General features: G+C 40.9%; 6 protein-coding genes and 1 long non-coding RNA gene across 21 annotated transcripts; 4 read left to right on the top strand and 3 right to left on the bottom strand.

The window, feature by feature from the left end:
• Positions 1–9494: 9494 nt before the first annotated feature.
• Positions 9495–14069, top strand: dact2 (dishevelled-binding antagonist of beta-catenin 2). Its single transcript, XM_028603892.1, has 4 exons — positions 9495–9891; positions 11259–11391; positions 11505–11786; positions 11952–14069. The coding sequence occupies exons 1-4, from the start codon at positions 9616–9618 to the stop codon at positions 13772–13774; spliced, it is 2514 nt and encodes an 837-aa protein (XP_028459693.1). The 5' UTR covers positions 9495–9615; the 3' UTR covers positions 13775–14069.
• A 20559-nt stretch (positions 14070–34628) lies between these two features.
• lrrfip2 (leucine rich repeat (in FLII) interacting protein 2) lies at positions 34629–55670 on the top strand. Of its 12 annotated transcripts, none has more exons than XM_028602940.1 (27): positions 34629–34845; positions 36424–36579; positions 42035–42121; positions 42605–42667; positions 43826–43888; positions 44034–44072; positions 44297–44368; positions 45711–45758; positions 45874–45942; positions 46219–46308; positions 46758–46814; positions 47152–47205; positions 47329–47385; positions 47851–47922; positions 48196–48309; positions 48928–48969; positions 49360–49491; positions 49895–49966; positions 50835–51005; positions 51124–51216; positions 51580–51672; positions 52348–52449; positions 53844–53976; positions 54168–54338; positions 54437–54516; positions 54645–54749; positions 54848–55670. In XM_028602940.1, exons 2-27 carry the CDS (start codon positions 36490–36492, stop codon positions 54956–54958), a joined length of 2280 nt encoding a protein of 759 aa, XP_028458741.1. In that variant the 5' UTR covers positions 34629–34845; positions 36424–36489; the 3' UTR covers positions 54959–55670. The 12 variants fall into 12 exon arrangements, with proteins under 12 accessions (XP_028458741.1, XP_028458743.1, XP_028458744.1 ...); XM_028602941.1 differs by lacking the exon at positions 34629–34845 and adding an exon at positions 35343–35441; XM_028602942.1 differs by lacking the exon at positions 47329–47385.
• Positions 55671–56866: 1196 nt separating this feature from the next.
• Positions 56867–68563, bottom strand: mlh1 (mutL homolog 1, colon cancer, nonpolyposis type 2 (E. coli)). The gene is made up of 20 exons (XM_028603335.1): positions 68352–68563; positions 68036–68204; positions 67644–67734; positions 66521–66619; positions 66354–66427; positions 65159–65231; positions 64981–65072; positions 64836–64878; positions 64557–64645; positions 64331–64443; positions 64150–64243; positions 63905–64058; positions 63411–63721; positions 59806–59948; positions 58743–58851; positions 58587–58650; positions 58336–58500; positions 58146–58238; positions 57949–58059; positions 56867–57110 (listed from the first exon to the last, which is right to left on the bottom strand). The coding sequence occupies exons 2-20, from the start codon at positions 68140–68142 to the stop codon at positions 56955–56957; spliced, it is 2181 nt and encodes a 726-aa protein (XP_028459136.1). The 5' UTR covers positions 68143–68204; positions 68352–68563; the 3' UTR covers positions 56867–56954.
• A 1082-nt stretch (positions 68564–69645) lies between these two features.
• On the bottom strand, positions 69646–72206 carry LOC114572653 (uncharacterized). 2 transcript variants are annotated; one of them, XR_003694793.1, is made up of 3 exons: positions 72078–72206; positions 69939–70090; positions 69646–69831 (listed from the first exon to the last, which is right to left on the bottom strand). It is a non-coding gene; the product is annotated as an uncharacterized LOC114572653 (long non-coding RNA). The 2 variants fall into 2 exon arrangements; XR_003694792.1 differs by lacking the exon at positions 72078–72206 and adding an exon at positions 71959–72041.
• A 5893-nt stretch (positions 72207–78099) lies between these two features.
• fam83ha (family with sequence similarity 83 member Ha) lies at positions 78100–86949 on the top strand. The gene is made up of 6 exons (XM_028603757.1): positions 78100–78449; positions 79627–80078; positions 80179–80343; positions 81890–82014; positions 82198–86284; positions 86386–86949. The coding sequence occupies exons 2-6, from the start codon at positions 79635–79637 to the stop codon at positions 86395–86397; spliced, it is 4833 nt and encodes a 1610-aa protein (XP_028459558.1). The 5' UTR covers positions 78100–78449; positions 79627–79634; the 3' UTR covers positions 86398–86949.
• A 7573-nt stretch (positions 86950–94522) lies between these two features.
• herc4 (HECT and RLD domain containing E3 ubiquitin protein ligase 4) lies at positions 94523–110716 on the top strand. 3 transcript variants are annotated; one of them, XM_028603493.1, is made up of 24 exons: positions 94523–94723; positions 95701–95950; positions 96036–96195; positions 97293–97369; positions 97479–97700; positions 97800–97891; positions 98769–98899; positions 99052–99206; positions 100069–100145; positions 100545–100669; positions 102748–102807; positions 103053–103164; positions 104654–104843; positions 104970–105142; positions 105260–105379; positions 105471–105569; positions 105671–105838; positions 106627–106770; positions 107255–107421; positions 107638–107704; positions 107814–107896; positions 109526–109709; positions 109813–109915; positions 110052–110716. In XM_028603493.1, the coding sequence occupies exons 2-24, from the start codon at positions 95725–95727 to the stop codon at positions 110258–110260; spliced, it is 3144 nt and encodes a 1047-aa protein (XP_028459294.1). In that variant the 5' UTR covers positions 94523–94723; positions 95701–95724; the 3' UTR covers positions 110261–110716. The 3 variants fall into 3 exon arrangements, 2 of the variants coding, with proteins under 2 accessions (XP_028459294.1, XP_028459292.1); XM_028603491.1 differs by having other exon boundaries at positions 100006–100145; XR_003694726.1 differs by lacking the exons at positions 109526–109709; positions 109813–109915; positions 110052–110716 and having other exon boundaries at positions 100006–100145; positions 107255–107447; positions 107814–107838.
• Positions 110717–111871: 1155 nt separating this feature from the next.
• Positions 111872–113487, bottom strand: cox5b2 (cytochrome c oxidase subunit 5B2). The gene is made up of 4 exons (XM_028603558.1): positions 113294–113487; positions 112566–112636; positions 112391–112490; positions 111872–112299 (listed from the first exon to the last, which is right to left on the bottom strand). Exons 1-4 carry the CDS (start codon positions 113394–113396, stop codon positions 112187–112189), a joined length of 387 nt encoding a protein of 128 aa, XP_028459359.1. The 5' UTR covers positions 113397–113487; the 3' UTR covers positions 111872–112186.
• Positions 113488–143829: the final 30342 nt, after the last annotated feature.

Below are 143829 nucleotides of genomic sequence, written 5' to 3'. Positions count from 1 at the left end.
ACGTTATTCTATTTCTGAACAAGGGAAAGGGGAGTGGGGCAGCTGTGTGTGCACATTTGATGAATAACAATTCTGCGTGGACAAATGGATTGTAATGGAACCCTGAGGCCAATTCTGTCAAACTCCCCACAGGTGGAAAAACTTCAAGTGATTCTGCAAATAAAGAGGCCTCTTTAAATTGCACACCTGCGTGGAGACGGCAGCATTTCAGAACTCAACCTGTAATAGCCTGTGGTTATATTCCTATGAACCCAAATCTAAAGGCTAAATATCTCAGCACAAACTCATCTCATGAAGATTTGATGCCAGGATCAGATGCTGATCAGACATGAGGGAAGTTTAGACAAGAGAGAGTTTGGTTCTCCTGAGTCTGTGTTGCAATTGCATTGCAATAGCTTAGTGGATGTCTAAAGCCACGTCTGCTGGTGTTCCTGTATGCAAGAAGAAACTTGCTCTGTCAAAATACCTGCCCTTTTAAAGGAGGAGAGGAGATTTAGTTGTTGCAGCCGAACCAGGCTTTTATGTCTTTGCCACCATCTTGATAAAACATACATAAACAGTACACACAGACAGGACAAAGGACACAACAACTGACATTGTGTTGTATTTTTCTATGACAGCAGAGCTTCCCTTCCCTGGATGCTGGGTTGGACAACAGACTTCCTCTCTGTGTGCATCAGTTTGTGCGTGAGAGAGAGAGAGAGAGAGAGAGAGAGAGAGAGAGAGAGAGGTGGATAAGGGACTGTTTATTTTAAATTCTTCCCTTTACACTTTTGCCTTCAGATCTTGAGACTTTGTTGAGGCAGACGATTAAAATATAAATTTTATAGGTATAAATACATAGTAGGTGTGCAAATCACAAGTTTTATCACAATACGATAATATATTGTTTTGTTGCACAACTATACAATATTTGGTAATATTAGAAAGTCAGGGACCTGCAAACACAATCACTTAAAGGAACACGCCACCGTTTTTTTAAATAGAGTTATTCACCGTTTCCCCTAGATGTAGATAGGTGGGCAAACGTATTTTTGTCTCAGTGCATGCATTGTCTTAGTCCGGCAGCGCCGCCGCTAGCTTAGCTTAGCATAGTGAATGGAATCCATTGTTGCCGGTTAGCATGTCGGGATTAAAAGTTATCCAACAACAACAACAAAAACAACCTAATTACTTATTGTGGCCTGCGTATTCACAGCTAGTACAAATAGCAATGCATAAGACTAGACGATTTCCTAGGCAGATATTGACTTGGGACTATATTGGGCATTACATGGGTGCAGAGATATCATGCAGTAAATCTGTGTGAGTACCGGTCTATATGGGTTGATCTATCCTGTAAAATAACCATGCGTCATGTTTACAATAATGACTTACTCTGTGGACTGCTGTCCATTGGGTCCATTCGGCGTGGGTCGTTTTTTTCCAGTTGACTTCATCGCATCGGGAAAAAAAGTCGAGGACTGCAGGATGGATCAACGCCGAGAAATCCTTGGTAGCTGTGACACAACTGCCTGGTCATCGATGGCAGTACCTTGTCCCACTCACCATAGCACAGACACTCTATTTCAGTCTTGCATAGGTTGGCATATTCCCCCACACTCACACCACCAGTTGGTGTCGGCTCTCATCCTCACGTCCACGAGCTGTTGAGCGATTGCAACCTCCTCCTCCTGTCGTTCTACTTCCAAAGCACGCAACTCCTCTTCTGAAAACTCTGGTTTGTAGAGGTATGGTTCTGGATCTTGACTGTCTGAGAAGTCATCCTCTTCGTCTCTCAAAAAATCCACCATGTTCATCGCCATTCACTGTCTACTGTAGGAAAAATAGCCAGCTAATATTCATGCCGGTATGTTGACGGAAGTTGGGGGGTTTCAGGTGCTGCATAATATCTTACATTACATTACATGTCATTTAGCTGACGCTTTTATCCAAAGCGACTTACAATTGCTATATATGTCAGAGGTCGCACGCCTCTGGAGCAACTAGTGGTTAAGTGTCTTGCTCAGGGACACAGTGGTTGATGTATCGCAGTGGGGATCGAACCCAGATCTCCCACACCAAAGGCAATATCTGCCTAGGAAATCGTGTAGTCTTAATCTGCATTACTATTTGTACTCGTTGTGAATACGCAGGTCACAAGAAGTAATTAGTTTTTGTTTTTTGTTGTTGTTGGGTCACTTTTATTCACAACATGCTAACTGGCAACAATGGATTCCATTCACTACGCTAAGCTAAGCTAACGGCGGTGCCTCCGGACTAAGACAATGTATGCACTGAGACAAAAATATGTTTGCCCACCTATCTACATCTAGGGGAGATGGTGTATAACTCTATTTCAAAAAATGTGTTCCTGTAAATTTATATCATCTCACAAAAAGCAACTAAAATATGATTTGACCATTTTATTACTCAGCACTTCCAGACATTTTAATGAAAAACAAACTATTGTTTTTAATAAAAAGAATAAATATAAAGTGGTAATTTCAAAAGAAAGGCGCATTTTTAAAAAGGATGATATGTATCAATATTTTCACTTTGCATCAATGGTATTTGATCGTTGTTCATTGAATCAATACATCAATCCAGATCAATGTCTCGTTACATGCCTTATACATAATATAACAACAAAGATTGTCACTCAAAATCACAAATGTGAACCTCATGATGGTCAGAGGATCACCAAAGTCATTAGGATTCATCCTCTGGGTACCACTAATATCTGTACCAAATGTAATGGCAATCCACCCAATAGTTGTTGAGGAATTTTGGTCTCGAACAAAGTGGTGGTCTGACTGACCGACCAATATTGGCATCTGCAGAGTGGCTAAAAACAGAAACAATCCTGTCTTCAGAACTACAGTTCTTTATGTACAATTTCACAAAACATCTCTTTGTGCAGCTCGATTGAGCCACAGTTGTGTTACTCAAAAAAATTGCTGACTCAACCACCATTGCACAATGAACATCTTTGACCAAAAGAAGAAATGTTAGTACCCTTCAGTACGTTCTTTGTGTGCATGCTGAGACTGTTGCTCAACTCTGTTATCCAGAAGTAAATTGCCACCTTTAGGGCTGCACTAATAAACTGTTTAAGATCAATAACTGTCTGGTCTGTTCTGCTGTTTGGACAGAAACAGAGCAGAGACTAGCAAACAACAAGAGGCTGTGATAGTGTGTCATTATTTAAATCTGGTTCGCACTGTAGTAATAATGTTCCTTTTATTAACAGATGTTGAATTCAGGTTAGTCCCTAACTCAGCAGAGGCTGCAGGGAAGCGTGGGTGTCCAGGGCCCTGCAGACAGGGTCGGTTAAGTACCATGTCCAAGTCTTACACAGCTCAGACGTTTGTCTCCTATGAAAAGATATGGGCCATTTGAGACTCACCATGATAAGTGTCTCTTGTATAGACTTTGACACTTTTACATCCATGCCTGAAATGTAGCCTGCCTTCCCCGGGTGAATGATGTCTTTCAGACTTGTGTCTAGTTAATTCTGTTTTCCCCAAACAGACACATATACTGTACACGAATGTAAGTTATCTCAAACCTCTATAAAATATGTGTGGGAGAAGCAGGTGTAAACAAAACAAACATGATAAAAACATTCACGTCACATTCACGGCAATTGTGCGTAGCACACTGTGTCCCTTGACAAATCCCCTTTGGGGGAAGAAATTTTCCAAACAGCTCCCCCATCTTGTCACACAAGAGGTATAGACCATCTACTGGTTTAAATTCTCCATGGGATCTTGCAGCACACTGCATTCATAGGTAAGGCAACGCTAAATCAGTTAATTTAGACTGATGTCTTTATGATTTGCAAGAGTTCAGCATGAAAGCCAGACTCCCTCACTCGCTGAATAAACAAAAATTTGTTCAGCTCAAATAAAATTTGATGAGGAGATAATTTTGCAAGCACATGGCATAAAGGTCTCTCTTATGTGCAGGGGTGCTGCACTCTGAGGGGAAATCAACTGAAAGTCTAAAGATGTAGTTTAGCACACGGTGGACACGATGATAGAAAGAGATACGGCAGATCCGGTCCACCATTGGGGACAGGCCTACACGTGCCCACAAAACTGTCTGCTATCAAAAATCCTCTTTAAAAATTATTAAATTGGTCTTTGTTTTAAACTTACAGGACTGAAACATCGTCAGGATTACATTATAAGCTTCTCACAATGTGACTGGTATAACAGAAGGAACCAATTTTAGAACTGCTTTAATGAATACCCCTTTGTATTATTTAATTAAATGTCCCTATTGGATGAAGTAAAGCAACTGTAAAGAAAATTCCAACAACATTAGACAGTTCATTCAACATTTATTTGGCACAAACGACTCTCAATCATAGCAAAAAAAAAAAAAAAAATAAACACAGAAAAAAGCTTCTAATCTGGGATTTCATCAGGAGATAAATCCTGGAGCTGCTCCACTGACAATGAATTGGAAAACTGACATGGTGGATTGTGCAGTGACTGTCTGAGCTTTTGCTCTTCAGTAGGTTTGACAGTATCTGTAGGCGCTACCAGTTATAAAGCAGAACATATCTCAAATACCTTGTAAAAAACCCGGGACCTGTTGCACGCATTGTCGATGTTTGTCAGTGTCAAAAGCAGCGACGCGTTATGTTTCTTGGATGCAGCTTCGAATACATTGGAAGTGTCAAATAAATTCAGAACAACAAAGGAATTCTGCTTTCTGTTTCAGGATTTTAAGACACAAGCAGCCTATCCCTAACATGTCTCATGGGTGAGATAGAGGCGAATTCACTGGAAGCCTTTCTTTTAGAAGGATGTATCTATTTAAGAAGCTGTAGATGCAGAACAGATGCATTTCATTTACAGTAAAAGTCTCTTGGAAATAAAAATTGAATTCCATAATCTCGCTCGGTAACTCAGGAGCAGAGATCTACTGGTGAGGGGCCACGTGTTAACATCAAAACATAGGGTGTGAGGTTCAGTCACACACTCATTGTAGCGTGTGGTAATTGTGCTGATGGTGGTAGTACAGTACTGCAGTGATCAGAGGTAGCAGAGTGACGGAGTCTCTGTTATGAGACACGAGAGGCCACTTTGATCTCTGAAACTCCCTATCTTTGCCTGTGTTGATGAGAGAATACCCGGGAAAGGGATTTTCAATCAGAGAACCTGCATGGGAATCCCCTGACACGCAACAAGAACAACACACGCAGAAATATGTGACAATACCCAAACCCCCCGGAAATAGCTCAAAATCAACAACACCCATCGTAGGAATCCTGCTTCTTTTCAATCAACCATCGGAGTGTCTTCTGTATGGTATCAGATTTGCCTCCTTTGAAGTCGTAAGCTCATAATGCCTACATGTGAAAAGGTTTTTTTTTTTTTCCATGGACACAGAGCTGACAACAGATTCACTCCCTGGCTCTTCCTCTCACACATACACACAGACACTCGCTCAGTCCCACATATGACAACACCCAATGTTTACCCCTCTGACTTCCATCCCACACATCCTGTTTGTGGCAGCATCTCCCATTGTTCCCGTCTGTATCGAGCTCCTGAGCAGGTACAAACTCTTTCCACTGCGGCTGTTTTGAAGAAGAAACATGGCTACAGTAAAAGGGATCCCTGCCCGTGTGCTTTTGTTTCGTTATCAACATTTGGCTGCTTTATCATTTCTTAAGTGGATGGGGGAAAAAGTAGGGTGGATGGAAAAATCTGCTGATAAATGCAGAACACAAAGGAGAAGCCACACAAAGAGAAACCTCGAGTGAGACAAAGTTGTTTGGAGTTAGCCTTGCAAAGTGGTGGGTACAACATTTGTATTTGAGGAGCAACACTGGATTTAGAAGTTGGCCGGCCATGTTGACTCCAGAACAAAGCCAACACTTGATTGCTAAATAGAGGACACCTTTTGGAGCAGCACCCCAGCTGATGTCACCCTGAAGGAAGTGCTTTGAAGGGGATGGGGGCAGAGGGACATCCAGGCATCACAATGCAGCGTTGTATGCCAGCAGCATCACAAGGACATGACGCTATCCCTGTAAGGAGCGAGCTTCACAATGCGCTGTATATTTGCTATAATGGGAACATCTTGATGAGGGGCCTACCTTCAAAGTGATGGGGATGTGTTTTTTGCAATCAGGGATATGTAAACAAGTGATCTAGCTCCATATCTCCAAAAGAAATCTGCAAATTCCATGATTAACTGCATGGTGAACGGATGAAACAGCTTCAGCTTGCACCCAGGGTCATTCAATTTCATATTTCCGAATGAGAGAAATATGCAGCATCCATGAAATTGTCCACGAACAATATTTTGAAGTATAAAACAAATCTCACAAGATTGAGAAGTGATGTGACACCGCCCTCTAGTGTCTAAAGGTTACTGTAATGGTTTTACAGTGTACAATTATGTTGCCTGTGAATGATGTTACTGTATTGCATTAAAGGCCATTCACAGCATGTAATGCAAAGTTTAGCGATGAGAAATGTGGTTGATTTAGCTCCTGTTTAAAATATTTTAATCACCTTAACTTTGACAGACTGTATATATATGTGTGTGTGTGTGTGTGTGTGTGTGTGTGTGTGTGTGTGTGTGTGTGTGTGTGTGCGTGTGCATGTGCGTGTGCGTGTGTATGTGTGCGTGCGTGCGTGTGTGTGTTTGTGTCACAGGTGTACACGGGTTAGTTTGGTATTTCCTTTTAAGTCCAGCTTGAAGATAGCTGCAGATATCAGCATGGAAGAATCTCCCACCTGTGATACAGTGCGAACATCAGCAGAGTAGGTGGATAGTTTGTAGCCTACCTCACGTTTCCTTCACCTGTGATGAGGGCTCAATCATTCCCTTATTTATTTGTTATCAGATTATTGACAATGACAACAAGTGTTTCCTACGTCTCAGCTAGATGAACCGCAGCTCAGATGAAAAAGAAAAGAAGAGAAATACTGGGCCTGTGAGTCATATTGCTGTGAGCACAACAGAGATCAAATAATGAAGTGATAGGATTTCATAAGGTATGTCGTTAGTAACTAAATGACGAAGCATAGACCTACAACAAAAAATTGTTTCACTGATTCTATATTACTACATTTCGGCACTGCAACCAATAAATGAATTACATTCTTCTTTTTTTTTACTTACTTTACTTTAAAGTTTAGATAAAACTGTTGACATTGACATTCTTGAGTTGTCAAGTACTTGCAAAAAACTAAACCACAGTGAGTGTCCTTTTATTTAGGCACTCGTAGCCTCAAACACGATATCACTGAAGTTCATATTTGTAGAAAAGTCTTTATTTTCATTTGCAGGCGTGTCATGTGTTTCATTGTGTGGACTAGTTTCAGCTATTGAGTACATTGACTTAGATTTGGTGAGTGTGCTTTCATCCAGTTTCCTAACAACCATTGAAAGTATGCATAGGATATATATATCTTTGGTCTCTGGCATTTACATCTTCAGGTATTCCCACACTAATAAATACATTGAAATAAGTGGGATATCAAAATGATTTCGTTTTTAACGTCCTCTTTTAAAGGGGACATATTATGCTTATTTTCAGGTCCATACTTGCATTTTGGGTTTCTACTACAACATGTTTACATGCTTTAATCTTCAAAAAACAGGTTATTTTTCTCATACTGCCTGCATTCACTCTGTGTATGAAACGCTCCGACACCTTCCTTAAAAAAGCCCAGTCTGCTCTGATTTGTCAGCGTTTCCAGGTCTTCCGCATGTGCACTCTTTGAGTCTCAGCACCGTCATTGCAGCCGGGGAATTACTTGCTACAGTATAGATGTGACATACAGAATTCCTGACGGCTCATTTAAAGGCACAGTTTGTGTTCAATTCTCTGTGGATTGAGCATTTTAATACTTTCACAGTATTTACAGTACAGGCCAAAAGTTTGGACACACCTTCTCATTCAATGTGTTTCTTTATTTTCATGACTATTTACATTGTAGATTCTCACTGAAGGCATCAAAACTATGAATGAACACATATGGAATTATGTACTTAACAAAAAAGTGTGAAATAACTGAAAACATGTCTTATATTTTAGATTTCATCAAAGTAGCCACCCTTTGCTTTTTTTGATAACTCTGCAAACCCTTGGTGTTCTCTCAATGAGCTTCATGAGGTAGTCACCTGAAATGGTTTTCACTTCACAGGTGTGCCTTGTCAGGGTTAATTAGTGGAATTTTGTCCCTTATTAATAAAAAAGCAAAGGGTGGCTACTTTAAAGAACCTAAAATATAAGACATGTTTTCATACATCTACAATGTAAATAGTCATGAAAATAAAAAGGAAATGCATTGAATGAGAAAGTGTGTCCAAACTTTTGGCCTGTACTGTATATAGCACCTCGACCTGCTTTTTAATTTAATAAAAGGACACTTTACAATATGGGACTTTTAATCTCTGCCAGAATCCCCAGAATGTTATGGAAATCCGCAAAAAATGGGAATAATTTTCTGTCATTCCACTTTCCACTCATTCCACTCTCCAGCAGCACAGAGCTTTTAAGGAGCCTTTACTGAATGCTGACACTATTAACCTTATTTTCAATATCCAATCAAATCTTTCCATGAATTACTTATTGGTGTCTTTGGAGGTAGATATTTCCTCATCTTGTCCACAACAATTACATGCATATTCAGCCATTTCTTCACAAAGAAATACTCTCCTATTATCTTATTTCAAAAGTCTTGAAAGACATGTTTAAGTACTTGTGTAAAGCCTCTCTCTCTTTATGTAGACTTCATTTTAAGATAATTTATAGGTAGCTAACTTCTCAGCATAGGAGAGACACGTGCATGGGTTTGGCTTAAACCCTTGAGCAGCTCAACAAAGTGTAGTATTCTTTACAACCACAAGGGGGTGGCATTCATCTATCACTGGTCGATACTATACTACCACAACCATCTATATTTTGTTTTCTCTCTCAAGTCTCTATTTCTATGGAAAAATTGAAACACTACTACTAATTATTTGTGTTATATTGTATAAACTAAAAAATAATGTATGTGCTATAGATCTGCTCGTTGTAAAATAAAGCTTTGAGTTTGTACGTTCAGTCCGTGTAAACTGTGTAAAAATGTGGATTGAACTGCTTAAATGCATGCTTTTCAGGTGATTACATTGTGTTTTGATTTGGTGTGTGATTGTTTCGTGTTAATAAGAGGACATGCCTTCACTTGCAGACTCAAAGTTGATCACTTATCTCTGGGTAGCCTACTACTGGTGAGAATAACAGCAGCACAACAATAGTGTAAATAGCATAATACTGTGCTCATCATCATACCATGTGGTATTATGCAGATGAACTCAGTACATGCCTGGGCAGCTCTAGTGAGAACTTGAATGGGGAGGATTAGTACCAGATGTTCATTGGGACTCAGTGGCCAGCCAATAGGGAGGAGGGCCGTTTGGTCTGTGGGAGGAGTTCAGGCTCTCCTCTAAACTCAAGATTTATTCTAACAGGTAGTTTAAAAACCAAACAGGCCCCCAGCAGCAGCAGCAGCAGCAGCAGCACAGCAGCAGTAGCAGTAACTAACGAAGTCTGGGCAAAAGACGTTTCTTCAACAGCATCTTATTTCTGGATATGCCCGGACGCCTCTCTCAAGCATGCTGAGCAGGAAGGGGTCTTGTGCAGGGATGATGACCGCTGCTGCAGCGGGAATAGACCGCAGCAGGGTCGGGGAGAGGCTGCAGGCTGCTCTGGCCGGGCTGCAGGAGCTGCATCTGCTGAAGGACAGACAGAGCGACATGGTGAGCTGGGCGCTGCTGATGGACCGAGAGGAGCCGGCCACTGCTGTCCACGCAGGCCCGGAGAGTCCCAGGATGATGGGGGCTGAGGAACAGCGGCTGGAGGCGACCCTGACAACCCTGAAGCAACAGCTGGTAGGAAGCCGTTTCTATCAAAAGCCATAACACAGAATCTTGAAAATATCTTTCTAGAGACATCATGTGCAGGCACTATGTTTGGTGTCACCATAATATATGTACATTTATTATAGATTTTATTTATAACGATGGGACTAACACTCTCATTTACTTCTTTTTAATTGTCCTTGGAATAAAGTCGTCCGTTTGAATATTGTAGTCAGCTGATGCTCATGTGCATTCCGTCTTCAATTATTAGCAGACACACTTTCATGCTCTCAGCTGGGGGTAGGAAGTAGGATAGGTGTCATAAATCAAGGTTCACCGCAGGACCAAGAGGACTTTGAGTTGTGTATGTGCGCGCACACAGTGCATGTGCAGACTGCAGGGGGGCAAACCTCAATCATTAACCACTAATGCCAGGGAATATAAAAAACAATGATAAAGTCTTTTTTTTTAAAGGTGGTTAATTTGCTGTGAATGACAGTCAGTCATGAGAGGCCTCTGAGTGTTGGAGACAGCAGCTGGCTGTGTGGAGTTTTCCATGACAAGCTTTTTCCATCTAGGCTGCTATTATAACCGTTTACAGGAAGTGAAGGGATTAGGGTGCTATGCTTGACTTTAAGTAGAACTGGGCAAAAGCATGGAAAGTACTAGGGCAACATATGGTTTAAATTGTGTTGCAAAATGGAGCTACTGCAGACTCTCAACACCCCATTTTCTTTTTTTTAAAAACACCACAGCTAAATATATAGACCTAATGGCCAACAAACACTTTCCAAGAACTCTTTTCACAGTTTGAATAGAAGTCAACCAAACTAACTTAATTTTACAAGAAAATGAAACATTAATTAAATGGTGCATTTTGCAGGCAGTGACCCCCCCAGACCTCATTTGAAGAGCCACTGTAACAGTAAATGCCCAGCCTGAGCTGCAAAGCAAACAGTCCTTCATCCCAACCCCCAAGCTTTCCTCCTCTATTAGTTTACACAATGGCCAGGACCTCGCTGTGGGGGAGAAATGAGTTACCCACCACTGCTTCTTCCATGCTCCCCCATGTCCTGCTGGGGTTAATCATCAGCCACAGCTGAGTTGCCTTTGTTTTTCTGATGGCTGTACATTAGAGCATCTTTTATCTGAACAACGGGCATTGTCTTAATGAAATTAAAGCATTTGCTAACCATCGTCCTGACTTTTCTGCTTAATTTTCACATTAAATTTTTTGTGTAATTGTATACGTACGTGTGCGTGAGGAGATTTTTTGCATAATCTTGAACTCCCTCCTTTCCTTAGATAATGGAATAAGACTTGCCCTTTGGTTCAGGTTGTATTGCACATATTTCCCAGGGTGTTGGCTAAAATGTTATTTGTTGTCTGTTTTACAGTCTCGTCTTCGGAAACAGGATGTAGGCCTGAAGACTCACTTGCAGCAGCTGGATCAACAGATCAGTGAGCTGAAGCTGGATGTGAGCAAGGCCTCCACAGAGCAGTTGGAGAGTGACAGCAGGCCAAGTTCAGGTGTGTTGGCAAACGCCCTGCTGTTGTTTACTCATAGCAAGCATCCACCAAAGCTACCATCACATGATTACAAGAAAATACTCATGAGGCACAATTGTCCCTTCTCTCTCCAGGCTTCTACGAGCTCAGTGATGGCGGCTCTTGCTCGTTGTCCAACTCCTGCACCTCTGTGTACAGCGAGTGCCTGTCATCTTCCCAGACAAGCCTTCTCCTCCTTCCCACGAGCCCTGCTAATTCCCACATCAGCCCGCCATCACACCTAGACGTATGCCGCCGGCGTTCTACTGACGAGAGCACTACCCAGCCCAACCCTCCGCGGGCCACAGGCCTCCACCTGGGCAGCAGCAGGATCCGAGCAAGCAGCGAAAAGGCGCGACCAAGACCTGTGTCAACAGGTAACCAAATCTCTCAATCTCTAATTCTTGGCTTTAAGTCTGTTATGTTGTCATGGGGACCATGCAACTGTTGTTACAACATGTATCTTGCCACATAATACCATGTTATTTTTCAGTGGATGAGTGAGGTTAATCAGTATTTTGTGTTGTATTTGTGTCAATCAGGTGATCTTGATAGGATGATGGCTCAAGGGCCAAGCTACTGCAAATCTGTTGATGCAAAGAAACCCTCAATGTGCTCAAACCTGAAGACCACCACAGTGGACGCCAAGTTCCACAGCAACCTGGTGTCCCGCAGTGGGACGGAAGTGTACCACTACCCCAGCCCCCTGCACGCTGTGGCTCTCCAGAGCCCAATCTTTTTCCATGGTGGTGACCCAGCCACACCTGGACTAGGACCCCCTATGAACAGTTCTGACACCCTCCAAGGAGCACAAATGGGCTATGAGACCAGGACTCCGGGTTACATTGACAAGCTCCTCCTGCGCAGCTTGAACAAAATCCAGAGTGAAACGAGCACGGAGACTGTGTTTTCTGACATGTCTCAGAAAGAGGTGTCTGTGCTGCAGGCTCTTCCAGCCCAGACCACAAACATTATCCCACTTGATAGCGACCCAAAGAGACACTGCATGACATTCTCCAGCCAAGAGCAAGCTGATAACGCAAACCACAATCAGTCAGTGAGAGCTCCGGAGGTTTCATACCGCTACTCCTATCCTGCTGTCATGAGGGAGTACAGCTCTGATGAGGTCACCACTTTATCCATGAGAAAGAATGATAAAGGTGAATATGCTAGTGTAGCAAAAGGCAATTCAAAGAATATATGTGGGGATCATCCAGAGTCAGTGCCACAAGAGAGGAAGGGCAATAGGCAAAGACCGGTGATGCCCCACAGCTCCAGCACAGAGGAGAGTCAAAGCTTTGAGGTCCATGCTGGTCACAGAGCTTCCCCTGAGTTTGTTCATGCCAAATTTGTCCCTGCTGGATCTCAGAGGGTCAAAGTGAGACAGGCAGACCGTAAAACCAAAGCCGTGAAACTGAGAAGAAAAAGCAGCGAGAAACCTCGAGCAATGAGGCAGCAACATGGCTACTCCTCGGGGGAAAGGACCAGAGAGGCTAGTGGCGGAACCGAGGGGGAACAGAGAAGATCAGGAAAAGGAAAAGTGACCCAAAAATGTACCACCTGTCACACAGAGGAGCGCAGACAGGGCTCAGGCTCAGACTCCAGCCACTGTAGCCCTGGACTCATGTACACCCACAAGGCCCATCCCAAGCCACATCCCATCCCTGTTGTTACGAAGTCAAGCAAAAGCCGCAGACTGCAGTGCCTGGAGCATGAGCAGCCCGTAGAGCAGAGGAAAAGGAGGGAGGGGGCCGCCAAATGGCCGTCCGATGTGGAGATGTTCCATATCTCATGTGCTCAGCGTCAGAGGTCCAAAGAGCGCCATGTTCAGGCACCAGAGAGCATGCAGATGGTCCGCAGTATGAGTGCCAAGTCAGGCCAGTGGATAGGACCTCCTCGCTCCTTCCAATCCTCCACGTCCTCTAACTCTTTCTTCCAAAATCTGAATGCCAGATACCCTCCAGCAGCCTTCCACATGTCCAGCAACTACCCACCCAGATGTGAGTCTGAGTACTCGGCCGAATGCGCCTCCCTGTTTCACTCCACCATTGCTGAAAGCAGCGAGGGGGAGATGAGTGATAACACCACCAACCGCTTCGGAGACAGTGAGTCCAGCCAGAGCTTCCAGTCCTTCTCGGACTCTGACAGCAGCCTTTCCCTGGATGAGGAGGACCAGGTGGACGGCCAAGAGGAGAGAGGGTTGGTGTGGGCTCAGGCTGCTCTGGGGCCCACCGCAGCTGGACAGCCCCTCCAGCAGCTCCCACGCCCGGAGCCATCAGCCTGCCGCATCAAAGCCTCCCGAGCCCTGAAGAAGAAGATTCGTCGATTCCAGCCGGCCTCCCTTAAGGTCATGACCCTTGTGTAGCAAAGTTCCCCCTGGGCAAAGTGTGAACTTTTGGGAAAACACAGAGAGCTGTGGTCTTTGAGCTCAACACACTTAATCATCATTGAAAAGCAGCAATTAAACTGGACTGCATTTGTCACTGATTGTTTTGTTAAACTAAAAGAAAATGGCAAGAACTTACAATGGTTGAACCTGAAACTGTAAAAATGGTGCATCGTACAAAAGCATGTATAAGACAATTATTACACTGACACTTAATTTGTAAATATTTATGTTGCAATTGAAGTTTATCATAGCATGTGGCTGCATTTGACAATTTCACGGACATTTCTGTCATATAATTGTATGTACCTGAGAAATAAAAACAGTCTTTTTACATTTCCTATTGCAAATAACTGTTTATTTTCTCTTCATTTTGCTCATTGATTATAACTATCCATATCTGTCTTATTAGAATAAACATATTTGATATATCTTGGGATAGTTTGAGTGTTTATGTATTCTTCACTTTTAATTCATCTTTAGACAGCTAACAACATCATTGTCCGTAAGCTGATTGAAGTAAGTACTAGCTCTGGTATTAATATCACCCAACTTTTCTTCATCAGTAGTCATGTTTCCATGTAATTGTCAAGCGAATTTCTTTCCACTTTCTTTGTGTTGGAATTTTAAATTCGGTGGATTAATGAGGACTATTGTTGACTGCTCCTCAGATCTCTGCATGGTAAATTGAGACAGCTAGCTAGACTATCTGTCCAATCTGAGTTTTCTCTCGCACGATTATTTTGCAGCGGGTCTGTGTGGAGTTTAGCGCCAACCATTACGATTCTGATTGGTTAAAATAAATGCAATTAAACCAGAGCATGTTTTCCTCCCATCCCCGAATGCTTTGTGGAGTAGCCAGACCCTCCTTCAGGGCGCTTTGGAGGAGGGTCTGGCAAAGCAAGACTAATTGCAAACCGGCTTGCTAAATCAAAGAGTTTAGAAGCTAAGTTCTTTGGTTATATGGAGAGAGGTAGCATTGTATAAACTGGCCACCTGTGCAGAATACAGGGTTGTGGCAGAAACATTTGGTGTCAGTGAGACAACCGTTCAACATAGGGCCATATGAGTCAAGATGTTGAACCAATTTGTCAATTTACCCGACGTGGTTGAGGCACAAGCTGTAGCGCACCGCAACTCCACTATGCACCCCTGTACAAGTGTACAGCGCACTGGATTGGACCCATATCCCGATCCTTCCCCTAGCAGATGGATACCGGGACTATAATCTTGTGAGTTACATGTTCGCTACGTCACAACTTATTCGGCAAAGCTGTGTTATTAACTCTTTTTCGAAAAAGGCAAAAACCACCTCAGTGTAAAAACTTTTGAATTTTGCCGTTTCCATCAACATTTTCTAATGCGATACTTCAAAATGCGCATAAAAATACGTTGATGTAAACATGACTAGTGAGTATGCAATGTTTGCAAAAAAAATCTCATTTGTAGACTTTCATTTTCTGGTGACTATTTGTCAGACATGTTGAAAAGAAATCTCCACTTAATCCTCACAGACGTCCTGCTGAGGCTGACCAATTTAGCACAGATAGTGCTAACTGCTCCTTATCTGGTTTCCTGCCCAGCTGTTGGTTTAATAAGTCGCGTCTTCAACAATCAACCCAGACAGTTTTGTTTAATTAGAGGGTGTAACTTATCAGTCTCAGACATTTAAATGTAAGTAAACACAGTTGCACTGAAGTATTAAAACATACAGTCACACTCCTACAATTTCACAAACAGACAAGATGATGGGTAGCATAAGCTCAGGTTTCTGAGAAGAGACCTGTGGTTTTAAAACAGTTGGTGTATATGGCAAGGGGCACATGGGATTTAGAAGGAATGACAGATGATAAGAGGCTCCTCATTTCTGAGCTGTCATGAGGAGATTAAACAGTGGGCAGCTGCACAGAGTTTCCCAATAATCTCATTTCCAAAATCTGCCTTGGTATCTTTCTATTAAAATTCTTTCAAAGACAGGGTGAGCAGAAGGGCACTCGTGAAGGTAAGTAGTCCAGTGACTGGCCTTCCACACATCAGCACTCTCTCCCGTGGCCACACATAATAATGTTCTCTCCCATTAAAAAATACCACAGTGACCTTAAAGTTCCCAACTAAGAAGCTTATAGGGCTGACAAACATTTTCAGCATTTCATCAAATTTTACTTTGAAGTTTTGTTCCCAGTTCACTGTGGAGACCATTATTTTTAACACTCGTGGAGCCTTCATTTTTTCATTCTCTCTCCTTTAACTAGAAACGTTCAGTTCGACATCAAAGAAGAAAAGGCATCTTTCAGTAAAGGGAATGTGTTAATTCGGTTGCATTCTTTTTTCTCTATTCATCAAACACAATGCAGGTCTAAAGGGGAAAAACTCCACACGCAGCATTTTTAGTTTAGGAGAGTTGCTACAATTGAATCAACCTATTAAGATTTGTACATCCAGCTGACCTCTGTCCTCTCCAAAAGAGGGTCCGTGAGTGGTCGGTGGGATTAGTGCTGCTGTTTTCAACCCGGCTCAGAAGGAGCATGACAGGCGCTGGACTTGCCTTTGATGTTGAGTGTTGCGGGGCCGTGTCGGCTTGACCGTGTGTGTTTGCTGACCCTTCCAGCTGTAGAGCTGTGTCATCTCTGAGGGCACAATAGAGAGGTCAGGGGCCTTTTTGTACCCTCGCTGTCTTTTTTGTGTTCAACATGTCTGTCATTTACCTCCTTTTGACTCATTGTTTGAGTCTGTTGTAAGAAGGTGAGTTCACATGTCTACTGCAAGTCCCCTGCAAAAGTTGGTTCTTTCAATATAAATACATTGCTTTTTGCAGAATCAGTACCTTAACAACTACAAATTTGCATAAAGCTAATTTGGCAAGGGAATAAAACGTCTCTAGGGTTCAAATTGGAAGCGGAAAGCTGTGCAGCAGGTGTACAGGTGCACAACTGGAAACAGGATTTGGTCATGATATTTTATAGGGTATTAAATTGAGTGCACAGGGGAACCTACTCCCTGTGGATGGCTGTCAAGTCATACTGAAGGACTACAGATGTCATGTGGGATCTCATTACACAGAAGTGCTCTGACTTTGACATTATATACATGAGAACACATGGGCGAACGGTCGCGTTGAATCAACTTCAAACATTTTCAGCTGACACCACACCTGCCGATAAAAGGTCTTAACTTAGATCTTGTAACTGTGACAAAGACAGAGCTGTGATGACTAGAGATCCATGAATACAGTTGCATTTTACTTTAACTTTTACTTTAGTCTGGATAGAAAAAGTGAACTGCAATAAGAGTGTATCTAAGCAGTAAAGGTAGTGAAAGTGCATGCAAAATAAAAATATAAATATAAAAATAATTGATTATTGACTTCACACTAACACCCAGCTTTCCTCACACGTTCATTCTAAAGCAGTCTGCAGCAGAAGATGCTTGTCAACGTCCAGTGAGATATAAATAGGTGGAAGTGTCAGGCCAAACTACTCTGAGTACTGAGACAGGTAAACACTGAGATAATGCAGAGAACACATGCCTCTGAGCCGCTTTGGACATTGATCTTATTTCGCATCAGGTCACTGTACTCCTCTTTTCTTCTGCTAACACGCATCTTATTTGATTGACATTCCATTCACGTCTCCATAATCAAGAATAAAGTAAATATAAAAGAATTATCAAAGAATGTATCCTAATATGAAATCCAGCACTGTTAAGTAGATTTAACAATACCGTGGCATCCGTTAAACAAGAAAAACATTGCAAAGAAATGCAAGAGATAGAAAGGGAGTTAAAATAGCAAAGGGTGTGCTGCAGACAGGTGTTAATTAAACTTTGACTTGGTTCACATTAGGTCACAGTTGGAGAAGGGTTCTCTCCTTACGTGTGCATGAGTAATCCCAAAACCCAACACGTACCAGCCCTTCCCAGTCTGTCTCCACACTCAAAACACATAATACCCCATCAAGCCGTCTGTGTTTTCTCTCTTCCTCATTGTCGATCTGTTGCAACATGTAATATGTAACACTACTGATCTTGTAGTACAGTTTCTTGTGTGTGTACTCATCAATACTTCCCACTGGATATTCCTGAGGCCGTGTTGCTTCCCTGATGTGAAAACTGGAGAGAGGGTGCTGGGCCCTCGGATATAAGATGTGGATTTACTATGTTGACAAGTGGGAGCTCAGAAACTCATTACCACCCCGATGAGAGGAGCTTTCCACTCCTACCCACAATGCACCCCTGGAAACACAGAGGAGGTTATGCTTTTCCGGGTTCCTGTGAAGCAAGAAGGATTATCTTTAGTTTGACATGTTAAATATCCGGCACCAAATCAGATATACTCAAGGAAACATATGAAGTTGCAGACAGATTCAGCAGTTGGAAAATTTGGCTAAAAAAACAGCATCTAAATAGCAGCTACAGGCTATTTTTGTGGACTGTAGATTCTACAATGCAAAGTGTATTGAGCCTGACGTTTTTGATAGTGAAACAACTGAGATCTACCCAGCTTCTTTGCATGGGGGATGGGCTCTAGAGTGTGTGAGGTGGCTTTTGTCCCTTTGCTTACTGTACATATGAATGGGGCTGGACCGGAATGTCCAACCTCATGAATGTCAATTGTCTGAAGCCTGAGTTAAGGAGCAGGCTTCTCTGGTTGTGTAGAAGAGGACAATAGAGATAGAGAACGGCGAGATGAGCTACAAAGCGAGGGAAATGAGCAGGAAGAGATGACCACAATTCAAATAGCTGGGAGCTTTTAATACACTGCGCAGATCTTTTACCCCATTCTTGCCTCAGGAAGAGATGAGCTACTGGAGGACAAGTGTGAAAGATCGAGAGCAATAGAGACAGAGCATGAAAATGAGAAAAATGGAGAAGAAAGCTACAGGGATATGCATGATGTTCGGCTTAGCTGGCCCTTTCCTCAACCACCACCTGCCCCTCTTTAAGCACATCCTGTCATTTAATACCTAATCCCTTCATTCACTCCAGTGTGTTTACTAACCATTGTCTCAACTCTCTTCAAGCTGTGGTCAAGAGGTGGTTCAAAAGTTCGCAGTGTATGGGGAGCATGCACCCACAGTAACAGAGGGCATTGTGGAGTAGTTCGCTCCTGCCAAGCAATTGTCTGAGACAGAGAGAAATCCCTGTGCATGCATGTGAAGGAGTATTTGGGCTCTAGCTTTTGAGGCTAACATCACTTACTTTCTTTGACATGATCAAACCAATATTAGGGGACAGATAATTAGACTACAGTGCTTTTTAACATGCCATGTGTTAGCAATACATGCCATATAAAGATAGAGATATGTATTTTAATCCACTGGCACATTTCTTTCTACAACATACTGTATGTCATATTGTAAAATTAACATAAGCAAGGCTACAGTAATTTGCTCACAATGACAACACTAAACTAAAATGATGATGTTTAGGGCTGGGCGATATGGCCAAAATCTTCTGATATAGGTCATTTAATATCTAGATAACAATATACATTACGATATAGCATGTTTTCTGGTAATTCAATAAATACTTATTTTGTATGAAATATATCTGATATATGAACATAACGTTCAAGGATCCGAATTTAATGTGGCGTCCAAATGATTGATTGTTGACATTGCGATAGAAACCATTTAGAGAAATATATACGACAGATATTCTTATATCCTTTTGGCGATATATGTTGTCATATCGCCCAGCCTTAATTTAGTAGGTCTTTTGTTTATGTTATCTTATAGTTTAGTGTGTAGGCATGTTAACATTTCCTAAAAGGCAGTTAACACAAAGCACAGCTAAGGCTGATGAGATTAGCTTTGCAGGTATTTGGTCCTAAACCAAAGTATTGGACAAGTTTATGTTTTGATCTGATGAAAGTGCTAAATGAAAAGCCAGGGGATCATCCTGAGGCTAAAGCATAGCTTACATGGCTATAAAATCACTGTTATGTTGTTTCATACCGTTGGATAAGAAAGTAGGGAGAGCAGAAGACTTGAGGCACACGTGCTCTCTCAACTAAAAACAGTTGAGCCACAAGATTATACGAGTGGGATGGATCTGAAACAATAACAGTAGTAATCCGGTAATCCTCAAAATGTGTGACTTTACTCTCATTTGGCTGAAACATGTTGGTGCTACTTGAGTCTCAAACTTGATCAAAACAGCCGTCGCTTACAAGAAGCTTTCGTGCTTGAGTAGGCAAAAATAATGACTCTACAATCTCCCTGTAACTCACTGGGATTCTACTCAAAGTGTGCAATTTTCAAAGGAAGACATGACCTCACGAGGAACAGTGGCCAAGTTTATCTGTGAAGGAGTTTCAGATGAATACGTGGTGCTTCCCCTTTTATCAGTCCCAGCGTCTCTGTGAGGACGTCCTGGCTGTTTTATGAGCAGGATGTCCTGTTTCAGTTCAGAGGGCTGCCTCTCTTTTGTCAAGCCTCAGGCTCTAAACAACTCAATTGAACTGCCCCAGCCCCACATCTCCTCAGAGAGCTGTAACTATCTAGCTTTATCTTGATTTTTTTTTTTGTCAACTGGCTCACTAACAAAGCCTCCAATCCTCATTATTAACAAAAACAAGCCTTGACTCTTCTGAAGTGGTGTGTGTGTGTGTGTGTGTGTGTGTGTGTGTGTGTGTGTGTGTGTGTGTGTGTGTGTGTGTGTGTGTGTGTGTGTGTGTGTGTGTGTGTTTGTGTGTGTGCGCACGCGTGAGCTCTGAAGAGGGACATCAAAAGAGCGGGGAGAGTGACAGCTGGTCCTCCTCTTGGTCCTCCTTAGTCAGGCCCCCTGATAAGATCAGAGTGACAGGAGAACATGGGACCCAACAGGTACCTCCCTCCCCGTCCCAGCACCCTCCTTACTGCTCCCATATGGCCACTAACAAGTCCCTCACCTACCAACATTTCAATTCCCTTTTGACTCTTCAGACTTTTTTTTTTCGCCTCCTAGAAGTTGATTGTCTACATTTCTAATGAAATCATGTCTTTATTTTCTTCACCCATAAAGCTACATGACCATTTGAATTTTTTTTTGTTTCCAGTTCATCACCTCCACACTATTTGTCTGACCTTCATGTGTGACTGCTTTCCGTCTACAAGATGCCATAAACCCGTTGGGAGTGTTTTCACAATGACCACTTGAAAGCTGAGGCTTCCTACAGCTCCAGGCCTAATGGACTCTAGTCTAACACCTATAAAAAATGTTTTAGACGTTGGACAAAGACTTCCACTTGTCTATTGCATGTGCTCCAGTTAAAGACGGGCTCAGCTGGCATGTCTGAATGGGTCAATATTCTATTAATTTTATGAGTACAAAACTGTTAAGCTCCCAGTTTTATGGCCCCTCGTGCTCCTCTTTCCCTCTCATGGTTTCCGTTTCTAAATTGTGTTTTTAATTGCTTCTTTGTGATGTAGAGAAAAAAAGATGATGAGTTATGAAATGTTGATCTAAATTAAAAAAAGAAATTTCCAAAGCGTGGTAGGCCATCCAATTAAATTGTATTCAGCTGGGGTGAATTGCTTGTCACGGGGCAAACTGCAGCATTTCCTTGGGGTCAGTAGTTTGCTGTTTGGTTTGTTTGTCTTTGTCTCCCAGGTATAGTTAGTGGTTAGCTTGCGCTCCCCCAGCTGAGACAGGTCCCAGCCCGCAGGTGCAGTGGAAAAGATCCAACAGTGAGAAATTGTGTAAGATAATAAGGCTCTTTCTTCAACACACCCTGACTCAGAATTATAGTACAGTATATCTCCTTTCTATCCTCTTTTTTTGTTTGTTTTTTGCGTTAGTCTCTATTTCATAGTTTTTTGGGGATTTTGTCTGGCATGTCAAGGCAAAAAGCAAAGAAACACGAACCTGCAGAGCAGGCGAATGTAATTTCAGCCAGCTCCTCTAGCACATTGCGAGACACCCTGAGGTCCTATCTCAGGGGTCAGGGGTCATGCAGGGACCAGACCAAACCTACATGCGGTATGAAATCTCTGTACCCGTAGCAAACACGATGAAGACAGACGGGTTCAAACAGCTGTCACCGTCAGACTAACCAGAACCAGTTTAGTTTATCATAATTACTTTAAAAGCATGCAGGGCTTTTACAACATGCATGATTCAACACATGACAATAAATATTGGCATGCATGCAAATCAAGTCATTATCAGGGAAGGACCGTTTACACCAAAAATATTTAGTTATACAGTATGTCATGTGGAACTTGATAATTTCAAGCTGAAGGGAGCAAAAGTTTGAAATGATGCATGGTATTGTGATTTGTGTATGTTATACTGATGAATGGGTCTTTGAAACATGACACAAAAGCAACTGATGGGGGAGGGCTGGATTTAAGCCTTTGTACTAGGGTATTAGGGAAAGTTGAAGGCGATCTTGTTGTGACCAGGGGTAAAAGGTATTGCAGGGGTAAGAGGTATCACAAAGGTTTTACTAGTGGAAGGCAATGCAAAATACTATTTCTTCATTAATTATGTTGATTTTGAATGGGTAGACAGTGTGTTTTCACAGTGGTGCCTAAACGCAACATATGGCAAGCCTTCCTTTATCTGCTCCGGGCTTTTAGCACCGCAGCTTCCTGGCATAAATATGTTAAAAGGGTGGCAACTGAACTTCCCTTTACGGCTCTAAGATAAACATTAACACCTGACAGTGAATGTGCTCCTAGGTAAACCAAGATTAGTATTTTGAGCTATGTTTTTCTGGTGACAAAGATGAAGGGACTTCTGAAGAAACACAAGCTGGTCATGGCTAATGTTTCATCATGTTAACAACAGAGAAAGTGGATAAATCTTCAAAATCTGGACCACAGCTCTGTGAAAAGTCCCCCCCCCACGCCACCCACCCCCACCAGAGGCCTTGATGATGACATGTGGATGATATGTTTATATGTGGTGTGTACCGAGGTAATAAATCACCACAGGCCTGCAGTGTAAGCGAGGATGACAGTCTATCTGAGGCCCCATGTGTTTTTAGAGAGAAGGGGGCTAGTTTGGGGGTAAACTCTGTCACTTTGAGAGAGGTTGACCTGGCAGGTTTGACCCCGGAGTTCCTTTGAACAGGACAACCCGGGGTGACACTCTAGGCCAGTTTGTTGAGGGATTTGCACATGAAGGACAGAGGATTTCAAAGATCTCAGAAGAGGACTGCAACTGAGATACCCATCTGCCATGTGTCTTACATTAAAATAGAAACAGATGAGGTTCACATACTGTAAATCAACACATGATTCCCTTGGGAAATAGATATGAGTGTCTGGGTGTGTTTTTATGTATCCTGATGAGGTCAAGTTTTAACATCAAAGTATCGCTCTATAAACTCTATTTAACACCAGTTAGATAGATATGCTCAGTTGCAGAGGTGTCAAAAAGTATTCGCATTCATTACTCAGGTAGAAGTATAGATACTAGGGTTTAAAAAGACTTCTGTAGAAGTTGAAGTATCAATTCAAGCTTTTTACTCAAGTAAAAGTGTAAAAGTATTGGTTGGTTTTTGGAAACAATTAGCTCGTGGTATTTGGGTGCGCAGAGCTTGCAGCACATTCAAAAGGAGTTGTTTTTGCATCCAACCATTTCGAAAAATTCTTCCAGGTACGGCCAGGGATGTAGAAGGGTTGGCTGGTCTTCCTGGCTACCAACCTCCACGCCGGTGCTCGGTTGGGACATTTCGCTCAAGTTCTGTTGAGTCTCTGCCACGGACATCTTCGTACTAGGCTACATACGTCTGCTATTTCCTCCTGGAGTGTGACGTGATTTGTGTCATGTGCAGGTTCGATGGATTGCGTACAGGGTGTCGAAATGGTATATGTTTATACTCCTCCTCCAACCACAATCAAATTCACTCTATCCGGATGGCGAGATTTATCGGGATAGTTTTTTTTTTTGTGTGTGTTTTTTTGAACGATGACAAGCTAGAATGAAAACAAGCCAAATTGAAATAGCAGTAACGACACTATTTTTAAAATGTAAGTAGTAGAAAGTACAGATAATTGCGTGCAAATGTAAGGAGTAGTAGAAGTAAAAAGTCTACTGTAAAATAATAGATAAAGTATAGATTCCCAAAATTTCTACTTAAGTAAGGTAACAAAGTATTTTTACTTTGTTCCTTGACACCTCTGCTCAGTTGGCAGTGATAGGCCTTGACTATCTACACAGTCCACAGAAAAGAGGTTAATCGATAGATAAGATTTTTAAGATTATTAATCAGCAGCTACATGATGGGTTTATTCATAGAAAATGTACATTATGGTATTGATAAAACAACATGACATCATGACTTCGCCTAAACATACACGCCCCACTTTCTTAAGTCAAGTGGCGTAATCTGTACACATTTTGAGTTATCCGCGTGTACGCTGTATACAGCGGACGTAAACATACACACCACTTCACGTGTTATCACGTAAACATACTTATCTGTACGCATCTTGAGCGCCGTATACAGCGGACGGGTTGGATTTAGGAAAAGAAGAACAGGGTTGGGTTTAGCAAAAGAAGAAAGCGACGGTCAAGTTTAGGAAACACGCGGGACACGAAGGAAATGTGACACGCGGGATGTAGGGGAAGTTTCCTTTGCAGCAGGGGAGAGTTTTCAAAGTTTAGTAAAATGAAACAAATAAGACAGTCTGAGACTAAAACCAAGTTGGGTTTTTGTATTTTATTAAAGACATATTTGCAAATAGGAGCAACATGATTTCACAAAAGGCCGCAGCCCAGTGTGGAGTCAGTCCCTCAAATGAGTGAACAAGAACACTAGGCTTATATGCATCTTCAGAGTGACAGCACACACGCACTTGGCTTAGTATGACGCTACAAGTTTTACATGCAATCTGATACACATGAAGACAATCAAGAAATACAAGAGACATCTTGGAGCCATCTCACCTCCTCCTCCCTGTACGACTTTCACCCCCCGTTACATCTTAACTGGCATGGGAAAACTAGAGATAGTTTTAGGGTGACCTTGTACCTTTATCGGTTCAGGCGAACAGTGCTCACATAATGTTCCAGACTGGATGTCTCACAAAGTTAGAATCAAAATCTACATCTGGGAAATGAGATAGACTCTTTCAGCATTTGTGAGAGAATTTAAGTAGAAATAAAACATAAAAATATAAGGAATTATGCTTAAATGTAATTTTTTCCATTACAGGGACACGATCCCCGGTCTCCTGGGTGAAAGTCCTGTGTTTGACCCATCAACCACCCCCGACCAACCTCCCTTTCGCCCTTTCATACTACTCGCTAAGGCTTAAATTCACACGCAATTGCAAGGTAATGTAAGTCAATGGAGGCCAAACGGCATTGATAAACACGCTAAAAAGCGAGTATATGTCTTGATAACACGCCAAAAATTGCATAGGAACTGGCGTGTCATACATACGCCACTTCATGAGATCAGTCTGGATAAAAGCAGTGCAAAAGGGTGCAAAAGCCACGAAACACTTGCCAACACACATTGTTGGTACAAAGTACTTTAAGTGAGTGTGTAGCTCCTCCAAATTAAATAATAAAGAGTTCTAATACAGGCAGTTACAGAGTGGGCGTCAGAGCATTTCAAACATATTAAGCAGCTGAGACCAAAAGCCGCACTATTTTTTCAAGCGCTAATCTCCAACAATAAAGGTTTGATGTTATTCTAATGTAGTAAGGTGTTCAAACCAACAATTATGGTACTTTCCGTAGGAACTCTGCACAATATGTCTCAGTTGGGATTATGTAGTCACGCTAATTCATGGCGCCACTTAACAAACGCCATAATCATTACATGTAAATAAATAAGACAAAAGATGATAGACAGGGTGACAGAGCCCTAAGAGGCTCCTGTCAGGCTGCTCTCAACGCTCATTCAGTACACACTCAGTTTGACACCATCACACTCATGGCTCCACAGCGGATCCATTCTATTGATCAGTGCTGGGGGTGCTCTAGTTGGATCAATGCCCATCCTCTTTCACTGCTCTTTACAATCTGCAAAGATCTCCTTCCTCAGTGAGATCGATGACAGCGAAGACATCCTCTGCAGGATCCTCTGCAGGATGGACATATGGATTTCCTCCTCTCTGGTTATTGAAGCCATTAAAGCCAAAAGAAAAAGGGCTGAAAAGAAAAGAGAAGGATGATGTAGAGACAGTTTGGGAGAGAGAAAGGGTCCAGCTTTGATGCCGGCTCTGTGTGGATCTGGCGTCCAGATGACCTGTGCTCGCAGAGCAGATTAGCCTTGACAGTTGTTTCAGGAGAGAGAGGGGGGGGTAATCTAAAACGCTGTCTGGACATCCTCAGCCATGCAACTTTAAAGCCGGCGCAGGTACGCTGTGTCAAAAAAACCAAAGAGCAGTTCTCTGAACCTTATCTCAAGACTCCAGTGTAACGGTCCATGAAGCAGATTAGAGTATTTACATTTAGTTAAGATTTATATCCTGACATTCCTTCAGAATTAGGCATGCTGCAAGCCAAGAGTGGATTTTTGTCTCACACAAATTCTGTGTTCCTGCAGCGAGTAGGCTTCTTATTTTGGTGGTGTGACAGACATTCAGCGCATAAGCTAAAGCTGCACGCCCTCGCACAGAAGGGCACTGCTTGGGCATATCTCAGTGTGTATCCACCTAACAAACCCCCCGGCTCTCCAGGAGATCCACTTTGTGTTGTCATGGCAGTCCTCCAAACACAGTAGGGATGTATTTAGGGGCTTTGTATTTCCTGTGTTTACCAAGCGTCTTGGGCAATCCTGCAGTGAGGCACAGGATGCTGGTCTCCACAATGGCAGCAGTGAAGTCTTTGGATCCTCAATGGAGGAACAACACACAGGCAGAGAAGGGAAGCTAATCTTAGTTTACAATAGTGTGCAAGGACTGAGCTGTTATGTCACTACTCCATCGTACTGGCTAGAATGTCAATGACAGACATCCTCATTGCTTCTTACCCTTCCTCCTCATCACTTCTTACCTCACCCATTGCATCAGTAGAAAGGACTCATTTGGCACATACACGCAGAGGTTAGGACAGCGCTCTGTGCCATAAGTGGATTTGTAAACCAGGAGCGGGGCTGTATTTATAGCAGGATCGGTCAGAGGACAGTAATCTGATCTGTTTTAGCCTGACATTAGCTAACATAGTCAACCGCAAACTGGCTTGGAAGTTTAAGTGGCTTTTACAGGTGTGAGATCAATTTCCCAAACATTGTTCCTTCTCACCAAGCACGCATATGCACCAGTAATGGAATACTGTAAATCTTTAATGTACCATTGAGTTTGCTGGAGTGGTGGCAGGGGAATAATTGTCATCAATCACCTATTGTTAACATCAGCTCAATTAAGAGGTGATGTGTGCTGGGGTTTAGCATAATGAATGGCAAGCCTGCTCCCCTGTTGATGAAAAGATCTTAACTGGGAGGCTGTTTCTTAACACAAGTCAATTTGGTGGCTTGTTAGCTCTCACCGGACAAGAAATTCTTACCATGGAGTAAGTGATAGTTTCTCTTTTATTGTTGAAATAAAACAACACTAAATTTCAGACTGCAAATAATTGTTTTTACCAATGTTAATAAAATAATCGTCTCAAGTAAAAGCCTTTAGTTTGTATTTCATATTGAATGTTATTTGCATTTTAATTACTGGTTTTACACTGGTATGTTTTCCACTAGCATGTATTGTCTGTTGCAATTTGAATCAACAATTTAACTGCTGATAAAGACAAAGCGGGCTCAAGCTGGGAACACAAATGAATATTTTGAAGCAATTTTAGCCATGCTAGCGGTGTAGCTCAAGAGATGGCAATGTCTGTTGGTTGTTTAGTCTCAATAAACTATTAGGTGGATAGCAATGAAATGGAAATTGTACAGACATGAATGGTCCCCAGAGGATGAATCCTATTGGCTTTTGAGATCCCCTGACTTCTTCTCTGGCGCCCCCAGCAGGTCAACATTTACACTTAAAAAGTCAAATATTCAGCTCAGCTGTACTTTGTGTAAATTAGCAAATGTTAGCATCTACAATAAACATACCTGCTACTAGACATATTTATTGTATGTTAGCATGCTGATGTTAGCATTCCGCTCAAAGCATCACCGTGCCTAACTACAGCCTCACAGAGCTGCTAGTATGGCTTCATCGACCAGATGTCCTGTTCAGACCCGGCATTAACATAGTGTCAATGGTGATCTGATAACAAGTGGACAGCTCTAAGTACGTCAGTTCACACCTGGTGTTAGAATGTGTCTCCACATGTGTTGTCAGTACCCACTTGTGATCGAATCTCACTAGCACATACACCATTTCTGTTTGCATGTACAAAAATACATATTTTAATGAAAATTTGTTTTTGTGTGAGAATAAATTTCATTTGTTTCTTTCACATAAATCATACAATATTACAGAAAGGTGCAATGACTAATGAAAAAAATACTGCTTAAGGTCTTTGTCTATGTTGTGAAGGGCGTAGATGTGTGTAATATAATATGTTGTTTTTTCCTGACAAAACCAGTGTACAAGTACGTACTTCTGCCTATGCAGAGAAGTAGGTTGTCCTTTAGTGGACAGGACAGTACACACTTATGTACACACTGCTAAAAGAATGTCACAAGAGTGATTGGATCACAATGCGTCCTTAATGCGTCTTGGGTGCGTTCACACCTGTACCTGAGCTGTGCCACTTGTGATTGAATCACCCAAGACGCAGGTTAATACCAGATCTGACCGAGGTCTAAGTCTTGTTTAGAAATGTTTGAATTCCTTATCCTAAAATAACTGCCAATTGAGTTGGCTTGTTAGACACAATGTAATGCATTTTCATCACAATCCAGGCCACAATTGCAAGATAAGACAAGTGAAAACTTATCTGAGGCTTGTCTTGTGTTGTATTTGGACAGGAGCTAAAAGGTGCATCAGTTTCAATGAAATTTCCAACCTATAGAGTAATGTGTAGAAACCTCAACAATGCATAAATGTTGCTATGGTGTATTTAAGGGTATACTCAAATCTGGAAATACATGTTGAAAATCAAGTGCAGAGTGTGAACTGAAGAGAAAGAAACTCAGTTCAAAGAGTAGTCAGCTGACTTTTACTTCACTACACATTCCTAGTGCTCTGCCATTTCCTCATAGCATATCTGACATTGGAGCCCCCTGCAGAGTCCCATCCTTCATCCCTGGATGAGTCTGTTGTCTAATGAGGGGCTTAGATTCAGACCCATTACTTCACCACTCTCCAGGGCCTGTCGTTCCCATCATTTCTGCTCATGCCTTCTTTCTACTTTACTGTTCAAAGTGGTCAGAAAAGCAAGCACTTCAAATTGGAGTCACTTATTTTCAGAAGTGCCTAGTCATTATAAATTGTTGAGCAAAGTATTGCTGAGTCTTCATAGCGTGACGATAGAAAAGATAGAACTTTATTAGCCTCAGGCCACACCATAATACCACTGAACTGGTTGAATTCTTGATTTAAAATGATTTGCTGTCAGTATAAATATGCAGGAATTAAATAGGAGGACTTTGTTTCAAAAATATTATCCTCAAAATGAACTACAAATGTAACTGATATTTCCCATCATACTGTAGATTTATCCGGCAGGTTTGTCACATTATATGTAGAAAATCAGCAGATACCAAAATTGGATAACAGATTGTCAGGTTGTGTGCACCCCCTTTTGAGACACATTTCTGAGTCAGAGTATTGAAAACCTAATCTCAGAATATTAATGCCCTAAAAAAAGGTTTTATTTTATTTTAAACGTTTTATGGATTCCTTACACTTCATATGCATTTTCAATGCTAAAGCTACCTGACCTGTACTTAGAAACATTGCACAATTGCACCCATCTTGTTGTCCCACTAAAAGTAATTACAGGGTAAGTAGTGTATTTAGCCTATGCTGTTCTAATGATAATGCTAAGAGGTCCCAAATACAGGTTATCAGCATGTAATTACATGCTGTCAAACCAATAAAGAAGAAGCATAGGCAAATGTACCTGAGCTGAATGTATTTATACATAATAAAAGGATTTTTTTAAAGAAAAGGTTATGACCACAGAGAAACACACACTTCACACAAGTCAGAGAGAGTGTGTTGAGCTCTGAGCAGAGAGTGGTGAAACGAGTTCCTCTTTACACACAAACACAAGGTTCTCTTTACACACAAACAAAACATGTCTGAAATGAGTTTTGGCGTGAGGCTTCTACCTCATGGTGTGAGGTGTTTTTTTCAGCTAACCCTTTCACCAAATGTCAACTGGCAAATAATCCCAGCCCACCCCTGAAGGAGACCCTGATTAGGCTAACCATTCTCTTTACTCTTTATACAGGGCAGGAGGCAAGAAGATGCTAAATAGAGGCAAATAAAGAATTAAAGACCTTTAAATGGTTGGAGCGTTCAAATACTAATCATTTAAAATCCTGCAAACACACAGATGCGGACAAGCGCACAGAAACACCACTGTCTGCATGACAGTCTTATTTATGGTTTGCAGACTTTGAATGCTTTGAAATGTTATCATCCAGCGATCACAATATGAATGGAGACAAACAAGTAGAGGAAACACGCAAACATATCATCAGCAGCACAAAAGGTCCTCATCTCTGACAAGATAAAGACACAATAGTGACCAATGAGTCTCTCTACAAGCCTCTGGTAAGTGGACAGCATTCCTCCATTGGCATTTGAACTTTCTCTGCTGCAGGCTATTTGTGCTACTCCAAGAAATGACCTGTGTGTGTGTGTGCATGTGTGCGTGCGTGTGTGTGTGCGTGTGTGTGTGTGTGTGTGTTTGTGGGGGTGCGTGTGTGTGAGTGGCTTGTCTGCAGCTCCACGCTCCTCTGATTCTTGTTTTGCCATCTGAACGACACACCCCACATCACTAATGCTCTTCCAGGGAAGGCAGGAGACATCAGCAACAGACCTGTGTGAGAAAACCAAGACATCCACAACGATTGACAACAATTCAATGCACACTGTAGCCTATTCATCTTCCATGACCGGCAAAATACAGTGTTCTGTTTATGAGAGCTGAGGTAGAAGAGGACAATTTTCAGAGGGACAAAACTGCAAACAAACACATTTTTTTTGTTGTGTGAGAATGTGTTATATCCATATTTATATATTTTTTCCCCTCCACAGTGCAATTAATTCACATTTCCACCGCCTTTAGCAGTGCCTCTGGCTTTTATTCAGCTTCTTGGCAAGTACTGACCCAATTACCTCTACTCAACATGTTCACATAGGACAGCCTGTCACTGGGTTCAACCCCACAGGTGTCCAGAGTGCAAGCCCAGAAACATCAAAAGACATCTTTTATGATCTTTTTTACACGGTCTACTTGCTTAGCCCATTTTGTCTACCAGAGATGTCTTTCTCAATGCTAAACGAAGCATCTTATAACAATCTATTGCAAGTCCAGCTATGTAAATTAAAAAAAACTTGGTACACGCCTTTGGTTTTTACACAATTGGAGATAGTTTTTTTGTTATTATCATAAACTATACCTCTTTTGCTCTGCTCATTTAAAATGTGTAAGAAATATTGAGTCCCACTTTTTTAGGACACCCAACTGAGTACATTGTAGGAATATAATATAAGATATGTGGTAAAGAGAGCCAAGCAAAAGTATAGGTTTTGTGACTAATTACATGTTTCAGGGACAGGCAACCATTTCCCACGAAGAGCTATGAGAACTCATATTGTGTACTTTGGCCAGTTTTACATGTTTACAGTATAATTATGTGGTATTAATGTGGCATTCCAAAAATATAGTGTTTCGTATTAAATGTATATCCTGCCAACCATAATCATGTAAGACAAAATACACAAACATTGTATGTTTATGTAAATAAATTATATAATTTTACCCTATGTGGGGTTTGTTCATATTGGATAAAATGTTGTATTTTTACTCTGAAGCACTGAGCCAGGTGCATTTACTGATTAGTTCCTCCTCTCCCTGGTTGACATCGTTTTTAATCTGTGTACTAATGACTTGGAATGAAAACCTGCAGACTTGTGGCCTTCCTAGACAGTAATGAAAAGCCACTTTAACAGACCAACCGAGCTAACCACCAGAAAAACAATGCACATCCGATTGTTTATAGCATCCAATTTGTGTCCAAGACGCAGGCCGTGCTGTTCATCCCGCATCTGCACCTCCGGTCTATCCGCACACAGTCTGAGGGGACTACCCTCCTCCTGCTGCGTCCACTCCTTGTGCAGTGTTCCTGGAAGACCGCAAAGGAGTAATCAATGAGTCATGTGTCCTGATTACAACCAACTCCCTATGGGGCATCTTCAAAGGGCTCCCGAGGATAGGGAGAGAGGGAGCATTGCCCTCCATGGGGTAATTACTAGTTGGGGCTCCATGGTTTCTTCTCCTTTTTCTGTGGAGAGTCAGGCTTAAAGACAGACCAGTTAACAATTCAGCCAGTCCTGTTAGCGCAGTGGGAGGTGCTTGCAAGTACGATCACCGACTGGTGGTGCATGCCATCCAGAATTATACAAATCCACCCTGATGTACACACAAAACACATGCTGTAGCACACTGTTTAGGGTGAGAGTAACAGATGAGGAGAACATTGACAAAAGATACTAAAAAGAAAGACAGAAAGACATTTTCAGGTTTGGTGCAGCTGAGTACATGCCTGTCTGTCCCAGGAAAACAAGCCCAGTTTTTATGAGTTAAAAGGGCCATAAAACTAGACAAACACAATTAAGCACTGTCTGGATGCCTTTAGGCCTTCTGTTTTTCTCCACGACTTCCACCTATATGGCTTGTCCAACAATATTCACACAGTTTATTTTCTTTATGGAGTCTTTTACTTTAAACAGCTGAAATCTGGTTCACATGGTTGTTTATCTTGTCTTGTTACAGTCAAACACATGGTTACAGGTCTGAACAGAATCAGCAGTACCAGTTTTCCAAACAGCAGACTTCATGTTACAATAGAATATATTTTTTCCGTTTTTTTCCTGTTCTGTCAGCACTGCAACTGAAAAGGCCATAGAGTTGTAATTACTATTATTACAGTTTGAAAAGCAGCTGCATAACTGAATCCAGTGTTATGCATCTGCTGTCTATTTAGATCTGATTCTTTATCATTATGACTGCGAATGATGGTTAATTAGTACTTAAAATGATGACTACATGGAAAGTTTACCAGAAACGGTAGCATGGAGACAGTATGGCTGATGGTGTCTTTGGGTTAAGACTCCAGTAAACCCTGTCTGCACGGTAGCAAACAGAGAGGGGTGATCAGAGACAAAACAGCCATTAGCTTCCTGTAATGAGGGAGAATAATACAGAAACAGTGTGTGTGTGTGTGTGTGTGTGTGTGTGTGTGTGTGTGTGTGTGTGTGTGTGTGTGTGCTGCGTGTAACCTGTGTCAATCAGGGGATTCCCATGCAGGTCCTGTAGGTCTTTTGGATGAAAATCCCCCTTACTACCTAAAAGCAAAATCTAAAAGAGACCAGGCATACATAATACTTGTACTGCTTGTATTGTTTGTACTGTTGGCAATATAATAAGTAATTCTGCAGCGCTGCATTCATGCATTTATATTGCAGCTTTTATTTTATTTTATTTTTTTATCTTTTCATTATCTTTACTATGTCAGACTCTATAAAAAGTGTATACTTCATTACAATTACTAGGAGAGTCAAATCTTTGCAACCACATCATCAGGGAACCAGCCGTCCATACTGGATTATGTGCTTTATTTTGGCAGTTTCAACGCAATTCTCTTTTAGCATATCCATTTACATGTAGCATAACCACATGCTTGAAATAAAGTATGCATTTTTTCTTTCTACGGTCACTGATTTTCACACAGCAAAAAATAATGTATTATCCGCTACTGCCCTCTTGTGGACAACTCGTAATTAGCCGACACAACAGACTACAGTGGCTTTTGCCCTCCCCTTGAATCTGTAGGCCTACTTTTTATTTATAAGCTATATCAGGTTATAGCCTATATGTTGGTTAGCAATATAGAATATTTAAGCTTTATACAATATAACAGGTGATACAATATTATATTAACTAGGCCTATTTTGCGACCTGTGCTAACAAAATGTGGTGTTGTAGCATTAAATTAAAATGTAAGAATGATATGCACTCTATGGAGCGGAAGAAGTCTACCAAAATATAAGCCTATTAGTATGAATCTATGCTTATATAGCCTATCTATATCAAGTTCTCATAGGTAAAAATGTAAAAGTAAAGAATAGGCCTAATTTGAAATAGGCCTAATGGGCTACTCTGAAGAATGATCTTAGGCCAAGGCGAGATCATAATAAGGCTAAAGTAATGTAAATAGGAGAGATTTCCTGAGGAAAAAAACTCAAATAGTTAAACCAAATTTCTGGTCATTTTTACAAGTGTTTTGTAAGTTTATAATTGGTCAGCTTCTGTTGCATTTGGACTGTGTTAATACTGCTACATTCGTACAACGTTATTGATTGGATTTTGAAGCAAGGCTTAAAACCATTTAGGCTATTATAGAGATTATATTTCTTATTTAAAAATAATCAGTTGTACCAGCAATTTTAGCTATGAGAATCATGTAGCCTATAGCCCGATTAGGAGTCAGGAGGAAACCATTACCATTGACAGAAGCAAGAAATTTGCGTTACAGTAGGGTTTTTACAATAATACCAGCAGTTTGCCTCATTAGTTGTTTGAACCGTTTCCATGCTGTCAGCCCCTAAAAGCCTAACACTGGAAAGTCACTTCGTATGTTGTTACACCAGACCTATTAATCTCAATGAAAAAACCCTCTCTCAGAATCGGGTAACGTTACAGTTGACATTTTTGATGTGTCTGACGGCCCATGAAGGCAGCATCACACCCTAATTTTTCCCAACATCCGGGACTTTTGGAGCTAACCAGTGTGTGTGGAAGGTGGAAATTGGGTAAGGAGGGCAGTGGAGAGCGGTGGAAAGGCGGACTGATGACAGCTGTCAGTGTGGACAAAAACACTACCAATCTCTGAAGAGAAGCCGAATGGCTCTCTCCTAAACCTCCAGGAAAGAAGGGACACACCTTGGCAGTATCGCGGGTTATTTAAAGGTGTCGCGAAGGTAACGTTATATTTTTGGGGTGGGAAATATGACGGGAGGATCAGTGCCAGTCTGTCCTGTCTGCCTCTCAGGATAGTTGAGGTTAGCCCTGCTGGCTATCCAAGCTAAAACTATTCAGCTAGCCTAGCCTTGGCTGCAAGAGATTGTCGGCGGTGCTGGGGGTCATTGCTATGGAAGGGACATGTCTTGATTGTTCTCGTCTTTGTAAGCGCTAGCTTCAGCTGAAGCGGAGGAGAAACCTAAAAGGGTAACTTTTAATGAGAATTTCGGAAGGACGAAATGCTAGTTAGCACTCCTAGTTAGCTTACAATTGAGCTGGCTAACCTTGGTCAACGTTAGTATAATTAGCTAGCTATCGCTAACAGGGCAGTACATTGGAGTAATTTTAGATTTAACCGAGCTAACGTTAGTCACAATCTCTTTTCCATAATGGACATGATGTAGGGGCTGCAATGTTTGCTTTGTTAGTGGTTGGAAAACTGTCCGAGTAGATTGTCGGCGGTGCTGGGGGTCATTGCTATGGAAGGGACATGTCTTGATTGTTCTCGTCTTTGTAAGCGCTAGCTTCAGCTGAAGCGGAGGAGAAACCTAAAAGGGTAACTTTTAATGAGAATTTCGGAAGGACGAAATGCTAGTTAGCACTCCTAGTTAGCTTACAATTGAGCTGGCTAACCTTGGTCAACGTTAGTATAATTAGCTAGCTATCGCTAACAGGGCAGTACATTGGAGTAATTTTAGATTTAACCGAGCTAACGTTAGTCACAATCTCTTTTCCATAATGGACATGATGTAGGGGCTGCAATGTTTGCTTTGTTAGTGGTTGGAAAACTGTCCGAGTAGACGTTAATGTTTCAGTAAGTTAACGTTAGCTGAAGTTGGTTGATTAACGCAACGTTAAACTAATAGTAACGTATAATGCTGTGTTCAGTTGACCAAGGGTTATCCATTGATTTGTTAGCCAGCGTTTCTGAGGTGGTCAGACTGCTAATTTTGAATCAAAGTTATGGATCCACACGGTTCAGATCATCAAACGTCTTCAAGGAGTGCTCATGCCTCGCTTGGGTCCTCTGACTCAGCCGGCGGGTCCTAAACTAGGCGTTTTCCTCGGTCTTTACCAGCCAGCTCCAGTTCTCTTTTGTCTTTGATCTGTTAACTTTGATATTTTCTGGACCTCCATAATAAACATGTTGATGGTGATATGCTAAGGCAAGCCTTATCAATAAACAATCATGGTTTTGAGATCAGTTTCAAATGTGTACCTTAATATTATTATTCTCTCTGTTGACCTAATTAGCTGTTGTTTAATAGAATGTTATGTTCAAATGCTGATTTGTAAGGCTGCAGTGGTCCTGCATGTCACATTAAGGCTGGTTTATGACAGCCACAACTGTTTGTCCAAAGACATTGTAGGTGCCATACATGAGTGGATTGTATGGGCTGTTTGTGAAATTAGAGTGCATAAAACCATATACAGTTTAATGTAGTTAAACTGGAGAATGCACGTCATATTATCTAACACTTGGCTTTGTTAACAGCCAGTTAAAATAAGCTTCTTTTGTCTCTACTTTATACCTGTAGGTATTTTCATACAGCATATTTCCTGGCCTTACACATCGTCGGTGGAGCTACAGTTGCATAGGCAACATGGGGACACAAGGCACTGGCAGAAAGCGTACCCCTCTAAAAGACCGGTTCTCAGCAGAGGATGATGCCTTGAGTAGTATTGCCAGGGAGGTAAGTTCAAACTCCATCTCACATACACTTCTCCTGCGTCTTTCCATTTTGGAGCAAACTGGAATGGATCTGTGATATATTCATCCCTACATTGCTCCATTCATGCATTGCTTAATCAATGCTACTATGATTTCATCCAGCTGCAATTGTCTTGTTTATGCTTATCCAGATAATGAGTTCAGAAGATTGATTTTTTTTTTCTCTGTCTCCAATGTTAATCAGCAGCACCATCACATTTTAAAATAAAGGGAACATGACTAGACATTGTCAGCACTCATATGATCGGCTGATGTTGCACTGGGGCTGAAATAGAGACCGTTTAAGCTAAAACCTATATAAAATGTATTGCCAAAGTTTAGACATGTTAATGTATATGTAGGCTATTTTTAGTTGCATCTATAGTTTATGACGTATCCATTATCATGACCTAAAACAAAAAAATGCTGTGATCATCTTCCAAGTGTTACGCTTGTCAATTGTGCGATACCATACTAGAAAACATATGATTTATGAAATTGACTAAGAAAGACTCAAATGTACAGATTGGAAAAAAATCTGGATGTATTCAATTTGGCCTCCGCAATTTGTGCCAGACATGATTGCATTTCTGTTTTGCTATATATATATATATATATATATATATATATATATATATATATATATATATATTGTGGAAATTATTCAACTATTCTTGTACCTTCCAAACATCAGTGGATCTTGTGATAATTTGTTGGTATTCTTTTGAAAACCAGACTATTCATTACAAAAGTGATATATTGAGACTACTAACAAAATGAGCAGAAATATGTTAAATTGATTTTACAGGTAGAGTAAATTTAAGCAGTTCTGGTGATAATCAAGTACACTTTGAACTTAAGATTTGTTTTAAGGACATGTTGTTTTGACAACAGCTCTGGATAGATTTCTTGAATATCGGGCTCAGATTAAATTGCAGAGTGTAACCTGGGAGCTAATGTGTAATGTCTTAGGCTGGCTTACCAAATTCTCCATTCAACACCCAGGTGTTTAGTCAACCTGTATCTATTACGCAATAAATTATGTTGAGTTGAAACATAGTGGTCAAAGTTAGGGCCTCTGAAGCATATACTTAAATGTGGACATTCAGGTTCTGCTGGTTAATATGCATTTCGGCCCAAGTGAGTGGAGACAGCTGGTTTGGACAACAGAGATATTGACTTGACTTGTAGTGTTTTTGTATGGGGAAGGGGGGGGAAACACAGGCAGAAGAGAGAAGCTGCCTAGCCTGTAGCGACATGCCTTGGGATTATTCCATTTTGTTACACAGCAGGGCTGCCATTCCTTTGCTTTTTTTTTCAGAGTGAAGTGGTTAACATTGATCAAGATCAGTTTTCAAAGTTTTAATGTTATTTGTTTGATACGCATAGGTATAAAAAAAAAAAAAAATTGTCTGCAGATTTTCTGTAAAGAATTCAGCTCAGGTAGACATGTAACAGTGGATGAATCTGCTTTTCATAAATATTTGCCATGGCCCATTTTAAGAATGCTTCATCTGTGCAGTGCCTCATTCTTGGGCACTAAGCACAAGGCTCCATTTGCTCTCTTTATAGTCATGCAGGCAGATCATAGAAACATGAGTCATCTGACCCTCCCAGTCAGGTCCAGAATCTGAATCTCTGGAGCAAAGCAGAGATTAGATCAACTGTGCAGGGGTCAGTGTCTAACTTGCACAACCCCACCATCCCAAACAAATCTTCAAAACCCTGCAGCTTCTGCCTCGTGTCGTCTGTGCCTGGTTAAGAAAAGTTACAGCCTGCCTGCCTCTGCTTGGCACCGATCACTGATTGAGAATGACTGTGAATTTGAGCCTGCCTTGCACCAGCCCAGTTTTGAGGCCGCTTACATTACTAGGCAGCAAGTCCTTTTGAATACCAGCAGCTTCCTTAGAAATCGGACAGTGGCTAAGTGTTCAAATTAGATGGTCATCCCTCAGATTAGGATCTAAGGCAGCTAATCGTACTAAAACAAGGCAATCATTGACTTTCCTCAGTGTACAGAGGGTGTGTGCTTGTGTGGATGCTATAGTTCATAGTTCATAACAAGTGCAATGGAAAGTGTTACACTTTCTTTTTGCGGAGACCGTTCAGGGATTGCTGGGGCTGCAGGGAACAAAGCACATATTACAGCGTCTGTCAACAACTGATGGACAAGGACTGTCAGTTTGATCCGACTTCATCCTCCGATAATGCAAGCTTTTTTAATGGTACTTGTATTGTACATTTAAAATGTTGTGTTTTTGTCGTATTTGAAGCAAGCAATTAATGATTTTCAAGAACTAGACAATTTTAATGTTGAAAGAGAGAACCAAAGGTTAACAGTTTAGTGCACCTAGAGTGACTGTACTATACAGGCTTATTTTTAAATCTGTGTTTAAACAAATCTACCAATTTGTAGGAGTTGATTTATATTTAGTTTTTACTTATTTTATGCTGTCTTGGCTTTTTGATGACTATACTTATGGGGATTGTTGAGTTGTCTTGGCAACAAGCAGTGTATTTGTTGTTTAAACTGCTAGGGATAATTACTAGATGGAATTTTGCATTTATATATTTTAGTGGAAGTATTCTGTTTACATATTAGCACCTTCCATTTAATATACCTATTGTAAGCTTATGTCCTATAATTCTTTTTATTTTTAGTTTCATTATTGATTAATCTGTTGATTACTTTTTTGATTGTGGTAATTTGTCATCATTTCCCAGAGCCCAGATGTCTTGCTTTTTTTTTTTAACAGTCCAAAACCCAAATATAGTCAATTTAAAATAAAAGTAATAAATCCCTACATTTCACTGGAGCTACCCAAACTGTGGTATTAGATTAAATGTCATTTAACATACTCTCACACAGTTCGGTGTTATAGGTGCTCCAGGTGATCTCATGGCGGATTGCTGGATTTTTATTACCCAAAGTGCTGGAGGTGTGTTAAAAGGTGAACTTGTGCTGCTCAGGTTCCCCCCCCATCCCCCCTCCCCCATGAGATGGCCGTCAGAGGGCTGGGGCCCGGATGGGCCAGGCTATAGATAGGACAGAGACAGAGAGCTCAGCTGTGCTGCTGTGCAGAGCAAGTCATACTGTCAGACAGCTCAACAGGTGCAGAGCACAGGGCCAGCTGTCGCTCTTGCTTTCTCATTCGCTATCTCTTCATACACTAACAACTTTACTTCCTTTTTCACCTTGTACAAAGTTATATTGTATGACCATCAGTTAGACTCCAAAAATCACTGAGCGCCCATAGGACATTTTGTTACAGAAATGACCCACATTGCACGTACGTTTGCTGTTTAAGTGTTCTTGGGTTTTGGTTTGGTTTTCATGCAGTTTTAGAAAACAAATTTTACGTAGTAAACTTAAATACACACATCAAGAATCACAAATGATGTGATGATATTCCTTTTGTTCACATTTGTTAGTGATGATGACATTAAGAATGGTCTCACTCATCTTCCGTACTTTGCTCAGACTATCATTCTGGGCCTATCTTGGGAAGTTAAGTTAAGGTATCTTATCACTATAAAACAATTTAGTTATTATACTTAACTCAAACTATGGTCAGTCCAACTGGATACAAGTCACTTTCTCCTACTGTTGATATCGAACTAAGCTTTAGCCATAAGTGTCTCTTTTTTCTGTTTTTAAAATGTTTTTGTCAATAGCTAGGCTTAACAATGTGCTTTTACACAACACAAGATGCATTACCATACAACAGTGTTTGTTCACACCAGGAAACAGGAATGGCCTATACCCACAGGCCTTCTATTCTGGCAGTGCAGATAAGAAATTGCTGGAATGCTGACAGTCTTTGTCTGCAGTGAGATACTGTACACACCACACGCTGTATGTATGGACTGTCTTTTAGTAAGAGATAAAGGGCTAGGCTCCATGAGCAAGTGTGCCGTTCTTTGTTGGTGGGATGTTTAGTTTCAGAGCATGTACAGGATGTTATTGGTATTACGGACGTAATGGAAGGATAGTCTAGTCTACATAGTCACCTGTGTGACTCCTCAGGGCTGTGTAGGAGCTCGCCTAAATTAGCTCCTTCTGCTGAGGTACTCTGTAAAATTAGCCCCTGTTCGTATTCTGACTCAGTTGGGGGCAAATTTGTGATGACTCTTCTCACTTTCCCCCCCCAGAGGAGAGTTTATTGGTCTCAGACTTGTTTGTGCTTTATAAGGTTCAGCTAAATCAGCTCCATGTTTACCGACTGAGTAGAACCACACTATTGTGACTCACTTTTGTTTTCTCTTGATTCTGTATTCTTATCTGTTGGCTTGTTTGTGGGCTACTGGCATCTTCCCCCATGAGGTCTTTAAAATCAGCCCTCTTAAACTTATGGTTAGCACATGTTGTTGGTGATGAGGCATCCCAAGCACTCACTCTGGACAGGAGGACTACAGAGGTGTGACTCACGGGCGAAACTGGTCAGCAAGGGCACGGCGTACAGTATGAACTCTGTTGAGAGTTTATGCTGGACAGTGTCCATATTATGGCCTGGCCGATAATGATATAGATATTTGAGAGAGTAAAAAAAATCTCATAGTAATATATCAGCCGATATTAATATTTTGTTACGAGGATAAACAAACATTTTGATCCCAGTGAATGTGTTTATTAAAGACTTGTACTAAGTGGAACATTTTACAGTGGAATAATAAAACCTATCGGTGCTCTTTGGTGGATCAACTATGTGACTGAGTAACTGTTTGTAAATTACCCATATCTTTTGGCATTTCTGTTCTGCAGTTTCTTGTTATTTATCAATATACGGCGATACCTGTACAACCGCTTATTTTGGTCAACCTGGCCGATGCATTGGTTGGGTGAACTGCATTATTTATAGTGTGAGGTCAACCCAGAGTCTCTGTGGGTGGTCTGTTGATTTTGATTTTGAATATTCAGTTGTTTTTAGGAAAGCCTTTAAAAGGCAGTTGTAACTATTCCACGTATTATCTATTATCAGCAGAAAATGTATTATAGACTTAACATATAGACATAGCTGTCTAAACTGTCTCTAAAACTAGATGGTAAGTCTGAGAAAACAAAGCAGTTTTGCATTTTTTTTTTTTTTATATTTTAATTTTATTTGTTTACTATATCAGTGTTGTAACTATGCAATGCTACCATGAAGTCAACTTCTTCATCAAAAGGTTTGTTAATCAGGTTCCAGCTAGTGAAAGGCCTTGACAACCACACTAAGAAAATGTGTACATGTTCCACTGTCTCTTTCTTTTAGGGGAAACTGATGCGTTAAGTACTCAAATACACTCATGTAAATTCAACTGTGTGATTGTGTTTTGATTGAAGCAATTCCCTTCCTTGTGTTTTATTCCTTGGACTTGTTAGGGTGTGTCCTCAGGGAAAGGCACCTTTACAAGTTTCCAGTCATGGCTAACAAGTGTGTTCATGTTGTGTCTCACAGGCGGAGGCGAGGCTTGCAGCAAAGAGGGCAGCTCGGGCGGAGGCCAGGGATATTCGAATGAGGGAACTTGAACGGCAGCAGAAAGAGGTATACAACACAAAATGGAACTGACTGGCAAAGGTGCACTGTGACCATTATCCAACCCATCAAGCGAGCTAGTGCCCCATAACTGCTGCTCTCAGCACAGATCAAATGTAGATTGAACATGGGAATTGGCCTGGTTTTCTCCTTGATTCTTTTTTTATTTTTATTTTTATTTGTTTGTTTTACATGGACAGTTACTACATTAACTGACTGAGTGTTTGCAAACTGTTCATCTGCCTCCATAGCCACTGGTCCAGAGGAGCTGTTTGGCTTCATGCCTTAGACATTTTCTGATTAATCTGACGGGTCATACACAACAAACATAATATACCCACAGAAAAAAAAATGAAAGTGCTGCATGTCCACAGATGAACCCAAAAGTTCTATTCCTGAAGTGAATGTCACCCAGTTTATTTTTCATGTTTCAGCAGTTTTAAGTGAAGTATGATTGTATGTTTTTCCTGGCATTTCCTCCCCTCTGTCCAGCGTTCTTACCAGTCATCCAGCAGCAGTAGCAACAGAAAATGGGGACAGATCCACCAGTGGATGGTAGGCGAGCGCGAGAGAGTGTTGTAGCCTCTCACTCCACTAACAGCCTGTTGTGTGGGATTGAACCCCAGTCAAGCCTGACCATTTAGCTACACTTGACTCACAGACTACACTGTACCTCAGTGTGGAAATATCACTCAGCAGTGTGTTTGCTTTGGAGAATCTGTGGCTGTGTGTATTCATAGAGCAAGCATTGGCCTTTGACTTTATTTAGGGTTGGTGAGACTGCATGCAAGGAGTTGGTTTGGACGTTTAGTTGAGTTACTCCTCCAACTTCCAGCGACGTCAGAAAGGACAGATGCTTTTGAATGGTAATAAACAACTTTTGCATTGACTTGTGTCTCTGTGTGTTGCTGGTGTATCGACACAGTAAAGAGAAGCAGAGATTTTCAAATCTGTGCCCTTATGTTGCCTTTTTTAAAGTGCTCATATTATGCTTTTTGGCTTTTTCCCCTTTCCTTTATTGTGTTATATATATTTTTTGTGCACATTATAGGTTTACAAAGTGAAAAAGCCCAAAGGGACTTACCATCTCCAACAGAAAAAACTGTTCACAAACTGCTCCAAACAGCTCTGTTGTAGTCCAGCCTTTACTTCCGTGACACATTATAATACTCGCCTACTTGCTAGCATGGCACGCCCTCATGCTCTGCTTCTGACTGGCTAGTAGTCCTTACCTAGGTACTGCGCATGTGCGACTCCCAACAAAGATGGAACAGAAGTGAGATGCCTCACTCTGTAGCTAAAACAGAGACCTCATCACACGGGGTGAAAAGAGGAGTTGCAGCAATGTGCAGTACAACAAAAATATGGTGTTTTTTGAAAATTAAACCATGTAAACCTATTCTGATATAACCTCTAAATACACCTGAAAATGAGCATAATATGAGCACTTTAAAAGAACAGATGAGAAAAAAAATGTGCAATATATTAGCTGTTTTTGTATATCATTAATCTTGCAGCTGTGCTTAAAGAGGATAACATTTGCAAATGTTTATGACATCTGTCTGGTTATAAACATGCTGACAGAAGTTGTTTTGCACGGTTTGGGCTTTGCATTAGCAACTGTTGATCGTTGCAGTGACCTTACTCACCCCTGGGATTGAGCCTCTCTACTTTCACTCTATAATCTTTTCCAACTTTCCTTCCTTACTCCAGGCTGACTCAGAAAAAGCCCGAGGCTCTAGTAGTAGTAGTATGTCCAGCAGCCGTCATCGCCGGGTCTGTATCTCCCCCACACACTTCCTCTTTGTCTGCCTGTATTTCCTTTCTACTTTCTCCTTTTTAATCCTGCAGTCAATCTCTCATCACCCATGTTCCTCTCTGTCTGCTTTTCTGCTGTGACTCCATGTTTCCACATCAACAGGGGCTGGATGATGATGTCATGTCAGTCCGCAGCTACAGGGTGCGTAAAACAAAATAAATCCCTGCCAGTTTTATTAGGACCATGCTCTCATATGGGGCACATAGATGTGTGAAAGCCATTGTTCGTGTTAGGAAAGCAAATGAATGCATTTGGGTTAATACTTTTTTTGTAATTTGGTTGTGTTCATTTGCGTCGTGGCATAAAATAGTTGGCAAAGTAAAGATTTCTTCTAATGTTTGCTCTTGTTTGTTTTTTATTTGAAGTCTTCCACATCATCAGCAATACGAGACTTGGGGTCTAAGAGTCGATCCAGTTCCCGTAGAAAAGATGCCTTGGTGTGTTGTGTGTGCATGTGTGTGAGAGCATAATGTGTATTTGTGTGGAGTTTGGCAACTGATTGAAAACTGTACCTGGATTCTTAGCATGTAACCCGAGTTCAGGTCTGCTTAACTTTATTGTGCTCAGCAGATCAGAAGCAACCAGCTGTTTTCGGCATTCAAATATCCCTGGTGTTTCCACTTTCCTTCAGTCTGCCTCATCTACTCCTGCTCCAGTTATTCCCTTTTTCATATCAGAGATTCACATAATGACAGATTAGGTTATACCTGGAAGAAGACATAGCACTGAGTAAGGGTGCTCCGATCAGGATTTTTGGGGCCGATCACCGATTGCTGGAAGCCGTATCGGTCGATAGCAATTACCGGGTCTATTCAAAGCCTTCTATTTATCATGTCATATATTTATCATATATTCATTTTAATATTCTTAACAACAATGTATAAGTATTAAAATTAACAGAAGATAATGTATTGTGAATTGTCAACGGTTTACTTTTATTGACAGGAAATGTTCAACATTCCACTTCCTCTGTTAGAAACACACCTTAAACATTGTGTTCTTCAGTGTGTCTTCCGAGGCACTTTTTTTTGACCAACTCGGGGAGACTGATCAGTTCAACTGCTTTTTCTGCCAACGGTTGGCCGTCTGGATGGTGTGTAACTTAGCTGCATGTAAAAAAAATTCTCCCGAGTAGTGCGTCATCCGATCGGCCTTTATGGAGACCACCGATCAAATTATTTAAAGCCTTTATTGGCCGTTAACGATTGATGACCGATCAATCGGAGCACCCTTAGCATTGAGGGGAATGTTGGAGACATCGGTTTCACTTTCTTTTTCACATTGAATTTCACCCTGTGTTATTCTTGAATGTGTTGCTGTGCGATTCTGATGGACTGACACACTTTTGAGACATTTCAGCTTTTTAAAAGTGCTGGACATTTGTACCTTGACAAGATGTTTATTGCAGTAATCACCTAGAATCTGTCCAAATACACCATCAACCCAGAGAAACTCAAAGCTGTTTTCTACAGGATTACATTTGCGTCTATAGCAAAAAAATAAAATAAACGTATGTTGCCTACTCAACATCACAAAGCCACCATAATGGGCTAAGAGCCATGACAAATGTTTTTGTTCCTTCACTGTGGCCTTGGAAGGGTTTAGAAAAACGAATGGTTTGCTTGATCCATTGTGTTGGATTCCTTGTTGCCTGTTAAACAACTAAACTAGTGTTAGTGGGACACATGAACTGTGTGCTGCCAATGCACGCCTAACGGCTTCTCAGAGGTTTGATCTTCTGCTGCTCGTAATTCTTGTGACTCCTGTTCCTCTCTTCAGTCTGACGGCCTCTCCACTAGCTCCACCCTCAAGACTTCCCGCTCCACTGTATGTATCTGTGATGTCACCTGTTTATCACTGCTTCTACGCTTTTGCCTCTCATTTTTGCTTTTCTTTACGTACATTTTTTTTTTTTGTTGTTGGGGGGGTGGGGGCTGAACAGAGTTCTGTGTACAATGACCTGCATGGCCATAAAAGGGCTTCATCCAGCTCCGCGAAGAAGGATCTGCTGGTCAGTGTACTCCTTTTTTAATTGGTAAAGTTGTTTTAGAGTGTCTCTTCTTCAGCCTCAAGCATGAAGGCAGTGTAGTTAAAAGATATTGGCTTGCCGTGGTCATTTACAGTAGATTGACTTTACCCCCTGATAAGATTGACTATTTATTGCCTTGTGAAGTGTCACACACATGTTGACCAAGCCGTGTTGAATGTGTCTAAAATTAGACATTAGTCTGACACTTGAGGATGAAATGTGTTTGTTTGAGGTCACATTATGTTACAACTCTTCTAGACTGGACTTTACCACGATCAAAGGAACTACACCAGCCTGACGAAGACCAAACCAGTGCCTCCTCCCTCCACATCCACCTATCAGCCTCGGGTTGGTCCCCCAGACAGTGCTGTCCAACTTTCAACCCTTTTTATACACAGGCTGAGGCAGTATAGTCCTATCTGCATGGTCTAGTTTATTGGACATTTTTATCCCTAACAAACTTGTTCTATAACTACAGTAAGATATATTGTCAATGCCATAAAAGCATCAAAGCGCAGAGAGAATCCAAAGCCTGACCTTTAGATTGAGATCACTCGTTCTTATGATGGTTTGAATTTATGTAAATTACTTGCTGACCGACAAAAGTGGTGCTCCTCCGCCAGTATTAAAACAGTGGCCGGGGACAGTGTCACCTCACATCACTTCTCCTCTCAGCAAAACGGTCATCCTGTTTCCACTTTCTGCAGCTCTTTAGTCCCTGTCCACCTCGCATTCCCGCTACAGCTTTCCTCTGTCCTCTAAACTGACATTTCCCTTGCTCCCCTCATCTCTGACAGGCCACCACTTCCTCGTCCTCCACCACTGCCACAGGGCTGCCTCGCAGCTACAGCATGGTCAGTTTCTGTCCACGCTCTGCATGCCTCTCGTTACCTTAGGAAGTAGACATTCCCTCTCTCTTGTGGCCACATACATCTGATAGGATCCTGCTTATATTTAGCTCCAGGACACTCTGAGCACGTGCTGGCTGTAGATTTGTGCTTCAGTTAGATAAGGCAGAAGTTTGCGTGAAGCCAAGACTTTTGTTGTAGAGCACTCAAACAAGTGGCCTACTTGATGTTGGAAATACAGAGTGTTTCTGGTAATTGCATGGCCCAGAGAAAGTGAGTCTACTCAACCTACCCCCTCTTTTGTTTTGCTAAGCCCCGTGTTGTTTCCCACGTGTGCCCTCAGGCCTCTATTTGCGACGACACCAATCTTTACGGCTCGGGGAACAGTTCGAGAGCCGTAAGTCTTCTGAATGTTTGTCAAACAGCGTTTGAGCAGTGTCACCACCACGGCAGCTAACTGTTGTGCCTCTGGCCTGACGTCTGTCGTCATGTTGATCCCCTGTCCTCCTCCCATCCACAGCCCTCTGAATATAGCTGGTACTCCTCTGTAGCCAGCTCCACCCGCAGTAGCCCTGTGGTGAGCACCTTAAAACCACCGCCACCCTGCATGATGTCAGCTAACACCACGGCCAGATGACCACTATTAACAAGCTTCTCCCCCCCCCCACAGTTTGCTTTAGAGAACAGCCTGGTTGATTGACATGAAAGTGTGTGAATTAAGGATTTCTTCTGCAGTGCTGCTGTGCAGGCTAAGATGTTATAGCAAGGTGGTCTTATCTTACTTAGTTCCAGTTGGTGCGTTTGACAAAATTGTCCTAATTGCATGAATTAGCATTACTTATATTGTCACAGTCATTGGAGTAATCCAATAATCTGTTTACTACAGAGAGTGGTACTGCTGTTTTGAGTAAGAAGTGTGCGTGTCTCAGATAAAGCCTTGGGCATGCAGCCATCCTACTTTACTTTGGCTCCTCATCTTGTGTCGTGTGTACGTGTGTGTGTCTGTGCGTGGTGTTTATATGTGTGTGCGTATTCCTCACAGTCTTCTTCAGATGATGACACTGTCAGCAGCGTGTCCCAGGAACGCTTCGGCAGAGGCCGCAGGGACAGTGTGGTGAGCTGTAGGGACCGGGCTGTACAAAATCTAGACTGATGCTGTTTTATCACAGTAGTTGATGATCTAATAATCAAAGCTTTTTAACTTCTTTTTTTATATATATTGTATTGGGCTGTGTAAGATCATCAGCTTAATACATTTTAAATGTCTTTACCTTGAACAGTGACCTCCTCTGTCATTGCTTTCCTTCTGTCCCCTTTTACTCTGTTATTCTTTATTTCTCTGCCTCTATCCTCCCTATCTTCTTCATCCTGTGTGTGTTGTAAGCAGTCGTCTGACTTCTCGGACATTAGTGAGTCGGCTGCAGATTATTTCAGCCGCACCAGCCGAAGAGGCAGCATTGTGTCTGACCTCGATGATTTGAGCATTCCAGATCTGGACGCTGTAAGTGGCTAAGCTAAGTTCACAAGAGTGGGCTGAAAAGTGCATTGCAACCCCAATGCATGATTCAAAATAACATTTGGTTTTCAAAACGTTTCCCACAGCAATTGGATTCTGTCATTGGTTTTGGGGGAAGGAGTCTCTCCATTGATGTGTTGACGTGTGTCCTGTGTTGGGTTTACAGTGTTGTTGGCATCCGGTGGTGCTTTTTCTGTGCATGTGTTTTTAGACATCCTGTTGCACCCTAAATTTCATTTTCTGAGGATAAATAAAGTGGAACTTGAGCGTGTTTTTTATTTATTTTTTTATTGACTATTAATAAGTAAAGTGGTATAAGTTCAGCTGAAGTGGATGTGACTGCAGTGTGCAGCAGCATGGACTTAGAAAATCTTCTTTAACGTAGTGCTGTGACTCACTCAGTGTTTTATTTGCTTTCACTTGTTTGGTTGTCAACTCTTTCATGATCTGTGAACATACAGCACTTATCCCAGACTCATATTAACTCCTGGACTAACTCCCTGATTTGCAGATGAGGAAACGGCTCCAAGCATGACAACCCAGGATGGGTGTTCTCAAAATAGTCTTAATCTCTTTTTATAATATGTCTTCTCTTTCTTTTAGCTGGATGAAAAATGTGACAAGCAGTATACAGACTTTAGTCGGGTGAGTGCACCATTATTTAGTAATTTACTTTATTCATTCAAATTCTTCACCGAGCACCAAATAGGCAATGCAGTAGTGCGTGGGTTTAATCTCACACTTTGCTATTAGGCAGCTACCATGTAACCACAACGAACCCGCAAAGAAGCATCATCTGGCTTTTATACACACGGCATGTGGAGATGGGGAGCTAGTTTGTCAAGTTTATAAAATACACTTCAGCACACGACGAGGACGAATCCTTCCTGGGGAGGTTTTGAATTGGGTGGGATCACTTAAGAGCCCCGCTGTGATCAGATGATGGGGTTGTATATCGTTTCGGAATTGTGTTGTATTGTTCTTTGTTTTTATGCGTTTCTGACTGGAGTTTTGTGGTACTTTTTGTGTTCTCAGCCATCTTCCCGATGTGCCACCCCAGGCCTGTCAGCAGCCACGTTGGCATCGCTGGGCGGCACCTCGTCACGAAGGGGCAGCACAGACACGGGTAGCATCTATGACCCCGACACCAGTCTGAGTGAACTTAGGGTAAGGTGTACAAATCGCAGTGTCACCCTTCTATACACCCTTCTATACATGTGACTGTGTTTTTTATCTACAGATGTTCATCATCACATTATCATAGAGCTTAAATGCTAATCTACATGTTCTGTGTCTGAGCAATTTATGTATACATTTGTTCCTTCTGCATATGAACCTCCTACAGCATTCCCTCTGTTGTACCTTCCCTGCTGTTCTAAGTGTCTGCTTTCTTCATGGATGTGACATGTTTTCTTTTGAAGCTGTTACTTATACTGTATTTCGGTGCGCTGGTCATGCCAGCTGGATTGTTTTAAGAATGGCAGCACGGGTGCTTTGTTATCTCACCTTGGTACTCCCCACCCTCTGATGCCCCAGTTCACCCCAACCTTTCCTTCCGTCTGCTCTACAGGATATCTATGAACTTAAGGACCAGATTCAGGATGTAGAAGGGCGGTACATGCAAGGGCTTAAAGAGCTAAAGGTAGAGGGGCTTGAGCTCTCAGCATGCCTTCTCTTTTTCTCTGGGGAGCAGTATGGCATCACTAACCCCTCTGCCTCCCCACTCATACCCCTCTGCACCCCCTCCTGTATCTCCTAACACCACGGCCATGTGTTTGCGTGCGTGCTCCCAGTGTGAATTGCGTAATGAATCCTTCTTTTTGCATGATCTTCCCTCACTTCCTGTTTTGATCCAACTCACTGGTTGTGGCCTGAAATGAACACTCCCACGATTGAGCTGGGTTCAAAGTTTAAAGAAGAAGAGTCAAAATGCTCCACCTGCTGACAGATAACAGTCATGCTTTCAATTTTAAAGCTCTTCTTCCAGCCAGCCTTCATTGCCACAGTGTTGGATGGCCTCCTGGCTGACTGACTTCTGACAGCTTCATGTTCTCTTAGAAAGGACACTGTATGTTTTATTGATAATAAGAGTAGTTTACTAACAAACCTGACTCCTGGATTTATCTTGTTAGTTTGATACAGCTGATGCACTGTAGCGAGATTACTTTCCTTGTAGTTTTCTGGTTATTCACTTGTAGCTCTCTCTTTCAGATCCTCTTTTCACACATTCACACACATTTCCTTGTTTCACTCCTGATTCACCACATTCTATTTATGTCACCACTGGCACCACAAACATTAGTCACAAATGACCTGTTTAAAAATGGAAAACTACCACAAAAGGTGGTATGCCTTTACTTAATCATACATTTAGAAGTAATAGACGTGTATAGTATGTTTGGCCAATGTGTGTTAAATTATTTTTATACCAGAGAGCCCACCGGGTGCATGTAGGTGAGCTGTGCTTGAAACCAGTTGCCTTTTAGTTAACATGCTCCCACCCTTATCAGGAGTCACTTGCAGAGGTGGAGGAGAAGTACAAGAAAGCCATGGTATCGAACGCACAGCTGGACAACGACAAAGGCAACCTCATCTATCAAGTGGACACACTAAAGGACGTCATCGAGGAAATGGAGGAACAAAGGGCTGAGATGAGGAGGGAGCTGGAAGACAAGTCAAAGGTGAAATATCTGTTGGTCAAAGAACGGTTCTGAAGCTTAAATACATTTTAATGTATGTAAAGTTACATCATATTTCTATTGAAGGGTTGTGGCTGAACTATTCTGTCTATGGTTTCAGGAATTAGAAAGACAAAAGCACACGTGTACAGTCCTGCAGCATAAACAAGAAGAACTGAAAGAGGGAATCCGCCAGAGAGATGAGCTTATAGAGGTAAGGCTGCCCTTGCATTAGAAAAACAAACAGTTTCGGCCAGCGTGACCTCATCAGACTGCTATTCTGTCAACACTTTGAAAGGTGTTGGAGCGTCTGTGCAGGCTGCAGAGGAGGCTCTGTTCTGCAGGAACTTGATAAGGATTGATTGGCACTGGCCTGCCTCTAGGTCCTCTCTGTCCCTCCATTCATTCCTTTCTCAGCATTATCTCCTCAAATGAGGGTCTTCTCACCCTGTTTCACCTGTTCCTATCTGTATGTGTTTATGTGCATTTTCACTTCTTGTCTTTGTTCCATTCAATTTTTCCTATTCTGTTCTTATCCTGTACTGTGTCGTCTTGTTACTGCTCAACGCCGCTCCAGGAGAGCCAGCGAATGCAGACTAAGTTAGATGCCCTCACCAGAGAGGTGTTTGACCTGCAGGAAACGATAAACTGGAAGGACAAAAAGATTGGGGTAGGAGGTCCCACAGGGGTGCTCTGACAGAACATGAGAGGCCATAGATGGTTGTGCTTTTCAGCCTTTAGACATACAGTAATGTCTATCCACCTGTTTGGCCTCTCATGCTGTCTCTGCATGATGGAGACCCTTAGGCAGTAGCACATACCTGGACCCATCACGGTTTGGAATTTTGCATGTCAAGATAACAGGGTTTTCGGTTTGGATCCTGTGACCTCCGCTAACAATGCAAGTGCACTGGCACCGTGATAAAGCCTGCAGTGGGCAGCCTGTGAAATTAACATAGTTTTATTTACGATTGTCATGTAAACTAATGTGATCCATATATTCTGGCATGGCATGCATGTTCCACTTGTGGATCACTTAATTTTGTTAGTTTCTTAGTGATGAAAGCATCATACTTCTATGTAGTTTTCACAAAGTGCTAAGTCAAAAAGATCTACCTCCTTACAGTCTCTGTATCTTTAGTCCCTGTGCTCTACCACACCTCTTCCTCATCTGTGTATTGTTTGTTTTCTATGTCCTTGTTGTTGGCTTGATGTGTACAGTGCATGTTTGTGCATGTAAGATGTCTTGCTATAGCATGTGGTGTTGCATGTCTGTCCAGAGTCACTCCAACTTCTCCTCTGCCTCTTCTTTTCTCTCTTGTCCTTTTCTCGTCTGTGTGGCCAGGCCCTAGAGAGGCAGAAAGAGTACTTTGATTGCATTAGGAATGAGAGGGACGAGCTCAGAGATGAGCTTGCTGACATCAAGGGGAAGGCCCAAGCAGGAGAGGTAGGTCTTCTGAAAGTCCCAGCAGAAACAACAAGATTAGAGGAATGAGTTGCTGACACAAAAGTACTATTTATACTTTTCCTTTCGGTTGGAACTAAGCCAGTTAATGCTATCAAACCCGTTATTGTGTTGTACTTTGTACTTCTACCTCTTTGTTTTTCTTTCCATTTTACTTTCTTGACAACTTTGTCACTTTTTGCTGGTTATCCATAACTCATTTGGTACATGGTAATCCGTACTTGACCATGACTACAGTGTACCATATGATATTACTGGTGGATTTGTTGTTTATAGAGGGTATGCACATATAGATGTCACCACGGTAACTTCCCACAGTGGCAAACACACAGTAGTCAGCATCTGCTGTGCATTCTCATGTGTGTCAAAGAGCCATCAGAATTGTTTCCTAAAAATTGTATAATTTAATTCTAAATAAAGATTTTCTTTCTTTTTCAAAAAATAAGGTTTTCAAAAATGAGTCTTGTAATATAATAAGTATTCTTACAAAGTTATTTCTTTATATCTGGGACCCTAATATTTGGCTACTTTTTTTTTTTTTTTTTTTTTTTTTTTTAGTAGCACCAATATGGAATTTCAGGGTCAATAACAGTAACAGATATTTATTTATTTATTTGTAGCCAATACCGATACAATAACCAAAAAATATTACTTGTTTGTAATTAGGCTCAGCCATTCCTTACAGTTAGCGATAGTTTTTAGCTCATTCATAACGATTTACTATTGGCATAACAAGCACTGTATGGCTGTGCAGAGCACACTGGCTGTGGGTTAACAGGGAACAGGGAGTTGACTGTGAGCAGCGTGGTCGAAGAAGTCCCATTTCTGCAGGATCATGTTCTGCTTGGTCAACAGATAACTTGCTCGTGCGGTCTCCCTTTTCTGGCGGTTTCTCTAGCATGTTACTAGATTCTAGCTGTGTGTGTGTGTGTGTGTGTGTGTGTGTGTGTGTGTGTGTGTGTGTGTGTGTGTGTGTGTGTGTGTGTGTGTGTGTGTGTGTGTGTGTGTGTGTGTGAGAACAGTGACTGGCACAGGGAGAGGAGAAACGCAGAGAGGCAAAAACCTCCACCCAGAACCGTCTCTGGGCCGCAGCCATCGGACATAATTATTGACTGAAATTCAAATGATTGGAACAATAATTACATTTTCTTGCTTATCGGCCACCGATATATACATTTTAACATCCACAGACTGCTGACTGTGTATGTCATTTACAATGGCGTTTCCTTTTCCAAGATTTCTAGCGGCCAACTGTTGGTCTGTGTGGTCGGTGAGTGGTGTGGTATATAAAAAGGTGACATCAGTGCATACCCTCCTGTACTTGCCAACAGAGCGAGGGGAGCCAGTCCTCAGTAACGTGTGTTCTCTCACCACAGAAACACGGGCTGGTCATCATCCCAGACGGCACACCAAACGGGGAGGTCAACCATGAGCCTCTGTCCTCAGGGATCACTGTGGTCTCCCAGGAGGCCGCTCAGGTGCTGGAGTCTGCAGGAGAAGGCCCGCTGGGTGAGTCAGGATATTACTTCTGTCCACATGGATGCTAAATAAACTGATCCGATGGGCACCAAAGCTGTAATAAGAAAAATAACGATCACATTTCAGTGTATTTTAGCACGCCAACCTGCTGAACACGTCAGCATCTTCTGCGTGTTACGGTAAATTGCATCAGCTTAATGTATTTTCCATCGGTTTTGTAGACGTCAGGCTACGGAAGTTGGCAGAGGAGAAAGATGAACTGTTGGCTCAGATCAGGAAGCTGAAGAATCAGCTGGAGGAGGAGAGACAGAAGCACTCAAAGATGGACAGTGCATACACAGACGGGGAGAGAATGGAGAACGGTACAGACCTCCACGTTATTGAGATGCAGAGTAAGTTGACCTCATGGTCAAGTTTCGGCACACGGATCTTTTGAACACTTGGGTATTTTCAAACTCACTGGTTTCTGTTTTTTTATTTTTCTCTGCAGGAGATGCCAACAGACAGATTAGTGAATACAAATTCAAGCTTTCTAAAGCCGAACAGGAAATAGGTACAATGGAACAAAATGTAAGTTAAAAAGAAATGTCTCGTCAAACTAAATAATAGCGCACGCATTAAATTATAGAAACATGATATATAAAAAGTTGTACGTTTTAGAGCTCTAAGTCACCAAGTCTTTTGTGTCCGTTTTCCAGATTAACAGACTTGAAGGACAAGTGTCCAGGTACAAGGCATCAGCAGATAACTCGGAGAAAGTAGAAGACGAACTTAAAGCAGAGAAACGGAAACTTCAAAGAGAGGTACAGACACAGGCTTGCATTTTAAAATGTGAGACAGGAAATGAAGAAGGCTGAATGTAACTTCTCCCCTCTGTTTCTACCCCCCTCTCCTCCCACAGCTTCGCACAGCTCTAGATAAGATCGAGGAAATGGAGATGACCAACAACCACCTAGTAAAGCGCCTTGAGAAGATGAAGGCCAACAGGAACGCCCTTCTGTCACAGCAGTGAGGCTAGGGAGCGTCACCACAGAAGCCCTTAAACTCGCACCTCAAGACCTCTGACTGCCATACTGCGTCTGGAACACATTTCCATTTCTAGCTGTAACACTTTAAGATTTGTAGCTAACCAAAAACACTTACAAAAACGTGTAGCACAGGCAGCAAACTGAATTGTGTCCTTTTTTTTTTTTTTTAAACTGAAGCGTTGTCGGGCAAGCCGCCAGTGTTTTTGGAGGAATGACTCAGAAACTTAACTAATAAAACTATAAAGTTGCTGGGAGATCCATCTGAGGACATTTCTCGAGTCACTACTTCCTTTTTCAGAGCTTTGTACTACATCATGTTATCCACGAGATTTGATCTCTCTGGCTGGGTGCTCGGCTGTTCTTCGTTTAGTTTTTTTTTTGTTTGTTGTTTTTTTTGATAAGTTGCATGAATGAGTATAATGATGCTTTTTAAACTATTCAACCCTCACGGCTGCTCCGGCCCCGCACCTTTCCAGCTTCCCCCTCACACAGTGAAGTGCCTTTTCACACTAGGAGACTGGGGGTCCGCACTGCTCAATGAGACAATAATCCTTTTTAACAGGTACAGAATGATTTATTTAAAAAGGTGCAGTCAATATTTGAAAATATGTAGAACCAACTGTGTCTGCTGCGGTTTCATTGAAAATTTTCAAATATTTAAAAGATTTCTTGAAAATAAATGTGTAATTTACAGAACTGCGTATACAATCTGAATATTTTCTATTTCATGGTGCAGTTTAGATATTTTCTACTCTTTTGAATCAGTATAGTTATTATTGTGTGTGTGTGTGTGTGTGTGAAAGTCTGTGTCTAACTATATTCATGAAATTAAAAAAAACAAGAGTCCAGTATACTTGTGGGGTCAAAATGCTGGACCCCCACAAGTTTAAAGGCCTGTTTGAGGGTTAATACTTGGTTATAGAATTAGGTTATGGTAAGGGTTAAGGTTAGGCATTTAGTTGTAAGGGGCTAGGGAATGCATTATGTCAATGACGGGTCCCCACAAAGTGTGTGTGTGTGTGTGTTTACCTGTTTTACTATATTCGTGGGGTCCAAAAACCTGGGATTACAGTATCCTTGTGGGGTCTGCACAGCCTTGTGGGGACCAAAGTGCTGGTCCCCACAACTTTAAAAGGCTATTTGAGGGACAACTTGGTTTTAGGATTAGGTTTAGAATTAGGTTATGGTTAGGGTAAGGGTTAAGGTTAGGCATTTAGTTGTGAGGGTAAGGGGCTAGGGAATGCATTATGTCAATGACCTGTCCCCACAAAGATAGTAATACAGGTGTGTGTGTGTGTGTGTGTGTGTGTGTGTGTGTGTGTGTGTGTGTGTGTGTGTGTGTGTGTGTGTGTGTGTGTGTGTGTGTGTGTGTGTGTGTGTGTGTGTGTGTGTGTGTGTGTGTGTGTGTGTGTTGCAGTTTTAAATCGGAGGAAAAGATGAGGCCATTCGGCATTTAAAATTTGGAGTTTGCTTTTTTTTATTCTCAACTCTGTTTGGTTTTTAGTTAGTTGAATTATGTGACTGGAATAAAGATAGAAGCACAGTTGCTAAGCATAAGTCATGGAAATACATTTCCAGGCAAATAGGTGTTGCAAACTTGTAATTGTTCAAAAGGTATTTGGAAACCTTAGTTGCTGTGTTAATTTCCTCCACACTGCCCACGTGTCTCAGACTGACAAGGAAAATGTAGCTGCAATGAAAGTCGAGCACTTTTAGGCATCGTTAGGGGACTCGTGGCCCAAATCTTTTTTTTTTCTTTTTCTTCTGACTGCGTTCCAGGTCTTACTTTGAGGAAACTATGTGTAGCCTTGGCACATTTAAATAGGCTATTTAGAACGAGGGTTTCCTGTGACCTCATGGAATATGGTTTGTCACTCAAAAAGACATACATCTGAAGCTTCATGCAAAGTATTTATTTACAGAACAAATGTTACATCGAGTTTAAAACGGCAGCATGTATTTTAGATTGGACGATCAGATTTAGCACCTCTCAAACACTTTATAGAGATCGGGTAAGTTGGCGATCTGCAGCACAGTGCCGTCCTCACTGAAGCTCTTCGGAGGACTGAAGAGGGTCCGGAACGCTTTGAAGATGACGTGCTCAACTTTCCAACGCCACGAGTTCACCTCCTGATCCTGGAAAAAGCATCACACTTGTTCTTTGTCAATAATTCTTGTTAAAGTGCTTATTTTTAGGTTCATAATTGTATTTGGAGGTTATGTCAATAGGTTTACATGGTTTACTTTTCAAAAAACACCATATTTTGTTTTGTACTGCACATTGCTGCAGCTCCTCTTTTCACCCTGTGTTGAGCTCTCCGTTTTAGCTACAGAGTGAGGCGTCGCACTTCTGTTCCATCTTTGTTGGGAGTCGCACATGCGCAGTAGCTAGGTAAGGACTACTAGCCAGTCAGAAGCAGAGTATGAGGGCTTGCCATGCTAGCAGCTAGGCGGGTATTATAACATGTTACAAAGGGACACAAAGTAAAGGCTGGACTACAACAGAGCTGTTTGGAGCAGTTTTTGAACAGTGTTTTCTGTTGGAGGTGGTAAGTCCCTTTGGAGTGGACTTTGGGCTTTTTCACTTTGTAAACCTATAACGCACAATGCACAAAAAAAGATATACAACACAATAAAGGAAAGGGGGGAAAAAGCCAAAAAGCATAATATGAGCACTTTAAGCAAAGTAAGTTAAAATGTGTATAGCACTCGAGCATTTGTTTTAACCCTTGTGTTGACTTTGGGTTAAATTGACCCGTTTTCATGTTTAGTTTTATATCATAAAATATGGGACGTAGAAATAAGCGCTGAAAATGTGTAGAAGAAAAATTTTACAATTTAAAACGTTGGAAAAAGCAAAAACTGAAAAAGGCGTCGAGAGAGGGTAAATATTGGTTGTCGTGTTTTGTTTTTTTAAGGTTGACGGGAAGACAACACAAGGGTTTTAAAACGCGAGTCTGCCGTTCCTTCCCACCTGCTCCTCTCCCGGCTCGGCCTCCAGGACGTACCGCTTCCTGATGGAGTAGAACATGCTGCACTCCTTACTGAAGTCTCTGAAGCACTCCTTTTCAGCGTCCCAGTTCACCTGCACAACACGGCCGAGCAAAAGCCTTCAGATAACCGTTTCCAGAATCTCATTATAAGTGAGGACAGAGCTCTGAGAAAGTTCACCTCAGTGGCCAGGCGCAGGATGAACATGGGGAGACCCTCCATCACCGGGGTGTACTTGTCGAGCAGTAACGGCAGCCCGGTTAGATTTCCTTCCTACAATTCACAAAGCTTAGTTTTACAGCGCGAGTAATAACAGACTTTTATGGTCTATAGAGATTCATTTGACAAACCCCGCCCTGTTCCAACTGACCTGGTCTATCTCAATGGAGAAGTAGTCCCCCAGCATCTCAGTTTTATTCTTCAGGAAGTCCACTATGTACTGAGCCAGGCCTTCTTTAGGACCATCCTCTTCTGTCCAGCCGCTCTCCTCCGAGTCCAGAGCCAACATGGCCAGGTCATAAAGTGGAGCCGGTGTCTGAATGCAGGTAAACCAGCCATGACACCAATCCTAACCTGTACAGTATATAGTAAAATCATTCACAATCTAAAGACTTTACTCACCGATAGTCTTAGTACACCGAAGTTCCCAAAGTCGTAGATGAGGATTTGGTAGAAAAGCTCCTGGCTGCAACAGAAACAAAAGAGTGAAATGGGCCATTAAGCGGCATGCTCAACAGAGCTGTGTGTGTGTGTGTGTGTGTTTTCTGTGGCTCTGACCTGAGTTTGGTGGTGTTGAGCAGGTACAGTTTGGTGTGATGTTGTACCAGAGTCCACTGAGGGTTGACGCAGCCCACAAACGAGTGGTTCTGCAGCATTTCCTGAAGACCTGGAAGAAATATGGGCAGACTTAAAAGAAGGAAACGGTCGATAAGTGGAGAAACAACTACAATGTAGAGCTGGGCAATATATATTGATATTATATCGATATCGTGATATGAGGCTAGATATCGTCTTAGATTTTGGATATCGTAATATGAAATAAGTGGTGTCTTTTCCTGGTTTTAAAGGCTGCATTACAGTAAAGTGATGTCATTTTCTGAACTTACCAGACTGTTCCAGCTGTTCTATTATTTGCCTTTACCCACTTAGTCATTATATCCACATTAATAATGATTATTTATCAAAACACTCATTGTGTAAATATTAAAGCTGGGCAATATGGAAAAAATCTGATGTCACGATATGGTTGACCAAATACCTCGATATCGATATTGCGGTGATATTGTAGGGTTGACAACTGGTGCTTGCAAAAAATTATTTACTCAATGAGATTTTTAATAATCATCATTAACGTGTATATAATAACTAAGTGAGTTAAGGCAAACAATAGAAAAGCTAGAACAGTCTGGTAAATTCAAACAATTACATCACTCTACTGTAATCCAGCCATTAAAACCAGGAAAAGACAAGATTTATGTCGTATCACGATATTACGATATCCAAAATCTAAGACCATATCCAGTCTCATATCACGATATCAATATATAATATCGATATATTGCCCAGCTCTAGTAAATATTTTGTGAAAGCACCAATAGTCAACACTACAATATTGTTGCGGTATCGATATTAAAATAAAAAATATCGTGATATTTGAGTTTTCAAATTCTCCATATCGCCCAGCCCTACTACACAGAAGTTGTGCGAGATGACAAGAAGTTGCGTGAAACTAGTTATGGAGATGGGTGCAAAATCACTGCGAAATTGAGAGGTGAGAGAGAAAAGATTCATGAAAAACTACACCGTTTGGCTGGAACAGACGGTGATGCACACGGTGTACCTTTGTGCGTGTTCTCAGCGATCTCGGCTCGGAGCTCTCTGATGCTGGTCAGTTTCACGACTCGTCTCTTGGGCGTGGCTGCGGCCGTCAGCTCCTCGTCTTCTTCCGCCTGCTGCTGCTGCTGCTCTTTCCTGGGTCGCTTCCTGGCTCAAACACACCCACACCGACTGCTGTCACACTACAGCACACTCTGCATGTTTACAGACTCTTGTGCTCTCTGGACGAGAAATCACACCAGCTTACAGACACACCATACTGGAAGACTTAACGGGCTGTTTACACATGTAATCACACACGTAATGGGTGGCGAGTACTTTTTGTCCCGCCATAATAAAAAGCAACCAGTACTTGACATTAGGGCTGCACGATATGAGGAAAATATTTAATTGCGATTATTTTGACTGATATTGCCATTGCGATATGATTCACGATATTGGAGGGAATGATCATTTTTGTATCATTATTCTCATTTTCACTGAAAATTATTAACGAAATTAAAAATGATTATAGTGTGATTGTTGTTGAGGATCTGTACCAAACAAAGATTTTTTTCTTTAGTCTGTAGGATAGGATTTGTATGCCGGGACGTTTCTGCAGCACCACACTACTTCATTCAGAATGGTTTGACACATATTTTGCCTTTAACAAATATTGCACCCCCCCCTGCGATTTGGATATTACACTAGTCCATATTGAGATTTCGATACAATGGCGATTAATTGTGCAGCCCTACTTGACAAGTTATTAAAGCTGCATGAATAATGTCTTCAGCCACATGGGGGCAGAGGAAATCCACAGTGCGATGACTATAAACTTGCCGTATGATTATTTTATGAAGTTGTAATGACTCAGTTAGCAAAGAACTGCCAATTCACACATCAAGCAGACACAGAGCAATATTAGCATTCATTTGGAGTCGTGTTTCTGGCCATCTGATCAGTTGAACTCCAATATTTACCCTCTCTTTTTCTCTCGTTTGTTGTTTCTACCAACTCCTGACAAGAGATATCTGGGCCCTAAGCTGCTGGATGGCTTTTCTTTGCCTGAGCAGGTAGTGCACAATGGATTTATCAAAAGCTTTTTTTCATAAAAACTGGATTAATGAGGAGGCTGGGGGCATTGAACCCGAGTGGACAATGTTCAAAGTTTCCATTGCTGAAGCTGCGGCGAGGAGCTGTGGTCTTAGGATCTTAGGTGCCTCAAGGGGCGGTAACCCACGAACACCGTGGTGGACACCAGTGGTCAGGGAAGCCGTCCGACTGAAGAAGGAGTCCTTCCGGGATATGTTATCTCGGAGGACTCCGGAGGCGGTTGCAGGGTACCGAAGGGCCCGAAGGGCTGCAGCCTCTGCCGTGAAAGAGGCAAAGCAGCGGGTGTGGGAGAAGTTTGGAGAAGACATGGAGAAGGACTTTCGGTCGGCACCAAAGTGTTTCTGGAAAACTGTTCGCCACCTCAGGAGGGGGAAGGGGAACCATCCAAGCTGTGTACAGTAAGGATGGGACACTGTTGACCTCCACTGAGGAGGTAATAGGGCGGTGGAGGGAGCACTTTGAGGAACTCCTGAATCCGACTAATCGCCCTCTATGTTAGAGGCAGAGCTGGAGGATAATGGGGGATTGTCGCCGATTTCCCAGGCGGAAGTCACTGATGTAGTCAAACAACTACACAGTGGCAAAGCCCCGGGATTGATGAGATCCGTCCAGAAATGCTCAAGGCTCTGGGTGTGGAGGGGTTGTCCTGGTTGACACGCCTCTTCAACATTGCGTGGAAGTCTGGGACGGTGCCAAAGGAGTGGCAGACTGGGGTGGTGGTTCCTCTTTTTAAAAGGGGGACCAGAGGGTGTGTGCCAATTATAGGGGTATCACACTTCTCAGCCTCCCTGGTAAAGTCTACTCCAAGGTGCTGGAAAGGAGGGTTCGGCCGATAGTCGAACCTCGGGTTGAGGAGGAACAATGCGGATTCCGTCCTGGTCGTGGAACAACGGACCAGCTCTTCACTCTCGCAAGGATCCTGGAGGGAGCCTGGGAGTATGCCCAACCGGTCTACATGTGTTTTGTGGATTTGGAGAAGGCGTATGACCGGGTCCCCGGGAGATACTGTGGGAGGTGCTGCGGGAGTATGGGGTGAGGGGTCTCTACTCAGGGCCATCCAATCTCTGTATGACCAAAGTGAGAGCTGTGTCCGGGTTCTCGTAGTAAGTCGGACTCGTTTCAGGTGAGGGTTGGCCTCCGCCAGGGCTGCGCTTTGTCACCAATCCTGTTTGTAATATTTATGGACAGGATATCGAGGCGTAGTCGGGGTGGGGAGGGGTTGCAGTTTGGTGGGCTGGGGATCTCATCGCTGCTCTTTGCAGATGATGTGGTCCTGATGGCATCATCGGCCTGCGACCTTCAGCACTCACTGGATCGGTTCGCAACCGAGTGTGAAGCGGTTGGGATGAGGATCAGCACCTCTAAATCGGAGGCCATGGTTCTCAGCAGGAAACCGATGGAATGCCTTCTCCAGGTAGGGAATGAGTCCTTACCCCAAGTGAAGGAGTTCAAGTACCTTGGGGTTTTGTTCGCGAGTGAGGGGACAATGGAGCGGGAGATTGGTCGGAGAATCGGGCGCAGCGGGTGCGGTATTGCATTCAATCTATCGCACCGTTGTGACGAAAAAGAGAGCTGAGCCAGAAGGCAAAGCTCTCGATCTACCGGTCAGTTTTCGTTCCTACCCTCACCTATGGTCATGAAGGCTGGGTCATGACCGAAAGAACGAGATCCAGGGTACAAGCGGCGAAATGGGTTTCCTCAGGAGGGTGGCTGGCGTCTCCCTTAGAGATAGGGTGAGAAGCTCAGTCATCCGTGAGGAGCTCGGAGTAGAGCCGCTGCTCCTTTGCGTCGAAAGGAGCCAGTTGAGGTGGTTCGGGCATCTGGTAAGGATGCCCCTGGGCGCCTCCCCCTAGGGAGGTGTTCCAGGCACGTCCAGCTGGGAGGAGGCCTCGGGAAGACCCAGGACTAGGTGGAGGGATTATATCTCCAACCTGGCCTGGGAACGCCTCGATCCCCAGTCGGAGCTGGTTAATGTTGCTCGGGAAAGGGAAGTTTGGGGTCCCCTGCTGGAGCTGCTCCCCCCGCGACCCGACACCGGATAAGCGGACGAAGATGGATGGATGGATGGATGGATTAATGAGAGTAGTGAGACTTTTACTTGCCAAAACTAAAATAACAACCTAAAAAGAGGCAAAAAAAACCTGATACCTGATAGGTAGAGCTTTAAAAACAGATCAGTTTTTAGCTACTAGAACGTTAGCAGCAGGTAAACACAATGTGACATTTGTACTGATTGGCCCAGAGGAAGATGACGTCATCGTGAGTGATGATACACGTGTACTGTTGCATTGTTCTACCTGCTCTGTTGCTCAACTCATCTGCTGCCGGCCAATGTTCACATTTGTAACAGGATTAATCACACATCGAGACGTGTCCTGATGGGATTTGTAGAAATGCTATCTGGATTAATCATGATTGTATGATGAGTCCGCAATCCTCTTGCTGAGCACGCATAATGACTCGCCCAAATGTAGTACCGACATGATTGTTTGTTTTTTTTTTTTTCTTTTTCACCTTTGAACGCTGTTATCGTCTTCATCGCCTTTTGGCACCTCGGCCTCCTGCTCTGCCAGGGCCTCCATCATGTCTGCATCATCTGCCTCCTCCATCTCTACGCCTCCAGGCTGGGCCTCCCTGCTGCTGGGACCGGCTGCTTCCGGATCGGGGGGCGGCTTCTCTCTGGGCTGGAGGAAGGCGTCCAGCTTCTGGGCACGGCAATCGGTCCTCACCATCTGATGTGCGTAGATTCGCTCGCTTGGCTCCGCCGCGGCGCTGGAGGACTTGACATCGCTGCCACCTGACACTGACAGCCCTGGCAGCAACGTCTATAACAAAAAAAAAAAAAAAATTAATAACACCATGTATCTGTCACTTTTAGTGTCTGTAAAAGTGACAGATGATCTCTCGGAGGAGTGAAAAACACGTTGCGGCAATAAAAGACAGAGATCGGATTACTTCTGTGACACTGCCAGCGTATTTGAAGAGATAGCGATCCAGTCATATCATACCTGAGTGAAATATGTGCGCGAGGAGTTGGAGCCCAGGAGTTTGCTCTCGACGTGCTTCTGAATGCTCTCGACGACGCTGTCTTCGTGCAAGAAATGCACCTCGTGTTTTGTGGGATGGACATTGACGTCTACGTTCTGCGGAGCGATCTCCAAGCTGTGGGGATTAGAAAGCGCCGGTGAATATCAAACGGATTCAACCGTGATAGACTGCGTTGAAGGAAACCGACAGATGCGCGTTAAGTTACCTGAGGTATAGAAAAGGGTGCGTGTTCTTGGGAAGGTATGCAGCGTAAACGGTCTCGACGGCTTTTTTCAAAGCACTCGACTCCACCAGACGATCTGAGACAACCACAGATCACAACCTCCGTTTTAACAAAGCGCCAATACCATTAAATCATTTCCAGCAACTCTTTCTGTGATACGTACGGTTGATGAAAAGGACCAGGATGCACTTCTTGACCGAGTAATTTGCGTTGGAGATGTAGCCTTTCATCTTATAAGCGAGCTTCTGGTCCTCGCAGCCAACTTCGATCAGCTCCCTGGGAACATACCACGGAACCGGTCATGCAGTCGGCGTTAAGGCGATAAGAGGTCGCACAACTGCAGAGAGCATCAAAAGCATAATCTCTTTTCTTTCTTGGTTTATGAATACCTGCTGACCGCATTGCCAAAAACTCCTCGAATATTATCCACTGCAGATGCGTTGGGTAGAGTCCTCACATCTGCCACAGTCTCACCTTGCTGGAAAAAAAAATTAAAAATAAAAAAAAGACGATAAATGATGTTGAATATCTAAGGAGTTTTTGTCAGTGTATTCACAAACGTACATAGATATACATACAGAGAAATGTAGTAATACAGAGATTTTTTTTTTTTTTTTTCTTCCAAGAAACGTTACAAAAAGTAACAAAAAAAAGTAAGCATATCTCACCTTTTTGACGGAAAAACTTTTTCCTGAATTGTGTATGGCGTACCTTCAAAAATAACGTTTACGTGTTGAGTTATCCAAACGCAAATGATGTTCATCGCAACGGCAGGAAACACAAGACACAATGAGTAAAGCCAAGACGACAGACCTGCTGACAACTTCTACGATCCTGGAGTACTCATCCGCGGGGCTCTTTAAAGCTTTCCTCCTGGTGGACACGTTATAGAAGAGGTCCTCCACCTGTACGCAGGGGGAGCAAACTATTGTAGGTTTCTCAACATCCACATCCTTTGTTCTGTAATGGTTGATGTGCTCCATGAACTCACAAGAATCTGTGTTCCCTGGTTGCCAGCACACGGTTTGGGAGGGCCTTTTAGTTTGCCATCGCTGTAGCTGGCTCTGCAGAGAACCGATACATCACAAGAGCTTTGATTTGATTTGCTTAGGAGCCCCATTAGCTGATGCAGAACATCAGCTACTTTTCCGGGGGTCCACACAAAACATAAAACATTACATTTTCAGAAAAAACAAACAGTCATCTAATATAAAAATAAGAGCAGTATAGCTAGTATTCTTTTCCTTGCATACATAGATATACATATTCCTTTCCATGTATTCTAATAGGAATATATAATATCACAATAAATACATAAGCACAGAATATAGAAAAAGTTCAATCTTACAACATCTTTGTTTACATATCAATATTCCTATACATAAATTAAGTACAACAATATGGTTACAGTCTTAGGGCCCTTAGAACTTGATTTATTGTGCGCTTTGGCAATCTCTGCTGGAAGTGAGTTCTAAGCAACCATCCCTCAATACAATACTGTACATTGCATTGATTGTGTTCGGTCTCTAGGAAATTTAAAAAGCCCTCTAGTGGCATGTCTAGTGGAGTATTTGTGTGTGTTACGAGCTAAATGTAAGTTGACTATACAAACAATTAGGAGTTTTTAATTCATTAATGTTTCTAACAAAAGCCAGGAGTGAATGCTGAAAGTCTCTCCACAACTTTCAACCAGGAGAGTTTGACATGCATGTTGTTTACATTGCCATCCTGGTCACTTTATACCCATTATAATGTACATGTAAGCTTCAAGGAGGCAAGAAAGTACATGAGTGAACAATGTATTAAGGATTGCGAAGATCCAGGACTTAGCCAAAACATGTGAACATGGACAACTTCTCAGTCCTTCCCCCCTTTCTGCTAAAGCCCAAAATGGTCTCCTAAGCCCCTCCCCCCACGAGGGAGAATGAATGTGCATGAGCAGTGTTTGACACGCAGTCAGACACCCCCCCTGGCCCTGATTGGTGCATTTGAACAGGGAGCGGTGGATATTTGCAAATCGCACTACAGGCTGTAGGTGGTGCCAGAGGAGCCGGATATTTTTAATTTTTTTTTTTAAATTACCTGCTTCATGTAGTTCTACTGGAACATAGGGTCAGTTTCAGCAAATATGACAGAAAGTTAGTTTTATAAGTCTTACCTACTGCACCTTTAAAATGTGAGCATACCTGTAGGCACACTTGGCATCAGCAGTCTTAGTCGTTATGGTGACATGGGCAACATGGCTCACGCTAGCAAGAGCCTGCAAACAAGAAGACAGACAATAAATGGGACAGAACAAAATATATGTTAATGTTTAATAACCTGAATGTTGATATTGCTCCAGAGCTCTTACCTCTCCTCTGAATCCATAGGTTGCAATAGCTGAGAGGTCCTCAAAAGTCTGGAGTTTGCTCGTGGTAAACCTCTCACAAACTATTTCCATATCTTCTCTCTGCCTCAGAAATTAAACAGACAAAGAAAAGACAGTTACAGTGACACAGTTCTTCCGAGAGTCCCACTTACCAGCAGTGTGTGCACACACTCTCTGGGCAGGGAAACAAAACACTTAAAGTGCTCATATTATGGGCCTTTTCAGGTTCATAATTGTATTTAGAGGTTATATCAGAATAGTTTTACATGGTTTAATTTTCAAAAAGACACCATATTTTTGTTGTACTGCACATTGCTGCAGCTCCTCTTTTCACCCTATATGTTGAGCTCTCTGTTTTAGCTACAGAGTGAGGCATCACACTTCTGTTCCATCTTTGTTGGGAGTCGCACATACGCAGTACCTATAAGGACTACTAGCCAGTCAGAAGCAGAGCATGAGGGCGTGCCATGCTAGCAGCTAGGCGAGCATTATAACGTGTGTTACAAAGTGACGCGCGTTCGTCACGGAAGTAAAGGCTGGACTACAACAGAGCTGTTTGGAGCAGTTTGTGAACAGTGTTTTCTGTTGGAGGTGGTAAGTCCCTTTGGGGTGGACTTTGGGCTTTTTCACTTTGTAAACCTATAACATGCACAAAAAATAAAGGATATAGGAAAGGGAAAAAGCCAAAAAGCATAATATGAGCACTTTAATCTAACATAATGGGGAAGGAGAGGCCAGACACTATTAGACTAGATACTAGGGAGGGCACAAACAACACCGTTCCTTTCTGTTATGTTTCAACTTTTTGGTATACATGGCCAGGGTTCAAAATTCACTTTTTCATCCATTGGCCAAATGGCTAGTGAATGTTGATATTTTACCAACCACTCAATAGATTACCATTGTTTTTTTGGCTGGTGAGTGAAGCAAATCTACCAGCCACTTGCATATTTTACCAGCATTTGGCTGGTGGACGGTGCTAACTTTGAACCCTGTACATGGCATGGCATACATTTCAATTTGAAAGACACCTTCAATTTGACCACCACCTCAAACAGGGCTGGGGCTTCCCCCTGCTCCCCCTGAGGACGCCCCGGTCACCCACCCTGATGCCAGTGCCGTTGTCCTGAATCTGAAGGAGCTTCAGTCCGCCGTCTTTTACCGTCACTTGAATGTTGGTAGACTTGGCATCCAAACTGAAACATTTTAAAATACAAATGCTAGTTATTATAAGCCAAGTTTCATTGAAACAGGTGGAATCATCCAGTCGGTTCGCAGTGTCACATTTTATAACTGTTGTTATTAACTAGCTTTGTTACAGGTGTTGATAAGCGGCTTTGCCACAAACGTGATGTAAACAGGCAGCTCCTGCCATATTTTATCTCCTTTATTGGTGACACTGTGGGTTATTTAAGCCACTATAGTCAACCACCTAACATTAAGCTAGCACACATTATCAAAACTGTATTATGTAGCTAGCTATAGTTAGTAAGTTACCAGTTTTCAATCAGTTCTTTGACGGCGTTGGCAGGACGCTGGATAACTTCTCCTGCAGCAATCCGATTGACAACAGTCTCGTCGAGCCTCCGGATAACTCCTGCCATTTTTACACTGCTGCTGACTACGTTTTAGGGTAGTTTAAACAGCAGTTAATAGCCTACAACAGCTTACATATGGAAATAAATGCATGTATTTAAGCCTGAATGTAGCATCGCGTACTGTAGAAGTAACAGAGCATGAATGGGACTAGAGAGGGGTGGGAAAGGAAGAGCTCTGACTCTCTATTGAAATGCCAGAGCACAGTGAAAGTCACCTCAGTCGCTCAACTTTCCCAAAAACCGCCGTATGGGTGTTATTGACAAGGAAATATTCATTCACTTCTCCACAAAAAAAAAAAAGCTTTATCATTTCATGCAATGCGTGGCTGTTAATAAAACGATGTTGTTCCAGCAACCCCTTTTCTCACACTCAGGTGATTCATCTTCTTAATCACACACGATCTTTGATGATACTGCGCGGGGAGAAAACGTGGGGGAGGATCTTATATATGTCAATGGGGCGGATGAACGTCATTCGTCGACAGTCTTCTTCTCTGGTAAATATTTTTGGAACTTTGTAGCTTCGAAATATGCACAGCGCCTCATAACGATGGATTACAATAATAATGCTTTTTTCATTGATACACGTTTGCAGAATCTTTTCACATTATACCACACCGTTTGTCAAAATGCAAAAAGAATAAAAGGTAATTTCTATCAATATGTTCTCTGTATACAATCTTTCTTTGTAGACAATACAGTGTTTATAGTACAGTAATAGTTCATAAACTTGCAATTTCTGCTGTAGAATAATCTAGATAGGATTGAGCACAGCACATCATATTTTTTTAAAATATATACAGCCTATTATATGTTTTTATTGCCTCTTATATTTTTTTCTTCTTTTTTCTTCTTAGTTCTTTTATTATACTCTATTATATTTAATATTTCCCTTACATTTACTACTTCCTGTTTTTCCTTTCAGCATTAGCATTTCACACGTTTATGTATAACTGGTGTGACAATAAACAACGAATCTTGAATTATAAACAAAATAATTATTTGATATGTTTAATTACTCATAACGTTATTTTACCACTGAAGTTTCTTTTTGAACTCTTAGTACTAATAATACACTGTCTGTGTCTGTGTGTCATCCAACTCAGGCTACTTAGGCCTTCATGTAACGTTGTAAGATAGAGTCAATTGTCACACTGGGCCCGGAGAATTTATTTAGCTTGGTCTGCAAAAAGGTCATAGGTCAGGATCAATTACAAATCAGTACTTTCCACAGCACTGTAACCATCAGACGACAACAACAGCACATATAGTAACACTTGGTATAAGACATTATCAATGTTTTACTCTCTCTTTCAATTGTGAACTACTGAAGAATTTAATGTATAATATTAACACAATGAATAGTCCAAATTCCAAGTCCATGAATCCATATATTCAACATTCCAACCATAGCAGATCTTCATTGTTTATCATCTGACATATGGAAAGAGAAAAATGATTACAAAATTAATTCTTTTAACATGAAAATCTATTTAAAAATGTGGGGGAAACATGAAAACTCTAGATATTATTAGTTAAACAGTTCCATTTTTCTGCATTGCCTCCATCAGCACATCTGACAAGGGATTCACTAGCTTCAACAGTGCACACAGTTGGCCTGATCACGTCTTTGTCTGCATTCCTCACAGGGCCATGTCTTTCTGAGGATCAGCAAGAACTGTGGTGGTCCAAACTCTGCAAAAATACAAATGTTCTCAGAGATATTTTATGAGGATGGGTTTTTTTAAACAAAAACTAATGCTCTACTTAGCCTATGTTGTTACAGTAGGTGCCAAAATTACGTTGCTAGGCTGCTAAACTTCGGACTCAGGCAGGATGACTTCAACAGAATAAAATTCTGCTAAAGGTTGTCCGAGGAGTGGCGCTGTTCAGATGACATGACTGGGGAGAGCTTCTCTATGCAGTCCAATCTGAACACACTTTCCTCAAATACCTGCATGGAGAAAGCAAATTACAAGAGAACAGGTGGTGAAAAATAGAGTCTATATTTTAAACTCAGTTTGTGTTGGATTTAAGAATAGAACAGAAACGAATATAGACATTGGTTATGAGTATTTGAGAAAAAAACATGGAGATTTAATTTGATTCCACATTCCTTTATACATAGAAAAAATTGGTAGATTTGTAGGGACGGTGATTGTCAGGGTAAAAAGTAAAGGTGCCGTCGTAATACATAGTTTTCCAGGCTTCATGTCTGTAGATAGGGTCTCTGTATACATATACATATACAGCCGAGTATGGATTAAATGCAGCAGTCAAACAAAATAGAATTTTATTTTAACTTTAGAAAGTGCATTTTGATGTTTGAAACTCAAGTGGGAAACAGTTCACTCTCTCATGCAGTAACATCATACCTCTGACATGTTATCCTTTTGGCTCTTGCAAAGCCCGCCAAATTCAATGACAGCACCTGAATAAGGGAATCTCAACTATACAACAGGGTGTTTCTGTGTAACACCTATTGCATTTTATACAAAAGTATAAGCCTATACCAGACAGCCCTGGCAGCTAACTTGTCCTGGTTTAGTAGTTCAGCAGCTTGTTGTGCTGCTCTTTGAGCCTTTGCCAACATGACTTCAGTCCCACGAACCAACCAGCTAACCACAGGCAGACACAAACACGGGCCAAAAAAGCATTCAGCACAACCTGAAAGGTCACTGGAAGTGAATGAAAGGATGTCAGTTTTGTAACCGACAAGTAAGTGGCAGAGAGAGGCCTCTGATAAATCCATATCCCACTTCTTACATTTGTTGCATCCAGTGATATGCTCATTCTGCTCTGTCCAGCCTCTTCCACAGGGTTATCCCACAAAGACAGGAGTGACATCACTATGATGTCAAGCACATTTTCCTACATAGAACTATGCGATCATTAAATCCTGATGTGTGCGCCGATCATGTTCTCGTTTAAGTCGCTCCACCTCTCCCTTAAGGCCGAGGGAAAACGTCGGCCATTGTGTTGTCTTTGCATTCGAGATGTATGGGGGGGATATGATGTCTATCCTGAGACATGCGTCTCTGACCCAATGCAGGATATTCCAGTATGTGCTGTGGCTGCAGGATGTGCCACAGGATGCAATACAATAGAAATGGGAAAAAATTAGGGCATGTTAAAAACAAAGCGATGGAAGGGAGACAACACTGAAAAATGTAAAGCTTAGTTGCTGTTCCCTGTTCTTCATCTTTTCTATTGTCAGGCAGCCATTATGATGCCAGTGCTATTCTCTATCTAGTCTGTGTAAATATACTCTTTGAAAGGATGAAACTGTAAACAGTGCCTTCAACCAACAAGAGTCTGGGTGGGGTCACAACTGGTTGCGTATACCTCAGGCCTCATTCTTCTTTTGCTCCTACTCTCCTTGTAGCGTTACAAATTACAACTGTTAACAAGAGCAGCCACTCCTGTAGCGACCTGCAACACGCTATGACGGGCACACACAAGCACGCAAGCTAATGTGATTGTGCACAAACTTGCAGACACACACAATTATGCATGCATACGTGCACGCACACTAAGCAGAAATTAAGCAACTAGGCTAAATGTGGCTGAAGAGGATTCTTAAAAAAGAGATTATACCTTTTTCATGACACATTGTACTTAATAACATGTACTTGAAATAGCACACCAATACACAGAGCTCCAACACACAAACACTGTCAACAGGCAAAACGACAGTCAAATCAGATACAAATGCCCTCCTGCTGCTCAGTAGTATGCACATTGTGTGGAACGAGGTCAGCACCCAGTTGTAGTCCCCCCCCCCCCCCAACACGGCCTCTAAATAGCCTACAGCTTACCCACCCAAATGCGCCTTGGTTTATAAACGACCTGGAACCTTTCCACACCTCCGTGCTGCCGTGTGTCTGTACATTCCACACTGACAAGAGCCCATTCTTTCCACTGTTGTGGTTTTGTCTCACCTGTGTGTTTATGTCAGCTGGCTCGACACTCCCACCTTCCTCTGACAAAGCTGTAGACTGATCACTGCCATCTATTCCAATGACACGGTGGGCTGAAAGGTGTGTGTACAGCATGTGTTAGTGACACAAAACGAGGGAATACAATCATCTGTGGAATTTGTCACGGCCTCTCCAAGTGACATATATAGAGGAGTCTTTCCTCTTGTGAAAAGGGTGGTCCCTCACACGTTGACTACTCATCTAAAATCTAATTAGACAATTTCTGCTCTACTTTTAAAATCAATGTCCAATAATTGTATAATCTCAACTGAATCACTGGTAGATTATGTATTTATGGACTGTGTGTCATGGCTGACACACAGCCATGACACACAGTCCAAAGGGACTTGTGCTCATTTGTAACTGTGCTAATTCATCCTCTTTATTCATGTCCTTCATCGCCTATGTAGGCAAGCATTATCTCACCTCTTTGTGAACTGCCAAGACTTCCTGTTCGCTCCATCCAATAGTGCATCTAGAAATGGATTCTGCAGCTGCTGCTCTTCCTTTTTCCTTTTGTTTTCCTATCCTTTTCCTTCTCCTGGGACAATATTCCTCCTGCGATCTGCTTAATAGCACGACAGAAACCTTGAGTCATGTTCTAAACAAAAGATGAACACACACTTTCCTAGGTAAACAAAAAAGCGGTGGTACTGCAGAATAAAAGTACTTTAACAGCAGCTGTTGAAGTAGTTCTGCTGACCAAAGACACAAATTATAACATGTTTAAAACTTGCACATTGATAATCTGTAGATAGAGTCCATGGTGGAGGCTGCACTAAATGCTAACATCAGCATAGTATCACAAGACAACGCTAACATGTTGATGTTTAGCAGGTGTAACGTTTACCATGTTCATCATCTTGGTTTAGCTTGTTAGCATGCCAGCACTCGCTAATTAGTGCAAAACACAAAGTACAGCCGAGGCCGATTGGTCGCCAGTTTTGCAGGTATTTAGTCATAAACCAAAGTTTTGGACAAATTAAAACTTGAACCTAATAATGGCATTGGATTAAAAAGTCAGGGGATCAACAGAGTTATAATTCATCCTGAGGGGGACATGAATGTGGGTACCAAAGTCAGTTGTTATTGAGACATTTCATTTCAAAACCACAATGTAAACCTTGTGGTGGACCAGAGGAAAGGTAAGGTGTTATAATAATTACATTATCAAGAATAGAAAGGACCACTGAAGTTATATCAAAGTTCATTTTACTTGAAAACCCAACAAGGAGGCAGTTACAGTACTCACAGCATGAGTACAGAAGTGACCTAACGAAAAGCTCTCTACAGCTGCTTTTGATAATACCAAGTCAAATGCAATAAATAATGATACAGAGTTGATGTTGTTATCTTGTCAGAGTTGTTGACGTCTCCCTTATCTGGTCTGGGAGGACATGTATGGCCTCAGGAACACACCGTGCTTAGACAAGGACAAAACAGTAGCTCCCATGTTATCTTGGGAGTTCATGCAGGGTTTTGGTTTCAATATCCACACACGTCCTCAATTAATTTAACAGAGAGAGAGAGAATATAATATTATTATATAATATAATATATGTTCCCTAACATAAGGGGAACACTAAAGTTACAAAGAATCATCCTCTGAGGACCATGAGTGTCTGTCCAAATCTTCATGCCAATCTATCCAATAATTGTAGAGATATTTTTTCATCCCTGGAGCCATGAAGCTAGCATGGCTAAAAAAAACATTCTTTTTTCCACCTGTTTAGGCATGCCAGTGCCCACATTAAACAAACACTTGCTGATACCTGTCCAACCCCACCCTCCAATTGAAGTTAGGACTTTAGAGTTCACCGTTAAAACTCATCTAAAATCTAATAATCAATTTCTGCTCTACTTTTAAAATCAGCTATTGTGGTCAGCTATTGCTTTGATAACAAATAGTTATCCTTATGTGTCCTCTCCTGCTTTGAATGAAATATGTCATTGTGTTACCGTTGATTGTCCCAAACAGTGGGTTCTCCACTGACCTCTTTCCAGCAGACACATGGAGGGTTCATAGTTCTGTTTTACCTTCAGTTTGTGGAAGGTCTTTGAAGCCTCTCAGGTTGGTATCTGTTTCAGCTACACTGGTTTGAAAGACGTTGACAGTTATTCAGCACGATAATACTCTTTATTACAGTACACGTGGCATAATGGAAGCACAGCCCTCAGTGTGATAAAATGTACTGGTTACAGGAAAACGTCATACATCTGACCCCAGGTGTACACGACTTTGTCCAACAGGCATACCTTGAGTAAACCAGACTTAATTAACACGGTTTTCAGCGCAATCTAATCTACTCTGTTGTCTACAACAAGGGATACTGCATCTCTGTTCACACTTCTACAATAACGTCCCATTTCTATGGGGAATGTGTTATCACAAAAATCATATCAGTTACACTTTGTGTGTCATACATTCCTGTTGATGTTTTATGAAGGGGGAGGTACCCAGCTATGATTCAGGGGTTGGTCAAGTTTGTGTTTCCTAATCACAGCTGTCAGTCACAAAACCAAAAGGCAGGACACTAGTGTTTTCTTTTTCTTTTTTAACCTACAGGGGTTAAAAGAGTGCAGCGGGGAATGCTAGTGTAGCAACTCGCTATGAACTCAGTGAACATTCATTTTCATATTTCTCTTCCAGCGGCTCCTCTGTGTGCCTTGGGTGGTGCCTAAGTCAAACAATGAGGGATTGTCTTCAGGTCTTTACTTGAGCAGCTACGTTGCATCACTTCCTTTTCTTTGGTCATCAGATTTGATTCTGCCAAGGCTATTTGAGGTCTTAGTGTGGAGCAACTGCTAAAGGAAAATCTCTGTATTTGGTTTGTCTTTCTCTCTTTCTCCTTTTAGGGTTTAACAAAACATGTGCTACAAGGTCCTATCTTGGTAATACTGATGGCCTTCCTCCAACTTCAAATTTAGTTTTCCACATAAGCACTCTCACTAAACCACACAGGGAAGACACATCACAGCCTGGTAAAGTATCATTTCAGTCGGGGGGACGTTACTGTAATGTAAATGGTGCATGAGTGATTGTTAATGAACCACAAAAAGAAGCAAAAGAATGAATGTTGGCAGCATGTTGGCAGGAAAAACCTTCCCGTAGGCTTGGTCCTGGCCTTGTGCTGCTCCGTTCTTTTCTTTGTGTTGGTAGACTGCACCTTCATCAAAGGATGGCAAGGTAGTCTTTATAGTAATCATCCTCAACCAGTAACTCTATTGTTTGTTGACATCCTCATGACATTAAGAGGTTTGAGGTTAACACATTTAGAAGTTTTCTTTGTTACCATCCACGCATTTAAGCCTTAAAGGAACAGTTCACCCCAAAATAAAAAAAACACACATTTTTCATCTTATCTGTAGTGCTTTTTTTCAATCTAGACTGTTTTGGTGTGAGTTGCTCAGTGTTGGAGATATCGGCCTTCTCTTTAATATAATGTAACTAGATGACACTCAAAGCGCCAAAAGAAAATACTTGTGAAAAACTCAACATTAATGTCTCTTTACAGAAATCATGACCCAGCTACTCAGGATAATCCACAGACCGGGTTACATTACATTACATGTCATTTAGCTGACGCTTTTATCCAAAGCGACTTACAATTGCTATATAGAGTAGGCCTACTGTGCAAAAGTCTTAGGCAGGTGTGGAAAAAATACTGTAAACTAAGAATGCTTTCAAAAATATAAATAATTATTGTTTATTTTTATCAATTTACAAAATGCAAAGTGAGCGACCAAAAAAAATATTTGGTGTTACTACCCCTTGCCTTCAAACAAGCATCAATTCTAATAGGTACACTTGCAAAAAGTCAGGGAACGTTGAGGATCGTAGACGCAGTGGTCGGCCAAGGAAACTCAGTGCAGCAGATGAAAAACACATCTGCTCAGAACTGGCAGAAACCAGTGGGACCCAGGTACACCCATCTACTGTCTGGAGAAGTCTGGCCAGAAGTGGTCTTCATGGAAAAGTTGCAGCCAAAAAGCCATACCTCCGACATTGAAACAAGGCCAAGCAACTCAACTATGCACGAAAACATAGGAACTGGGGTGCAGAAAAATTGCAGCAGGTGCTCTGGACTGAGGAGTCAAAAGTTGAAATATTTGGCTGTAGCAGAAGGCAGGTTGTTCGCCGTAGGGCTGTAGAGCGGTACAATAATGAGTGTCTGCAGGCAACAGTGAAGCATGGTGGAGGTTCCTTGCAAGTTTGGGGCTGCATTTCTGCAAATGGAGTTGGAGATTTGGTCAGGATTAATGGTGTGCTCAATGCTGAGAAATACAGGCAGATACTTATCCATCATGCAATACCATCAGGGAGGTGTATGATTGGCCCCAAATTGATTCTGCAGCAGGACAACAACCCCAAACATACAGCCATGGTCATTAAGAACTATCTTTAGCGTAAAGAAGAACAAGAAGTCCTGGAAGTGATGGCATGGCCCCCACGGAGCCCTGATCTCAGCATCATCAAGTCTGTTTGGGATAACATGAAGAGACAGAAGGATTTGAGGAAGCCTACATCCACAGAAGATCTGTGGTTAGTTCTCCGAGATGTTTGGAACAACCTACCAGCCGAGTTCCTTCAAAAACTGTGTGCAAGTGTACCTAGAAGAACTGATGCTGTCTTGAAAGCAAAGGGTGGTCACAACAAATATTGATTTGATTTAGATTTCTCTTCTGTTCATTCACTGTATTTTGCTAATTGGTGAAAATAAACTATTAACACTTCCATATTTAAAAGCATTCTTTGTTTACAGCATTTTTTCAGACCTGCCTAAAACTCTTGCACAGTAGGCCTACTGTATGTCAGAGGTCGCACGCCTCTGGAGCAACTAGGGATGTTTCTCAGGGACACATTGGTTGATGTATCGCAGTGGAAATCAAACCCAGATCTCTCACACCAAAGGCATGTGTCATATCCACTGCGCCATCACCACCCCAACTTTGTGGGCAATTTTCATGTAGGAACTCTTTTCTCTCTACTGATCATCATGCAGAAGGAAGCATACTTATGGATGCGGAGCTCCACCAAATTTAGTTCTTATTATTAGGTATTAGGTCTTAATATCTATAGTTAGGCGCCACCCTTTTTAAAAATACTATCCAATAAGTCAACATTTAAGCAGGACGGGATTCATTTGCTGTGGGCCCCCTGGGCAAAAATCAGCCATGTTCCCCTACTGACTACCCAGATGAATATATGTAGAGGTTAGTAATTAGCTTGTGGTAATTTGACTAAGCAAAAATGTATTTAGGAATATGCACCATCAGCAAAATATGAACTCAAAAAGACCTTAAAACTCTCTACAAGAAGGGACCTCAAGATTAGTTACCTTATTTGACTTGTTGTTGTGCTTTAGTAGTACATATGATCACACAAGTGTGTGTAGTCAATCTACCACAAAGTTAACTTGGAGCCTGTGGGACCCCTTCTGGATCTGGGGGGATAGCCCGCTTTGACCTGTTGGTAGTCGCAGAAGAGGCTTTATTAATGTTTTTCCATAACCTGGCAACCCAAGTTTTACTTATTAATAGATGGTTGTTCTTAAAAGCCTTATTAAATAATGTATTAACCATTAATAAAGCTTTTACTTACATCTCGTAAACCTTTTAGAGGGTGCCTCATTAGAAAGTGGTATCCTTTTGGTCACTTCTTATGACATTAGCTCCATTAATATCAGTCTATAGGCCTACTTTCACTTAATTTAGAAGAAAGGAACAATATTGTTTTTTTTCTTATATCACACAATAAAGTTGGGTTATACATTTAAAGGAGGGAGGCAAATGAGGATGTCTGCATGTATTGAAGAATAAAATCATAGCGAGTTATGACCTTTTATATATGTCAATGGTTATGACAAATGCTTTAAACTTGAATGAATATGAGTAGGAGGCCATTGCCTGATGTAAAGTAATTAGCAGTGACGTCACAGCAGCAGTTCGCCTAGTCGGCTGGAGCGGCGGTGGACAGATAACAGATGTGCAGAGTTCAGCAGCTGCCTCGGGAGTTACAAGCATGGACACAGAGCTGTGAAGAGCACAAGAAGTGAACAAACTTTGGAGCTCAAGTCAAGGCGGGGCGATAGCGGTCGACAACAAGTCAGTTCTCTCTGTGCGCTGTCTCTAAACATCCTCGCCAACATGCCTCAAGCGTGACAATAAACTGGTTTAGCTGGGTTACGGGGAAAAAGCAATGTTACAAAAAACCTTCGACAAGTCCCACCTGGACTAGAAGCACGGCGCAGTTGTGAAGGAAAACATGGTGAAGAAGGCAAAATGACGGGTTTAAAGTTTAACCGAGGAGAAGCTTGACGAAATATCAGTGGGGTAAGTTCACCGAATAACGTCAGGCCTGTACGGTATTTTATGGATACGTAGTTTTGGATAGTTGACGTGTATCATATGGCTATATATTAATATATATGTGCTATATTGTGCTACAGTGCTACCCGGCTTTAAAGTTTTCTGATATGTTATCTCGGTCTCAGTAGGGGGAAAAAGTATGTAGAAAAATTCTGGATTGGACTTTCAACACTTAAAGTGTCCAACAGCTGGTTAATGTAAGGTCATTTATTGTCTTAACTGTTTTTTTGGTGTTTTTGTTTGGGCTGTGACGTTTCCTCTCGGTACTTCTCATATATGTGTGGCTTTACATGAACTTGCAAATGGAGACTTTTAGGCCTTTGGCCGGAGGGAGGAGCCACACCCATAACCCATCTATCCTGTGGTTAGATTCCTTCTTCCTTTATTCATTGTGCTGTCGCTATTATTCTAACTGAGAGGATACCTGTGGTAAGGGCTCCATCTCTTCTAGATATGAGCAGGATTAGTTGAACCCTTTTGATTTAAAATGACTGTGGTAAAATTAGCTAAAGGTGGAATGTTGGAATAAATATGATATTAATGTAATTTTTACATGATATAATATACATCACAATTTGGCAAAATCACATATGAAATTGTTAAAATGATGCTCAATCCAATGACCCACCATATGACACTTCAAACATGTAAAACAAAAACTATAGTAATCATTCATAGGGACAACAGCATGTGATGTGATCATTTTTTCATTTTCTTTTTCACTTTCACAATTCCTCTGAAAGACAATAAACGATGATCATGAATGTATGGGCTGCAGGCAAGGATTATTGTCAACAACTGTTGAAAAAATACTGTCACAAGTCCCAAGAGCCCAAGGGCATGTCCTCAAAATGTCTTGTTTTGACGGACAAACTGTCCAAAACCTAAAGGTATTGAATGTACGATAGTGTAAGACAGAAAAAAAATATATTCACATTGAGAAGCTGGAATCAGTGAAATTGTGGCATTTTCGCCTGTAAAGTGATTTCAAAAGTTAACGTGTTATCAAAATTGTTGCAGATTAATATCGTTTTAGAATTATCTAGCTGCTATTGCTGTGCTATTTGGTGATACCGAAACAGATGTGTACTGTGAAAATGATTCACACAGTAAATTAATTTTGCCCTCGCCCTGTCTTTAGATTACAGTATGGCACATCGCTCTCAGTGTTCCTCTGCTGGGGATAACCCCCTGGACCCCAACTACCTCCCCCCTCACTACCGGGAAGAGTACCGCTTGGCTATTGACTCACTGATTGAGGAGGACTTGGAGGGATACTATCAGTTCCTCCAGAAAGCAGATGTGGTCGAGTTTCTGTCGTCAACTGAGATTCAGTATATTCAGAGCTCTGTTCAGCTCCCTCAGCAGAGCAACTACCCTGAACAACATTTTGTGGACACTGGAGGAGATGGCTCCTCAGACACATACTGGCCCATTCACTCTGACCTGGATGCCCCAGGCTTGGACCTTGGCTGGCCTCAGCTGCACCACTTCATTGGGCCCACAGAAGTCACCACTCTGGTCAACCCCCCAGAGCAAAACATGCCGAGTATCAAGGAACAGGCCCGGCGACTTATCAAGAACTCTCAGCAGGTAGATCTCTCACTTTCTTGACGGAGGGAGACTTCATGCTAAACATGTCTTTGGAGTGTCCTGCTTCCTGACAGTGTCATTTTGAATTGTATCTCCTCAGGTGATTGCTATAGTGATGGACATGTTTACTGATGTCGACATGTTTGCGGATATCCTCGATGCTGCCATGAGAAATGTCGCCGTCTACATTCTTCTAGACAAGCAGAATGCGCATCACTTCTTCAGCATGGTGTCCAACTGCAGAGTCAACCTACAGAACATTCAAGTGAGTCCATATTCCTTGAAAAAATCAATCCAAATATCAAAACAGAAAAGGCTGCTTACACATTTAAATTCCATTAGTCTTTCCCTTTCCTTCAAATCCTCCCAATCAGCACAGCACACAGGTAAGGTTTTTAAAAGATCTTAACCTGAAACTAGTAGTAGTATTAGTAAATTAATTAGTAATTAATAGTAATAATAATACTTTAAATATTAGTAATTTTTAGTGATCTCTTTCTTTTAAAAAACAAGTAAAGAAAGTTATGAATGTATTAATATTAACTAACCACTATCTACAAATATTCATTTTACTTTGACTACAGAAGCTGAAAAATATAAAAACATGCTGATTGGTTTTTTTTTATATTTAAAGGTTAAGTCTGGTGATAGTCTGTATATTTCTTATTGTCAAACCCAGTAAAAAAAATCCCAAACAACAATGAATTGATCCTACATTCAAGTCTGTGTATCTACAGTTTTATTCATGTGTGCCATGGAGCTCCAAAAAAGTATTAAAAACAGATTATTGAGCTACAATGTTGCAATGGGTGCCATGTTCTCCTATATCCAAAGAACACTGTATTTTACTTTGAGTCACTGTTGCTGGAAATACTCACTAGAGCACCAAATATGTATTAGTCCGCCGCTAAAAAATGTCCCCAACAAATCACCATTTCCCCCTGATTGAGTAACATTTGCTAAAAACTACAGTGCTCAGCTATATCTGTGCTTGTATTTGTGACCCGTTTTTAAAGATAAGTAGGGTGGAATGGGCTTGGGGCTGAGAGCCACAGACAGAGTAGGGAAAAGTATTGAGTCATGAGATTAGTTGGCCAGACGGTTGCTCCGTCGATATCAACAGAACTTGTGAAGAAAAGTGGAAGTACACACAACAGTTGTTGCTAGAGGTGACACCATCATACAAACAAAGAAAACATATCAGTCTTTTCTTTCCGAACATCACGTGGCTGGCTTGCATTTCTAACTGACTTGAGATAACTAATATTAGTTAAATATGTATTACATACTATTATTACGAAGTTATTGAGCTATTTAATAAAACCTTCATCTTGCTTTGTCCAGCAATGTGAATCTTGCATGCAATATATCAAGTCTATATCAAGGCTGTCTATGATGTTTTGTTCTTGTGTGTTGCTTTACCTTGTTTGTCATTTACTTCATATGCTATATGTTACATGTTCACTTTAACTATAACACTAAGCTATGTTGTCCTCATGAAGGCATTGAACAAACCGGGCAGATTTACATTGTATTGATGTTAATTAATATAATAAGTATTGTCATTGATGTATGCAGTAAATATAGACAGCTTTCCCCATTGATAGAAATGGCTTTAACTGTATACTAATGTAAAAAGGAACTTGAAATGCAGCTATTTTCTATCTCCGATTTGGTAGTGTTTTTTTTTTTTTTTGTGCCAAAGCAATGCTGCCACCTAGCTTGGATTGCAATTAAAACATTAACACCACCATATGTACTACCCCTGCTTAATATATTCATGTTTGAGGGATTTGATGTGTGTCTTGCAGTGTTTACGTGTGAGAACAGTGTCGGGCATCACGTATCAATGCCGCTCAGGGAAATCCTTCAAAGGTCAGATGATGGATCGCTTCTTGTTGACGGACTGCAGGGCAGTGCTGAGTGGAAACTACAGGTGAACACATTTGAAACTGCCACAGAAAGCCATACCTCTACACTTCAAACCACACTAAGATTTAAATGATTCATTTATGTTTTTGTGAATATACTCAGTTTGTAAATGTTTGCATAAAAAACGGACGTGTGTATGCCATGTTAAGTGCTTCTATTAATTCCTACTTATCATGTCTTTGTCCAGCTTCATGTGGTCTTTTGAGAAGCTCCACCGCTGTATGGCACACCTTTTCCTTGGACAGCTTGTATCAACCTTTGATGAAGAGTTCCGGATTCTGTTTGCTCAGTCTGAACCGGCGGTTTTTGAACATGTCATTCCAATGGAAGATCTTAGCCTTTTACAAAAGAGGCAATATCCAATAAGTGAAAGAACACTGTATAGAGAGCAAAAGCAACTTCAGTCACTGGACACGGCTCATCCAGAGGAATGGCCAAGACATTCATATGATGAACGCGTGGATGTGGATTGGAGAATGATGCCCCATAAAAAGCAGGAATCCATGCACGGCCCTGCAGATATGTACAGTAGATTTACATCCCAGCAATCTCGCATGGACCCGTCTTTTAATCAGAGACCCATCAGAATGCCCATGATGGAAAATCCTGCCTTCAAACGTCACAGTTATGCTGAAGGCACTCATAGTAGAAACTCTTACCCATTCATGCAGCAACAGGGAATGCCAGAGCCTGAGAACCAGGGAAGGCCGCTCTACAGGGTGCAGCAGCCGGGACCAGGACCAGAAAAAGAAGCAGATTACAGTGGCTATGACAAGTTCTGGAACCAAGACTTTCATTCAGCAGATCACCATTATATTCAACCTGGTTTACCACAACAGATGGAACCAGCTGATAACTTTGACCCAGTGCTTAACTATTTAGCATCTACCAGAAATACAGACTTTGAACAGGGCTCAGAGAAATTACTACCAGCAGCAGATGTACCGTTTGGCTCATCCCACCCTAGAAGATTGAGTTTAGGCCAGCCACATGCCTATCATACATCTCCCCCTCCCTCAAATCCAACTGATCAGAAGCAGTTTTTCCAGGAGCCTAACGCTGACCGCAAGGATCCTATGGTGAAACGGGGTCTAAGAAACTGGAGGATTAGCTCATACCTCAGTGCATATGATAATCCAGAAGATGAAGGCCTGCCATCGGCACCAATTTATGCACCGGATACTTTTGAGGAGCCTCCTTACCCCATACAGCAAACACCAGGCATAGATTTATCAGTCTCTAAAATCCCTAATGTCAGAGAGTTTAAGGTTCCTGCAATACCAAGGGCAAGTCAGATGCCAAGTTATGCCAAAACTACTTCACGAGAACAGCTAAAGAAATTGCCTGATGAACCTACCGCAGTAGAAACAGAAACCAAAATAACACCGACACCTTCAGAATCATCATCCACAACTGAAGTGGAAAAGATAGAGGAGTCCGAGCAAAAGGAACCAAAAACTGCTTTCCTACGAAGGGAGGAGTCGTTCCGTAGGAAATACAACGCAGCAGTACCGAGGAGCTCGAGGTTAAGATCCTCTCTGATATTCAGCTCTCTGGACCAGCAGTATGCTTCTCCAGATACCAAAACTGCTTCAGGCCAACAGGATGAGGAAAGTGATAAAAATGAGGCAGAACAGACAAAACTACCTTTTGTTTTGGGACAAAGGAGGACTCCAAGAGAACCTTTTGAATGGAGCCGCTACATGAAGTCCGCCACCATCGATAACGCTGCCACAGACCCATCCCAACCAGATGATGGAAACGGTAAACCGGACAATAAAGAATCGGCAAAAGACAACAATTCAAAGGATCTTTCAGAGGTACAAGAATCATTAAAACCACCAGATGAAGAGCAAGCAAATTCCTCGCCATCATTGCCCCGATCCAAGGCTTCTGAGCTGCCCAAAACTGATCAACCTGTACAACCACATAAATCTTTGCTCACCAATCCAGGGTATGTAGATATGAATGATCCTGATAAGAGGTTCATGTTTTTCAAAGAGTTGGCAGCAAAACGCAAAGCTGCACAGGCTGCAGAAGCTGAAAAGGCCAAAGAGAAGGCTCAGATAAAACCACCAACTGAACTAAAAAAGGACACAACTGTTAAAAAGGAGGAACCTGTACCAAAAGAAACCTCAGAAAAGAGGGCTGATGTTTCAACATCTGAGGGTTTATTAGCAGAAAGTGGTAATGCAGAGGATGCAGGGAAAACAGTATCCACAGAAGCATGCGAGTCAGTCAGTGTATCTTTAGAAGCCAGCGATAAGACTAACAAGCAGGACAGTCAGGTCAAGACTGATCCCAATGCCTCCAAAAGCTGTAAACAAGAACAAACTATTGTTTCACCTAATTCAGAGAAGATAGAGCTGAAGAGCAGCCAATCAGCAGCAACTCTGCCTGTTCCTGCAGAAACAGAAGCACTCCGGAGCGAAACATCAGTAGAGCCAAAGCTGTCAAATCCTGCTGTAAAAACGAGTAGCCCCAGTCATCCACCTACGCCAACAAATGCTACTCCTAGTGTTCCTTCTCTTGCACAAGGTACTGATAAAAGTGACAGCCTTGATTCTACCTCAAAGGATTCTAGTTCACTCACTCCCAGTTCAGTGGAGGTGCAACCATCTTCTGCATTTGCTGCATTGGATTCGAACACTGAAAATCCTGAATCAGCTCAGAAACCAGAAACCAGCTTCTCCTCTCCTCCGGTGCTACCAACAGAACACCACACTGGATCAGAACTCGGCTCCTCTAACCCATCGGGCCAAAGATCTTCCTCTGATCACATTCTGACACATTCCGGTTCACAGATGAGCCCAAATGCTTCGCCCTCTAGCTGTGCTTCTCTTGCCACTCCAGCAGAAACCATATCTTCTAATGGGACCCCGGGAGACTCAAGCTCAACTCTAACATCCAGCATATTGTCCCCAAATGTACAGGAATCTGTCTGCCCCTCACCGCCAGAACCGTCCAAATTGACGTTACCTGAGACCCTTTCAGCAGCTGACTCTGCACACATGGAATCTGATATTTCTCCTGACACATGTGCTGCTGGCTCAGAGCCTAACACATCCTCATTGCAGTCCAGTACAAAGACAGACTCTAAAGAATCGTGTGCTCCTACACCTCCAGAAAAATATGTTCCTGAATCAGAAAACAGCTCTCTTCCAAAGGGTGTTGGAGAGGAATCTGAGGGTCTTGGATCATCAAAGGATGTCAACGCTGATAGAACACCTCCTAGCCTTAGCCCTTCATTGCCTGAATCATGTTTACCTAATATATCTGATCTAGAAAGTATATCCACATCTGCTCAAAATGAGACAATTACTCCTACCCCCTCCCCAGCAGACACTCCATCCAAGCATGGTCCAGCAGAAACAAGCTCTCCTGTCCACCCAGACTTCACTCCTATTCCTTCCCAGTCAGAAAGACAAGCGACCCCTTCCTCCGAACTTAACCTGACAGGATCCCCACCCCCCTCTCCTGCTGACACAGTATCACGTTCTTCTCCTCAAACAGTGTCAGTTTTGTCCCCTGAGGCTGAAAAAACATTGACTGCATTGCACAGCCCCTCAGATACTAACAGTCTTCTCAAACAGATTGCAACCGACTCAACCGAAACTCCAAAGCTCCCATCAACAGAAACGTTTAGCCCAACTGAGCCTGATCTGCCATGCAAAACTCCTGAATCTGTGACTTCTGAAACCCATTCTTTAGAGTCACCTGTAACTGCTGAAAATAGTAATATGGAGAGTCAGAAGGAAGTAAGCAAAGAGCCTAAAATACCTGACCCTGGTGAGAAAAAAACTGATGATACTGAGGCCTCAAATAAGGAAAATATAGTAGCTACTACACAGGAGTCGGTCTGCAATGAGAAAACAAATGACCAAGTAAGGCAAAATAACTGCTCTGAACCGCCAGAGATCACATCAGATGAAGTCGTTCCTCTGTCACCACAGTCCAAGCAGCCAAAATCAAGCCAGTCTCGCTACCAATCATCCACAGCCAATGTGCTCTCAAGCAGCAACCTCAGAGACGATACAAAGCTGCTTTTGGAGCAGATTTCAGCTAATAACCAAAGCAGAAACGAGGCTGCCAAAGAGTCTCCCGTCACCGATGACGAGAAAGAAGACAAAGCTGACAAAAATGCCAAAAGGGAGCAAGAAAGAGGGATCAGCTTACTTAACAGAGCTCAGCCTAAAACAAGCCAGGAGCGTGAGAAGCTGCTGGAGAGGATTCAGAGCATGAGAAAGGAGAGGAAAGTTTACAGCCGATTTGAGGTATGAATACATTAACACCATAGTTTTTACCTATTACCTACTGAAATGCAAGTTGTGTTGCGCCGGTTGTAAATCATATTGTGTCTCCATTACATTCACAGATGGCACCTTAAATGGGATCCAAAGAAAGTTGAGTGTCTACAACAAGCAGCGCATTAAATGCGTGTAGAAAGAAGCAAAGTCGGTTAAAAACTGAAATGATGACCAAGACATTTTCTCACCAAAGACATTTAATAGAAATGGGATTTCTCTGTTTGTTCTCTGCAAACAAGGCATATTATGCAGAGAATAGGGGACCTGTATCGCGGCACTGAACTTTAAAGGGTAAAACTATCAGTAATGGAAATGAATACGAACCTGATGTCCCAATTACATGTGCCATGACCAACAACGGGTTTCTTCCTATGGAACTTGGACTGAGACTAGATGTTTGTGATCAACTAGGTTTTTACTGACTGCATGGGTAAAGTGCAATGTTTGCAACAGGTTGTCTCTGTTCTTGCCTTTTGTACAGCACTGACAGCCATTACATTAATGTTAGCTGGTTTTAAGACAAAATGTGACGTAAAAGTATAAAAGACATTAGTCAGTTTGTAAAACTGTAATATGTTGTAGTTTATATTGTAGTATTTCACAATCACATTAAACAAAGATATTGATAAATACATGTGTTTGTGAAACAAGTGAATATGTAAATTCATATCCATGCAGAACTGTTTTAGTTCTGGTGTAAATAAATTGTAGCTTTAATTCTTTGTAATCTGAATCAAACATAGAATTGGTAATGTATGAACAAACCTGAGATTGAAACAGAATTGCATCTTAAACATGACATACCTGCAATATAAATTATATAGTAAATCGTTGCACACCGTACACTGTGTAATTTTTTTTGTTTATTTTTTCTATCGACCATTTTCTAGTAGGAGTCATTGAGGTTAAATGTTTTCCAAGCTAAGTTAAAGAGTCCGTTCACCCAAATTACCTGAATCATTTAAATTTTTTTATTTTGATGATTTGTAAAACAAACTAACATTAGGAAAAATATGTAGCGTTATAAGTGTTTGAATGTTATTTTTGGCCATGTAAAGCTAAAGTTACCTGCATGACTAGATTCCATTTGAGATAAGTGACTTTGTACGGGGTTATTTTTTGTAATTTGCTGGAACGAGCCCTTTAATTGTCTCTGAAGAAGTGCTTTTTTTAAATGAAAACTTGCCATACTTGTACACCAAAACAAGGAATTCCGAACGACAAAGACTTTACACAATAGTATGTAGAACTGTGCTCTGGAAGTTACACTTTTTCAGAATGGATTTATGAAACCTGACTTCAGCAACACTTAATAATAAATAATAAAAATAAAAATTTCCTAAAAATGTGTTGTTGTTTTTTCTGGCTTCTGTGTGCTGACATTGCAAAAGGAAGTTACTGAGAGAAGCTTAACTGGTTCAGTTAAATAAATTAGGCAAAATGTAGTCATTCACATATATCACGTATAGATGTTTTTCACAGCAGACATTTTGACTTGTCATAGTGGAAAAAGAATCAGAAAAGGTTTTATTGTCACAATAAGTACACTTCTGTGGAATTTGCCTTAGCACAGTTGTTACTAATAACATTAACGCTGGCTCTGTTCTATTCAAGTGTCTCAGTAAGACATGACAGTGAGCCAACATGCACAATACCAGGACCCTCAAACTGAAGCAGCTAAATCGAATTAGACCATCGTTAATTTGATTATTCTGTGCTTTTCCTTCTGTGATATGTTAAAATATCTTCTGTAAATAAGACCCATTACTTTTTTTTTTTATCCATATCTAAAAATATATAATTTATGTTCTGCAAAAGACAGTACTTCCTGGAAACATCCAGTTTATGAGTAATCAGGTCTTAAACATCTGCAAAAATAGACATGAGCATGATATTTTAAATGTTTTTTTTTTAATTCATGACATGATAAGAAGTCAGTTGTCCAATGTGAATTAACGAACACGTCTTTCTGATCTGCAGCTGAATGAGAATCATGTGTATCATAACATCTTAGGTAACATGTCATGGTGGTATCAAATCATGACTTACTTTTACTCTGTGATTCTCAAGCCTACAAAAGGCCTGTGTCTCACCCCAATAACCTTTCTCTAGCACCACCCTCAGGCCAAGAGTATCAGTAACTAGTCCCATTCAAATCCCTCAACACGTTTATACACGCCTAATATTCACCAGAACGCAAAGAAAGGCAAAATTTGTCTATTTTTCCTCTGTCAAACAACAGATAAAAACTGTATTATCTAATTGATATTATAAGGAACAAAATTTGACAGTGTCTGGACTATTCTATCCTGTGAATAGCAGTTCAAGTGTATTTTTCATATGAAACTGATTCACTTACTTAACTAGCTTCTCTTGCAAAACACTACGCAACCATTAAAGTTCTCACCATGAATTAAATTGTCAACCAGTCACATGCTACATGGCATTGGTTATGCAAGAAGGATATAGAATGAGAAACAGTGGGCCTCTTGTCCCCGCCGCTTGCAAACATCTCGATAAGCTTGTGCTGAATTACACTAATCTTTAAAGAACCCATGCTGCCCGAAGTACCTCAATCTTGAAGAGAAAACTCACACTTTGAAAACTAGTTTTTGCCAGTGTTTAATTTACTTTGGTTGTTTGTCTGGGATCAGTATAAGCTTACGTTAGAATGACTTCAACCCTGAGCAGAGGGTACCATATTGCAGCATTCAGCTGGTATGCCTTTGTTGTGAAGAGTCTCGCTGCTAAGAATGAAGAGAAGCTACCACCAGGAATCTTTGTTTATGGAGGACCTTGGAAGTACCTTACTTTTTTGAATTTGGTAAGTACATTACCCATATCATCTAGTAATAATAGCAGTAGGACTAATACATTGGTGTACAATAACATATATTGCAGATTTGAAAAAAAGGATAATGGAAAACAATAGTGTGGCTTGTAATATTTCAGTTATTACAAATGTCCTTCTTTGGACTGGCGGCACTGAATGATCTGCAACCTGCGAAAAAGTCAGAGAGTACTCTGAACAGATGTAAAGACCTTCTCTTCTCTGTCTTTGCCTTCCCCGTGGGCATGGTGAGAAAGAAATGTTTAAAAATCTTGCTTTTTCTAATCATAAAATAGAATTGTGCTACACATTAACTCCATGTTCTATGCATTCCATTTAGTTTGTTGTTCTACTTTTCTGGACCATCTTTGCCTATGACAGAGAATTAGTCTACCCGGCAACTATTGACACCTTCTTCCCTCCCTGGATAAACCATGCTATGGTCTGTAAATCTGCTTTTTTTTTAACTACCGTATGCCAAAATTTAATGATCTTGATTCTCCTGCCATAAACCATCACTCATAATGAGTTATTCACACACTGTTTTCTCAGCACACATTTGTCCTTCCTATTTTACTGGGAGAAGTGCTGGTGCAGCCTCACATCTACCCACAGACTAAACATGCACTGGCAGCATTAGGAGGTGTGGGCTTGGCTTACTTATCTTGGTAAGTGTAACGTCAGCATATACACAGCAGAATCTTGACAAAACAGTTAATAGGCATGTAGTTTACACACAAATATCACAGTATTTAAAACATTTAAATTCTTCTTGATTTATAACGTGCATTTGAAGCTGACTGACTCTTTCATAAAGCCTGATGGGGCTAAAAGCACAGCAGTAACTAAATGTTCTTTTCATAACTAGTCCAGACTAGTCCAGAGCAGCAGTGTTTATCCTTTCATAATGCACACAGCTTGAGGGGTAAAAGCTTCCTTCGAACCTTCAATAGTTGGCACACATTCCGTAATGCTACCTACAGATTCTCATGTGTCTGATGGTACAAACCTCAGTTCTACCGTATGCTGTTGATGAGATTCTTTATTCTTTTGAATGTTTTCCTGATACAATCGTACAATCACAGTCCTCAGTGTCAATGGGTGGAACATATGTGCACAAGACTAATTATTTGAGACAAGACAGTACAAGATGTTCTGACAGATACAGTTTATCTCTCTCTGAACATGTTCTGCAGGATTATATGGGTGTACTTGTCCGTTGGAATTTGGGTGTATCCCCTTCTTGGGCACTTCAGCACCGCTGGCCTGATGGGCTTCTTCTTTTTTAACATGTCGGTGGTGACATTGCTCTACGTGATAGGAGACAAGCTCAACAGCCATGTCTGGAGTAAGATACATTAACATTACCACTATAGAGACAAACATGGAATCACATGTTCATTTGTGTCTAATCTCTGTCTCTCTTTTGTCTCCTCTAGGTAAGGACATGAACAAAATGAAAACAAAAGCAAAGTAATTCAGCCTCTCAGCCACTTCAAAATGGTCAAACAGTAATCACAAAAAACATTAAAGAAAGTTTTGCAAGAAGGTGTAACACATTCTTCATCTTTCAAATTCAAAAAGTTAAATTTGTAAGCAATAAAAAGGCACCATTGCTCAAATAAATACACTCAGGGGTTTTGCTGCTACAGCATTTGTTAGTCTGGTATGACAGTGTTTAAACAATCTATGGGTATGACCAGTATAGCTTTTGATGGCTAAAGTTAGCTAAAGTTAGCAAACCAAAGTGCTGTATAACGCACATTACTGAGTCACTCCGCTGACTAAATATACACATAACATGATTGTTCTCTGCTTGTGCTACTGTAAGCATTTAGCTAAATGCTAAACTACTGTTAAGCAAACAGTAAACTACTTTCAGCATTCAGCTAAAATCTAGCTGTAGCATTATTCCATTACTGTCAGTTGTAGCCACAGTAGCTGCTGTGAAGCCAATGTTACATAGTTTCACTTTAAAGGGGTTAATCTGTGCTGAAGCTGTATACAACAGGTACATTGTGTAACATTGTTATACACCAAGGGGTATTTAACATCACACAAACACTTGAATAATGCAATTTAAACATCAAAGCAAGCATAATGAAGCAAGTAGCACTGACAGCAACAGCACAAGCAATCCTCCTGTTTCTATATTTTCATTTTATGCATTTCCTGATTAAAAAAGAAGTGGCTGTTGAATGTAACATATCAGATTCTATTTTCCCACAAAGTATACAGCTAGGCAATAAAGAAAGGAGTCAGGATCCACCATCAATATGATCACGTCCATATTAAGCAGCATTGAGTTCTCCTCTGTGCAAAGAGGAGGTTACTAATGTCAGGTTTGACCTGAATAAAGTGCATATGTTTCAATTAAGCATAGAACATCTGGAGGGGCTGCAGGAATAACTTCACTTTTGGTAATCCAAAACACAATGCTGAAGAGCCTTGATTTGATGTCATCACATATCCATGGTTAAATCCAGAGACAGTGTGTGCTGTCTATTCATCTCTGTAAGTGGCCTTATTGCGGTCTTCTTTTAGAGGAAATCATGCGCCATGCAAGTCTCTGTAGCCTTTAAGATGGTGGAGATAGTTTGGATCTGCATCCACCAATCCAACTGAAAGGATCTTGGCCAATAAATGCACGTCTTCTTCACTCAGATCCTTCAGTCAAAGAGATGAATGTAAAATATATCATCTCAATTATCATAAATAATGACAGCATTTAACTTTGGATAGTTACTCACCTTCATGCTGTTGGCAGATGATTCAGGATACTGTATTTTTTTAGGACAAATTCCCTGTCAAAGAAATAAATCATTTCTGAGAATCACATTTCATTTCCTCCTTCATTACATTGGTCACTTCGTCTAGCAGCTGCTGTGTAGTTTTTGTTTTTGTTTCTGTCTTTTAAAGGTTGAGTTATGTGTCTTATTCTTTATCCAAATTACATTTTAAAACACAAAATAATCCACGAGAGAAACACTGTAAAGGTTTGCTCACCTCTTTGAGTCCTTTGGAAAAGCACATTATGATGATGAGAAGGCCAACAACGGTCTGAGAATTTTAAAGACACCAGTCAAAATTACATATAGATAACAGTCCTCATCAGACAAAAAAAAATGTGATTAGTTGTCATGAAGAAAATTATAAAGAGTTTTTACTTACTCCCAGCAAGTGCAACATGTTTCTCTTCTTCTTTGTTCTGTCCTGCTTGTGCGCCGATTTGTAACTTGTGTGAACAAAATAAGTTCCTCCTGCTCTGAGACGTAAGTCACAAGGGAAAAACCCCAGCAAACCAGCAATACAGGATACACTACATTTCAACAAGCACCTGTTTGTCTGAAAGATGTTGATCATGAGACACATGCTGTTACGTAAAATGGGGTGTTGTTATGGAAAGAGGGCTATTATTGCCTTTCATTGTTGACACAGTCTGAAGTTTAAAATCTAGCTGTCTGTCACCTACAAATAGAAATAAAAGAAAAGAGTTATTTATGCCTGGCCCATGACGTATGATGTCACATTTGAATGCAGCATTGAAAACAAAAAAATCACCACCTGGCCATTTAAATTCTAGCTACACCCAAAAATACTTCTATCTACGTAGTGATAGATATTTTTTTAATTAATTAATCGATCAACCTGACACCTTTACGGTCCCTTGCTGTGGTGTCTGTCCACTCAAAGTTGAATGGCATGTGTTGTGAAGCACCAGGAGTTTAATGTAACTAAGTAAATGTACTCGTGAGTACAGTTTTGAGGTACTTGTACTTTTATTTAATTTAACTTTATACTTTTACTCCACTACATTGAGGGGAAATTTTACTTGTTTGCTATTTTTTGACTTCTGTAGTTATTTTGATTTTTAATACAAAATATGATAAGTCTATAAAATGTTCTTTAAAATACAATACAATGTTATAAACAACCCAACAGTATAAAACATATTTAAATTTAGCTCCACCTGGACTTGCTACAACAATAAAATGCTGCTTACATGTGAATACATGAACACAAGTGTTAAAAATACGTATTTTGTTATATATAATGTTGACATAATATTTTAACAATTTTAATTTAAAATCATATATTAGAATTCTAGTGTTTTTTTTAAGTATAGATTTGAACTGAACTACACTTTATATATTGGAATATATTCTCATTGGATCTGCATCTACCAATCCAACTGATAGGATCCTGGCCATCTTCTTCACTCAGATCATTCTGTGGAAACAATATCCTATATAATTACAGCATATAACTTTGGATAGTTACTGAATGTCATGTTGTTGGCAGATGATTCAAGAAAGTGGAATTTTGAAGGATAAATTCCCTGTCAAAAAAAAAAATAATTTCAGAGAATCACACTTTGTTTCCTACTTCCATATTTTGCTCACTTCCTTTAACAGATGCATTTATTGTTAACTTGCTTCACTACTAGTTACTTTTGTTTATAACCCCCAAAGGGGGGCAAAGATGTTTCATCTAGATATTATTTTGGTAGCAAGCATTGTAGTTGGGCTTTAGTGTAAAAAAACACTATCATGTTATTTCCTTTTAATTGGTTGGTAAGTGAGTGTGTGTGTGTGTGCGTGTGTATGTGTGTGTGTGTGTGTGTGTGTGTGTGTGTGTAAGAAGTCCACTAGAGGGAGCCAAATGTTCCACATCAATTTATTATCAGGTTGACTTGATATGGTTTGAAAAAGGCGAATGAGGTCCAAGCCAGATAGTTCCAGATTCTTCCAGTAGACTCATAATTGTAAAGGTGTGCAAATAAATATTAGATTTTATATAATACTGATGTTGTGAATTTTTGGATAACTTTTATCTAATCTCATGTATTAAAACTCTGTTTTTTATAGTATAGATTTGAACTTTTCTACACTTTGATGCCTTTATATAGCCTATTGGAATGTATTCTTATGCTGCCTACTTTTCCTCATCATATTTATATCTTTTCTTTTATTGTTAGTTGATATTAAAATGACAATATGAACTCCCCTCCCCAAGTTTATGTATGCGTTGTGTGTGTGTGTGTGGGAAGACGCGCGCGTGTGCTCACCATCTAGAACATTGTATGCGTCGCGACATTCTTCGCCTCCATAAAGTAAAGTAAAAGCGAAAGGAGGAAAACTTCCGGTTTAATGAGTGTGCCTTCAAATTAAAAGTCAACCGATGTACCCTGAACTCCCCACACCAGAGAATTCTGCCCACACTTTTAAAAAAAGGTGTTCAGATAATCCCGATAGTACTCTCAGTATCTAATGAAACTGGAAAGCACCGTTGCTTAAATGCATTGTCTTGTACGCCAAGTACAAAACGAGTGATTTCAAGAAAAACCGGAAATTCAGAGTCTAATGAAGCTAACTTGACGTGTTTCGACAACAGCACTGTACAGCAGTTGTTGACAGGCACCAGAGTGGAGGGATTGAGTAGAAATAAAATACATATTAATTGGCCTTTTATATATTAAATACTACAAGTGTGCTGGTATGTGCGTTCTTAACAGTCGGACAAGCTAGTGAGGAAAACCCTGGAAGACAAAATAATTGTCAGATCTGGCAGTATTGGTAAGATTTGCTATTTGGCTTTAACGAAGAAGACTTAACGTTAACGTTAGACTTGATTGTAACTTGTTTACTGCTTTCACAAGAGGTGAAGGAGTAACGTTAACATATCTTTAAGTTGCTCTACTTAGCTATGCAGTGAACTCCTAACGCTAACTGTCAGATACATTATATTGCGACTAACGTTAGCTTGCTTACATTACAGCACTGTTGGAGAAAAGCTATGGAAACGTTACATCAATGTGACCACGTGTCGAACGCGTTTACTAAAATGCGTCCTTAAATCGTTAACCGTCATTTCTAACCGTAACACGTATAACGTTAATTAAGGCCAAATTAACTTAGTCAAGTCGCATCAGTCATGACTGCTCTGCGTCGCTAGTCGCTTGTAATCTTTATGGTAAACGACCGTCAAGATGCATGCTAGCTGTCTTTATCCACGGTCTTCCAGGAAGAACGAGAACAATACTTCCGTTTTTAATATTAAAAATATTTTCTTCAAATCTCAGAAACATTTGGCAGTTATTGTTTTTATGAAAGCGATCAATACCTTAAACTCTCATGTGTGGGTTAAATATGTTTACATGCAAATATTAATGATATATATTTAAAAACACGTTTAGACGTGCGCTTTTATTTGGAATTCCAGACGCCCCAAACGGAAGTCGTGTTGTTCGATGATGTAGCTAACCTGACGTCATGTAACCGTTGATTTAACTGTAGCTACTAGCTTACCTGGCTAATCTGTTTACATATTACGGGTCAGCTACGAGTTCACTGTATTTGTGATATAAATATACATGTATATCATTGAATCCCAAATATATTAATATTAATGTTATTTAGCCATAACGTTATTTGGCTACCTTGCTAGTTGATACCAGCTGAACTGTATTTTGCAACCACCTGAAGTATGGCTATTATGTGAATTTGCTCTGTAGGGCTATATTATCCGAGGTGTCTCTCTCATTTTTGCACAGGGAGTGCCAAAGGGAAGGGCTACGATGCTGTGCTGGGGTAATGCTTCCTACGGACAGTTAGGCCTGGGTGGGATTGACGAAGAGATTGTGGTTGAGCCACGAAAATGTGAATTCTTTCATGGGAAGCAAGTGTGCGATGTGGGGTGTGGCCACAGACACACAGCCTTCCTGCTGGAGGATGGGACAGTATACACCTGTGGCTGCAATGACCTAGGGCAGCTGGGACATGAGAAGTCCAGAAAGAAACCAGGTTGGTGATATATTTATTTATTTAGTTACTTTTATGATCCTACTTGGTGAAATCATCCATCACATTTCTCTTTGTCTTCTATTAGAACAGGTTGTGGCCCTGGATGCACAGATCATACTGGCGGTGTCATGTGGAGAGGCCCATACGCTCGCCCTGAATGACAAAGGGATGGTTTTCTCATGGGGTCAGGGCTCAGATGGGCAGTTAGGCCTTAATAACTTTGAAGAATGTGTTCGTGTGCCTAGGTAAATTCAGAAACTAATGTTTCATATTTACTGATATGCCTGAAAAGTTTTTGGCTCGTTTTGCACAACACACGATTTGGTCACTCTTTCGTGTTTAAAGACACAGTTGAACTATTTGAAACTAGGGCTGGCATCGATTAAAATGTTTAAGCGGGATTAATCGCATGATTGACCATAGTTAACGCACGAGTTATTGCAAATCGATTACACATTTTTTTTATCCATTCTAAATGTATTTTGAAAGGGATACTTTTCAAGTTTTTAATGCAATGGTGAGCAGGCAAGTATGCTTGCTTTATGCAAATTATTGGAACAATCCAAAACAATAACAACGCCTGTCTAGAATATTCTCAAGAATAACCTCAAATATGGTAAAAAGAATATGCTCAAAGCATAATGTGGCAAAATCAAGCCCATCAAGCAACAACAGATGAGCATATTGACCTGAATGTAGAGCTGGGCAATATATCGATATTATATTGATATCGTGATATGAGACTAGATATCGTCTTAGAACTTGGATATCGTAATATGGCATAAGTGTTGTCTTTTCCTGGTTTTAAAGGCTGCATTACAGTAAGGTGATGTCATTTTCTGAACTTACCAGACTGTTGTAACTGTTCCATTATTTGCCTTTAGCCACTTAGTCATTATATCCACATTACTGATGATTATTGATAAAAAATCTCATTGTGTCAATGGTTTGTGAAAGCACCAATAGTCAACACTACAATATCGTTGCGGCATCGATATTGAGGTATTTGGTCAAAAATATCGTGATATTTGATTTTCTCCATATCGCCCAGCCCTACCTGAATGTGACATTACTAGTTAATACTGACACAATGTAGTGTCCCACTTAACACTTGTAAAGGTTAACTAAACATCAACAGACATATTGTACATGCATTCATCCAAGCGTCTCCGTTGTAAACTATCTCGCGCGAGGGGGAGGAGGGTTCTCTGCATCAGCCGCATGCTTGGCCAGCAAGTTGTATTTGAGACTTGACGTACAGACTGGTGCACATGATGAGATGTATTCAAACATGTTCATATATTTAAAAATAAAAACACAAACAATGCTTATTTCTTTTCAGAAACATCAAGAGTTTGTCAGATGTACAAATTGCTCAGGTAGCCTGTGGATATTGGCACTCCCATGCACTTTCAAGAGGTGAGGATGGTTTGTACCCACATAAAGTACATTTATTCATTCAGTTTATTATATTTGTTTTTTTTTCACATGTTAAGACATTCTACGTTATGTCTATTTCTTTTCACAGGGGGCCAAGTCTTCTCTTGGGGCCAGAATCGATATGGACAACTTGGGCTAGGAATAAACGGACAGAGCATTCCCACGCCCCAAATCATTCAGTCTCTGCAGGGCATTCCTTTTGCCCAGATATCAGCAGGTGGTGCTCACAGCTTTGCCCTCACTCTCTCAGGAGCAGTGTTTGGTTGGGGGTGCAATAAGTTTGGTCAGCTGGGTCTCAATGACAGCAATGGTGGGTAGTCAACACCCTTAAATACTACTACTACTACTACTACTAATTGTGAGCATTCAAGCCCTCAACTCAGACTAATTGTCCAAAGGTCTTTTTCAGATCGGTCTTTCCCAGCCCTGCTGAAGTCTCTCAGATCGCAGAGAGTGATTTACATCTCCTGTGGAGAAGATCACACAGCAGCACTGACCAAGTTAAGTTATATACTTTTTGGTTATTTGATGAGCCTGCACTGTTATGTGTGTGTTTAAGACCTTGATTTGAATCAAAGTGGTTTGTGATTAATGGTGGTGAATTCTTTGTTTTTTTACAGCCTTGGCCTTATTTTTTTTTTTTATAGTTTTGACCATCATTCCTTTGTAAAAATTATATTTTGGCCATCTTTTGTAATTGCTGAGATATGTTAATAGTATAGACTTACAATGTCTTACATAGTCTTGAGGGATTTGTAAATTCAACCTGTCTCTGTAGACCGCCCAGGCTCCACTAACGCAAACAAAAACAAACTGGGCCAACCTGCCCCACCAGACATAACAAACCGTGTTCCAGTGTTCCAGCCAATAACCGACAAGGAGGATTTGGGGGTGGGGGTTTGGAGGGTTAGTGCGCGGAAGCATTGGAAGGGTGGGGGAGGGGACAGGATGAGGAGGAGGGAGGGCCGAGCTAGCCTCGTTTTGTTTGAAAATACTTTGAACGTCTACAAGAAGTGCCGTCACCCAACATCGCTTAGAGCACCTTTAAGTAGTTGGTGAATTTTAAAATGTCCACGGCTGGTGGATGAAGAGGCTCACTTCCTGTCTAGTAAGTTTCTGTTTCAGTAGTAGGGCTGAAGTTGTGAAGGAGGATCTCTGCAGGTTAAAACACATACCTGTGACGGTGTCTAGTGTTCTTTAGCTGGCTGTTTCCTATTAATAAAAAAAAAAAAAAAAAAAATTGATAAAGTCACTAACATGATTGAATCCTACATGCTACATGTCCCAAGCCTGTATTCTGTGGTGTCGCGCACGTTTTGGCCTTGCAGTACTCGTGTTCATGAGAAGGTCAGAATAACGGGTGTTGCTGATTTTACAGGAAGGAGGTGTGTTTACATTTGGAGCAGGAGGATACGGGCAACTCGGACATAACTCTGCAAACCATGAGATAAACCCTAGGAAAGTGTTTGAGCTCATGGGAAATGTAGTCACACAGATTGCATGTGGAAGGTAAAATATGTGTGTATTTGTACACATTTTATTTCAAACATGGGGACACATGCATTTCTTTGTGTGTTGACATCACCGTGCATACTGTAATATTGAGTCATCAGTGTAAATGGGTATTAAAGAACTAATAATTTTTCTTAAATGACTATAAGGCAGCACACGATTGCTTTCACACCCTCCCGTGAGAAGATGGACTCATTTGGGCTCGGTGGTAACGGGCAGCTTGGGACTCGCTCCACTTGCAACAGAAAAAGCCCCGCCCCCGTCAAAGGCCCCTGGGTTTCCTGCAATTCTCCAACAGATACAGGTGAGACACTGTCCATAAAGCTGCATTGAGTATTTTCTGTGGACTAGAAGGCAGAACAGAACAATGAAACTCCCCAGCAACAAAGAATTGATATAATAACTAGCTTATTAAGCTCTTTATGGCAGATTTTTAAAATTATATATCTGCTTTGATTCACTAAAAAACATCAGTTTTTTTGGGGGGTTTCAGAGTCTCTTTTAGTTCATGGCAGATCATGTATTGTGTTAGGGCTGGGCAATATATCCATATTCTATCGATATCGTGATATGAGACTAGATATCGTCTTAGATTTAGGATATCGTGATATGACTAAGTGTTGTCTCTCCTGGTTTTAAAGACATTACAGTAACGTGATGTACTTTTCTGAACTCACCAGACTGTTCTAGCTGTTATATTATTTGTCTTTTCTCCACTTAGACATTATGTCCACATTACTGATGATTATTTATCTAAAATCTAAGTGTGAAGATATTTTGTTAAAGCACCAATTGTCAACCCTAGAATATCGCCACAATATCGATATCGAGGTATTTGGTCAAGAATATCCTGAGATCTGATTTTCTCCCTATTGCCCAGCCCTATATTGTGTAAACAAGCCCATGTCTGCCTACAGTCAAATACTGGGGCTGGTGGTGAGACACATAGGCTCTGAACCATACACACTGGTGGTGAACCAAAAACAATGAGCTGAAAGATTCAGTGGAATCTGAAGTAGTAGCAACATTGATTTCATATTAATATAAAAAATATGATGGATCTTTAAGTTGACACGTTGTACTTCTACTCTATATATACATAGGTCATCCCAACCTCCTCTTCTTTCCAAACATTTATTTATTGCCGTCATTGCATAACATTGCAGACTCGGAGCAGGGCTGTTTTGTCAAGAGGATTTATGCCGGAGGAGACCAGAGCTTTGCTCACTATTGCACTGCCAACGTAAGTTGTCATTATTCAAAAGCTTTGAGGTGCTTACAAATCTTATATATATATTACAAGAATTGGATCTCTTAACATGCAATCAAATGATTTGTCAGCCCCTGATTCACCAGACGCTGCAAGGTTTATGAATGTTGGTCTGGTTTTTAATCATGTAATCGTGTGTATAAAGAGCTCCTGATTATTTGTGATTTGTTTTGGGCGGATTCTAGTAGTGCTTCATGTATTCTGTTTTGAACATCAGAGACCTGACATTTCTCAAGAGGCAAGCACGTTGAAGTAAATACCACTTAGATTTTGCACATTTAAAACTTTTTGCCTTGAGATTTTGAGATTTGCCTCCTTAACTTTATTTTATACAAGTTCAAGATGGATTTATTTGTTTAAACTTTTTTGTAGAAACTCCAGAACATAGACGACGTGAGGATACAAGATCCCTACAGAAGGATCTGCACCTTGAATGAGGATATTATACACAAGTGGTGCAACCACTCCCCAGGAAGACTGCCACAAGAAATCTCCAAGTAAAGGGACCTCATCTTATTGGTGTTATAGTTACTTCAAGTTCATTGTAGATGTTTTTATTTTTTTGAATATTTTATTAGTTTTTACATTAACAAATAAAGACAGCTCAGATCTTGCCAAATTACAACCGAGTAATAATGTACATTGTACATGTTACATCAACACACATTAGGACCATATTATATATGTCATTATTTGCATTAGAGTCATGTCAAAGGAAGACGTTAAAGAATCTATGACTTATTTGTAAAAGCAAGGTGCAGACGCCATTTCTGCAGTAGATCACTAAGAAAGTAATCGAGAACGGGTTGCCATATATTATAAAAAAAGAAAATGTTACCCTTTAAAATAGCGCTAAGATGTTCCATAGGAAAAACCTAAAATGTTTCTCTGTACCATTGCGTCATCGAGGGAGGCTTCTCCTTAATCCACTGGAACAGAAATAGAGATCTTTTTTTATTACAGTTAAACAAGTTGTGAAAAACTTGTTTAACAAGTTACAAAATGATTCTGTAACTTCTTTATACGATACAACCAGTGGTGTAGTCTATTTTTTTTGTAGTGAGTATACTGTAATTTATTTTCCCTCCCAGCATTAGACTCGCCTGTCCCAGAGTGACGACCTCAGGGTTTTTTGTAACGTTACCGCATAAAGCATCAGCCTCTTCTGGCTCATTTTCTGGAGTTTCTGTGACGTTAACATCTGCGGCAGTGTCATCCGAAGCGGCAGTATAGCTTCAGCGGCAGGCTTACCAAATCACTGAGGGATTGTAGTTTAAATTTGCTTTCGTTTCATATATCTACTTTAGTGATTCACATTTCTTAATTTCAAATTTGCGCAGAGAACAACTGTGTTGTTGTTCCTAGGCGACTCGCAACACAGACAGGGTGAATTTATGAACATAAGTGTGAAAGTTCTTTCACAAAACAATCATCGTTACGTAAACGTTATCCTAGCGTTTTTGGAAGGCGGTTATACTGAAATCCTTGACCTTTCCTAGTGGGTATACTCCATATACCTGCGTATCACGTAGACTACACCACTGGATACAACTCTATTGTCCGTTCACACCGAAATTCATTTAGCGTTTCTGAGCGGCTCCGCTCAAAAAGAAGAAATAAAAAATGAAAAATACACACAGAGCTAGATAACAATTACACATATAGTACAAAGATGAAGACATGTCAACAGCCATGGCAAAGAAACGTGTTTGATGATATCCTCGGGTCCAGATCTTAATTGGCAGCCAACTGATTTTGGTTTAGCAACTGTTAGAAGGCAGAAGTTGGTATTCATAATTTAAAACGGGGGTCTTCAACATTTTTAGCTGAAAAAGAGACGGAGCATTTACTAAATATAATGTATAAAATTGAGTTGCATATTAAACTGGACCTACAATAACGTGTAAGGTGGCCTAGAGCATTTATATGCCTTTTTATGGTGCATACAAGACTAAGCTATTAACATAATTGTCGAAATAGTGTGTCATGTTTTAATGTTAAAATGTTGAACTGTGAATCCTTGAGCTTAACTATCTGTGGATGCCTACCTTACCTACAGGCCAGTAAGCCTATCATGAATGTTGTGTAAATTAAAAATAGATTTGGCTTTACAAATATGTTGGATTCATGTTAATGTATACGTTTAAACAATGATTTGGTGGCCCCCCCTGCAGCAACTCTGAGGCCCCCATAGGGGTCTCCGGACCCACTGTTGAAGATCTCTGATTTAAAACATGAATGGAGTCAGAAGAGATGCTGTTAGCAAGTCTGAGCGTGCTCTTCTTGTGGATTGTTTGAAAGGACTGAACAGGTTTCTAACTTTGAGTTGATTGTATAATTTAGTTTTAAGTTTAGCAGATAGGCTGCTGAGCCAGGCTGTGATGCAGTACAGCATGATATCACTGAATCACTGAGTTATGAAATAGAGAAATAATCTGGCCGCTGGTTCCAAAAGAACTAAGCCTACGGAGGAAGTACCGTAAAGGTGCTACTGTATCTTTTTGCAAATGTGCTCTATGGAGATTTTCTTGTGAAAAATCGTCCCACTAATGACTCGCTTTGATGATTCCTTTAGTGAGATTGACCTCGTGTTCTCCTCAGCAAGCTGCCTCAATGGATCTTTTCTGTCAATGAGGTAATTGCATTTTAGATTCAATACATTTTCATCGACAGTCTGCTCTCAAAGTCTTCATTATTATCAAATCCAATGCATTTTCTTTACGCATTTGATCCTTCTTATTCATATACTATTTGCAACGAATATATGTCTAAATTGAGAACTCCTTACCACATGTTAGTAACCTCGAAGTATCAGACCTACTCCCAGGTGGGGCTTTTTTTTTTTTGTCACAGTCAGTGTGTATTGTTTCTTTTCCACAGTCATCCAGATCACTACAGTACCAGCAGTAAATGTTCAGGGGTGGATATGAACCAGGCTCGCCTCCTGTTTCACAGACTGGTCCAACGAGATCACCCTGAGATCGCTCAGCAGGTCAGCGGTCACAAACAAACCCTGCTGTCGCTGCACCATTATCCATGTTGCTGTTTTGCCACTAGTTTATTGCAACCATTACATCAAATGTATATTGTTCTTTATGCTTTACATATTTGCTGTAAATGTGCATAGCAGTCCTCCTGCACAAACAATTTGCAGAAATTGGGTTTCAGTTTCTGCGCACCAATATTTCTCACATTATTTCCATCAGTCTGGCTGAACTGGGCCTGCCTGATCTTGTCACTGTTTTCCTTTTGTAAGACGCTCATATCATTTTTGATTTGTTGCCTGGGAACAGTACGGTATATATATTTTATAACTGTCAGTGGCGTAGCGCAGAAATCTGTGCCCCAAACATACAGTATGTACCCCCCTTCCCCTTATACATCAATTGTCATACTTGTACATATTGCTGAATCAACAAGTAAACACAATAATATGTAATGGTTAATAGGGTTTACTAAAAGCCAGACCCACATCAAGATGGTGGGTCTGGGAACTCACCATTGGCAGGGCTCAATCCGAGGGGCGGGGATAAACGGTTGTCTTTCAAATTCCCTCTGCACGCAATAGGATAGCGCAAGAGCAACAAAGAAGGTAGCAGAGCTAGTTGATAGATTAAACTTTTGTTGTATCCGGTCGGCAAAACTACGAACACATCTTCCTTTTTTAAGAATGACTTCAGTGCCGTTCTTTGTTCTTTTCTCAAAGAAAAGCTTAACTCCAAGTCTTCCAGCATCGTGGCCAAAGCCGATTCGAAAGACCACTGTTCGCCAGCAGCAGCAGCCATCTTCTTTGTTTTCAAGTAGCAGGGAATTCACGTGGAACCGTCGCAACTCTGCCGTCATTATGTTAAGCCCGCCCACCGACTCTATACACGATGTGATTGGCTTGACTAGAGTTTGGTTTTTCCAGCTCGCAAGCCAACGGAAAGTTGCTAGACAACCCTGGCTGCAAATTCCATTTGCTGCCGCTACGGTGCGTCTAGATTTCTAGGCTAAGGGTTTATAACATTTAGATCTAAATCGGCACAATCTGAAATCAGCATATTCCAGCCCTCTTTTCTCAACATAATGTAATGACTGGATAATGCTTTCACCATGAGGATTTACATTATAGAACATCAGCATAATTAAACTTGAGAAACTTAAAGGCACAATATGTATACTCTATAAATAAGTAGCCCCAGTATTCATTGTTTAATATACAATTATTGCTTATTGCATTTTTTATTTGAACTTAATTTATTGCAATTAAGTTCAATTTTCTTTTATGTTTTGACAGCAAAGTTCAGCCTCAACTTTGAATTGCAGGCATTTTTTTGAAACCCTTACCCATGTTGGGTCCCTGGGTACATAGTGGGTACTTACCTACCGCCTTTCTTAACACAGTGTTCATGAAACTAGCATTGATTCAGGAGATGCATCACTGAGGGATTATGACACTATTCATAACAGACCTGTATTCTTTGTTCTGTCCCCCTCAGATTGCTGCCAGTCTGGAGAAGAACCTAATTCCCAGACTAAGCAACTCTCCTCCAGACATTGAAGCCCTGAGACTCTACCTCACTCTCCCAGAATGCCCTCTCTTCAGTGACCGAAATAATTACGTGACCATCGCTATCCCGTTTGCCAAATCACTCCTCAGTCTGAAAGAGGCTCCATTGAAGGTGCTAGGTAGGATGAAGAATGTTTGGGGTTTTTTTTATGCCAAAAATGATCCAACAATTTCTTTGAAAATGTCTGCTTTTCATCTTTCTTTCTTTCTTCTCACGAAATGTTTGGTCTTGGTATTTGCATCAGGGAACTGGTGGTCTACGTTTGAGCCCCGAGTCTTCCAGCGGCTGGTTGAGTTGTACAAGGGAGTGGTGGTGTATCTGCTTCAGATGCACAAGATGGGCATTCCTTCGGTAGAGCAGAGAATTTTCACCTGTTTCCTGGACACGTCCCTCCGACTCCTGGAGATCCTGCACATGGTGAGAAATGAAGAAAAGAAAAAAAAATGCATGGATTTGTGTTAGAACAGCTGCCGCGTGTACGTCATACAGTACCTGGAAGAACTGTTGATAACATCCATTTTTCTTTTGCTTCAGGTGAGTGAGAGAGCAGGACACATCATTCAGTACGATAAATTCTACATCCACGAGTTGGATGACCTGATAGACATCCGAAATGACTACGTCACATGGATTCAGAGGCAGATGTACCCAATGGTGAGTCCCCTGTTGATAATATCATGGTAACTACATTTGTCTACGTTTAGGCATCCGTGTGAACCATTTGTTTATGCCTCTGTATCCTCAGGGTCCTGATGGTGGGGTGACTCTGTGCAGGTATCCCTTTGTGTTTGACGCCCAAGCAAAGACCACACTGCTTCACACTGATGCTGTCATACAGATGCAGGTAAATAAGGAGCTGAATCTAGTGCTGTCAAACGATTTGATACATCTTTGAAACGTATAAAGGTGTAAATAATTCATCATCCCCCCTTGTCATATTGGTAGATGGCAGTGGACCAGGCACAGATGCAAAACTTCAGCTCCATGTTCATGCCAGCGGTGGAATCCGTCAACCCGTGCCTCATCCTCATCGTCCGGAGGGAAAACATTGTTGGAGACACCATGGAAGTCCTCAGGAAGTCCAAGAACGTTGACTACAAGAAACCACTCAAGGTAAAAGCTGCTATAATAATTAGGGATGCACCGAATCCAGATTTGGAGTTGGGGTTCAGCGACCAGCGTAGCGCGCATGGTGCAAGCGTAGGGTTTGGTTTGGTGGAACAAATCCTGGATTTGGTGCATCCCTGATAATAATAATAATTTTCCATTAACAATGGAACAAATGAGTGTATGTGGAAGGTGCTCGCAGTGACGACCCCATAGATAATAACTCTGCGGGTCCTCTCAGCGTTCTAGTGTCTTTCTGCTTGTTGTTTTGGCATTTTTGGTTGGTCATTGCAGCAGGCAGCTGTTTCCAGCAAAAAGGAAGCTCTAAAAACCCACTGTACACTACCTGCCCAGCACCATCCAGCACAGAGAAAGTTAACAAATAGTTGGTGAGCATTGTGGAGCATTTAGCTGCTTAAGAGGCCGATATTTCGCTCAGAAGTTGGTGGAAAACAAAGCAGAGCTAAAAAAAAAAAAAAGGGTTCATGGAATTTTTGGACTTACATTCATCAGGTGGACACAAAACTGACTCATGCTCAGGTTGAAAATAAAAAAATGTAATGATTTCATACAGGTTGTCTAATTTAAGGGCTTATGTCAATAATTAAATAATGCATGATATCAGGACATGGCTATATGGATGGGTTCATATATCATTTATTCATCATTAATATGATGTAGCTTCAAGTGTTCTGCTAGTAAAATACACGCAGTATATTTACAAATCTGTTGCCATTTCAATTCAAACATAAAAGGTATTGCCGTTGCTCTAATGTTTGCGACATTCATGGCAGGTGATCTTCGTGGGAGAAGAGGCCGTCGATGCAGGAGGTGTGAGAAAGGAGTTCTTCCTCCTGATCATGAAAGAGCTGCTGGATCCAAAATATGGGATGTTTCGTTACTACGAGGAGTCCAGGCTTATCTGGTTTTCAAACAAGGTACACACACACACACACACACACACACACACACACACACACACACACACACACACACACACATATATATATATTATAGCTATAAGTGCACTCTCAGGGCGTTTTCACACCTGTAGTTTGCTCTGGTCCGAATCAGTTGATGAATTTGTAAACTTGGAGCGTTTCCCCCCTTGGTTCAGTTTCCTTTCACACAGAGAAAAATCTACGTGAACCAAAATGCATCACTACTACAAACCCAGGAAGACAGTTTTCTCCCCTTATTGGTCCGATGTGTCTGGAGCAGGAGCTAGAAAGTAAATACAGGAGGAGAAGGTCGTGTCTTCTGTCCAAAATGACCCGCAGCAAGGGGGTAAAATGCTCCAGGGTTCAATCAAACCAAACTCAACAAGGTCCTGCCTTAGTGAAAACGCCCTTAAAAGCCCTCAGTAATGGGGACACTGAAGTGATCGTATTATGGATTTGGTCCTTTCCGTATCCCTCGCAGACTTTTGAGGACATCGACTTGTTTAACCTGATCGGGATCATCTGTGGCCTGGCCATCTACAACCTCACTATAGTGGAGCTCAACTTCCCTGTGGCCCTTTACAAGAAGCTCCTGAAGAGGAAGCCGACACTGGATGACCTGAAAGAGCTAATGCCAGATGTGGGAAGGTCAGATCAAGGAACAGTCATCTAAGGTTCCCATTTAACATGTTTGTGAATGTCAGTTTACCATGGTATTCTCTGAACTGCATCTGAAATGGAGTCTTTTACTGTTAATTATATTACCACACAGTTATTTGAAAGATAACAAGAAAGTCAAAGAAAGTGTTCAACCTGTCTGTTTTAAGAAAATAATGGAAAACGTTCTTTCTCCTCTTAAACTAGGAGTCTGCAGCAGTTACTTGACTACACAGAAGATGACTTGGAGGAAACCTTCTGCTTGAACTTCACAGTAAGACGATTGTCAAACAACGGTCTCTGTGGTGCATGAAGTGTAAAACACATAGTTGTGATTTCTGAATATCATAGCAGCAATATCTTAACACGGTTTATTTTTTCAGATCACAGAGGAAAACTATGGTGCCACAGAGGTCTTGGAACTAGTACCGAATGGCGAAGACATCAATGTCAATCAGTCAAACAGGTTCAATTGTCTCAGTCGTTGTTTTAACCAATAGCAGATGTTGTTTAAAGGAGTAGTTTGACATTTTTGGAAATATGCCTATTTGCTTTCCTGCCGAGAGTTAGATGAAAAGATTGACTCTTTCGTCCGTACAGTAAATATGGGGCTGAAGCCAGCAGCCAGTTAGCTTAGCATAAAGACTGGTAACCGGGCAACATGGCATCATGACTTTGCGTAAACATACACAACACTTTCCTAAAGCCAAATGGCGTGTTATCTGGACGCATTTTGAGCTTTCCACATGTATGTCTATACTGTATACAGTGGATGTAAACGCCATGTGGCGTCTTATCGCGAGAACGTGCCGTACTATCGCGAGAACGTGCCGTACTATCGCGAGAACAACGTCAACAGCATGTTTAGGAAAAGAATATTGGGAAAGGCTTTAGTAACACAAAAAACAACAAAAACACGACAGTGACCAACATCACACGCTTAGGAAAACAATAAACGGTTGGGTTTAGGAAAGAAACATTGGGGAAGGCTTAAAAGAATAACAAACGCCACTCGCGGGACGCAATGATTCCTTTGATTTACACATCCGCCGCCCCAACCAACCTCCCTCCGCAGATTTACGTCCTTTCATACTACTCGCTATGGCAAAAATTCACACGTAATGTAGGTCAATGGCGGCCGAACGGCGTTGATAAAGCAATTATGCATCTTGATAACACGCAAAAGCGGCATACGAATTCTACTTCATGAGATCAGTCTGAACAGGGGAACAGCTAGCGTGGCTCTGCCCAAAGGTATCACAATCCCCCTACCACCTCTAAAGTTCACCAATTAAAAGTTTGCATCATCCGTTTAAAAGACTGGTGTAAAAACACATTTTCACAAATTGTTTCCCAAAATGTCAAACTTACTAAACTGTGTTTAGTGAAGTCTCTCTGCTTAAGTGTTCCGAACCTTTAAAAGGTCCAATGTGTGGGAATTTCTCCCATCTAGCGTTGAGATCATATTTCGCAATCAACTCTCTGGCACCACGCAGTTCAGAGTACTTATTACAGCTACGGTAGCCTTCACGCTTCAAAAAGCCTGTCTCTTGCTCTTTTCAATATCCTTTTTTTTTTTTTTTCTGGGCGAAGAAGACGACTCCTGTTCCTGAAATTTGGATTTTGAATATGTGTGGTCCTCCACGTTTCCTTCTTCAAACTTGCCGGGGGCCGCGAAGCTACAATACCCATTAGCAGCATTAGCAGCACCTGTGAGTTTATCGCGTGACAGCGAAAACGCAAAAGGCGGAGCCGTATGTCCTGTATGTCCCTTACCGGCTAACGTATTTCAAGATGGCGCATGAATATGGAGCGTCTACCCCAGTTCACGCGAATGCAAATGTAAAATTTCAAGCCAAAAGGAATACTTGGAATGGATGGTGGTGGTAAATATTCATGAAAAGGACAAGTTTGTGAACGGGAAACACAGATTTTGATAATGGACAACTAAACACGTTACACACTGGACCTTTAACCACTAAATTTTTCTTGTTTTACAAATTTGGTCATATTGCTGTATTCCCCCCTGTATTTTGCACATCACGTTTACAAAAATCACTTTACTTTTATATGGATTCCTTCTTTCTTCCTCTAGGCAAGACTTCGTCAATGCATACGTGGACTACGTTTTCAACACATCAGTGGCCCCGCTGTTTGAGTGCTTCTATGCAGGCTTCCACAAGGTGTGCGGTGGGAAGGTTCTAGAGCTGTTCCAGCCAAATGAACTGCAAGCCATGGTCATTGGTAACACCAACTATGACTGGACGGAGCTCGAAAAGGTCTCGTTTCATATAATGACGAATGGAAATGTCATCTCACCTTCTTTGTCAAAATCAGTCGCGTAATTTAAAATGGTACACAACTTTTGTCTCCACCTTTCAGAGCACTGAATACAAAGGGGAGTACTGGGCGGACCATCCCACCATCAGGCTCTTCTGGGAGGTGTTCCACAATCTTCCTTTAGAGAAGAAAAAACAGTTTCTCTGTAAGTGCTGCCCCACCATGCATGGCTTGTTTTAAATTAAAAAAATATATATCAGAGGAGCTGCTGTTTCGCAAAGCTGATCATACTCATGTTTTTTATGTGCAGCTTGAAAAGTGAAACTCTGGCTTTTTTACAGTGTTCCTCACAGGAAGTGACCGCATACCCATTTTGGGCATGAAAAGCCTGAAGCTGGTGATCCAGCCAACCGGTGGCGGGGAGCATTACTTACCTGTGGCCCACACCTGCTTCAACCTGCTGGACCTGCCCAAGTACAGGAGTCTGGAAACCCTCCGGGAGAAGCTTCTACAGGCTATAGATCACAACCAAGGCTTTAATCTGGCCTGATGGTCCACAGAAATGCCTAGACTGTTGATGGCAACCACATTACCAAATGTTTGGTTTCACAGTCTGGATTCTGCTGTAAGAATCGAACACTGGGTGAAAAAAACGAGAAGGCCACATGGCACTAGAACTGATTAAGAGTTGGATGTCTAAACTTACATTGGTAATTTTGACTTTAATTTTCCAGCTTTTTTTTTGTTTTTCAGCTTTTTGCCCCTCACAGTATTTGCTCTATTACAAGTCAAATCTTGCTCTTGTAGATGATTTTCTTTACGTTTGGATAGGAGGAGTACGATGATGCAAACTACTGGTATATAGAGTGCAGGGAATGCATACAGCAACGAGAATACCTGTAAAATTCAATGAAATGCAGTAGCACTACCTTTCTGAAGCTTATAATGTAATGTTATGGTGAGATTTTTCTGTTATGTCCATCTATACTGGTGGGGAGAAAAAAAATATATATATATATATATATACACACACACACACACACACAGGCCTCAAAATTGACCAGATTTAAATCAAAACCTTTCGGACAGGGTCTTAACAAAAATGCCACATTTTAAGCTCCATTGTGGTGGTGATGTGGTAGTAGTTGCTGCATGGCTACTGCAGTGAATCATATTGTATTTTACAGGACATACTGATGTTGTGTCCATACCCTGTGCATGAAGTGTCTAAACCCAGACAATGTAAACTAACTCTTTATGTTTCACATGAGTATGTTGTGACATTTGATTCAGAGCAGTTTGCTTTAGATCCGGAGTGGATTTTCTTGGCTGTCAGCCTTAAAACAATCCACGAATAAAAACAAAAAGTACAGCCACTGAAATAAATCGGAGTTACTTTGGGGATAATCTCGCTTTGCCAGACCGTGCACACAGCATTACGGGATGGGAGAAGAACCATGCTCTGGTTTATTGGCATTTCTTTAAACCAATCACAATAGTCATGGGCGGTGCTAAGCTCCGCTGCAAAATAGCCAAGGAACTTGTTGGAGGAAGGACAGTGTGCGTTCAAAGTTGTTAAGTCGTGCGTGAGAAAACTCAGGTTGGACAGATAATCTAGCTGGCAGTCTGGATTTACCCTGCAGAGATCTGAGGAGCAGTTAACCATAGTCCTCAGAAATCCAGAGTTTAAAATTCCAACACAAAGAAAGCGGAAGGAAACTGACATCGGCAAAAAGACGTGCATCCGGCGGAATTTCCTACTGCACCAGAGCAATCCTGAAAGTGTAACGTTGAGGATATAGACAGGCATGGGCCTGTTACCGGTTTCAAGGTATACCGAGGTTTGAAAAAGTCACGGTTTAAAAAAAATAAAATAAAAATATTTCTGTCATACCGTTCCTAAGGTATGAGCTGTATTTTAAAAGTGCAGTTTAAAAATCCCTCTCCCTGCCAGTGTTAAGTGGGTTTTAAAATAAAATTGTGTTCAATGGAAATGTTTTTTTTTTTTACCCAGACATTTAAAAAATAATACATTTATATCATTGTAATACCTTGAAACCGTGATATTTTTGCTGAAGGTTATACCGTCAGAATCTCATACAGGCCCATGCCTACTTATAAACTACTTTGGGGATAAAAGACCTGTTAGAAAGGCATTAAGGAGTCTTCCTGGATCATTGGTTTATTGCAACATCTTGCCTTTGGGAATTACAGCAAAAAGTTTATGATGACTGAAATTCAACGATCGTGGTACCACAAAAAGTAGCCCAGTTTAGTTTTAATAATTTAACTGGCCCTTTGTCACAGCATGATGATGACTGTTGATTGGTTTCTTAATTCAAATCTGAAAGAGATGTCCATCAAGACAGTTCAGGTATACATTTTAATAAGTGATATGCACATATTGCAGGCCATTAAGGAGGTAAATATGAATGTTGTTTGTCCCATTTGTACAGAGCTTTTGTGAAATTTAGTTTCAATGGGGCAGCTCGTGGTGGACCAGCTGATAGTGGGAACCACAGGAAGGACAGCGCTGGGCATCTCCCTCGTGAAGCCAGAACCACACAATAGCAGTGTTGTCTTCCTCACCTGCAGAGAATTATATTACGATTTCACCTGGTTTTGTAATTTACACATGCATACAGATCACTGGGCTTTGCCTTTAATGAACTTTACTTACAAAGACAGCCCACCAGCCTTTTGGTTCCAATGCCTGGCACAATGTGAGGGTCCTCCTTGGTGCCAGCATACTCCTTGGGCTTCAGCATACTGTAGGGATCCTGTAATGTAAAATTGAAGAACATTAGTACATGCAAATTTAAAAACACAGTATACTTGTGTGTTTTGTAGCATACCTTTCCATGTTTGAGGGCCTGCAGGGCACGTCGCTCCAGTCCAGTGGCCTGTTCCTCATCTGTTGGTACTCCTGAAAAATAAATATGGGAAAGGTTTCCATTAAAATGAATGATTCAAAGTCATCCGGTCACGTTGTGCTGTGTGCACATTACAGTCGGGCTGTCGGTCTACTTGCATGCCATAACTGCACGTCGGCAGTGGACGCCACCCAACCCAGCCTGCTCCTGTCCCCTATCAGGATACTGGCATCTATCCAACAGACGCCTGCCGGAGGGGGGGTGGTTCTATCAAAGGCCTTTCCACGAGTTTCAATCCAAATGACCTTCATCATTTGATTCAAACGTTGTACTTACATTAAGGCGGAACATAGTGACATGCCAGTGGTACATAGACATGTCCCAGCACATTAAGTAATCACAAAACAAGCCATTTCATTACTGCAAGTAAATATTGTTTGTCAAAATCCAATGTTATTTATCCTCTACATAGTAAAAGCACCAGTGGTAGCAAGATAACATCATGCAGACGTTGTGTATGATTATAGCCACCAAACTACGCAATACAAAATATCGCTTTAATACGTACGTGACTAACGTTACCAGTCTAACTTAACATTAGCTCCCTCAACTTAACTCCCATGGCCAATGACAGCCGTGCTTTCACCCTAGTCTGCGGCCCTGTAGTTAGTACGGTCTAAAGTCTGCGTCGGTTACAAACAGACTCTTACCTTTGGCCGTGGCTATGGCACGGTGTAACGGTCTAGCTACCACATTGCTCCTCAGCTGCAATGTTGTTGTGGTACAAGCTCGAAGAAGAAGACGTCCCGCCATTCTGGTAAATCACAATTTCAGGTACCTGCACTGAAACGAATATCAGCTGGACTGAAATGAACCCGACAGCCGTCTGAGTGACATGTGGTCGGACCAATAAGAGCAGGAATGGGGCGGTGTGACAGGTGGTCGGACCAATAAGAGCAGGAATTGGGGCTGTGCTAACTAACTAAAATGAGCAGAGGGGGCACGAGGAACAGCTGGTAAATACTGGTGAAATTGTCAAATCTAAAACAGATACAGGAGGAAAATAAATACATAATATACCGTATTTATTTTGAAAGATCAATTTCCCTGTAAAATCACAGTAAAAGCAAAAATCAGTTTTACAAGTTTGACAGTAAAAGCAAAAATCAGTTTTACAAGTTTGACAGACATCCACCTAGGGATAGAGAGATGTCATTGGATTATACACTCTATACTCACAACTGTATGTTGTTGGTTAAATGTAATTTAGGTAAGTTAATGGTAAATAGAAATGTGACCGGAAATGTGAGTCCAAAAAAACAGAGAATGAATTGCTGTGAATTAATTGTTGGTTGCTCCTTTCCTCCAGCTGTAGTCGGCGTAGGACATATAAACAGAACTGGTTTCTGAAGGTTTGTAAGAAAATAAAGAAGCATGCAGTGATCTCCTATGTCACCATTTTAAAATCCCCAGTGAAATATGTTCCACATATTGTCTTGTTATTGACTGTCAGAACAGGCCGTAGGCCTATAACATTTGAAATTATCAGTGTTTTGTAAACAGTTATTTCCCTGAAGAGAAATATAGAATAAGAGATAGGACTATAGTTGTCTATTACGAATAGATTGCATTGCAGATATTAATGTTTTGTGAGATGAACTGGTCATTTTCCACACGTAGCCTATCAGAGTAGCTACAACATATGAAGTTCCTCCTGTATACAAGCCTTACTGATGTAGGCCTAACTTTAACTTTGATCAGGGAGTTTTGCAGATGCTGATCAGCCTTTAACTCTGCATGCAGATGTGCAGATGCACGTTTTATTTTCGTCACTACATGCCGCTGGAGCGTGCTCCCTGGTGACGTCACATTTGTAAATACCAAAACCTCTATGAATGAAGGGCTCACTCGCCGGGTGCGGTGGCGCGCGCCTGTAATCCAAGTTACCGGGAGGCTGAGGCTGGCGAATCGTTTGAGCTCAGGAGCTCTGAGCTGCAGCGGACTATGCCGATCGGGTGTCCGCGCTAAGTACGGTATCGATATGGTGCTCCTGGGGGAGCCCGGGACCACCAGGTCGTCTAAGGAGGGGTGCACCGGCCCAGGTCGGAGACGGAGCAGGCCAAAGCCCCCGTGCCGCTCAGTAGTGGGATCGCGCCTGTGAATAGACGCTGTAGTGCAGCCTGAGTAATACAGCGGGACCCAGTCTTTTTACACTCTTTCTACTGCTCTACACACAGCTGGGATAACACACACGCTCAACAACAACGTTACACTATGTTACAGCAGCTTCTTTATATCCTTGTTCCCATGGAAACCTCCACAAACCACTTGTGTTTGTTTGTCCTCCACCGCCTCCAGCTGGACGAGAGGAGCAATCACATCATCACACCAATTCATTCTCCGCTTTTCTAAATGGAAACTCACGTTTCCATTTACCTTTCTCATTTCTGTTGTCTCATTCAACGGACAAAGCAACTAAATAAACTAAATAATAATATGATCATGTCTCCATGTCTAACAGACACACAGCATCACAGTGCAGATCTGTCTTTGCTGTGTTTCTGCTTGTTGTTATGATTGTCCTGTGTGCATTGGGAGAAAGCAACTACAGTAATAGTCTATATTTGCTCAACTACTGTACTTAGGTACAATTTTAATTGTATTTGTATTACGATTTTTATACTCTAATCCGTTATATCTCAGGGGCAAATGTTGTACCTTTTACTTCATTATCTATTTGACAACTTGGCTATAGGCTACAAGGTAGGCTACTTTGAGATAAAGGTTTTACACAAACTATAGAATATAGTCAGTTATTTAAAAATATATAGGATTCATTCATTTGATCATTCATCAAATTGTTGTTAAACACATGGCCTATAGTGTGTGTATCAGATTATTTTATATTTCTTCTATCTGAATTGTCTGACAAGTCATTATAAAATGTTACTAATTAGAACTGATTATTTGCTGATAGTTTGTGAGTTTATGTCAACCATATACTGTAAAATAATATATAAACATAATGGATGGCATATATATTGCACATACACTACATGATTCATCTTCACTATTTTAATGAGGCACATATGACATACAATAGGTAAAGCCAATCAGCATGACTGGATTATTCTCTATTGTTATTCACTATTATTCACTAAACCCACGCAAACATGGGGAGAACATACAAACTTGACACAGAAAGGCCCTGCCCTGACCGAGGATGGAACCAGAGCATTCCTTTTCTCTTCTTCTCAAAAATCACTTTTTACGAATTCAGAAATATCACAGTAACATTTCAAAGCAAAAATCAGTGCACATGTTTTACAAGTTTGAGAAGTTATTTAATGAAATTGTTAATCCTGATGTTGACATGAGACAGACATCCACGCATTGTTAATCCTGATGTTGACATGAGACAGACATCCACGCACAGGGAGGGAGTGATGTCATTGGATTATACACTCTATACTCACAATTGTATGTTGTGTAAGTAAGTAAGTAAAGTTTATTTGTATAGCACCTTTCACAGATAAAAATCACAAAGTGCTTCAAAATAAAATGCAATACAATAAAACAAATTAAAATACAAGAAAATTTAAATACAAATAGAAACATAACAAACAACCATAAAAACCTCAACTAACTAAAAGCTTGAACAGAAATTTAATTGCTTTTTAAAAGATTCAACAGAATTCACACAACGTAGAGAGGGAGGCAAGACATTCCACAGCCTAGGAGCCACTGCTTGGAGTGATCGGTCCCCTCTAGTTTTAAACTGAGTGCGGGGAACCTACAGCCTCTGACCTAATGACCTCAGACTACGGGTGGGAGTATGAAGCTGTATCAAGTCAGACATGTAGGGAGGAACTTGACCGTGCAGGGCTGTAAAAGTAAGGACGAGGATTTTAAATTGAATTCTATACTGGACTGGTAACCAGTGAAGTGCTGCTAAAACAGGCGTGATGTGTGCTCTTTTGTTAATGTGAGTTAAAAGCCTTGCAGCAGAGTTCTGAACAGCCTGGAGACGGTAATGCTCCTTCTTACTCAAACAGGTAAAAAGACTGTTGCAATAATCCAAACATGAAGAAATGAAAGCATGGATGATCATCTCTAACTCACCCTTAGTCACTAGTGTTCTTAATTTGGAAATATTTCTCAGTTGGAAGAAACAGTTCCTAACTAATTGTTTTTGAGTGGAGATCAAAATGTTGTAGATGGTTAAATGTAATTTAGATACAGTGGTGTGAAAAAGTGTTTGCCCCCTTCCTCATTTCCTGTTCCTTTGCATGTGTGTCACACTTAAGTGTTTCGGAACATCAAACCAATTTAAACAAAAGTCAAGGACAACACAAGTAAACACAAAATGCAATTTGTAAATGAAGGTGTTTATTATTAAAGGAGAAAAAAAATCCAAACCATCATGGCCCTGTGTGAAAAAGTGATTGCCCCCCTTGTTAAAACATACTATAACTGTGGTTGTCCACACCTGAGTTCAATTTCTCTAGCCACACCCAGGCCTGATTATTGCCACACCTGTTCACAATCAAGGCATCACTTAAATAGGAGCTGCTTGACACAGTAAGGTCCACCAGAAGATCCTTAAAAGCTACACATCATGCCGAGACCCAAAGAAATTCAGGAACAATTGAGAAAGAAAGTAATTGAGATCTATCAGTCTGGAAAGGGTTATAAAGCCATTTCCAAAGCTTTGGGAATCCAGCGAACCACAGTGAGAGCCATTATCCACAAATGGCGAAGACATGGAACAGTGGTGAACCTTCCCAGGAGTGGCCGGCCGCCCAAAATTACCCCAAGAGCGCAGCGACGACTCATCCAAGAGGTCACAAAAGACCCCACAACAACGTCCAAAGAACTGCAGGCCTCACTTGCCTCAGTTAAGGTCAGCGTTCATGCCTCCACCATCAGGAAAAGACTGGGCAAAAATGGCCTGCATGGCAGAGTTCCAAGGAGAAACCACTGCTGAGCAAAAAGAACATCAAAGCTCGCCTCAATTTCTCCAGAACACATCTTGATGATCCCCAAGACTTTTGGGACAACATTCTGTGGACCGATGAGACAAAAAGTGGAACTCTTTGGAAGGTGTGTGTCCAAGTATATCTGGCGTAGAAGGAACACTGCATTTCATAAAAAGAACATTATACCAACTGTAAAATATGGTGGTGGCAGTGTGATGGTCTGGGGCTGTTTTGCTGCTTCAGGACCTGGAAGACTTGCCGTGATAAAAGGAACTATGAATTCTGCTGTCTACCAAGAGATCCTGAAGGAGAATGTCCGACCATCTGTTCGTGTACTCAAGCTGAAACGAACTTGGGTTCTGCAGCAGGACAATGATCCTAAACACACCAGCAAGTCCACCACCGAATGGCTGAAGAAAAACAAAATGAAGACTTTGGAGTGGCCTAGCCAAAGTCCTGACCTGAATCCTATTGAGATGTTGTGGTATGACCTTAAAAAGGCCGTTCATGCTCGAAAACCCTCTAATGTAACTGAATTAGGACAATTCTGCAAAGATGAGTGGGCCAAAATTCCTCCAGGACGCTGTAAAAGCCTCATTGCACGTTATCGCAAACGCTTGGTTGCAGTTGTTGCTGCTAAGGGTGGCCCAACCAGTTATTAGGTTTAGGGGGCAATCACTTTTTCACACAGGGCCATGATGGTTTGGATTTTTTTTCTCCTTTAATGATAAACACCTTCATTTACAAATTGCATTTTGTGTTTACTTGTGTTGTCCTTGACTATTGTTTAAATTGGTTTGATGTTCCGAAACACTTAAGTGTGACAAACATGCAAAGGAACAGGAAATGAGGAAGGGGGCAAACACTTTTTCACACCACTGTAGGTAAATGGTAAATAGAAATGTGAGTGGAAATATGTGAGTCCAAAAAACAGAGAATGAATTGCTGTGAATTAATTGTTGGTTGCTCCTTTCCTCCAGATGCAGGCGGCGTAGGACATATAAACAGAACTGGTTTCTGAAGGTTTACAAGAAAATAAAGAAGCATGCAGTGATCTCCCATGTCACCATTGTTACATCCCCAGTGAAATATGTTCCACATATTGTCTTGTTATTGACTGTCAGAACAGGCCTCACTTGTAGGCCTATAACATTTGAAATGATCAGTGGTTTGTAAACAGTTCCCGGAAGAGAAATGTAGAAATAAGAGATAGGACTATAGTTGTCTATTGCGAATAGATTGCAAATATTAATGTTTCGTGAGATGAACTGGTAATTGTCCACAATCAGAGTACAACATATGAAGTTCCTCCTGTGTTTACAAGCATTACTGATGTAGGCCTAACTTTAACTTTGATCAGAGAGGGAGTTTTACAGATGCTGATCAGCCTTTAACTCTGCAGCTGCACGTTTTATTTTCGTCACTACATGCCGCTGGAGCTTGCTCCCTGATGACGTCACATTTGTAAATCCCAAAACCTCTATGAATGACGAGATCACTCGCCGGGTGCGGTGGCGCGCGCCTGTAATCCAAGTTACCGGGAGGCTGAGGCTGGCGGATCGTTTGAGCTCAGGAGCTCTGGGCTGCAGCGGACTATGCCGATCGGGTGTCCGCACTAAGTTCGGTATCGATATGGTGCTCCTGGGGGAGCCCGGGACCACCAGGTCGTCTAAGGAGGGGTGCACCGGCCCAGGTCGGAGACGGAGCAGGCCAAAGCCCCCGTGCCGCTCAGTAGTGGGATCGCGCCTGTGAATAGACGCTGTAGTGCAGCCTGAGTAATACAGCGGGACCCAGTCTTTTTACACTCTTTCTACTGTTCTACACACAGCTGGGATAACACACACGCTCAACAACAACGTTACACTATGTTACAGCAGCTTCTTTATTTCCTTGTTCCCATGGAAACCTCCACAAACCACTTGTGTTTGTTTGTCCTCCACCGCCTCCAGCTGGACGAGAGGAGCAATCACATCATCACACCAATTCATTCTCCGCTTTTCTTAGACTCACGTTTCCATTTACCTTTCTCATTTCTGTTGTCTCATTCAACGGACAAAGCAACTAAATAAACTAAATAATAATATGATCATGTCTCCATGTTTAACAGAGACACGGCATCACAGTGCAGCACTGTCTTTGCTGTGTTTCTGCTTGTTGTTATGATTGTCCTGTGTGCATTGGTGGAAAAAGCAACTACAGTAATAGCTTATATTTGCTCAACTACTGTACTTAGGTACAATTTAAATTTTATTTGTATTACGATTTTTATACTCTAATCTGTTATATCTCAGGGCCAAATATATTTTACTTCACTATCTATTAGACAGCTTAGGCTGCAATGTACTTTGAGATAAAGGTGTTACATACAAACTATAGGCCTAGATAATAGTCAGTTATTTAAAAATATATGGGATTCATTCATTTGATCATTCATCAAATTGTTGTTAAACACATAGCCTAGTGTGTATCAAATTATCTTATATTTCTTCTTCCGGAATTGTCTGACAATTCATTATAAAATGTTACTAATTAGAACTGATTATTTGCTGATAGTTTGTGAGTTTCTGTCAACCATATACTGTAAAATAATATATAAACATAATGGATGTCATATATATTGCACATACACTACATGATTCATCTTCACTATTTTAATGATGCACATGACATACAATAGGTAAAGCCAATCAGCATGACTGGATTATTCTCTATTGTTATTCACTATTATTCACTAAACCCACGCAAACATGGGGAGAACATACAAACTTGACACAGAAAGGCCCTGCCCTGACCGAGGATAGACCAGAGCATTCCTTTTCTCTTCTTCTCAAAAATCACTTTTTACGAATTAAGAAATATCACAGTAACATTTCAAAGCAAAAATCAGTACACATGTTTTACAAGTTTGATAAGTTATTTAATGAAATTGTTAATCCTGATGTTGACATTGGATTATACACTCTACTCACAATTCTATGTTGATCGGTCCCCTCTAGTTTTAAACTGAGTGCGGGGAACCTACAGCCTCTGACCTAATGACCTCAGACTACGGGTGGGAGTATGAAGCTGTATCAAGTCAGACATGTAGGGAGGAACTTGACCGTGCAGGGCTGTAAAAGTAAGGACGAGGATTTTAAATTGAATTCTATACTGGACTGGTAACCAGTGAAGTGCTGCTAAAACAGGCGTGATGTGTGCTCTTTTGTTAATGTGAGTTAAAAGCCTTGCAGCAGAGTTCTGAACAGCCTGGAGACGGTAATGCTCCAAACGTTACCCTACCTTTAGTTAGCAGCTGGATTTAACACGGTTAAAATGCTGACAGCTAACGTTAAACTGTGTAAAGTGTGACTGTGTTTCACCGTAGAAGATTCCAACACCGGGACCTAACAGTCTGCTCTGCAGCGCAGCACCTGTCGTTGTCAGAATTAGGCTAAACAACACAGACGATACATTAAGATGTGCATAACAATTATGTCCATACATTAATACCCCCAAAGTAAATATCTCCCACTTCGTTTTTTAGGTTGTCCCACTTCTTCTTGACCTGGGTGTGTGGGAGACCCTCCCTCCGATCCCCTTCGTCTCCAAAATAAGCCTATCTGACTGAGGGGGGGGAAAAAGCAGATTACACAGCTATTAGGCCTACTTGTGAACATTAAACAATAGTGTAGCTTCTCACCGATATCCGTTCGCAGTGTTGTCCCTCCCCCTGGTAAACAGCTGCTTGCTGCCTACACGTAGATGTATGAACGTCTCCGTTTGTTCCTTAGTCCCTGTCAGAAAAGACGAGAAAGCTATTAGTATAACGCTGTGGATGGTATAATGTTAACGTTACATTAGTTTGATGTAGCATCCTCGAAATTCTGGCTTCGAAGAATCCTTCCTTGACATTGACAAACACCTAGTGTCTTATGAATCCTGAAAAGTCTAAAGAGTTTAAAATTAGGGCATCCTAACTTGCCTAAGTAATTACTTTGCAGAAGATGAAAAGAACAGGATTCATAATAGGTTACAGTTTTTTACAACTACTTACACACAAAATCTTTACATGTCAACCGATTTTTGAAACCTCTCATTTAAAGAGCAAAAGTACACACCAAATCTCCAAGACCATGAGCTATTTCTCAGCCTTTCACTCCGTTTTCAATTGCATAAAACACACTACACACGCTTCTCTACCTAAGACACAAAAATCTGACAGGAAGTGACTTGCTGTCCTTTTCCAAACACAACCAATCAAAATGATACACTTTTTCACCAGGTCACACACACACTCTCCTCACACGAGTAAACCGGAGTAAACACTACTTGCTTAAATTGCCTCCTGGAGTCCTCCACTTGCCTCCCTTCCTCGCGTCTTAGTCCACTGTAAACGAAGAGGCTCCAGCAGTAGGCTAGTATCAGATCTGTGAGTCATTGGGAAAGAGCGCCACCTGCCCATTGACACCTCGTTGTGGCCGAACATGGTAATGCCGGCCGGCCTCATGGCGCTTTAGATGAGGGTTTGATTCTAAGCGAGTAGAGGCGACATTAAAAAATAACAAAACGACAACACAATCTAATGGGCTCGTATTTTCAGCAGACAAAATAACTGAGAAAGTACTACAGTGGCAGCCGTGGCTAGAGGAAATGTGATTTAGCTTTAGAGCCCAACTCACCATGACCATATACCTGATTAAAGTTCCCATTTTATGGATGAGTCATGAGAATTCGCATACATTCATTTTTACATGGCACGTATCAGGCGTTACCCACAATTCCAATGGGCATCGTCAGACAAATCAACGGCAATAATTTCAAAATTATTAACAATTTAAAACAATTTAAATTCTGAACTCAGTGTCTGCAGTGACTATGAGATAGAGAGAGTGTGTCCGACATGAGAATGAACAGAGAGTGTGTCCTACATGGAAATGAAAAGAAAAAAACTAATATGCCCCCTCAGTGAAACAACTGAGACATTGGAGGCCTTTAAATACAGCTCGATTCCATTACTTTATTCGTAGGTGGCGGTGTGGCTGCGACACTCTGGAGCTGGAAGTTGGAGCTTCTGAGGAGGGCCTTGATAAGGCGTTGTAGATATTCATACTACCTCGCTCTGTCTCCCCTGACCCCGGCTTTCGTGGCTGTATGGAGCTACTTCTGGAAGCTCGAGTTTCACATTCGCCAAGCTGCTTACGTTTTTAAATTGCTCAATGCTTCGTAGTTTTTTTAATCTTTAATACTCTTTTAATTACATTTGGCATAATGCAGATAATAGGCTACCTAGCTTAATTATCAGATGTTTACGTCGCTAACCGAGTAAACGGATATACCTTTTCTACGAGTGGTTCAGTGGATTTATTGATGTGGATTCCTATAGCCAAGCTGTCTAATAGATAGGCTAGTGAAGGAAAAGGTAGGTCTACAACATTTGCCCCTGAGATATAACGGATTAGGCCTACAGTAGGCCTATACAAATCGTAATACAAATAAAATTAAAATCGTACTTAAGTAGGCTACAGTAGTTGAACAAATAAAGGCTAATACTGTAGGCCTAGTTGCTTTCAAAATAATATTGTCTCCATGTCTAACAGACACACAGCATCACAGTGCAGCACTGTCTTTGCTGTGCTAGACATGGAGACATGATCACAATATTATTTATTTTATTTAGTTGCTTTGTCCGTTGAATGAGACAACAGAAATGAGAAAGGTAAATGGAAACATGAGTCTAAGAAAAGCGGAGAATGAATTGGTGTGATGATGTCACTGCTCCTCTCGTCCAGCTGGAGGCGATGGAGGACAAACAAACACAAGTGGTTTGTGGAGGTTTCCATGGGAACAAGGAAATAAAGAAGCTGCTGTAAAATAGTGTAACGTTGTTGTTGAGCGTGTGTGTTATCCCAGCTGTGTGTAGAACAGTAGAAAGAGTGTAAAAAGACTGGGTCCCGCTGTATTACTCAGGCTGCACTACAGCGTCTATTCACAGGCGCGATCCCACTACTGAGCGGCACGGGGGCTTTGGCCTGCTCCGTCTCCGACCTGGGCCGGTGCACCCCTCCTTAGACGACCTGGTGGTCCCGGGCTCCCCCAGGAGCACCATATCGATACCGTACTTAGCGCGGACACCCGATCGGCATAGTCCGCTGCAGCTCAGAGCTCCTGAGCTCAAACGATTCGCCAACCTCAGCCTCCCGGTAACTTGGATTACAGGCGCGCGCCACCGCACCCGGCGGGAGATCTCTTCATTCATAGAGGTTTTGGGATTTACAAAGGTGACGTCATCAGGGAGCACGCTCCAGCGGCATGCATAGACAGTATATAATGGACCAATAGACCCCGTTGCTTTTCCGGTGATGGCCAGCTTTACTGCGCAGCCTCCAACTGAGAGAATGTGACGTGAGCAACGTGTCTGAAAGTTGTAAGTCTTCTGGTAGCTGTGCCAAGAGAAATCTCAATCATTCCCAATCTTACAGATACGGAGACTGTAGGTGTATGTAAGGAGATAACATGGGCACAGGCTAATTATTGATCACTAACATGCTAGTTAACATTAGTAATTAAACCTAAACATCTCATGTAAGTCGAAACTGCCTGCGAGCTTCTCCTGTACTATACGGTAATTCCTCTACTATGCGACAGTAAGTCACTTGGTTATGACACAATCGTTAGCTTATTTTTAAAGCGTAAAAAAAAATGGTGGTCAGCGGAATGCTAACAGGAGGTGATGGCCAGTTAGCAACAAAATGGCGCCATGATGGCTCGAGTTCTGAAGCGAAGCTTACCCCCTTGGTGGCATGTAGTGATGAAAATAAAAGGTGCAGCTGCAGAGTTAAAGGCTGATCAGCATCTGTAAAACTCCTCACTGATAAAACCTTTCAATAAAGATCAATAGGCCTACTTTATCTTTAAAAAGCGTACAGGCTATATGTCTATGAGTCTGCTTTTCTGTTGTCTTGCATTCATGTTCTTTATCATGTCAGCAGGTTGCATGATTCAGTAACTTATATTCAAAATCTGTGATTGAAATGTAAATGTAAACCAAAGAGCAACTGCAGGCAGCATTTAAAACACAGGAGTTGAATCTCTTATCACTGCCAAAGTAAATAACAGCTCTTTTACAGGGAGCGGACGATGCTGCAGACAACAACTCAATCTGAGTCATATAGGCTATCATAATACAACATGTGACCATAAAAAGTGAGCAGCTGAAAAGTGGATCACAATGTGGACACATTTTCTTCATTTAATTAATAAAAGAGAGAAGGCTTCAGGTTTGGGACTAGCCTACTTTTCCCTCCAACATTTCTCTGACAGAGGAGCAGCGTCACATTTAAATTTAGCTGTGATGAGGTTTTAAAGCCTTTGAACCTTTTCTGGATTCTGAACTTGTCAGACTGGTAATATGTTGATAATATGTGAGCCTTTGGTTCATTTAGTGAAGCCTGGTTCCCCCACACAGCTGCTTTCTCTTGTTGCCTAATGAGGCCTCTGGTCAGGTCTGTGTGGATGTGTACAGAGCGAGCTCTATCAACACCGCCTGACTCTCCTGTTGATACGTCTGTTAAGGCCATACAGTTCACATCTTTAAGATTACTTAACCCTCCTATAATCTGTAGGAAAAAAATGACATACAATATGTTACAGGTCAAATTGACCCCACTGTTATACACTCACAAACAGGCAAATAATCAGTTTAAATTAGTAGCCTAACCTTTTATTATGGTTTGTCAGAGAATCCAGAAAGAAGAAATATGAGATCACTGGACATATTAGGCTAAACTATTTTTAACAACTATTTGATAAATGACCAAATGAATTAATCATGCTTTTTTTGTTATAATCGATTGTAGGCCTGTTCTATAATTTGTGTCTTTCTATTTTTAAAGATTATTTTTGGGGCATTTTAGGCCTTTATTTGTGACAGGACAGCTCAGACATTAAAGGGGAGAGAGATGGGGAATGACATGCAGCAAAGGGCTGCCGGTCTGCGGCCACTGCGTCGAGGACTGAGCCGCCATTGGGTGCGCGCTCTACCAGGTGAGCTACCCAGGCGCCACTATAATTTGTATCTTAAACTTTTAACTTCAAAGTAACTTGTAGCCCTTAGCTGTCAAATAGATATAGTGAAGTAAAGAGTATAATATTTGCCCCTGAGATGTAGTGAATGAGAGTATCAGTTTAAAAATAGAAATACTCGAGTAGAGTAAAAATACCTCAAACTCAAAGCCTACTTCAGTACAGTTGTTGAGCAAATGTAGCCTGCTTTCCCCCACTGCACACAGAACAATCATGACAACAGACAGAAGCACAGCGACAGTGCTGCACTGTGATGCTGTGTGTCTGTTAGACATGGAGACATGGTCACTATATTTCTTTGTTTATTTAGTTGCTTCTTTGTTGAAGGAGACAGCTGAAATGACAAATATGAATGGAAACAGAATGAATTGGTGTGATGATGTGATTGCTCCTCTCGTCCAGCTGGAGGCGGTGGAGGACAAACAAACACAAGTGGTTTGTGGAGGTTTCCATGGGAACAAGGAAATAAAGAAGCTGCTGTAACATAGTGTAACGTTGTTGTTGAGCGTGTGTGTTATCCCAGCTGTGTGTAGAACAGTAGAAAGAGTGTAAAAAGACTGGGTCCCGCTGTATTACTCAGGGTGCACTACAGCGTCTATTCACAGGCGCGATCCCACTACTGAGCGGCACGGGGGTTTTGGCCTGCTCCGTCTCCGACCTGGGCCGGTGCACCCCTCCTTAGACGACCTGGTGGTCCCGGGCTCCCCCAGGAGCACCATATCGATACCGAACTTAGTGCGGACACCCGATCGACATAGTCCGCTGCAGCTCAGAGCTCCTGAGCTCAAACGATCCTCCAGCCTCAGCCTCCCGGTAACTTGGATTACAGGCGCGCGCCACCGCACCCGGCAAGTAATCGCTTCATTCATAGAGGTTTTGGGATTTACAAATGTGACGTCATCAGGGAGAATGCTCCAGCAGCATCTAGTGATGAAAATAAAACGTGCAGCTGCAGAGTTATAGGCTGATCAGCATCTGTAAAACTCCTCACTGATCAAAGTTGAAGTTAGGCCTACATCAGTAATGCTTGTAAACACAGGAGGAACTTCATATGTTGTACTCTGATAGGCTACGTGTGGGAAATGACCAAAATTTAGTTTTAATTTCTGTGGGTCACCGGTTCCAGGAAATACATCAAACAAGGCAAAACAACAAATAAATAAATAAATAAATAAATCAATAAAAATAGATTTCAAAATGTCATCAAAAAAGTTTCATCAAAATTTCATCTCTATTTTTTATATAGTATACTTCCCTCAATTCTTATTGATTTTATCGACCCACCCCCACCCAGATCACACCCACCCGAATCACTCACACCCACTCACCCAGATCTCTCACCCCCCAAACCACACCCACACACATAAAATAAATTAACGGGGTTCTAAAGACAGTTTCTAGAGGGCATCATAAATTTGTCTCCACTGGCTATCAAATTGTTTCTTTTTATTTTTGTCCTCTTACATTGATCTTTCAATACTCAGATAATACTTCATTAGGGCCTTCCAATTCTCTATTGAAGGTGCTTCCTTATTTTTCCAGTTTTGCAAGATCAATTTTTTAAAGATAAGAGAGGAAAAAAGTATCTGCCAACTAGTTGGATATCTTATTCCCTCTATATCTTGAAAAATACATATTTTTGGGGAGAATATCATTTCTCTATTAGTATACTTAGATAACCAAATCACTATACCCTCCCAAGTCTTCTTTATACCTTTGCTGTACCAAAAGGCATGCATAAGGGAGTCACCATATGAATTACATTTTAGACAGATATCTGATGATGTATTATCAAACTTGTTTATTTTATCTCTAGTGTAATATATTCTTGTCATTATCTTAAACTGTATTAGACACAGATTTTCGTTAGTAGTTAATTTGTACGTTAGTGACAAACTTTCTTTCCATTTTCCTTTAACGTCAACCCCTAGGTCTTCTGTCCATTTATTGTATATACTTTGTAATAATGTATCACTATTTTCCATGCTTATCAGTAAATTGTACATAGAGCCGATCAGCCTCCTTTTTCTTGTTTATTTGGTTAAAATTTTAGACATTTCAGGGCTGATATTCTTTTCCAAGTCAAAATTACAGATACTCCAGTTTTTCAGTTGCATATACCTAAATAATTCTGTATCTTTTGGATTATATTTGCTTTTTAATTCACCGAAAGGTGCAACAATATCATGATTTATGACATCTGACAACTGCTTTATTCCACCTTGTATCCATGTTTCCCAGTAAAGTTGCGTACTCTGTATATTTATTGAGGGATTGCTCCAAATAGGTATATGCCTGGGAAGCCCCATTTGTTGATGAAGAATTCTTTTTATTTTATTCCAGGCCTTTAATGTACTATTAATAACAAAATTTGTTGATTTGATGTTGCCCTTAGAAAAAAGTGCCAACAGTAAACTGTTGCACTGTAATTGATTGTTTTCTATATCTATCCATGGATCTTCGTTTGTTTTATTTATTATGCGATCAATATAAAATGACTGAGCTGCTACATGATACAACTCTAAGTTAAGGAGATTTAAACCCCCTTCTGCTCTTGAGTGATACAAAAGTTTCCTTTTCAATCTAGATGCTTTATTTGACCAAATGAACAAAGAGATTATTGAGTTTACCTCTTTAAAAAAAGTTTTAGGAGGCATTATGGGAATAGTTTGAAATTTAAATAAGAATTTCAGTAGCCACATCATCTTAAAGAGGTTTACTCTTCCTATTAAATTAATCTTCAAGTCTCACTGCCTAACATCCTTCTTAAAGTCTTTCACAAGTGGAAGAAAGTTATCCTTACAACTGGGTCTTATCATGGCTAATATAAGTTCCAAGGTATTTTATATATTTTTTTCTGTATTCGAAATTGTGTGAAATTCTCCAAGTCCTTTTTGCAAGAGTCTATTGCCAACAACTCCGTTTTTGCAATATTCATTTTGTAACCTAAGATCCTTGAAAAGGTTGTAATTATTTCCATAACATGTGGAACTGAGGTGACCGCATTACTTAAGTAAAGTAATAAATCATCTGCGAATAGGCTCAATTTAAACTGTTTTTTTCCAATCTCGATACCTCCTATCTCTTTTGTCTCTCTAATTTTTTGAGCCAAGGGTTCAATTGCTAATGCAAACAATGATGGTGAGAGAGGGCATCCTTGGGCAGTTCCTCTAGTTAATAAGAAAGGTTTTGATAGAATTCCATTTGTATATGCTTTAGGAGACTTATACAGGGTTCCAATCATATTCATAAAATTTAATGGAAAATTGTATACCTCTAAAACTTTAAACAAATAGGACCATTCCAGTCTATCAAAAGCCTTTTCCGCATCAACTGCCATTAATGTTAAATCTATTTGGTGTTTCTTTGCATATTGTGTAAGGGAGATACACGTTCTGGTATTAGTTCTTAAATCCCTATGCTGTATAAAACCAGCTTGGTCGTAATGAATTAAACTTGTTATTATTCAAAATTTTGGTTATGATCTTCTTGTCACAATTTATTAAGCTTATAGGCCTATAATCAGAGGGTACTTCACAAGTTTTCTCTGTTTTTGGTATAACAGATATAATCGCTTGGTACATTGTTTCAGGAAGACTATTATTTTTTTTGCACCAAGTTAACCACTTCTGTAAATAGGGAATCAATCTTAGCCCAGAATGTGGTGTAAAATTCTATAGGAAAACCATCCATTCCTGGAGCTTTTTTAGGGGAAAAGTTTTTAATAGCAGATTGTATTTCTATGTTGATTATATCCTTGCTAAGATCTTCAATTTGCTCAGGAGAAAGACTTTTTAGGTTAATTGATTTTAAGAAAGGAAGAGGGTCCTGGTCTTTTATTTCTGAAGTATATAATTCTTCAGAAAATGATCTAAATTCATTATTTATGGCCTGATTATTTGTGTGGATTTTGTTTGAGTTTACATCTCTTAAAACTATAGGTTTCCTTTTCAAAACTTTCTTTATTAAAGAGGTAAAATGCTTTCCTGATTTATTGGCAGCTATATCATTTATTCTGTTACAATTATGCTTAAAGTCCTCTGCTTTCTTAAATAACAGTCTGTCCAGTTTTAATTTGGCTTCTTGTAGTTTTTTATAATTACTGCTATTTGTTTGAGTCTTATGTGCTCTCTGGAATAATTGTATCTCTTCTCTCACTTTATCTAATTCCCTTTCAAATTCCGCTTTCTTTTTTGATGCATATCCAATCATAACTCCTCTTAGATATGCCTTAAAAGTATCCCAAATTATGTTAATACCCGGTCTGTCCTGGGGATCCCCGCTTTTCACATTTATTTCTATAAATAGATCTATATGGTTATTGACATATTCCAGAAAGTCAGTATCCATTAGATATTTCATATTCATTCTCCAGATCCTGGGAGACATTATGTTTTCTTTTGGTGACAACATGCATGTCACTGTAGCATGATAAGAAATTACATTATCGTTGATTTTACTCGTTACAACTCTATCTAATTCACTCCCTGATATAAACAAATAATCAATTTGACTATAACTATTCTGCGCATGTAAACAATATGTATAATCTGTTATATTAGGGTGTATGGCCCTCCATACATCCTGAAGGTCATTAGTAAATAAGAAATTGAGGAGTTTATTTGGTGGATTTACCTTTCTGGTTGCTGTTGAGCTGTCTTTTGAACTAAAGATATTATTCAAATCTCCCCCACGTATAATGACCCCTGTCGGTGCACAATCTAAGACTGTCTTTATCTTGCGTAGAAAAGACATATCAGATATAGGAGGTTTATAGAGATTTATAAAAGTAAAAATCTCTCCAAACAATTCACACCTATAACTACTAAGTACCTGCCATATTTATCTGGATGTTGTGAAATTAGTTTGAAAGACAAAATCTTATTTATTAAAATGCCCACCCCTCTGCTCCTAGATGTAAGTGTTGCTTCAAAGGCTTCTCCTACCCATTGTCTCTTAAGGTATTCTATCTGTCCGGTTTTAAAATGAAGCTCCTGAAGAAAGACAATGTCAGAAGACAATTTCCCTAAATGGTATGGGACCTTATGCTTTTTAGTTCCTTCCTGTAACCCGTTTACATTCCAGGTCACAATTTGTATTGTATTCAGAAGGTTTTGTACATTGCTTTTATAAGCCATAGAGTAATAAGCTAATGGGTCTTCTTTATAATGCTCCTCCAGCTACCATCATCCGAACCCAACATAAATTGATCAAACAAAACTAAGAAAAACACACATTCAAACATCCATTCATACTCAAACCCCAAGACATTTATTACTTTGACCCCACCTATCCTTAAAGAGCATACTTTGCTAAGGTTTAATTACCCCCTCCTTTGCGTCGGGCCATGATCTATACATTTTATAAAAAATTGAATGTACATTATCATTTTAATAAGTCAACTTTTTTTCCTTCCTTGGAACCTTAATTGAACAGAAATACATTCAACACACACTGTCCCAAATCAAAAAGGTGTACATCTGTATGGACTTAAAGTTCCCTTACTTATACAATAGCACATTGGTTTTATACAAACAAATATTCCCCCCATCCCTAACTCCACCCTCGGGCTTCCCCCCAGCCCTAACCCCCCTCCCTCCCTCCCTCCCCAGCCCCCCACCCACTCATTAAGTATTTTTCCCAACTACATTTACACTTACACATACACACACACACACACACAGACACACACACACACACACAGGGCCAAGCCGTCTCTCGCTTCCCCCATCCCAACACAGAACACCACCATCACTCCACACACACACCTCTACATGGATGAGAAGAGAGAGAGAGAGAGAGAGAGAGAGAGAGAGAGAGAGAGAGAGAGAGAGCAGAGCTCCTATTCAGATGAGAAAAACTGAGGAAAAAAAAAATCCATATATGTTACATGTACTGTACATCCCTGTGTACATGTTCATTCCTGTGTAAAAAGTGCACTCTTTTTATGATTAAACCATGATCACATGAGACACAAACTGGGTTTAGAGGGCAGCATACTGGAGCAATTAAATTACTGTAACTTTAGGTTATTTATTTGTATAGCGTATATTGATGGAAAAACAATGTTGCTCTTATGTTTTGGGTAATCTTTCTTAGGTTACCACAACAGAAAATACTCGGGTAATGTAACGCTGTCAAGTAATTGGAAACGGGTGTCACAATACTAGTCAAAATGTAGCTAAAGCGGTCAACTAACGTTACAACACTGACACCGTATGATCTAACGTTACAGTTTAGCTAGGTAGCTACAATCAATTTAGTGAAGTATTTTTTTTACTGGCAGCTAGCTATAACTTAACATGAGTTTGTTAGCTGAAACGAAGTCCTTGAACTATTGCCTGGCTGCCAAGCCTCTCTCTTCGCACAGTGGTGATCCATGCTCGCCGTCTCCCCTCTTCTTTAGGAAACCGAAACATTTTTATTTTGGAGATTGCGTTTGTTCCTGAGGTCAGCTTGCACCCAACAGCGCAACAACCCGGACCCAACTTCAGTCTGCTCATCAGTCTCACTTTCACTGCGTTTGTAGTCGGTGCCATATTCGCCGGTAAAACCTAGTAAACAAACGCAGCTGGACCAGAAGTTAACTTTGAGCCAGACGCATCACCATGACAACTCCGAGCGTCATTCATTTTACATGGCATTTATCAGGCGTTACCCACAATTCCAATGGGCATCCTCAGCGACACTCTGGAGCTGGAAGTTGTAACTTCTGAGGTGGGCGTTGATAAAGCGTTGTAGAATTTCATACTACCTCGCTCTGTCTCCCCTAACCCCGGCTTTCGTGGCTGTAAGGAGCTACTTCTGGAAGCTCGAGTCTCAAATCCTTCAACCTGCTTACGTTTTGAAATTGCTCAATGCTTCGTAGTTTTTTTAAGCTTTAACATAATACTCTTTTGGCATTTGGCATAATGCAGATAATAGGCTACCTAGATTAATTATCTGCTGTCTGTTGGGAGACTTACAGTTGTCTGACTTTGTCTCTACAAGACCCGACGCCTAGGTGCAAGCCAGTGACAGCCAATGAAGTTGCGGCATTATTAACGCTGTCCAAGGTGCTGAACAAGCTGCGTTTTTTTCCTGCATATTTAATAATTATTATCTGGACGCAAATTCCAATCCCAGTTGGGGCGATGCATTATTAAAGATAAATAGGTATTTATTAGTATGTTTTTAATCTTAGTCAAGTAAATACCTTAAACAAAAAAAACTATATATATATATTACTAAACACTAAAATACTATATATACTAAAAATATATGACACTGTTGTATCTAATACTTGACTTCCCTTATATTACAGTTTTCTTAGTATGTGTAACATTACAATTTCTTAAAACCTTTGCATTCAATTATAAACATTTTACTGTTCTCTTAATGTTATGCACTTATTAATGAGACATGTAAATATTGGTTAATGTAATGTCTTGTTTATTAAATACAACAATGACAGTTTAAACACACCAAGCCCCATAGTGCAAGGTCACACATACACAAAATAAAATATGTAAAATAAATATGAAATGGGCAAAATATACAGTATATACACACTAAACATCGTTTTTAACTATTTTCTTAATAGAGTCTTGAGTTAGAGGTGTGGCCAGGGTCTGCACTGCTGGTGGTGGATTAACAACTGCAGGAGGCATGGTAACAACTGGCACACTGGTAGTCGTACTCCCCTTGGTCAGAGAGTGCCAGAGTTCCTGCCTCTCTTGCAGTTTTTCCGGGCTGGTGTTTAAAGAGGAGCTGGTGTTTAACAGTTTGCTGAGGTGCTTTAAATACTGTGCAATATGTAGTTTGGTTGTTGGGTGGAGCATGCTGTTTGGGTCTTTACAGGAGTTGTGAACTAGACCAGCATAGTCCTGGTCTACAAGCTTGAGCATGTCCTTCTGGCCACGGTGTTTATTAAGCAGGTCGTCAATAGCCTTTTTCATAGGAGTTGGCCAGCGCTTGGGTCCAACACAAACACCCTCCCACCTGTCTTCACAGGTCCAGTGCGAGCACCAGATGGTGAGGAAAGCAAGGGAGAGAGCGGACTTCTGGTTTCTATAACAACAAAAGACAGAGTACAATAAGTCATTCTGGCCCAAAAAAAGATAAGACAAACAAACCACAAAACAATTCATACACTTGTATGGGTGAAAACTCACTTTCCAGTTAAGTTTGTTTAGAAAATGGCTGATGGATAATTATGTTTATGTAAAAGTCTATTCAATAACAAAGGACATAAAGTTCTCATATTGTCTCCTCTCTAAGAAAAGAAAGATGTTAACTCATTTATAAAGGCTATTAATATGATTGAAACCTAGGCACTGCTACTGATACAGAAGTTTTGTCCACCACTTTGTCAAGTGTCAAATGTTTACCAGGCTCTGTCTGAGGCTCAGGAGTTGAACTTGGAGTCACATCTGGTTTAACAGCAGGAGGGCATGCAGCAAACTGAAACAGCTTGGCTGGTGAGCTGGAAGATGACTGAGGAAGCTCAGCCTGGGCAGCGGGTGGGCTGCTTTGAGGAGGGGGATTCAGGGCAGGTGTTAAGTCTGTCTTGCTCCTGTGCTTATCCCAGTCTAGAGGAACTGGGTGGCAACCAGGCTCAACGTATCCTAAGCCAAACCTCTCTCCAGTGTCTCTGCCAGTGAAATGAGTGCTCACGAATGTGTGCCTTTGTTGGGTTGGCAGGCTGAATGCCACAGAAGGCATATGCCTCTTTAAGCCTCTGCAGGTCTTCCTGATCCACAACTGAAAAGGCTGCCGACAGGAACTGAGCAAAGGAATTGTACAGGGGATGATGCTCTGACACACACTCACGGAGGAACTGTCTCAAACAGTGGAACAAGTCCAGTCCATTAGTAGTTGTCCAAGCATCCCAGTTCATCTGCTCTCCTGTGTAAGATTCTGCAACCTTAAATGCTGCGCAGCAATCCCTGAAAGAAGAAATAGAGACACAGTATAGCCATTAACGTTAAAGCAGTGATATCAATCCCTATTTACACTTCAGTGTATTCAGTCATAAAAATAAAATAAAATGAATGCAAAGTGAAATTGTGAAAAATTAAAAGCAAAGTGAATTGTGATTATTAGCTGTTCATGTCACCAATGAAAGTAAAATATACTGTTTATATCTTACCTGTCTACCCACTGGTAGTGGGCCTTCTCTATGCCTGCAGTGTTGTAGCGGTGTGCTATACCTTCATACATGGGCTTCAGTGACTTTTCTGTCTCAGACCCATGAAAGGATCATCCAGTTCTCATTCATGACTGCATATGATGACATGGTCCCAGATGAAAAGGTGACCTTCCTAGCAACTTTCCGTGTGTGGTCTGAGCGGAAAGCCTGTCCAAAGGTACCCTGAAGAAGCTTTGTGATAGCAGCCTCCTGGTGTTAGTACTCATGCAGTAGGCAGTCAGTTAGGTAGTGTGCAGACACAGAGATCCCGTTCCAGCAATCTGAATCCCCATACTCTCCAAAGGGAGCTGGCTTGGTTTCCTGTCTTATGAACTGAGTGATGGTTCTTAGGTCATACTTTCCTGCCTCACCATCCATGATGTTCTGGCAGGTAAGGAGGAAGGCCAGGTGAGCACGTTCATATTTCAGGTGCATCATCTCCATGATCTGCTTTGCCATGTCGGTGGTGAGTTACCTGTGCGCCTGAGCTCGTCCATTACAGATTTATTGATGGCCTTCTTGTAGGTCAGTATTGCCGGCAACAGGTTTGTCAACCTCTTTGGTAGTTTTTCCAGCCACAGTGGATTGTCAGCATACCACCTTTTCCGGCAAACTTTACAGCACAGCCTGGATGAAAAAAGGTAGAGCTGTCCAGTGATGCCAAAAATCACACGAGGTCTACCAACACCTGCAGAGGCAACTTGGGCCTGAGCGCAACCTTCAATGCATGGCAGAGTGTCGTTGTTCCTCAGCCTTGCCATTAAGTCATTATCTGGCTTCCTTATGAAAAAGGGATGGAGCTGAAAATACTTTGGGGATGATCAGATCAGAGATGCTGTCAATTCATTCTGGCTGGGGAGGGAAACGCCACAATGACACCATCTTCATGGGGTTGAGCACAGGAATGGAGCCCGGCCAGAGACCCATCGATTCCAGCTCTGTCTTCATCCAGATCCTCTGCTGGTGAGAACAGTTCATTCGTGGTCATAGCCAGGAAGCTGTGGAGGAGGAATGCCGGGGACCCTTGATGGCCTGGTTACCGGCTGACCTAGTAAGACAAGAATAATAACAAGGCAAATTATAAACATTTTGTGTTTGACTTGATTCTATCTTTATGAAACGCACACAATTCAAATAAAAAACATTCAAAAACGTACTTTGAGCTCTCTGTCCAATTGGTGGCTGCAGCGCCAGTTGACTGGGCTCTGCAGACGTATCGGGAGTAATCACAAGTGCCTCTGACACTATATAGAATATTAAACATTTCATTATTATTTACAGGTTAGAAAAAGTAAAAAAGTAATATGAAACTACACTTTACATCTACATTTTAGTCCCTGAAACTTAGTACACTTAAATGCTGGCTTGTCTTAAAACTGTGGAACAGTATCTGATATACAACAATTAAACATATTTTAAAGGATTTACAACAGTTATGATGGACACAACATATGGATATTTTTTAAAGACGCAAATACAGTTAAAATACTGGAACTGTTACAGTTGTCTCTGTTGGCTGAGGAGTAGCCTAAGTAGGGGAAGCAACATAACACACATACTGTACATGCAAACACATGCACTCAAGTGTTAGTAACCACAGCATTTTACATGCAGTACATATTTTCATCCACATAAGCAAAAGACTGATACTTACCCTCATTATGACTGGTTTCAATTCATAGTCACAAGGACAATAGGTAGAACACCAAAACACAAACATGACCAGAACATGGTCAACATGAGATGGAAAGCTTTAAGTCATGCTTCATATTGGGATAAGAATTCATGGTCCTAGAGTTGTCTGCTGATGCAGGATGTTTTTTTTTATATACCCTATATCATTTTCAAGAAGCCAGCGGAAGGACTTCCCCTTGTATTTCCAAAACTCCAGGATGTATTCTCCAGCCGCCTTATCTGAGGCATTCCCACCTCTCTGACGGACGACACTGAGTGCATTTTGCCTGACCAGCTCCTCCCTTACAGGTGCAGACTTGTCCTGGAGAGATGGGTTGTCTTTAATGACTTTTACAGAATTAGTTCCTGACAAAGATACCCCAGAGGTCCCTTGCGAAATGTAACTGCAACTCTCCCGGGAAAAAATATTTGTTTGCGCATTTTACATGTCATGAAGAAAAGTCACGTAATTAGTATATTATTGCAACATAGACAGTGACTGTTTGCATAAAACAATTGTTAATAGGTAGGGTCTCAATGAAGTGTGAAAAAAATAGGTTTACATCTCAGCTTTTGCATATTCATACTGTTTTTGTCTGAGGTTTGAAGATTTTGAAAAATACCAAATAGCTTTATTTCTTAATTTATATTTGATATATTTGATATATTTTGTTGATGTTTTTGAACTTGATCAAGTACCTGCCTTTCTGTGTGTCTTGAAAATGAGATCTGTGTTTGTTAAGTGAGACTGTTAACCCTTCAAAGATAGACCCCCTGTGACTGAAACCCTTTGACCCACCCACAGGAAAGAACTCAAAGGTGAAGGGAGCTCAGCTTAGTGAGTAGTCACACTTTAACCTTCATGAGAACTCAATTGTTGACTCAAGTGACATCAAAGTGTGAAGTCTTATCCAAAAACACCCAGAATTTGATGTGCCTTGTTTGATATACTAGCTTTTGACAATCTCAGGCAAATGTGTAAATTAAATAGTACATTATAGATAGAATATAAATGTATATGATGTAGCCAATAAAAAAAGAAAGCATACATAATATGTAGTATGTTGTTAATATTCTGGTGTTCTCTGAACAGTGTAGAAATACTTTGCTACAAGTAAAAGTCCTGCATTCAAAATATACTAAAAGTACCAAAATTGAAAATATTCATTATGCAATATGGCTCATTTCAGAAATACATCTATATTACTAGATTGTAATTAGTCATGTAATAAATGCATATCACTGTAATGTTGCAGCTGGTAAAGTTGGAGCTGATTTTAACTACTCTATCTACAGTTGGGTAGTTTCATTTATAACATAATAATGTATGTGTTGATTAATAATAACCTGCAAAGTAACTTGTAAATAAAGCTGTCAAATAAATTAAAAAGTACATATCCCTCTGAGATGTGACTTTAGAGTATGAGAAGCAGTGACGTTACATCACAGTAGCCTACTTAAGTAAATGTAGGCTAACGTGACTTAGTTATATTTCACCACTGGATCTAAACACTAAATGTAAAACTGCCAGAAAACCAAAGACATGTTTTAGCTGCAGAAATACAACGGGGACTGATAGCAGTCAACGTAATGTTGAGTGTGAAGAAAACACGACGCATTTACATAACTCAAAGTAAGAATGTTCATTCATAGTTTGTCATTCTTGCAATGTGTGTATGTAGCTAACTACGTTAGCTAACGTTAGTATCCAGAGTATATCAAATCTTAACCGGCTGGTAACGTTAAAGATAACGGTAACGTTTACGTAGCGTTTCACTTTAAGCTAAATTATATGAAAATGCCTTGAATGGGCATTAACGTTAACTCACACAATGATGCTTTCGACTTAATAAAATGCCAATTTCCACTCACCGCGAAAACAAATGGACAATAAACTAACACATGAATCAAGCCACGGTTTAAGGTTAACGTGACATTAACGTTAGCTAGTTAACATGTAGCTAATATCCATCCGAAAGTGGCGTTGACATGAAGCCGTTCGACACAATAAACTTAGCAGAAGAGTGACTAACTTTAATAGCATTCACGTTACGTTAAAATAGAAAACGTCAGACAGGGCCAACATCAAATTCCATTACACGTTTGTTCATTTAACATTTTTTCATTCATCTAAATATAACTTACGGTTTAGCGTAATGTTCAGCGGAGCTCAATCGGTGCGTGCTGTCAATCCACCGTCCAGACGAGCACTGAGGGGTTCACTCGCCGCTAAACTGCTCCAGGGAGCAAAACGACTCCAGTGCGAATGTTAGCGGCCAAAGGTATATTACATCCGTACTGGTTAAACAGTACCATTGGAAATGAATGGGAATCAGTTTAGCGCCTGTGTGAATTCATCCACCTCAGAGGGACAGATGTCGGGGGAGTTGATGGTGATTATCATCCAATAATTTCAAGAACGTTTCTTAAACTACTCCTGAAGGAAGATTTGATGGGGTTTAAAGATCTTGCACTGCCTTTTTCTTTTATATCCTGGAAAGTAATACGTTATTAGGCTACCCTAATTTTAAACTATTTAGACATGAAGTGAGACAAAGTCAGACAACTGTAAGTCTCCCAACAGACACCAGATAATTAAACTAGGTAGCCTATTATCTGCATTATGCCAAATGTTATTAAAAGAGTATTAAAGCTTTTTATAGGCCTACTGTAGGCCTAATCCGTTATATCTCAGGGGCAAATGTTGTAGGCCTACCTTTTCCTTCACTAGCCTATCTATTAGACAGCTTGGCTATAGGAATCCACATCAATAAATCCACTGAACCACTAGTAGAAAAGGTATATCCGTTTACTCGGTTAGCGACGTAAACATCTGATAATTAAACTAGGTAGCCTAATATCTGCATTATGCCAAATGTAATTAAAAGAGTATTAAAGCTTTAAAAAAAATACGAAGCATTGAGCAATTTAAAAAGGTAAGCAGCTTGGAGGATTTGAAACTCGAGCTTCCAGAAGTAGCTCCATACAGCCACGAAAGCCGGGGTCAGGGGAGACAGAGCGAGGTAGTATGAATTTCTACAACGCTTTATCAACGCCCACCTCAGAAGCTCCAACTTCCAGCTCCAGAGTGTCGCAGCCACACCGCCACCTGCGGATATTACAACGGAATCGAGCTGTATTTAAAGGCCTCCAATATCTCACTTGTTTCACTGAGGGTGCATTTTTTTTTTTTTTTTTCATTACCATGTAGGACATTCTCTGTGTTCATTCTCATGTCGGACACACTCTCTCTATCTCATAGTCACTGCAGACACTGAGTTCAGATTTTAAATTGCTTTAGTTTTGAAATTATTGGCTTTGATTTGGCTGAGGATGCCCATTGGAATTGTGGGTAACGCCTGATAAATGCCATGTAAAATGAATGACGCTCGGAGTTGTCATGGTGATGCGTCTGGCCCAAAGTTAACTTCTGGTCCAGCTGCGTTTGTTTATTAGGTTTTACCGGCGAATATGGCACCGACTACAAACGCAGTGAAAGTGAGACTGATGAGCAGACTGAAGTTGGGTCCGGGTTGTTGCGCTGTTGGGTGCAAGCTGACCTCAGGAACAAACGCAATCTCCAAAATAAAAATGTTTCGGTTTCCTAAAGAAGAGGGGAGACGGCGAGCATGGATCACCACTGTGCGAAGAGAGAGGCTTGGCAGCCAGGCAAGAGTTCAAGGACTTCGTTTCAGCTAACAAACTCATGTTAAGTTATAGCTAGCTGCCAGTAAAAAAAACTGCAATAGTTCTAAATTACTTCACTAAATTGATTGTAGCTACCTAGCTAAACTGTAACGTTAGATCAATGCTACGGTGCCAGTGTTGTAACGTTAGTTGACAGCTTTAGCTACATTTTGACTAGTATTGTGACACCCGTTTCCAATTACTTGACAGCGTTACATTACCCGAGTATTTTCTGTTGTGGTAACCTAAGAAAGATTACCCAACACATAAGAGCAACATTGTTTTTCCATCAATATACGCCATACAAATAAATAACTTAAAGTTCACAATAATTTAATTGCACCAGTATGCTGCCCTCTAGACCCAGTTTGTGTCTCATGTGATCATGGTTTTTTCTCTCTCTCTCTCTCTCTCTCTCTCTCTCTCTCTCTCTCATCCATGTAGAGGTGTGTGTGTGGAGTGATGGTGGTGTTCTGTGTTGGGATGGGGGAAGCGGGAGACGGCTTGGTCCTGTGTGTGTGTATGTGTATGTGTAAGTGTAAATGTAGGTGGAAGCATGCTTAATGAGTGGGTGGGGGGCTGGGGAGGGAGGGAGGGGGGTTAGGGCTGGGGGATGGGGGGAATATTTGTTTGTATAAAACCAATGTGCTATTGTATAAGTAAGGGAACTTTAAGTCCATACAGATGTACACCTTTTTGATTTGGGACAGTGTGTGTTGAATGCATTTCTGTTCAATTAAGGTTCCAAGGAAGAAGAAAAAAAAAAAAAAAAAAAAGTTGACTTATTAAAATGATAATGTACATTAAATTTGTTATAAAATGTATAGATCATGGCCCGACGCAAAGGAGGGGGTAATTAAACCTTAGCAAAGTATGATCTTTAAGGAGGGATCCTTGGGAGGGAATAGGTTTAAGGGTTGTAAGGGGATAGGGGGGGTCAAAGTAATAAATGTCTGGGGGTTTGAGTATGAATGGATGTTTGAATGTGTGTTTTTCTTAGTTTTGTTTGATCAATTTATGTTGGGTTCGGATGACGGTAGCTGGAGGAGCATTATAAAGAAGACCCATTAGCTTATTACTCTATGGCTTATAAAAGCAATGTACAAAACCTTCCGAATACAATACAAATTGTGACCTGGAATGTAAACGGGTTACAGGAAGGAACTAAAAAGCATAAGTTCCCATACCATTTAGGGAAATTGTCTTCTGACATTGTCTTTCTTCAGGAGCATCATTTTAAAACCGGACAGATAGAATACCTTAAGAGACAATGGGTAGGAGAAGCCTTTGAAACAACACTTACATCTAGGAGCAGAGGGGTGGGCATTTTAATAAATAAAAGGTTATCTTTCAAACTAATTTCACAACATCCAGATAAATATGGCAGGTACTTAGTAGTTAGGTGTGAATTGTTTGGAGAGATTTTTACTCTTATAAATGTCTATAAACCTCCTATATCTGATATGTCTTTTCTACGCAAGATACAGACAGTCTTAGATCGTGCACCGACAGGGGTCATTATACGTGGGGGAGATTTGAATAATATCTTTAGTTCAAAAGACAGCTCAACAGCAACCAGAAAGGTAAATCCACCAAATAAACTCCTCAATTTCTTATTTACTAATGACCTTCAGGATGTATGGAGGGCCATAACAGATTATACATATTGTTAACATATGCGCAGAATAGTTATAGTCAAATTGATTATTTGTTTGTTTATATCAGGGAGTGAATTAGATAGAGTTGTAATGAGTAAAATCAACGATAATGTAATTTCTGATCATGCTACAGTGACATGCATGTTGTCACCAAAAGAAAACATAATGTCTCCCAGGATCTGGAGAATGAATAGGAAATATCTAGTGGATACTGACTTTCTGGAATATGTCAATAACCATATAGATCTATTTATAGAAATAAATGTGAAAAGCGGGGATCCCCAGGACAGACCGGGTATTAACATAGTTTGGGATACTTTTAAGGCATATCTAAGAGGAGTTATGATCGGATATGCATCAAAAAAGAAAGCGGAATTTGAAAGGGAATTAGATAAAGTGAGAGAAGAGATACAATTATTCCAGAGAGCACATAACACTCAAACAAATAGCAGTAATTATAAAAAACTACAAGTGTGGATACAAAATCCACACAAATAATCAGGCCATAAATACTGAATTTAGATCATTTTATGAAGAATTATATACTTTAGAAATAAAAGACCAGGACCCTCTTCCTTTCTTAAAATCAATTAACCTAAAAAGTCTTTCTCCTGAGCAAATTGAAGATCTTAGCAAGGATATAATCAACATAGAAATACAATCTGCTATTAAAAACTTTTCCCCTAAAAAAGCTCCAGGAATGGATGGTTTTCCTATAGAATTTTACACCACATTCTGGGCTAAGATTGATTCCCTATTTACAGAAGTGGTTAACTTGGTGCAAAAAAATAATAGTCTTCCTGAAACAATGTACCAAGCGATTATATCTGTTATACCAAAACCAGAGAAAACTTGTGAAGTACCCTCTGATTATAGGCCTATAAGCTTAATAAATTGTGACAAGAAGATCATAACCAAAATTTTGAATAATAGACTGGTACAAATTTTACCAAGTTTAATTCATTACGACCAAGCTGGTTTTATACAGCATAGGGATTTAAGAACTAATACCAGAACTTGTATCTCCCTTACACAATATGCAAAGAAACACCAAATAGATTCAACATTAATGGCAGTTGATGCGGAAAAGGCTTTTGATAGACTGGAATGGTCCTATTTGTTTAAAGTTTTAGAGGTATACAATTTTCCATTAAATTTTATGAATAGGATTGGAACCCTGTATAAGTCTCCTAAAGCATATACAAATGGAATTCTATCAAAACCTTTCTTATTAACTAGAGGAACTGCCCAAGGATGCCCTCTCTCACCATTATTGTTTGCATTAGCAATTGAACCGTTGGCTCAAAAAATTAGAGAGACAAAAGAGATAGGAGGTATCGAGATTGGAAAAAAACAGTTTAAATTGAGCCTATTCGCAGATGATTTATTACTTTACTTAAGTAATGCGGTCACCTCAGTTCCACATGTTATGGAAATAATTACAACCTTTTCAAGGATCTTAGGTTACAAAATGAATATTGCAAAAACGGAGTTGTTGGCAATAGACTCTTTCAAAAAGGACTTGGAGAATTTCACACAATTTCGAATACAGAAAAAAATATATAAAATACCTTGGAACTTATATTAGCCATGATAAGACCCAGTTGTAAGGATAACTTTCTTCCACTTGTGAAAGACTTTAAGAAGGATGTTAGGCAGTGAGACTTGAAGATTAATTTAATAGGAAGAGTAAACCTCTTTAAGATGATGTGGCTACCGAAATTCTTATTAAACTTTCAAACTATTCCCATAATGCCTCCTAAAACTTTTTTTAAAGAGGTAAACTCAATAATCTCTTTGTTCATTTGGTCAAATAAAGCATCTAGATTGAAAAGGAAACTTTTGTATCACTCAAGAGCAGAAGGGGGTTTAAATCTCCCTAACTTAGAGTTGTATCATGTAGCAGCTCAGTCATTTTATATTGATCGCATAATAAATAAAACAAACGAAGATCCATGGATAGATATAGAAAACAATCAATTACAGTGCAACAGTTTACTGTTGGCACTTTTTTCTAA

Source organism: Perca flavescens, chromosome 17 (assembly GCF_004354835.1).
Source record: "Perca flavescens isolate YP-PL-M2 chromosome 17, PFLA_1.0, whole genome shotgun sequence".
Classification (NCBI taxonomy): Eukaryota; Metazoa; Chordata; class Actinopteri; order Perciformes; family Percidae; genus Perca; species Perca flavescens.
Note: the sequence above shows the minus strand (reverse complement) of the source record. Positions and strands in the feature narration are given on the sequence as shown.

Excerpts from the sequence above, each read along its gene's own strand:
- fam83ha (XM_028603757.1), top strand. The coding sequence starts at position 79,635 with ATGGCACATCGCTCTCAGTGTTCCTCTGCTGGGGATAACCCCCTGGAC. Across the intron at positions 80,344-81,889 it reads TCAACCTACAGAACATTCAA|TGTTTACGTGTGAGAACAGT; the intron begins GTGAGTCCATAT and ends TGTGTCTTGCAG. Across the intron at positions 82,015-82,197 it reads GTGCTGAGTGGAAACTACAG|CTTCATGTGGTCTTTTGAGA; the intron begins GTGAACACATTT and ends GTCTTTGTCCAG.
- herc4 (XM_028603491.1), top strand. The coding sequence starts at position 95,725 with ATGCTGTGCTGGGGTAATGCTTCCTACGGACAGTTAGGCCTGGGTGGG. Across the intron at positions 102,808-103,052 it reads GGATCTTTTCTGTCAATGAG|TCATCCAGATCACTACAGTA; the intron begins GTAATTGCATTT and ends TCTTTTCCACAG. Across the intron at positions 104,844-104,969 it reads GGCTCCATTGAAGGTGCTAG|GGAACTGGTGGTCTACGTTT; the intron begins GTAGGATGAAGA and ends TATTTGCATCAG.
- mlh1 (XM_028603335.1), bottom strand. The coding sequence starts at position 68,142 with ATGGCAGGAGTTATCCGGAGGCTCGACGAGACTGTTGTCAATCGGATT. Across the intron at positions 64,059-64,149 it reads CACCCTTTTCTATACCTCAG|CTTGGAGATCGCTCCGCAGA; the intron begins GTAACTTAACGC and ends TAATCCCCACAG. Across the intron at positions 58,239-58,335 it reads TCTCCATTGAGATAGACCAG|GAAGGAAATCTAACCGGGCT; the intron begins GTCAGTTGGAAC and ends TGTGAATTGTAG.
- dact2 (XM_028603892.1), top strand. The coding sequence starts at position 9,616 with ATGCTGAGCAGGAAGGGGTCTTGTGCAGGGATGATGACCGCTGCTGCA. Across the intron at positions 9,892-11,258 it reads CAACCCTGAAGCAACAGCTG|TCTCGTCTTCGGAAACAGGA; the intron begins GTAGGAAGCCGT and ends TCTGTTTTACAG. Across the intron at positions 11,392-11,504 it reads TGACAGCAGGCCAAGTTCAG|GCTTCTACGAGCTCAGTGAT; the intron begins GTGTGTTGGCAA and ends TTCTCTCTCCAG.
- lrrfip2 (XM_028602940.1), top strand. The coding sequence starts at position 36,490 with ATGGGGACACAAGGCACTGGCAGAAAGCGTACCCCTCTAAAAGACCGG. Across the intron at positions 49,967-50,834 it reads AAGGGCTTAAAGAGCTAAAG|GAGTCACTTGCAGAGGTGGA; the intron begins GTAGAGGGGCTT and ends CACCCTTATCAG. Across the intron at positions 51,217-51,579 it reads AGAGAGATGAGCTTATAGAG|GAGAGCCAGCGAATGCAGAC; the intron begins GTAAGGCTGCCC and ends ACGCCGCTCCAG.
- cox5b2 (XM_028603558.1), bottom strand. The coding sequence starts at position 113,396 with ATGGCGGGACGTCTTCTTCTTCGAGCTTGTACCACAACAACATTGCAG. Across the intron at positions 112,491-112,565 it reads AGGCCCTCAAACATGGAAAG|GATCCCTACAGTATGCTGAA; the intron begins GTATGCTACAAA and ends TTTACATTACAG. Across the intron at positions 112,300-112,390 it reads AAGGCTGGTGGGCTGTCTTT|GTGAGGAAGACAACACTGCT; the intron begins GTAAGTAAAGTT and ends AATTCTCTGCAG.